The 121,896-nt window shown below is 44.6% G+C and overlaps 2 protein-coding genes, 1 long non-coding RNA gene and 1 other non-coding gene across 4 annotated transcripts; 3 read left to right on the forward strand and 1 right to left on the reverse strand.

Moving 5' to 3' along the window:
• Positions 1-63,237: 63,237 nt before the first annotated feature.
• Positions 63,238-100,631, reverse strand: LOC128972451 (transmembrane 9 superfamily member 2-like). The gene is made up of 17 exons (XM_054388435.1): positions 100,448-100,631; positions 99,903-99,970; positions 98,517-98,610; positions 96,463-96,590; positions 96,120-96,249; positions 93,810-93,937; positions 90,480-90,591; positions 87,049-87,128; positions 85,266-85,374; positions 80,392-80,524; positions 78,662-78,781; positions 78,451-78,508; positions 75,712-75,871; positions 74,785-74,936; positions 72,937-73,048; positions 72,023-72,194; positions 63,238-63,860 (listed from the first exon to the last, which is right to left on the reverse strand). Exons 1-17 carry the CDS (start codon positions 100,562-100,564, stop codon positions 63,793-63,795), a joined length of 1,941 nt encoding a protein of 646 aa, XP_054244410.1. The 5' UTR covers positions 100,565-100,631; the 3' UTR covers positions 63,238-63,792.
• A 4,735-nt stretch (positions 100,632-105,366) lies between these two features.
• Positions 105,367-115,637, forward strand: RBMX (RNA binding motif protein X-linked). Its single transcript, XM_054388424.1, has 9 exons — positions 105,367-105,401; positions 106,746-106,872; positions 107,072-107,178; positions 112,544-112,715; positions 113,791-113,907; positions 114,254-114,368; positions 114,476-114,601; positions 114,679-114,782; positions 115,278-115,637. The coding sequence occupies exons 2-9, from the start codon at positions 106,764-106,766 to the stop codon at positions 115,583-115,585; spliced, it is 1,158 nt and encodes a 385-aa protein (XP_054244399.1). The 5' UTR covers positions 105,367-105,401; positions 106,746-106,763; the 3' UTR covers positions 115,586-115,637.
• Positions 106,926-106,998, forward strand: LOC128972783 (small nucleolar RNA SNORD61). The gene has a single exon (XR_008489280.1). It is a non-coding gene; the product is annotated as a small nucleolar RNA SNORD61 (small nucleolar RNA).
• A 684-nt stretch (positions 115,638-116,321) lies between the features above and the next one.
• LOC128972444 (uncharacterized) lies at positions 116,322-121,310 on the forward strand. The gene is made up of 3 exons (XR_008489270.1): positions 116,322-116,552; positions 117,454-117,542; positions 120,370-121,310. It is a non-coding gene; the product is annotated as an uncharacterized LOC128972444 (long non-coding RNA).
• The last annotated feature ends 586 nt before the right edge of the window (positions 121,311-121,896 follow it).

Raw genomic sequence — 121,896 nt, forward strand, 5'->3', positions numbered from 1 at the left:
CTGGCACAGGTTGCCCAGGAAGGTGGTGGAAGCCTCATCCCTGGAGGTTTTTGCAGCCAGGCTGGATGTGGCTCTGAGCAAGCTAATCCAGTGTGAGGTGTCCCTGCCTATGGCAGGGGGTTTGGAACTGGATAATCCTTGAAGTTCCTTCTGACTCTAACAAGTCCATGATTCTATGATTCTAATGCTGCCAGTAGAGATATGAGTCCTTTTCTCCCCCATCTCCCTACCACTACCACTGCATCTGAGAATCAAACCAAGTGCTCCCCCAAAGCACCTCTGAGGAGCCATGCTGTAGATGAAAGGTGGCATGTTTTCAGGCCTGGGGAGACTACCCCATGCTGAGCAAAGGGAGTGAGCTGCTCACACCAACAACAGGAACTGAGGGATCTCCCAAATACAGCTCTCCAGGAATTATCTCCATGTCCTTTTATCACTCCCTCACTAGCTCTCTCCCAGCTGCTCTCTGCTTCTCTATAGAATCACAGATTCACTGTGGTGAGAAAAGACCTTTAAAATCAAGTTCAACCATTATCTAACCCTGCCAGGGCCACCACTACACCATATCCTTGATCACCATATCTAGATGGCTTTTAAATACATCCAGGGATGGGGATTCAACCACCTCCCTGGGCAGCCTGTTCCAGTCTTTGAGAACCCTTTGGGTATAGAACTTTTTCCTAATGTCTAGCCAAAACCTCCTCTGAAAGGGCAGGAGTTCCTCTTGATATCTGCTCATATCTGCCCAGCCAAGTGGCATCTGCAGCATGGCACCAAGCCCCACATTAGAGCCTGCTGCTTCCAGTACTTTGGGGCCAAACCCCCTACAGTAACAACTTCCACTGTGCATAGCAGGAACAAACACACAGCACTGCTTTGCTGAACTGCTCTGGCTACCATCACCATCCTCTGCAACTCCTCCAGAACCCCTCTCCAGCCTGCAGCAGTGAGCACCAACAGTGCCTCACTGAGCACATGAAGCTGCCAGCCCAGGTATGACACAGCTCACCTGCAGACCCTTTGCTCCCTGGAGAGAGTCCAGCAGGTTCGAAGGGGCTCTTGTCCCCACCAGACCTTGCACAAGCTGAGGTCCCAGCTCTGTGGTGAGCAGATAGGCAGCACATCATTGCTCAGACCTCCCTCCTGCCCTGGCATTAAAGAATTTTCACTAGAAGCTTCAGTATTGTCCCCTATAGACAGATGAGTGCTGGCCCTGCAGCAGTGCGAGAGGGTTTCTCCTCTGCCTCGCAGGAGGAGAGAACAGAAGGCATTTGCCACATTACATCTTGTCTCCTGCCAGCACCAAGGTCTCCCCCTGGGAGGAAAAGTAGAACATTTTGGCACTCTACCCCCTTGGTTTACGTGTTGCCTTCTAAAAGAGGAAGATCTGGAGCAAATTTGACGAGGGCAATTCATTCCACAACCAATAACACAAACAAAGGCACTCCTGTGCCACCTCATCCTACAGCCCACAGGGAGCTCCCACATCTCCATCCAGCTCCCAGCTGCCTCCTGCATCCACATGCAAACTCCAGCAGCCAGAGACACCACACAACTTGGAGGCAATCCTGAGGGATCCAAGCTCTGCAAGCCAACGAATCAAACTCCTCTCCTCTACAGAGAAGGTTTGATTATATCCATAGCTGATGTAATATCAGTAACCTATGAGGCAACACAAGAGAATCCAAACTGCTTCCACAAACTCCAGCAGCCAGAGACACCACACAGCTTGGAGGTGATCCTGGGGGACCCAAGCTCTGCAAGCCAACGAATCAAACTCCTCTTCTCTATGGAGGAGGTTTGATTACATCCATGGCTGATGTAATTTCAGTAACCTATGAGGCAACACAAGAGAACCCAAACTGCTTCCACAAACTCCTCCTGTGCCGGGAAGCTGCCACGTGGGCATCTCCCAGGCTCCGCCAGCGCCGCAGTCCCACCGCAAGTCTCTGCACGGTGCAAATGAGCAAAGCAGGCAAGGGCTATGAAGAAGGAGGCTGCTGCCTCTCACAACCTCCTTGGGTAATTTCTTTTGACAAGTGGAGCTTGGTTTTAATCATGGATAATTCCTCTGAGCAAAGCATCTTTGGGCAAGTGGGCTGGAGTCTGCCGTGTGAAAGTAATGGAGTTGGAGCAATGGGAGGCCTGGCTGCAGCTCTCTGCTATTAATCAGAGCTGATACAGGTGGGAAAATTGCTGGGGTGTGTGTATAAAGGATGGAATTTGCAGGTGAGTGAAGTGTAAATGAGGGAAGTTTGGTGTAGGCAAAGTCCTCCCACTGAGAACAGGTAACAGTGAAGCATGCAGCCTGCTTGTGGTTGTATCCTCCAACCCCGAGGTCCTTAGTTGGGCTGGCTGGGCTTTGCAGTTCTAACAGAGATCAGCTGCTCCCCAGAGAGCAGGCACTCTGCTTTGTGGCCAGTGAGGAAAGGGGTGGGAAGCTGCTGTATTTTGGGTGACCAGAAGGAAGTGCTGTGTACCCAAACCATGGCGAAGCCCAGACACGACACCTTCACCAGAGCATAGTGACCACCCTTTGTTTCCATGCATACAGTACCAATGATGCTGCTGTCTGACCTTCAGCCCAACCTGCAGACACAACCTCTTGCCAGGCATGGGCTACTTACACTGCAAAACAGCACACAGCAGCTTTGATGGACCCACAATGTCCCCTAAAGCACGTGGCTGTGGTGGAGCAGATGGGGTGACACACACAGAACAAACCCTGGACATGGCACACACTACAAGTTTCACTCCTGCACACTGCTATAACCAGCTCATAGCTGCAGAAGCAAGAAAGGTGATGTCCATCCCTGTCCCACATGGTGGCAGCCCCCCTGGGACCTCCTGTGCACAAATGCCATGGTTGGTACAAGTGAGCTGCACCTTTGCTCCTGCAGTTGCCTGTATAAAGCAGGTCCCTTTCCAGGCACTGCCATTCTACTCCTCCCACAATCTTGCAAAGCTCTAGGGGTCACAAGCATTCCAATGCACAAACCTCCTCACCAACTCAGCCCTGGAAAACACAGAGGGTTAGTTCTCCCAGTTTCCACGAGGGAAGTGATGGATACCTGTTCTACTCCACCTGTGACCCTCTGGGCCAGTTTTAGCAGCACCATCCACAGGCACAGCCATGGAGTGAGTGGCAACAGTGGTGCTGAGGCAAGAGGGAGTTTCTGCACAGTTTGGTACGAAGAAACAGACATGACTTGGCTTCCCCAGGAGCTCCTGACTTGAGAGGCACTTTTGCCCTCAGGCTTTCTTTGAGGTACTTGAGGATCACAGGATGTTGGGGGTTGGAAAGGACCTCAGAAGATCATCAAGTCCAACCCCCCTGACAGAGCAGGACCATAGAATCCAGCACAGGTCACACAGGAATGCATCCAGATGGGGCTTGAAAGTCTCCAGAGAAGGAGACTCCACAACCTCTCTGGGGAGCCTGTTCCAGTGCTCTGAGACCCTCCCAGTGAAGAAGTTCCTCCTCATGTTGAGGTGGAACCTCCTGTGCTGTACTTTATATCCATTGCCCCTTGTCCTATCCCAGGGTACAACTGAGCAGAGACTGTCCCCTCCCTCTTGACACCCAGCCCTCAGATATTTATAAACATTTATTAAATCCCCTCTCAGTCTTCTCTTCTCCAGACTAAGTAGCCCCAGGGCTCTCAGCCTCTCCTCATAAAGCAGTGCTCCAGTCCCTCAATCATCCTGGTAGCTCTCCATTGGACTCCCTCGAGTCAGGAAGCTGCAGCAGCCCTTCTGCAAGGAGTTTTTGGGTGACCAACATGAAACAAGAGGAGCAGAGTTTGAGGCAATCCATATCTCAAAGGTCTGGTGATGAAACCCTGGCACAAAGGATGCTGCCAAAAAGCCAGGGACTGAATGCAATTGCTTTTTATTTCATTTATTTGGCTGTTTCAGAATGAAAGCAACCTTTTCTATCAGCAGTAAGGAACTGCTATATTTTGATCTGCCATTCTGAAGGCTGCTGCACCAAGTCCTTGCTTAAAATTTCCATCTTTGTCAATGCAAAAATCATTATTTCCTCACCATCAAACTATCTGAAGAACAGGAGCTGACATTTCTGCTTGCAAGGGCGTTTGGGGAGCGTTTATACATTTTTATTTGCCCAGAAGAAATATGGCTTTTACTGGCTCCCGAGTTGCTGGCTTCTCAGAAGTTCTTATCAAAACATTGGCTGAGATTCTTCAGCACAAAGCTCAGAAGGGAAGTGGAGCAGATTGATACTATAGGAACCAATCTCTCATATATCAAATCAGGCTGAATCATTGCTGTGCCATATATTTTTGTTTCTTTACTTTATTCTTGAGGGAGAACCTTACTCTTTGCAAAGAAAATTATGAAAGCCCAGCCACAAAAAGCTCCTCCCAATGTAACTAAGTTACTTTTCTTGAGAAAGCCCTTTGTTTTTTTTAACCAGTAAAGCAGGTTGGTGGGGAGAGGCAGACTCCTCTGGTGAGAGAAAAGGTTGTTTTGTGCATGGGCTGCTCCCTGTTGTGCTGGCGTGAGGGTTTACACAGCCCCCTTAGCAGGACCAGAGCCCCTGAGCAGCAAAGAGCCTGCTGGAGGTACCCAAGGGTGAAGAAATGAAGGCAGGAGAGGCATCTACCCCTTCCCTGTGCTGCCTTCCATCATTTCTGACACAAAAGGGGAAAAAATCCAGTGTTGCAGCGAGCTCATTTTCAACCTAAAGAGGTTTTATTGAAATAAGAATAATTCTTTTCCAGTCCCTATAATCACATTTTACTTCTTGAGGAGGGGGGAGGAAAAGAAAAGCAATAAAAGTGACATGACTTTTTCTCATTCTGAGGATGAGCCACCACATTTACCAGCTGCACTGTGGCATGGCAGAGAGCATTTTCTTGCTCTGAAATCCAACCAGTTTTGCTATGACTCACCCCCCCCCCACAAAAAAAAAAAAAAAAAAAAAAAAAAAGGAGAAGAAGAAGAAGAAGAAGGAGGTGGGGGGAGCAGGAAAATCACCTGTAAAGAATTAGGTAACAGAGTGTGAAAGGTCTCTGCCATTCAGGAAATACTTCCTGCTGGATTTAATTACAGATTGCAACTAACCACCCCCCCACCCCCCACCCTTCCTTTTTGTTTTCTTTTTTTGAACTTCAGACATACAAAAACTTGACATTTATCGAATGTGCCAGCGTTGCAGCAGCAGCAACAGCAGCAGCGAGAGCAAAAAGCCCGGAGAGCCACGTTGTTCACAATCAACTTTAAAAGAAAAAAAAAAAAAACAAAACACTTTATGCACCAGCTGAGCAAGAGTTTTATGGGCAAAAAGCAGGTTTTATTGCCTCCCCCCATTTAGGTAGCACCAGTCACTGAAAGCAGAGATTTTGCAGGCTGCAAGACAGCAGCACCGGAGATCTGCTCGGGTCCCAGCGCTGTGCTGGCTGCCACGCTCCCTATCGTCTCCCCAGCCACGTCCTGGGGGCAATATGCTTTTTCTTTCCAACCCACTCCAACTCCCTCCCCTGCTCAGCAGCGTGCACAGATCTTGTCTTCAGCAAGTTCCTCTCACATTTGGTCTAAATTGGGTGTTTTCTCCCCTCAGTATCTCAGCTGAGATGAGCGGCCCTGATACAAGAGTATTAAATGTCAAACGAGCAAAAAAACAACGTGCAAAGCCCACACAACTCTGCATTTAATTTAGACAGTGTCAAAGTGAGGAGCAGAAAGGAATGGAGAGAGGGTTTCGGTTGGTTTTGTTGTGTTTTTTTTTCTCCTTTGCACATTTTTATAAACCCACTAAATCCAGCTTGTGTTAGAGGCTCCTGTCCTAACCACCTCACCAGAACTCATTCCTTCCTTAACTCCCCATCAATATTAGGTGAATCAGTGGTAAGTAAAATGATATCTGCCTGTGTTTGCATCACTAATTGTACGTGGCAATGTTATGGCTCTTCCTCTGCTGTGCATTTAATTTGCCCACTTTGGAATGAAACGTTGGGAATTTATTTCTGGATGCCTTGATTAAATTGTGCCTCTGCTTCTGCTGCTAGAAATACAGCAGCTTTCCTCTGTCACAGGTAAAGAGGCATCCAACACCCTGGAATTCATGTTAAATGAATTTGTATTCCAGCATGAACATATCCAGTTGTTGTGCATAATGAAACTATTTGCAAGAGATCAAATACTGTGCATCCAGATAGGCTGCATTGCTAGCAAGACTGTCTCAAACTCACAAAAAGGAGTAAAACACACAGTCCAGGGAATAAAACTCAGGAATCCAGGCAATAAAACTCAGAGTCCAGGGAATAAGACTCAACAGCCCAGGGAGTAAAACTCAGGGTCCAGGGAATAAAACTCAAGAGCCCAGGGAGTAAAACTCAGAGTCCAAGGAATAATACTCAGAGTCCAAGGAATAATACACAGAGTCTAAGGAATAAAACTCAGAGATCAAGGAATATTACTCAGAGTCCAAGGAATAAAACTCAGAGTTCAAGGTAAAATCTGCTCCCTGGAAGGTGTTGCTCTGTCAGTGCTACAGGGTAATTTACAGGGTCTGCCAACATTTAGGAGTCTCTGGCTTGACTTTTTTTTTGGGGGGGGGGTGGGGGTTATGAGCTGAAGAACAGAAGCAGGCTCACTGGAGAGATTAAGTTTCCTTTCTACACTAACATTAGCGAGGGAAGTGCAGAGAGACACGGCAAAGAAGTGCTCTGCTGTATCCTGAAAATTAAAATACAGATGGATTACTACTCTGATGCTGTGCTTTGCCAGCTCTCACAGGGTTCACAGCCTTCCAACACACAACCACGGGCATGGAGAACTTGGACCCTCAGCATTTAACCAAATAAGGAGCTGTAAATGGTTTGCTTGGCTTTTTGCTTCTTGCTTTGCTTTTTAACAAAACAAAAAAGAGCTGTTCATGCAGAGCACACTGGAAATCAGAAGTGAATTCATCTGCTGATATGTCCCTCTGCAACAAGGCTGGGTTCAGTGAAATGGCAATGCCAGCAGGGTAGAAATAAAGGCAGATTTTGCCTTTCCTCTGTGCTACAAGCAGTAGAAATTCAGATGATAACTTACTCTGCAGTGCAGGACCACAGGTCCTCCCAATCCCTCAAAAAGCACCCAGACATGGGATAAGGGAAAAATAAAATTGGAGGCATTTTTAGCAAACAATTTTCAACCCCCTTTTTGTTTTGGTTTGTTTTAGTTTTTTTTTTCTCCACAGTTTATGATTGTAAATCAAAAGAGAGGGAAATCAGATTTCAAATTTTGCCCATGGTTTTTACACATCTACACTTTTGATCAATCTCAGTGGCATGAGGGTGAAAGGGGTGGATATTTATCTCCTCCCCTTTGAAATGAAGGAAGAAACCCTTGGTTTGCAATTACAGCATGACACCTAGATAAAACTAAGAATGTGTTTCCTATTTTTGTCTTTTTTCCCCCCCCTCATTTTCCTCTCCCCACTCCTGTTTTCTAGGGGGAAAAAAAAAAATCAAATAAATTACCGAATGAAAATAAAACGTTGAGATCTCAAGTCTGCTCCCAGAGCACTGTTCGGTGCAGAAAGGGAAGGTAACCCTGACAAATCTGCTTCCTGCAAATTGTGATTGAAGTGGAAGGAGTTTTCTTTACCTACCTATTTTTTTTGTTAACTGGTTTAATAAATTATGACGGAGCTTTCAAACCCGCTCGGAGCTGCGCGGGGCAGATTTACGAGGAGCCAAAGAGAGCGCAGCGGAAGAAAACTGCACAATATTTTAGTGCTTTCAATAGTCCTCACTCTCTTCCCCCCCCCCCCCCCTTATTATTGCTATTAATTGCATCAAAAGAAGAGCTGAAGTTCAATGCTGTTCAGTGATTTTTTTTTTCTTTTTCCCCCCTCAAATTGAACTGCAGAAACAGAAGGAAACTCTTTAAATCCAGAAAGCGTTTGGAGCAAGCAAGCTGGAAAAGCTACGTTAGAATAATGTAGCAATAATAGATTCAAAGCAGGGAATGATTTAGAGCTGTGACAAGACTGGAGGAGGAAAAAAATTTGGTATTCAACAAATTAGTTTCTCAGCTAAATTCCTCAGGCTAGTTTAGGGTGGTTTAAGTCTCTCTGCTTCCTTCCACACTTTCTCATAAAGCCTTTGCAAACAAAACAGCGACGACTTTTCCTTTCTTTGGGAGGCAGCCGAAGAGATCAAAAAATGCCTTTGCTTAAAACCACACAACAAACCAGGTTCGTGCCCTGTGGTTTCAAAGGTGTTGTTAGTAAATGGGGGACAGAGAGATGACTGTATCCTTTTGTGACCAAATTGTGAGATACCAAAGGGAGAGTCACTTAAAAAAACCCACCACATATATATTTGTATTATTATTTAGTTATTTATAAAGTAAATCTCATAAGTAAGTATTTAAAAGTAAATGTCACAATTTGGTATAAATATTTCTATTTAGGAACCTGCTGCATTTAACACCACTTTTGAAATCTAAAAATACACATGTAGATTTATTTCTTTTTCTTTTTTTTTTTTTTTTTTTAAATCACAGAATTTTTTTGTTTGGAAGAGACCTTGAAGATCGAGTCCAACCTGGTGATCTCTTGAAAATACAAACTGATTAGCCAGAGGTATCAAAATTATTGATAGAACTCCAGCTCTTCAGTTGCCTTGCAGTGTATAATATATGACTCAATAAATTAGGCAACATCACAAAACTAAACATAGGGCTGAGGTCTCAAATTAAACTATAAAATGTGATATTCGGTGCTGGGTTTCAGTTCTGAGTGATCATTTGAAAACCCAGTCGAGGTGGTCTCAGAAAATATGGCAAACAAACTTCTTCCCGTTGTGGGAACAAAAAAATAATAGTCAAACCTGGCGATTTTAGGCAAGAACTTGGTACAAGCAGAGCTACAAAAGGCACAAATCAAAAGCAGCGATTCCAAGATAGCTGTGAGCAGCTGACTGGCGTTTTACGTGCGAGGTGTGCTTGTAAAAAGAGGAGATTCTAAACGTGTCCTGTGCACCATAAACCCTGAGGAGCTGAGAGAAGGAAACCCCCCCCCCCCCGCCCCAGACCTGAGAAACCAATTGCCTTTGCTAAGTTGCAGCCATTCACACCGAGAAGGCTTTTAACCGAATCTGTCTGTAGGATGGGGATGGAGAGCGGGTGAAATCCGCGTTTGTTCTGCTCTCTCATCCCCTCCTCGCAGCGGTGGGAGCAGAGATACTTCCATGTCGTGATAGTCGCAGGGCAGGAGTGATCCCAACGCCTCTGCCTCGTCCTGGCCGCGAGGCTGGGGCTGAACGACTCACAAATGAGGCTGTTTGTAATTAAAGCTGCTTCCCCAAACGGGGAGAGGGGACTAACGCTGTCCCCACCTACACCCCCCCCGCTTCATCCCACAGCCAGCTAAGGAGAAATCTTCTTACGCCCCTAAAGGGGTAAATGCAGCCGAAAGGAAATGGTAAACTTGTGTTGGAAAGCGGTGGCAGAGGCAGCACTGAGTACTCCTTCAAAGTGCTATCTGCCTCTTTCTGATTTATATCATCAAATTAATCCAGTGATTACTCTCTAAAGCATCACTCCTAAATTCAGAAAGCCCACACAACCCAACTCTACATTTAAAATTTCTCTCCAAATCTTAAAATAAAGTAAAATGAAGATTAAAACCAAACCAGAAAAAGAACAGATTGAATTCCCAGAGCATCCTCCTCAACTTGAATCAAGAGTGTCACATCAGCACAGCAAAAATACTGCAAATTCACAGCAGCTGCCAGGAGATTTTGTTGTTTAATAACTACAGTAAGCAAGAAAGCTACAGTAGAAACCCTCACAGTTTCTATAGGTAAACTACCAACAACAGAATCACTTTTTGGTTATTTTAATACCTTGGTGCCCCCTTTTGGTCTGTACAGTTCAAGGCATTTCCCCCTCCCCCCCTCAACATATACAAATCTAATCAGAAAAATACAGTAACTGTGCAGTGGTGAAGTCTTCATCGAGAGTCTCACATCCCCTCCACCAGCACTGGAAGTCCACTGTCCCCACTACCCATTTAGCCCCTGGAAACAAACAGAAGCAGCAGCTAAGGTTAAAGGCAGAGGTTGATTTCTAGTAGAAAAATTGTTCCAGTGCAACATCCTGCTTTATACAAACACCCTGAGAGAGGGAAGGGAAAATATAAGATGAAAGAAGAAAAAGGGAAAAAACAACCAAACCAAACCCAACAAAAACCAAAACAACCAAAAAAAAAAAAACCAAAACCAAACCCCAAACCAAAACCCAAGACCCATTTTTTACCTTTGCTACAGTACACTCAATGGGGGAAGGCTGAGGCTGGTGTGCTGGATGATAACTTTGCCTTGCTACCTTTGTGCTGTGCAACATTGAGGAGAGGGGGAGAGGGAGAGGGAGAAAAGGAGAGGGAGAGAAAAGGAGAGGGAGAGAAAAGGAGAGGGAGAGAAAAGGAGAGGGAGAGAAAAGGAGAGGGAGAGAAAAGGAGAGGGAGAAAAGGAGAGGGAGACAAAAGGAGAGGGAGACAAAAGGAGAGGGAGACAAAAGGAGAGGGAGAGGGAGAAGGAGAGGGAGAGGGAGAAAAGCTCCCAAGCAAGAGGGGAGTCTTCACTTGGGCCCAGCTTCTCGTCAAGACCTCGTGTTGCCAGCATCGCACCCAAACCTCCGCGAGCTTTGAGAAGAGGACGAAGAAGAAGAGAGCAAAGTTTGATAGGTATGAATTAGACCCAAACAAAAAAAAAAAAAAGGAAAAAAGAAAACAAAAAAAAAAAAAAGGGGGGGGGGAGAAGGATAAAAAAAGGGGAAAAAAAAAAAAGAAGGAGGGAAAGAAAATCTCATTCTGACGGCTTTCATATTGCGACGCCGGTAATTATGCCACAGAACCAAGATCTTTCCACGTTCAACATCACTGTGTGAAGACGAGCTTATTTCCAACAGGGATATTGAGTCCTGCCATCTGAAGGGCCAATCAAGTGTGAAGTACAGTATAGTTTTAGACTCAATTGAAAGGAAAAAGCTTGACTACTAGTTCATAGCATGACAACTTTCATGGATTAGCTCAGACCCTATTCTACTCCGTGAAAGGGTAGCACAGCATGAAGACAGTTTTCAATGCACTAAACTTTAATAGCTGAGTGGGGGAGCCAAAGCTTCCTTTTGGTCTCTATAGAAACAGTATAGCCAAAATTTGAGGCAAAATTAAGATTCTTGGGTTTCAGTCCTGTATTTGCCCCCTCCAAGATCCCTACTCCCACACACACACACAAAAAAAAGTCTTGAGACTTTATAACCAGATCCATATAGAATTGTACAGATAATTACATAGGTGCTGATGCCTGCCACTTTTCCACTGGAGGATGAAGTGAATTAAACCTGATTAACTAATTCTCCAGAGCCCCACTGCTGCTTCCCAGTGTCCCCAGAGCCCTGGGAGGAAGCAGCCAGCATGGAGAAGCACCCTAGGAGCTATCACCAATGCTCCCAGGTGTTTTCCTCCTATCCCAGCTGCAAAGCTCTGCACCCTACACCTCCCTATTTCCCCAAAGCCAGAGCTTTTATGTAGGTGCAACCAAGCAGCTCCTTAGGGAACACTGGGTTTCACCTGTCGATGCCAGACACTGATGGGAACTTCGTCTGTAAGGAGCAGTGGCAGTGAAACACCAGCATTCAACCCAGCAGGAGAACTTCGCCAGGTGCTTTATTTAAAAAAAAAAAAAGAAAAAAAAAAAGAAAAAGAAAAAAGTGCTCTCAGGATGAAGTGAAATGCTGAGAACAAGGGGACAAACACACTCCCACGACAAACTGTTCCCCCACTCCTCTTCCCCACCTGCATGCAGAGTGGGGGTGGTTCCTGAAGGCATCATGCCCACAGGACAGGGGAGCAGCCTGTGTCAGGCTGCGTGTACACAGGTGCACAGAATCCAGTGGTGGCTTCTAGGAGCAGGAATCTTCTTTCTCTTTTCACATCTGACCACGGATTTGCCAACTACAGCTCCCAGGAGACATTTCCCCTGCACACCAAGACGCATGCACAGAGATTCTCTCTTCCCACCTCCTGCATGTCCTCTCTCTGCAATCCTTTTATCCATGCCATGGGGTACCAGGGCCAGGCACGCAGCAGGATGCAGCTGGGGTGGGTGTTACCTGCAGGTACCCACACTGTGCTTCCCACCACCTCTGGCCAGGTTTGACTCCTGTGTCTGGGCAGCAGCAAGACTGATCTGGCTCCCTCTACAAACTTGGCCAGGCCACAGATGTCTTTCTCCCCCCTCCCCCCTTTCCCTCCCCACACTGCTGGGATCTATGGGTGCCTCCTATGGAGAGTCTACATTTCACTATAATGCTCCTACTCTCCCTTTGTGGATCACTAATCCTGAGACACCAGAGCCAGAATCTTGCTTTGCATTGCCAGAGATTCCACTCCACCACCACCACCCCCACTCCCCTCCCTCCCTGTCCCTTGCTGAGTTTGAAACTCAGCTCTGGGCAGGGTCTTCCTGCAGCATCCCCACCATTACAGCTCTGAATCCATGCACAGGCAGTAGGTTTAGATGAGGATCTGCCTCATGGGCTGGGCCATCCCCTGGGTGCTGACACCCTGGGCCATCTCTTCTTGGCCATTTTGCTAGCCAGGATCAGCCCAAGGCCATTGCCTGCTGAACAGGGAGCTGCTGTGGGACAGAATCCCACAGAATCACAGCATGGTGAGCATTGGAAGGGACTTGTGGAGGTCATCTAGTCTAACCCCCCTGCTAAAGCAGGGTCACTTAGATCAGGTTGCACAGGATCACTATGTCCATGTGGATTTTGAAAATCTCCAGAGGAGACTCCACAAGCTCTCTGGGCAGCCTGGTTCAGTGCTTCAGCACCCTCAAAAGTAAAGAAGTTCAAGTGAAATCATACATTTTGCTGCAGGAGTTGCAACTGGTTGTACATTGGTGGACTGCACTGCACAGGCTGCCCTTCTCCTCTCTCCTGAGGCTCCCTGGCACACTGTCTCCCTGCTCAGGGACTATGGGTGCCCCACAGATGTTGTCATCACTCTACAAGCCTTACCTCAGCAACATCCCAGTAAAATTCAAAGCTCCTCATAAGGATGGATAAACCCCAACACTGTCCATCTCTCAGCCAAGCACTGCCCAAACCATTTCAAGAATCCCCTCCACAGCACATATTTGCTAAAGAAGCTCTGTAAAGGCAAATTGGGAATAAAAAGAGCTCCTGCTTGCAAGGAAGCAGATTGAACTTTGCCTCACTGATCCAGCCTGGTTCAAAACTGCCCTCAACTCTTTCTTCTCCATCCCAGAGAGAGTCATAGCATTCCTTGACCATCAGCTCCACCACCTTCACAGCCTTCACATGCCTTCTGCACAGACAAGAAGAGCTGCTTCTTGCAAAACATCTCCCTCCTTCAAGAGTTTCCATCTGGTTGTCCCCAGGTGAAAAATGAGGTCCTGGACCCACAAAGAGTAGCCAAAAATCAACAGACTCCTGATGACTTTAATAAACCCAGGTCATAACCACGTTCCCCATAGAGGCAGACCCTACTTGGGCAGCATTTCACAGGTTGAGTGGAGGGAGCTGGTTTTCCACACATCACATCTGTGGACTCCAAAAAAACGCTGGGGGGCACCTCTCAGATGGCCAAACACCAGCACACACAAGAAAAAGCATCAGCACCATCACTGTGTCATACATGAACTCCTGATCCCATCTGGAAGAGGCATATTTGGGTCAGTCAGACCTGCTCAGGTACTTGCTGTACAGAAAGGCTTTGGTGGTGCTAGGCAGCTGGTGGAGAGCTCAGTAGAAGGAGCAAGCTGAAGGGAAAGGTAGCTGGTCACAGCCTGCATGCTGCAGTGCTGGACCACAGCCTCCAAGGCTGTCTCCAGCTGGAGAAGTCTGGACCAGCAGTAGCAATCTGGGTGAAACCATGTCACAGAATCACAGAATCAGCCAGGTTAGAAGAGATCTCTAAGATCATCAAGTCCAGCTGATCACCCAACCCTAACTAATCAACCAGAGCATGGCACTAAGTGCCTCATCCAGGCTTTTCTTAAACACTGACCCCACCACCTCCCTGGGCAGCCCATTCCAATGGCCAATCTTTCTTTCTGGGGAGAACTTCTTTCTAAGATCAAGCCTAAACCTCCCCCTGCACAGCTTGAGACTGTGTCCTCTTGTTCTGGTGCTGGCTGCCTGGGAGAAGAGACCAACCCCCTCCTGGCTCCAACCTCTCTTCAGGTACTTGTAGACAGCAACACCCCCAGCTCCCTCAGCCTCTCCTCACAGGGCTTGTTCTCCAGACCCCTCACCAGCTTTGTCCTTGGAATTCAGGGATTTTTGTTGTCCCCTGGTGAAAAGGATGAAATCCCTCTGGTGTCAGCATCAGCATGATTACCTTTGATGCTCAGACCCACTCACAATTAGAACTGCAAGCAGGAATTAGAGAGACATGTTTATGGTTAAACACCACCTACTTCTCTCTCCATTAGATGCAACATCTCCAAAGCCTCAGGGTCTAATAACAACCCTGAACAGAGACTTCTTCCTTTGTGCAGTGCTCAGCTACAGAGGGGAGTTATCTGCAGTTTAAACTATTTCCCTCCAACAGGCTTCAGAAAGCCATGGAGGTGGCACAGGTCCTGTACCCACCCAGGTCACTCTTCAAGCAGCCAAATATTGCCCCCAAACACCGTACATCCGAGACCTGTTGTTTCCCACAGGGTAGAAAGTCCAAAGTTTGGTCCATGGGCACACACACTGACAGCTCAATCGATGGCTGGGCTCCTGCCACCACCAGCCCTGTGCTTGCAGGAGGACAAATTCAATGCTCCTATTTAAACCTGCTCCTGGAACCCTCGGGCCCTACATGTGTCAGCGTGTTAGATGCCATTGACGGCGAGGCAGTTTCTTTGCAGGACATCAGAGCATAATGGAGCAAACCCCTCATGTGTGAAGGGGCTTTTTTTTGCACCAAGGAATCCTCTCTATTCAGCCAGGCAGAGGTTTGTGTGTAGAGTCAAACCAAACAGACATCAATGTGGCCAAACCCTATGGCTGTGGGACCGAAACAATGGTGACGATTGGCCAGGACGCCTCGCTGCCAGCCAGCCCAATTCCCAAGGACGTGGGGAGAGCAGGATTGAGGGCTTGGCAGTAAGAAAGGGGTTTGCTTCCCTGCAAATACCCAAAGGCTCATTGCAGGGTGGGTCAAACTGGGCTGTGCAACCCCTAATTCTGGGACAAGATGCAAGATGCTGCTTCTCCAGCCAAAGCGAAGGCTGAGCCTGCTCCAGATGGCTCCGCTGCCACCCTGGCACAGCTAAAACAGCTGAGAGCACCAAACACCCAGCACCACCACACAATTTCTAACCCCCAAACCAACCTGAACATAGCCTGATGCCAACAGAACAAGGACCAAGAGCATGTGAGTCTGTTGCTATCTCAGTTGAGTGCCAACTTCCCTCAGAGCAGACCTTGTTAAGAAGATCCAAAACCAGCCCATGGGATGATACAATCCCCCCTGCTCTGCAAAGTCCAGAGAGGTGGCAGTGCTGCTGGCTTCCCAGGGTGCAGTTTATCTTTCCCATCCTGGGACTTTGATGGATTGTGGCTGCATCCATCACAACCCCCACTGGCAGCATCTCTGCACATCTGAGAGCACTGAAAGTCTTTCATGAGCTGCCACTCAGCCCAGATGGATGGACTGGCTGATGGGAGAAGGATAGCTCTCCTGCACTGAGACACAGACAGTAATGAAGCAGTCAGTAGCTTCCTCTGGTCTCCAGCCTTCTTCTTGCAAAGGTTTCCCATGCATGAACATGCCTTTCTCCACTTTGATAGACGCCCCACAGGGAGATGGGGAGAGCCCAGTGCCAGAAGTGTGGCTCAAACCACTATACCCCTTCTAAAGAAGAATCATCTAGGGCAGGTCATACACACTTCAAGACCTGTGTCCAGATGGATCTTCAAAGTCTCTAGGGAAGAAGACTCCACACCAACTCTGGGCAGCCTCCTCCAGGGCTCTGTCACCCTCACAGAAAAGAAGTTTTTCTTCACATTGAGGTGGAACTTCCTGTGTTCCAGTTTGTACCCATTGCCCCTTGTCCTATCACTGGACACCACTGAAAAGAGCCTGGCCCCTTCTTCTGGCACCCACCCATCAGATATTTGCAAACAATCAGATCCCCTCTCAGGCTGCACTTCTCCAGGCTAAACAGCCCCAGGGCCCTCAGCCTGTCCTCAAAAGAGAGATGTTCCAGTCCCTTTGACATCTTTGTGGCCCTCAGTTGGACTCTCTCCAGTAGTTCCCTGCCCCTCTTGAACTGGAAAGCCCAGAACACTGGACACTACGCCAGACGTGGTCTCACCAAGACAGAGCAGAGTGGGAGGAGAACCTCTCTTGATCTGCTGGGCACACTCTTATTAATGCACCCCACAGATCTCCTCACATCTCCAGGTGTGCAGCACACCATGAGACACTGCAATGCCTCCAAGGAGAGCTCTGCACCAGACATAAACCACGGTGAGACATCTCACCCTGCTTCAGTTTCTTCTCCACATCCACAGAATCAACAAGCTGCAGACTCCTGCATGGACATTTGCCTGATAACCATTTTCTGTTTGTTTGTTTTGTCTTTCCAAGGCACGCCTGCCTTTGGTTTTCTCTGTTGAATCCATAGCTTAGCCTTCCCTCTGGAAGAATCATCTCATGGATCTCTCCTACTTTGGCTGCCCAGTTTTTTTGCAGCAGTGGGGGGCACAAACTGTTTGATAGGCTCTGAAAGGTTGCCTTTGGTCCCCCCCTTCCCCCTTCCCCCCCTCCCCAAAGGTGCTATTTTGTTCATAAACACTCCAAGGAGCTCGGCAGTCTCTTTTCCTACCTCTCTTTTCATCATCTTAACACAAAAGCTGCAGCTTTTGAAATCCCTGTTTCATGTTGGTACATTAGATAGCTGAATTCCTCCTACATTCTGAAGCCTGAATCTGAACATGAACTTACCACCACCCCCACTAACCCCCCCCCCACAAAAAAAAAAAATCTCAAGTTTGCAATTTAAGCAATTTCCTTTGATGCATTATTTAAACATACATTTTAATTATTAATTGAGACAGCTTAGTGCTGGCATTTAATAGCCAAAAACCCAGCACTGGGCCTGCTGCAAACCCCTATCAATCCCATCCCAGCACCCCAGCTTTCCTCCTCCCTCTGCCCTCTTCTCCTGGAAAAAGCTCTTCATTAAATTATTTCAACACGCTGCTCTAATTGGAGTTCAAAGAATTGGGCTAATGAAGTATTTAAACATCATTTTTTTTTTTCCACCCAAAATTAATCAATTTACTAAACACCTGGAGAAAATGAAATGATGGTTTAATGCAAAATCCTGCTTTGCAAAGCATGGCTGGAGGGAATGCTGTCTGCTGTGCTTGATTTAAGGAGGAAACCAGCACATGATACTTCTCCTGCATTTAGGAGGAGTGGGAGCTCTCCTCTGCAGATGTTTTACTCTCCTTGCCCCCATATCTCTCAACCTGCTTAGCTGGAGCCACCATTCTCCAAAAAGGGGACTGCTGTGGGTTTGCTGTTCCTACCCCAGGTGGGGTCATCCGTCCTTGGTTCAATGCTGTGCCACAAGCAGAGCCAAGCCTTCTGCAATGTGGAGAATGGCCCTGGCAAGACCCAAATTTCTTCCTCCCTGCCTGCCTCACTGGCACTAGAAATTGCCCCTCTACCAATGTCCCTTCATGAAGATCCACGGAATCAGTTAGCAAAGATCTCTTACATCATCAGGTCCAAGCATCAAACTAAGACAACCGGTGGCCATTAAACCATGTCTCAAAGTGCCATCTGCCTGATGAAGACCTCTGCTGTTCACATGGGGCTCAGGAGAGGTGCTGAGGGTGCCCAGTAAGCAGCTCTCTGGCATTTCCAGGGTCACAGAATCACAGAGTCAACCAGGTTGGAAGAGACCTCTGAGATCATCAAAGCCAACTAATCACCCAACCCTATCTAATCAACTAGACCATGGCACTCAGTGCCTCATCCAGGCTCTTTTTAAACACCTCCAGGGACACTGACCCTCCCACCTCCCTGGACAGCCCATTCCAATGGCTCTCCCTATTATCTGTCTCTCTCTGTGCACCAGTAGCCAGGAGGAGCTGCTGCCTGCACTGCTGGAAGCACAGGGCCTGTGGGAACAATGAGCTTTGCTGCTGCTGGATACCCACAGAGCAGCTGGCAGGTTCACAGAATCACAGAGTTGGAAGGGGGGAGGGGGGAGAAGGGATCCCAGGAGCTCATCCAGCTCAACCCTCCTGCTAAAGCAGGGTCACATAGAACAGGTTGCACAGTCATGTGGCCAGGTGAGTTTTGACAGTCTCCAGAGGAGACTCCACAACCTCTCTGGGCAGCCTGCACCAGGGCTCCAGCACCCTCACAGGAAAGAAGCTTCTCTTTAAGTTCAAGTGAAACCTCCTGTGTTCTGGTTTGTATCCACTGTCCCTTGTCCTGTCACTGGGCACCACTGAAAAGAGCCCAGCCCCTTCCTCTTGTCCTCCACCTTTTAGCTATTGATCAGCATTGAGAAGATCCTCACTCAGTCTGCTCTTCTCTGGGTTAAACAGACCCAGGTTGATTTATGACTACTGTGCTTTGTGTTGAAGTCCAGCACTCCTAAATCCATAATTAACTGCCATACTAATTAAAAAAAAAAATTAAATTTTGCTAACCAAGAGCAGAGGGGCTGCCCCAAAAAGATGTGCTTTGGGTGCCCAGCATCATTTAAGGACTGGACCCCACAGGACAGAGATGCTTTGTGTGCCCAGCATCATGTAAGGATTGGACCCCACAGGGCAGAGATGCTTTGTGTGCCCAGCATCATGTAAGGATTGGACCCCACAGGGCAGAGATGCTTTGTGTGCCCAGCATCATGTAAGGACTGGACCCCACAGGGCAGAGATGCTTGCCACAGTCACTAGCACCAAATTCTTCCACCCTGAATCTCCTGCTTTTTATTTTAGCTCCCTCAGGCACCAACCACAAAGAGGTCCCCAGGATGCAAGAGGGTCCAACTTCTCCAGGTGATAGAACAAAAGCCTCATCCTAAGGAGCACAGCCATTGTCACCCACTGGCTGTTGAGGATGGTTGCTGATATTGCTGATCCTCCATCTGACCTCAGCACCCAGGGGCCACCAGTGCTTGGCTCTATTACAAACTGGATGGGTCTCAAGAAGAAGGGGCCAGGCTCTTTTCAGTGGTGTCCAGTGACAGGACAATGAATACAAACTGGAACACAGGAAGCTGCACCTCAACGTGAGGAAAAATGTGAGGGTACTGAAGCCCTGGAGGAGGCTGCCCAGAGAGGATGTGGAGTCTCCTTCTCTGCAGACTTTCAAGACCCATCTGGATGTGTTCCTGTGCAACCTGCCTAGGTGATCCTACTTTGGCAGGGGGAGTTGTACCTCCAGTCTCTGGAGGTCCCTTCCAGCCCCTACCATGCTATGATTATCTGCTCACCCTACTCCCCCCCCCCCCCAAAATAAAAGTAATAACAGCAAAGATTCCCCCTCCTGCAACAGGACACTGGGGAAAGCCCCAGCACCTAAGAAAGTGTTAAATTAGCTGCACACAGTAAAACTGAATTTGGTTTCCTCTCCACAAACACATGAAGATATTTATATATAATTTATCTTTTTAAGTTGTCATGTGGCAAAAGACCTCTCGCTGTGAGGCAAGCTTCTCTTCCTACTTAGAGAGAATTACGTGATTAAATAGAGACCTGAAAAGTTGTGAACAAGCACTGAAGAAGAAAAGGTTTCCTCTTAAAGCCTTAATGAAGTGGGTTCATTCCTCCTCCAACATCAACTTAGCCTTGTGTAGTTTGTTTTCACTCTGGTTAATCACTGACCAAAGCTGTAGTGCGGACCACCAGTTCCCAATAACCCATAAAAGGCAGATCAGAAGCTATTGTTCTTTTCTGTAGGGCTTAGCAGACAACAGCTGAATAAACCTGTTCAAAGTCAGAACAGTCAAGGAGGAACAGAAGCCTGGCCATGGGCTGCGGGGAATCCTGCAAAGGAAATTCATTTATTATGACATAATTGATCGCACGCACGCAAAGGCGCTCGGCGGACCCGCTGCAGGCTGGGATAATTAAACAGGGAGCAATTAATGGCTGGCAGTTGAAGGGAAAGCCAAAGGGGGAACTCACACCAGCTTGCTGCCTGGGGATGCTGGTACATGGTGGGTGCCCCCACTCCTGGCATCCTGTGACTGAGAGTTTGGGGGAACGCTCCTTCCGTGAGATGGAAGACAGAAGACAGAAACCTGTGCAGCTGGGTCTTTAGTGATGACAGCCTGGGAAACCAAGAGAGATGAGCAAGAGGCCAGGAGAGCTGGCATGTGCTAGGAAGAGACCTGAGGAGGCTGCTGGCAGGGAAAGGTTGAGGGAAGTACGAATGCAGCCTCTGATGGGAGGCACGTTTTGCCTGATTGTTTCATTTGGATTCACAGCGCTTGCCAACCTGCACGCAGGGTTCTTTGTCTGCAAGAGGGGACCCTGATGCCATAGAAATCCAGCCCTCTCCTACCACACCCCCACACACAAGGAAAGGTTTTGAAAGAATGCAAACTCTCTTCTGAAATAAGCACCAAGGTGATGCTTTTACCCCAAATTCGAGCGTGCCCCTTCCCAAAGGGGCAGAGTGAAAGCCTTGCTGGTGTCTGTGCCCCCCTCCCACCCCAGTACACAGCAATGACTCCATCAGCTCTTTCTGCTCTAAACCATCAAGCCTCTTGCTGAGCAGGGGCCAGGTGAGAAAACAAGCCTCCACAGACAATTTTTTAAAAGGGCAAACGGTTCCCATGATGAGCCCTGAGCAGCCACACTGGTGAGAAGGTTCAGGGATGGACAAGTCCTACCCCAACCCACTGACAAAGGTCTAGTTCAGCTACTTCTTGCTCTTCCCAAAATCTTTGAAGCCACTTGCTAATGTCTCACCCCTTGCACCGGTGCTGGCCCTCAGGGTGAGCTCTCATGATTCCGTGATGGGAGGGGAGGTTTCTCCTCCCTGTGCCTGAGAGATGACCTTCCCCACTGTCTCCTCCCAGCCAGTCCCAACACCGACACTAACTCCAGACTCCCTCCATCTGTTCCAGCAGCTCCTTTTTCCCACTGGGTGTCAATTCTATTCTCCACACTGCTGACAGCCAGCCCTGTCCGAGTGCTGTCCTCCTGTAGCCTGGTGTGGGACATCTCTTCATCACCACCTTCCCTGTGCAGCTCAGCATGCACCACACATGCACTCCGCACCTTGTCCTTCAGCTGGGCCAAAATGATTCCCAGCATCCCTGAAGCCATCCAAAACATGCACAGCAGGACCCACCCCAGCAAGGCTTGAAAGCCCAGCTCTGCACTTGCCAGCTGATGATACACTCAGGGCAGTGGGAGATTTATCACACCTGACCATATAAAGATTGTGGTTGCAGTGAAATCAGTAGCCCCAAGGTGAAAAGCAAGCGGTGGTGGAGCTGGGTGAGACCTACCCCGAGGAGCTGCCTCGGGAGTGGCACAGGCTCCACGTTGTGGAGGTGGCTTGGGAGAAACACAGCCCTGCTCTGATCTTGGGAGGGGAAGGAACGAGGGGAAAGGCTTGGGGAAACCCAGGAGGAGTCAAGGCACCTCTTCCCCCTCCTTTTTTTCCCTCCAAAGTTAAAGCCAAACAAATAAATGAAACGAGTTAGTAGAAACAAAGATGAAAGAAGAATAAGCAGAGGCTGATGAGCAACAAAGTCTTCAGCTGAAACAAGGATTTGTTGTTGCTGCTGGGAGGGAGGGAGGGAGTGAGAGAGGGAGGAGCATTGTGGGCAGAGCTGCGATTTGGCAAGAGAGCACCACAAATTTTAACTTTTAGACAGAATTTTCTGGTTGTGGGTTTTTGGTTTTTCTTTTTTTTTTTTTTTTTTTTGGTCCCCAGCAGCTTATTCCTCTCACCTGCACGCTCCGTGGGGAAACCTTTGGTCTCTTTAACGTTTTGGAGTGTCACCCATTGACCAAACTCTCTGGCTGCGTGATTCAAACCAGCCTTCTCTTTCCCCCCACCCTTCTTCTTCTTTTTTTTTCTTTTTTTTTTTTTTTTTTTTTTTTTGTTCTCACAGAAAATCAATTCACTTGAAGAGCCTCTTAATCCCATTTTTGCAATCAACAATTGCCACTTGTATATCGCTCTAATAGATTAAGAAGTGGGATGATGCGGTTGTCTGGTCTAATTCAACCCTATTCAGGTAACTGCAGCCCGAGGCACTTTGTAGTGCCAAGTGTAGAGCTCTACAGGAAGACTTTTGCTATCATAATTTCCTGTGGAGCTATGCACTGCCCCCACTGAGTAGCCTGAATTACTTTGAATTAGGCCCGACAACCACAGAGAGCAGAAATCCAACAAGCAACAATAACCAAGTCTTTGAGCATGACTTGCATGGCTTATTTTTTTTTTCTTTCCTTCTTCTTCTTCTCTCTCTCTTTTTTTTTTTTTCCCTTTGCATTGGAACAGAAAGAAGGAATTTCAAAACGTGCAGCTATTTAAATGACAGCGACCTGCCATAAATCAAGTGGGAAACAAAAGGTGGAGGGTGGGGGTGAAAACAGTTTAAGTGGGAGAGAAGTTGGAATGGAGGAAAAAAATTAATCAAAACAGTTCTCAAAAAAAAAAAAAAAAACACAAAAGGTGGAGGGGGGGGGGAGAGTTTAAGTGGGAGAGAAGTTGAAATGGAGGAAAAAAGTAACCAAAAGAGTTCTCAAAAAAAAAAAGAAGAGAAAAAAAAGAAAAACAAAAGGTGGAGGGTGGGGGTGAAAACAGTTTAAGTGGGAGAGAAGTTGGAATGGAGGAAAAAATGAATCAAAAGAGTTCTCAAAAGAAAAAAGAGAAAAACAAAAGGTGGAAGGGGGGGGTGAAAACAGTTTAAGTGGGAGAGAAGTTGAAATGGAGGAAAAAAATTGATCAAAACAGTTCTCTAAAACAAAAAAAAGAAGGAAAAAGAAAAAACAAGAACAAACCTCAAACTGCATCCTAAGAGCCTGTGAGAAAATAAATAAATAAATAAATAAATAAATTTCAGGCCTATAGCATCTCCATGGCAACAGAGAACAAGCACATGTTGGATACCAAAAATCATAAAAGGTTTGTTTTGTAGGGATGAAACAGAAACAGATGGATCTGTGCTTACTTTTAGTTTCATTTGTTAAAATGTTTCAGGCAGTTTATCAGTTGGTAAGTCCAAGAAACACCTAAAGGAAATTAAATGGATCACCAAATCTGCACAGGCTTTGCTGGCAGCACTGCAACAAGCACCCCTCTGCAGCAGAGTGGTTTGAAAGTTGTAAAAATAAGGCTTGAACCCCAGATCTGACTTGAAAAAAAATAAAAAATCAGGCTGACATCACATCAGGTAAAAGAGCCTAAGGTTGATTTTCACATGTGGCTTTTCAGCAGGAAACAAAAGGGGTGGCAGAAAAAAAATAAAATAAATAACAGCAACCAGGCTCCTGGTAAATTGTTGCCTGGCTGCAGAGAGTGAATAAATTGAACACCACAGTTGCAAAATGCAGCATCCCGAAGGGTACAAGTTAAAAAAAATGTTCTGGGCAGCAAAACTCTGATCTCAGAGGGGCAAAAAGAGGTAAAAAAAAATTAAGGAAAAGGAAAGAAACCTCTTAAGTATTTTTTCCACCTGCTTTTTTTTCCCTTTCTACCTCTTCCTTTTTTATTTTTTAATATTTGTCATCATCCCTTAATTATTACCAACATGGCCAAAAAAAAAAAACATTAAATCTAAATAAATATGGAAGGTTTCTCTTCTTAAGAGTTTCAATCACTAGTCCTACTCTTTTACCTTTCTGTGTTCAGAAAATAAAGAGAACAAAGCGGGAGCCCTACTGGTTCAAAACTAGCAGAACAGACAAACAACAGAGCACAACTGTTCCCTCATGCATGCCTGGGATTAGGATAAAAGCAGAAAAGACTTCTGAGAAAAAGAAAACAACAAAAGAAACAGGAGTGCTGACAAAACTTTTTTTCTTTCTATTGAGGCGAAAGAGAGAGAAAAAAGGAGCCTGCTAATAAAAAAAAAAAAAAAAAGAAAAAGAAAGAAAGTAAAGAAAAGAAAAGAAAGAAAATAAAGGAAAAGAAAGGGGGGGGGGGGAAGAAAGGAGAAAGAAAGAAAAAAAAAGAAAAAAAAAAAAAAAAGAAAGATTAACAAACAGAAGTAGAAGGTTTCACCTACTGGTTTGTTTTTTTTACTTTTAGCCCAACCTGGTCAGCGAAACAAGGCACAGGAGGAGAGTGGATGCTAACCCAGGGTGCCCCTCAGGAGAGGACCACGACGTGCAGATGGGTCATCAGCTCCTTCCTGCTGATGCTGGCCAGGCTCTGCCCTGCCTCTCCCCACCCAGAAGCAGCTCAGCCTCCTGCTCGGATGTCCTTGTACCCCAAACTCTTCAACTTTTAAACCAATTATGAAGATTGAAGACCAGCCACAACCAAAGCAGCCACAACAGAAGCGTCTCGAACGGCCCCAGAGGTCAAAACAGCTAATTGGAGAAGAATTCAAGATCTTATGAAACGCAAAGCTCAGTCAAACAACTTAGTCTGAGCTAAGCTGCAGTCGGCAGAGTTTCACTGAGAGCTGCAACTCACCCAAGAAACCCCAAAGAGAGAGGTGGGACACATTTGCATTGGCTCAAGAATCAAAGTGTTTTCCACAGAATCTTCCTGGACTTCAGCAAAATTTGCCCTTCAAAGGACCCCAAGCGGTTCCTTCTGTCTCAGGGGCATCCCAGATGCCTACAGAGTGGCTTGGTCCTGCAACAGCCACCACACAAGAAGGGTCAGTACCCTCGGACTGCATGTGCCAGCTCCCAAGGGGCTTACCTTGGTCCCAGACTCTCAAAACTCAATCCAGATCTTGAGGATGGCCACTTACTGGCAGTGCCAGGACTCAGCTGGGTATCTTGAGGCGTTCAAGCCCTTGCTGAGGAAACTGCAGCTTGTAGAGCTCTATTTGTATCATCCACTAATTTGTGAGCAGCAACAAGGAGATCAGCAGCAGCCTTTGAACTGCCAAACATGTAGGGGAAAAGCAAAGGCTGCCCTCCTCCCCCCAACACCTGCCCTGTGGAGGGCTGCTGCCACCCCCCTGGGGAAAGGCCTGCCCAAAACAGATGGCAGATGGGGAGCAGGAAGACCTCAAGCCCTGCCAGCTCCCACACAGGCCTGGACTTCTCTCAGGAGGGGAAAGGCTACAGTGGGAAGTTTTGTTAGACACAGCTCTGGGGTGCTCCTGGGTGCAGACAGCAAGATGCAGAAGCACTCAGGTGGAGGCAGGTGCTGGGATTTCTGCTCTTCCCAGAATAAAAGCATGTGGCCAGTGGCAGGGTCCTCTCCAGGCAGAGAGCAAGGCAAGCACTTTGGGGTCTGAATGACATCTCTGAAGTTGAAGGGATGGCAAAATCAAAACGAGCAACTGAAGAGCAAATCGAGGACGCAGGGAAGCTGCTCCAAGCCACAGCCCAGGTGAAATGCTGATCACATTGCCCCTGTCCAACACCATCCTGCTCACACCAATGGAAAAAGGGCCAGCACTGCTCAAGCTCAAGGCAAAACTGAGCTTTTGGAGACAGAGGCTTTGGGATGTCCCACTGTAAAGACTCCCGGTGAGTACCTCACTTGGGATGATACCACGTTCATGGACCTTGGTGGGGGCCAACACAGAGCAGGCACACTGAGTCAACAGACCATGACAGCCTCCAGAGGTGTTCTGCCAGCAGAAGGTGGTCAGGTGTCAGACAAGAACTGATTATATCTCCCAGTGCAGACCCTGCTTGACCCTGAGGACCCACACATCCCCAAAAGGCAGATGCCCCAGAGGAGTTCACCTGGTCCAACACAATCTGGAAACCAAATCTCAAGGGGGCTGACAGAGCTGCTGGGTTACAAACAAACCCTTTGGGAACAGGCATGTGCTGGTTCCCATCCTCTCAGGTACGCAAAGCAAAGTCTTAGGTGAGATGTTCAACCATACCCACTCACAGCACACAAGGATGTGATAAAGAAATAAAGGCTTTGGAGCTGAGCACAACTCCAAATGCAAAGTGGCATCATCAGAGACTTTAGCTGAGCCCTTCTTGCTGAAGCACGGAGGACATGCTCTGCCCTCTGTGACCATTTACACCAAACATTGTCCCCTAGCTGTGCCACAGCAGCTGAGCACCTGGTATCAGCAATTCAGCCCAGAACTGTCTCACCCATTAGCTGCATGGGATCATGACCCTGCAGAAGGAAACACCAAAGCCTGCTGATCTCAGGAGCCTCTCTGGTGGGGTGTCTCCCACAACTTGGGCAGAGCTGTGCCAGAGCGACCCCAGCTCATGGGCAAGAGCCCCAGAGTGCCCAGCCTTTCTCAGGGTGGGGGTGGTGGCACTAAGCCAAGATTAGCCCAGCTGGCCACTGGTTGTCACTGTTGCACCATTAAAACTGAGCCTCATCCAGTTGATCCTGGCTCTAGGTAAGGTAATCTTTCATGGTAGGAGCTCAAAACCATTACTGGGAATAATGGTGGCCTTTACACTCTTCCGTTGTGACACTGGCTTAGCTTTCTGTGTCTTGAACTGATCTTAACGTGCAACAGGAGAGACAGCAATGGGCTTGGCCTCCATGCAGAGCTCATCTCTCCCTATGGCTGTATCTGGCTCCTAAGGTTTCTCCACATCTAAGGAAGGCTCATGTGCATGGTTGGAACAGTAAGCTCCACAGAAATCACTCAACACTGACATCTAAACTTGTCAAAGTTACCAACCAAGCAGGAGTCCTCCTCTTGCCAGGTTCATTTCCAACACCATGGAGAGCACTTTGCCCTGTTCCTGCTTCATCTTCTCTCCTCTCACCTTGCTCTGATCCCAGCTCATGCCTCAGAGGGCTACCAGGATGATTAAGGGACAGGAGCACTGCCCTATGAGGAGAGGCTGAGAGCCCTGGGGCTGGTTAGTCTGGAGAAGAGAAGACTGAGAGGGAATCTAATAAATGTCTGTAAATATTCTATAAATATCTGAGGGCTGGGGGTCAGGAGGGAGGGGACAGGCTCTGCTCAGTTGCACCCTGGGATAGGACAAGGGGCAATGGATAGAAACTCCCGCACAGGAGGTTCCACCTCAACATGAGGAACAACCTCTTCACTAGGAGGGTCACAGAGCACTGGAACAGGCTGCCCAGAGAGGTTGTGGAGTCTCCTTCTCTGGAGACTTTCAAGCCCCATCTGGATGCATTCCTGTGCTGGATTCTATGGTCCTGCTCTGTCAGGGGGGTTGGACTCGATGATCTTCAGAGGTCCCTTCCAAATCCTAACACTCTGTGAGCCTATGAACAATGTCTCATTCAGAATATCTCCTCCAAAACCAGCAAGGTTGAAACAACAATCATAAAACCCTCCCTAAGCACCAAATCCAACCTCTCTATGCCTCAGTGCTACCTGGAGCAGCTGTGCTTATAGTTTCCCACCAGTTTTCATTACCTTCCCAACTTTCCTACATCTCTTGTCCTGTCTGCCTCTTTCTGGTGGGGAAAATCAGGTGGGCAGTGCCTATCACCAAGGTGGGAGTTGTCAGAGGGCCAGCATCTCCAAGGGCTGCTGCACCAAGATGGTCTTGGGGTTTAAGGAGTAGGGAAAGAATGGAAGAGCTCTCAGGGATTTAAACCAGAATGAAAATAATTGCTTGAGGTCACCTTTGTAAGTTTGGTCCTCTGGAGAGTCTTGGGTTCAGCTCTTGAAAGGCTTAGAATCATAGACTGGCAGTGGTTGAAAGAGACCTCTGGAGATCATTGAGTCCAACACCCTGCCAGAGCAGGATCACCCAGGGCAGGTCACAGAGGAACACATCCTGATGGATCTTGAGAGTCTGCAGAGAAGGAGCCTCCACAACCTCTCTGGGCAGCCTGCTCCAGGGCTCCAGCACCCTCACAGTGAAGAAGTTTTTGCTAAGGTTGCATTGCACCCCTTGCAGGAAAACAGAATTTCATTGCACTTCTACAACAAAACTGACAGCAGACACCTAAACAGCAAAATCCAAAGGTAATGGTCATGACTAAGGCTCCCTGTTCCCTCTGTGTGGTCCAAAACCTCAGTCTCTTCCAAAATGCTGGCAATTCCTATTCCAATGGCAGATTATTTGAGGGAGGTGAAACACTGGAACATGATGCTCAAAGAAGTGGTAAATGTCCCATCCCTGGAAGCATTCTGGTACAGGTTTAGGTGGAACTCTAAGCAACCTGATCTAGTTGAAGGTGTCTCTGCTTACTACAGGGGGGCTGGACTAGGTCCAGGACTTGATCCAGGTCCCTTCCCACCCAAACCATTCTATGTTGATGCTCTACTCACACACACACTGAATACAGTCATGAGTTTACCTTTTCAAAGCCCCTCTGGGGACTTTTTCCTCTGTTCCTGACAAACTCTGGGAGACTCATGGAATAATGACTATCCTGCTGTAACATGAAGAAACCTGAGGCTTCAGTGATTTTTCACAGAAGCTGCCTTTTCTTGCAATGCTCTACCTTCCTGAACTAGAGATTCTATAAGCAGCCTTCAAGAAGCAGGTGGGAGAAATCCTACTGATGGAAGCATGATACAGTCTGATCTGGATTCTATCTGCAGTACCAGAGAGACAAGGCACTTCAGGATATGGTGGTGTTGGGACTGATGGTTGGACCTGCTGATCTTAGAGGTCTTTTTCAACCTTAAGGGTTCTGTGAAAATATAAGGAGGGAGGGGGAGGCAGGGAGGGAGGGAGGCAGAGAGGCAGGCAAGGAGGGAGGCAGGGTGGAAGGGAGGGTGGGAGGAAGTGAGAGAGGCAGGGAGGGAGGCAAAGAGGGAGGCAAGGAGGGAGGCAAGGAGGGAGGCAGGCAGGGAGGCAGGCAGGGAGGCAGGCAGGGAGGGAATAAGAGGGATTTTTTTTTTTAATGAAAGTGTGAGATAATTGGTCTTTGAAACGTCTGGGATCTGGTCTGCCAGATCCTTAACACACATACACATATTTACAACCCTCTTAGCTGCTGGAGATGCTCCAGGTTTCACTGCTGGTGTGGCAGGAAGCACATTCTCACCACACCCACCCCACAGGGTGCATTGCTCCAGTAACAGGAGCTCAGCTTGGTGCTCCCCTGACCGAAACTGCTGTGGAGGGCAGAGGGCTGGTACAAAGCTCTACAAAGGATAATGGTGGAGAACAAGAGGATGAGCACATAAGGTACCACCAGAGTGATGGGTATGTCCCATTAGGCAATGACCTGTTTGAAGATACTGAAGCCATGCTGTTGGTAGCCATTAGAGTGTCTTTAGCCCCATTCTTGTTCACCAAAGGCTTCAGAATGTGCCTGATTCAGGGCTTAGCTCCTCTCAGTGGGTGGCTGAGCACCTACTGAACTGCCTTGCTGCATGTGCATGTACCATGGGTAGCTCTGGCCCAGGATTTCATGCAGGGAAACGGTCTCTTTGGTATCCAAGCAAAACTCCTGACTTTTAGAATCACTGAGGTTGGAAAAGACCTCCAAGATCAGTGGGTGCAACCATCAGCCCACCACCACCATGACACAAAGTGCTGTGCCTGCACATTTTTTGACCACCCCCGGGGATGGTGACTCCACCACCTCCCTGGGCAGCCCATTCCAAGGCCTGACCACTCATGCAGCAATTATTTTTGTCCCTAATTTCCAATCTAAGTCTCCCCTGGTGCAACTTAAGGCTATTTTCCTCTCATCCTATCACTTGTTACTCGGGAGAAGAAACCAACCCCTACCTCACTGCAACCTCCTTTCAGGGAGCTGTAGAGAGCAAGGTGGTCTCCCAGAAGCAACAGGAATTTTGCTCTGTGGCAAATCCACCTTTTTTTTTTTGTTGTTTTTTTGGCCTGGATTTCCCAAGAATCCAGATCCCCCTTATGAATCCAACATTCAGATCACAGGCACACAAAGCCATGTAGAACGCTGGAGGTGAATAATGCAATCAAGCCTCATTTGGGCAAGATATCATCTGCTTGTACTAATATTTGATTTCTATTACAAATTCCTCACACTGCTAAAAACCTTCCCCTCCAGCCTAGCCCCTGTTCACACTTGCTGCTGAAGATGTACACAAGAGATGGAGGCAAGGATTGAGCAACCCAACCCCACCCCACGGAGGCAATTCTCAGCTAATTCTTCAGTGCATTTACATAGAGATAGTTCCGGTTCTACGGCAGCCTAAAAGACAGGGGCGACGGGCAGCATTAATCTGACATAATGAAGATCATTTGAGGGGTTTATCTAGCAGCTCGTTTCTTCCCCAGGCAGATGCCAAGGCCCAGCAAGCTTTTCAGATGGCAGCATCGCCGCTTGGCTGGCAGCTCATTAGCAACTGAAGTGCTCCTTTCAGCGCCGCAGCAGCTCCGAGCGTTGCATCAACTCCTCTTAAGTGAGCTGGGCTGGGTGCCACACTGCTTCTTTAATAGCAGTTCTGGGGGTTCTTTCTGGGGGGGGGGAGGGCAAACAAGTTTTATCCCTTTCATGTTCTGATATGTAACACTTTCATGCCACGTAAAACGATGTTAAGAGCCACACACCAAGCTGTGTGGTGCAGCAGACAGGCTGGAGGGAAGGGATGCCATCCAGAGGGACCTTGACAGGCTGGAGAGGTGGGCACAAGCCAACCTCATGAGGTTCAACAAGACCAAGTGCAGGGTCCTGCAGCTGGGTCAAGGCAATCCCAAGCACAAATACAGGCTGGGCAGGGACTGGCTAGAAAGCAGCCCTGAGGAAAGGGACTTGGGGGTGCTGGTGGATGAGAAGCTCAACAGGAGCCAGCAGTGAGCACTTGCAGCCCAGAGAGCCAACCAGAGCCTGGGCTGCATCAAGAGAAGTGTGGCCAGCAGGTCAAGGGAGGTGATTCTCCCCCTCTGCTCCACTCTGCTGAGACCCCACCTGGAGTACTGCATCCAGTTCTGGAGCCTTTATTACAAGAGGGATATGGACATGCTGGAAGGTGTCCAGAGAAGGGCCACAAGGATGAGCAGAGGGTTGGAGCACCTCTGCTATGAGGACAGACTGAGAGAGTTGGGGTTGTTCGGTCTGGAGAAGAGAAGGCTCTGAGGTGACCTTCTTGTGGCCTTCCAGTATCTGAAGGGGGCTACAAGAAAGCTGGGGAGGGACTTTTTAGGATATCAGGGAGTGATAGGACTGGGGGGAATGGAATAAAGCTGGAAGTGGGGAGATTCAGGCTGGACTTGAGGAAGAAGTTCTTCCCCATGAGAGTGGTGAGAGCCTGGAATGGGTTGTGCAGGGAGGTGGTTGAGGTCCCATCCCTGGAGGTGTTTAAGGCCAGGCTGGATGAGGCTCTGGCCAGGCTGATGTAGTGTGAGGTGTCGCTGCCCAGGGCAGGGGGGTTGGAACTAGATGATCCTTGTGGTCCCTTCCAACCCTGACTGATTCTATGATTCTATAAAATGATGTTAGAACGCCCAGACTCTGAGGCTGAAGTTTCCTTTCAGCAGAGAGGCAGCAGCCAGGTGTGTATGTGTACAATGGAAGGGGATTTCTGAGTTGTGTACTAGAAGTGTTCATTGAAGTCAAGCAGAGTGGCTTTCACTGGCTTCAGCCCACACTGGATGAGATCTTTGAAGATCAAAAGGTGCAATTATATCTTACTCGCTGCTGTGAATCTGAGTCCTAAGCAAATTATTCTGTTGGTCTTTTGGTTTTCTTTTTTTTTTCTTTTTTTTTTTTTCAGCTGGTTCTGCAAAAGAAAGGACAGCTCCAGGATTGAAAGTCTGCAAAAAGCCAAAAAACAACCCCCAAAGTGTTGCTATACTCCTCAAAAGACATCTGAAACACCTGCCAGGATCCTTTAGGGTAGGGAGAAAACCCAACTTATCTTCAGAGCTAAAAAAGCCCCAAGAAAAATGCATTTTGCAGTCCAGTCCCTCTCCACCAGCAGGGATTGGTGCAGTAAGTGGCATCCCTGGCAGCCACACAGCTTGGGGTATAGCAGCACAGCTGCCTGCTGCCCACAAGCTGTGAGGTCTTCACCAAAAGCAGCAGAGGCTGGAGGTGCACCAAGGGCCATCATGCTCATGGGCAAGAGTGGGTGCCCTTCAGTTTTAAACTCAGGGTCACTGGCAGGAGGGGGCACTTGCCATGGCATGGGGCAGGTTACAACAAAGAGTAGCTGATTCCCCAGAGGGCTGGAGTCACTGAGTGACATCAAATCTGGATTACACCAGGGTCAGATCAGTGCCAGGAGGTCAGTCCCAAGGACTCCTTTGCTCTCATAGCCCAGCAGTATGCAGGGTGGGATCTTGGTTTCTGCTCATTTCCTGAATTTCACACTTGAATTGCATCATGGGGTGCAATGCAACATGAGCAAAAACTTCTTCACTGTGAGGATGCTGGAGCCCTGGAACAGGCTGCCCAGAGAGGTTGTGGAGGCTCCTTCTCTGCAGACTCTCAAGATCCATCAGGATGTGTTCCTCTGTGACCTGCCCTGGGTGATCCTGCTCTGGCAGGGTGTTGGACTCAATGATCTCCAGAGGTCTCTTTCAACCACTGCCAGTCTATGATTCTAAGCCTTCCAAGAGCTGAACCCAAGACTCTCCAGAGGACCAAACTTACAAAGGTGACCTCAAGCAATTATTTTCATTCTGGTTTAAATCCCTGAGAGCTCTTCCACTCTTCCCCTACTCCTTAAACCCCAAGACCATCTTGGTGCAGCAGCCCTTGGAGATGCTGGCTCTCTGGCAACTAACACGAAGGAGGACTGGCAGTGTGCAGTTGCTTAGTTCCTCAGCTAATCTCTTCCCATCCAAGTTTCCACTTCCTTCAATTTTCTGACACACCTCACACACAGCTGAGCCTTTCTCCTCTCAAGGACACTGGTCACCACTGGCCTCAAAGCACAATTTGTTTCTCCAGTAGTGGGCTGGCTCCACACTGGGGATGTGGCAGCTGAGAGGTCCTCTGCAGCATTACACAGCTGAGGTGTGTGGGCATGGCAAGTTCTTGGAGCAGGTCCACAAAGATTATCAGAGGGCTGGAACACCTTCCCTGTAGGCACAGGCTGGGAGAGTTGGGGCTGCTCACCTTAGACAAGAGAAGGCTCTAGAGAGACCTTAAAGCAGCCTTCCAGAACCTGAAGGGAGCTATAGGAAAGGTGGAGAAGGACTTTTGACAAGGGCTTGTAGTGACAGGATGAGGGGCAATGGCTTTGAGCTTGAGGAAAGCAGATTTAGACTGGAGATGAGGAAGAAATTCTTTAGAGTGAGGGTGGGGAGAGACTGGCACAGGTTGCCCAGGGAGGCTGGGGATGCCTCATCCCTGGAGGTGTTGAAGGCCAGCTTGGACAAGGTCTTGAGCAACCTGGGCTAGTGTGAGGTGTCCCTTCCCATGGCAGGGGGGTTGGAACTGGATGATCTTTGAGGTCCCTTCCAATTCAAACCATTCTATGATTCTCAGTTCTGGGGAAAGTGTGGATCTAAAGGACTATTATTAGGAGGCTCTGTACCTACTGCGATCTAACAGAAAACCCCAAAAATGTGTCTGAGATATCCAGTGTTTGGATGGCTCCAGATCTGCAGCTGCCTTGGCCAGCTGCCGCCTCTGATTTCCATGTTACCAGCCTGGGGTGGTTGTTTGGTGCAACACCACCAACATCCCTGCCATCAAAGGTCACAGAGGACATGGGCTAAGGACCTCAGCATCCTCCAGGGCAACAGGCAATTTTTAAACCAATCACCCCATTCTTAGGCTGAACTCTAACTAGCTTGAGCAAGTCTGGTCTCTGGATAGTCAGCTAAAACTTAGCTAAGTTTTTTATACTTTATACCCCCCCCCAACATGCTTCCTCCCACTCCAACCCAAGCCCCTCTCCAAACCCCCACAGCCCAGGCACTTGTTATTCCATCTGTCCACAGCCACCAGCAGCTGGATCCCAGGATCCCAGCACGGCTGGGACAGAGGCACTCCGCGTTTCACCACCCTGGAGAGCCACCGTGGTTTCTTTTTCACTCAGACGACACTGTCACCAGCAGAGCTAAGGCAGAACTGCAGCTTCAGCAGCACCGAGACAGCACCGCAGGATTTAAGCTTCCAGTGCTCAAACAGAAACTTTCACCCAGCCCAGAGGAGCAAGAGCCACGTGTAGGGACTGTCCCCTGCTGGGTCCAGCTGGGAGATCCAGCACCTCCTCCCCATCAAGCACCCCACAAGCTGGAGCATCTGCAGCCGTGCCAGCACAAGCATCCCTGCTGCAAGGCAGGGGCAACCCAGAAGTGCCACCTTGAGTCAAAAATGGGTGACAAAAACTCTGTGTTGCAACTAAAGCAGCATTTTCCCCCAAAAGCAAGGACTGTCAGACAGTTTCCTCACTGCTGCTGGCCAGCACTTTACACATGTGACAGGAACCAACCTGTGGTGGTAATCATAGAGCTGTCTTGGTTGTAAAAGACCTTGAAGATCACCAAGTCCAACCATTCTCCAACAAGTCTGGTCCTAAACCATGCCCCTCAGCACCACATCTCCATAATCAAGTACAAGTCACTAGCAAGCAGCTCAGATTAGGCAGGATTCATTAATGACCTCTGTAAAGGAGTTTGAAGATGACAAGGATTTGTAAGCTGCTGTGGTGGACTCCAGTGAGCCTCCAAGGTCATACTACATGGAAAACCACTGCTCCATCTCTCTCCCACAGAGACAAGGCATACTGGGGCTGGGAGGGTTCCAATGGCGCAAGTGCCATCCCCAGACATAAGTCCTTGCCCAGCCATGCCCAAGGGAGAGCAGAGCCCCCAAAGTGCCAATTTTGTCCCCAAAGGTGATGATTTTATCCCAGCACACCCAGATTGCTCCTGAGCCTAGGAGCTGTGATTCACCTTCTGACGGCACACAGAAATTAACAATATTGACATTTATACAGCATAGAATCACAGAAACATTTAGCCTGGAGAAGACCTTTAAGATCATCAAGTCTAACCACAACCCAAACATTCCAAAGCTTGATGTTAAACCATGTCCCTAAAATGTTCCCCATGTTCTCCAAAAAAGCCCCTATGACCCATAGCAAACACACACCTCCATAATGTTCATAAATCAGTTCACTAAACCACAGCAGGAAAAAGTATTTGGGACACTAACCTCAACAACAGTTGAAAAAGAAAAAAAACCAACAAACAAAAAAAAACAACCAAACCACAGCACACCCACTAGAACCACCAGGCACTGCAGTTGCACCTCTCCATCAATCAGCATCTTGGGGCTTTCACAGGCTCACAGGATGTTAGGGGTTGGAAGGGACCTCAGAAAATCATAGAGTCCAAAGCCCCCTGCCAGAGCAGGACCATAGAATCTAGCAAAAAGAAAATAAAGAGGAAAAAAGAAAATAAAGGGGAAAAAAGAAAATAAAAAAAAGAGGGAAAAAGAAAATAAAGGGGGGAAAAAGAAAATAAAGGGGGGGGGGAAAATAAAATAAAGGGGGGGGGAAAATAAAATAAAGGGGGGGGAAAAAGAAAATAAAGGGGGGGGAAAAAGAAAATAAAGGGGGGGGAAAAAGAAAATAAAGGGGGGGGGGAAAGAAAATAAAGGGGGGGGAAAAAGAAAATAAAGGGGGGGGGAAAAGAAAATAAAGGGGGGGGGCAGTAAATAAAGGTGGGGGGGAAAGAAAATAAAGGGGGGGGGAAAGAAAATAATGGGGTGGGGGAAAGAAAATAAAGGGGGGGGGAAAGAAAATAAAGGGGGGGGAAAAAGAAAATAAAGGGGGGGGAAAAAGAAAATAAAGGGAGGGGAAAAAGAAAATAAAGGGAGGGGAAAAAGAAAATAAAGGGAGGGGAAAAAGAAAAAAAGGGAGGGGAAAAGAAAAAAAGGGAGGGAAAAGAAAATAAAGGGGGGAAAAAGAAAATAAAGGGAGGGAAAAAAGAAAATAAAGGGGGGGAAAAAGAAAATAAAGGGGGGGAAAAAAGAAAATAAAGGGGGGAAAAGAAAATAAAGGGGGGGAAAAAAGAAAAATAAAGGGGGGGAAAAGAAAATAAAGGGGGGGAAAAGAAAATAAGGGGGGGAAAAAGAAAATAAAGGGGGGAAAAGAAAATAAGGGGGGGAAAAAGAAAATAAAGGGGGGGGAAAGAAAATAAAGGGGGGGAAAAAGAAAATAAAGGGGGGGGAAAGAAAATAAAGGGGAAGAAAAAGAAAATAAAGGGGGGGAAAAGAAAATAAAGGGGGGGGAAAAGAAAATAAGGGGGGGGAAAAGAAAATAAAGGGGGGGGAAAAGAAAATAAAGGGGGGGGAAAAGAAAATAAAGGGGGGGAAAAGAAAATAAAGGGGGGGGAAAGAAAATAAAGGGGGGGAAAAAGAAAATAAAGGGGGGGAAAATGAAAATAAAGGGGGGGAAAAAGAAAATAAAGGGGGGGGAAAAGAAAATAAAGGGGGGGGAAAAAGAAAATAAAGGGGGGGGAAAAAGAAAATAAAGGGGGGGAAAAAGAAAATAAAGGGGGGGAAAAAGAAAATAAAGGGGGGGAAAAAGAAAATAAAGGGGGGGAAAAAGAAAATAAAGGGGGGGAAAAAGAAAATAAAGGGGGAAAAAGAAAATAAAGGGGGAAAAAGAAAATAAAGGGGGAAAAAGAAAATAAAGGGGGAAAAAGAAAATAAAGGGGGAAAAAGAAAATAAAGGGGGAAAAAGAAAATAAAGGGGGGAAAAAGAAAATAAAGGGGGGGAAAAAGAAAATAAAGGGGGGAAAAAGAAAAAAAAGGGAGGGAAAAAAGAAAATAAAGGGGGAAAAAGAAAATAAAGGGGGGAAAAAAAGAAAATAAAGGGGGGGAAAAAAAGAAAAAAAGGGGGGAAAAAGAAAATAAAGGGGGGAAAAGAAAATAAAGGGGGGAAAAAGAAAATAAAGGGGGGAAAAAGAAAAAAAGGGGAGAAAAAGAAAATAAAGGGGGGGAAAAAAGAAAATAAAGGGGGGAAAAAAGAAAAAAAAGGAAAAAGAAAATAAAGGGGAAAAAGAAAAAAAGAGAAAAAAGAAAATAAAAGGGGGAAAAGAAAAAAAGGGAAAAAGAAAATAAAGAGGGAAAAAGAAAATAAAGGGGAAAAAGAAAAAAAGGGGGAAAAAAGAAAATAAAGGAGGGAAAAAGAAAAAAAAGGGAGGAAAAAAGAAAATAAAAGGGAAAAAAAGAAAAAAAGGAGGAAAAAGAAAAATAAAGGGGAAAAAGAAAAAAAGGGAAAAAGAAAATAAAGGAAGGAAAAAGAAAAAAAGGGAAAGAAAAAGAAAAAAAAGGGAAAAAAAAAGAAAATAAAGGGAAAAAAAGAAAAAAAAGGAAAGGAAAAAGAAAAAAAGGGAAAGAAAAAAAAAAAAAAAAGGGAAAAAAAGAAAAAAAGAGGAAAAAGAAAAAAAGGGGAAAGAAAAAAAGAAAATAAAAGGAAGGAAAAAAAGAAAAAAAAGAGGGAAAAAGAAAAAAAGGGAAGAAAAAGAAAAAAAAGGGGAGAAAAAAGAAAATAAAAGGGAAAAAGAAAATAAAGAGGAAAAAGAAAATAAAGGGAGGAAAAAAGAAAAAAAAGGGGAAGGAAAAAAAGAAAAAAAAGGGGGAAAAGAAAAAAAAGGAAAAAAGAAAAAAAAGGGGGGAAAAAGAAAAAAAAGGAAGGAAAAAGAAAATAAAGGAAAGGAAAAAGAAAATAAAGGAAAAAAAAAAAAGGAGGAAAAAAGAAAAAAAGGGGGAAAAGAAAAAAAGGGAAAAAGAAAAAAAGGAGAAAAGAAAATAAAGGGAAAAGAAAAAAAGGGAAAAGAAAATAAAGGGGAAAAAGAAAAAAAAGGAGGAAAAAGAAAAAAAGGAAAAAAGAAAAAAAGGAAAAAGAAAATAAAGGGAGGAAAAAGAAAAAAAAGGGAAAAGAAAAAAAAAGGAAAAAGAAAAAAAGGGAAAAGAAAATAAAGGGAAAAAGAAAAAAAAGGGGAGAAAAAGAAAAAAAGGAAAAAGAAAAAAAAGGGGAAAAAGAAAAAAAGGGGGAGAAAAAGAAAAAAAAGGAAAAGAAAAAAAAGGGGAAAAAGAAAAAAAAGGGAAAAAGAAAAAAAGAAAAAAAAGAAAAGGAAAAAGAAAAAAAAGGAGGGAAAAAAAAAAAAAGGGAAAGAAAAGAAAAAGAAAAAAAAAGGAAAAGAAAAAAAGGAAAAAGAAAAAAAAGAAAAAAAAAGGAAAAAGAAAAAAAAAGAAAAAAAAAAAAGAAAAAAGAAAAAAAAAAGGGGGAAAAAAAAAAAAGAAAAAAAAGAAAAAAAAAGAAAAAAAAGAAAAAAAGGGGAAAAAGAAAAAAAAAAAGGGGGGAAAAAAAGAAAAAAAAAGAAAAGAAAAAAAGGGAAAAAGAAAAAAAGGGAAAGGAAAAAGAAAAAAAAGGAAAGGAAAAAGAAAAAAAAAAAGAGGAAAAAGAAAAAAAGGAAGAAAAAGAAAAATAAAGGGGGGAAAAAGAAAATAAAGGGGGGAAAAAGAAAATAAAGGGGGGAAAAAGAAAATAAAGGGGGGAAAAAAGAAAATAAAGGGGGGAAAAAGAAAATAAAGGGGGAAAAAGAAAATAAAGGGGGGAAAAAGAAAATAAAGGGGGGAAAAAGAAAATAAAGGGGGGAAAAAGAAAATAAAGGGGGGAAAAAAGAAAATAAAGGGGGGAAAAAGAAAATAAAGGGGGGGAAAAGAAAATAAAGGGGGGGAAAAGAAAATAAAGGGGGGGAAAAGAAAATAAAGGGGGGAAAAAGAAAATAAAGGGGGGAAAAAGAAAATAAAGGGGGGAAAAAGAAAATAAAGGGGGGGAAAAGAAAATAAAGGGGGGAAAAAGAAAATAAAGGGGGGAAAAAGAAAATAAAGGGGAAAAAAGAAAATAAAGAAAAAAGGAAAAAAAGAAAAAGAAAAAAAACACCACTCAACCCTCTCAGCAGTGATGAAATCCCACTGGTGAAAGGGGCTGCCACCCTTCACAGCCCTCCCTTGCTCCCTGCAAATCCCTTTCCCTTTTGTTTCCCACTGTTCCAGAGCAGCACTTCAGGACATGGGCTAACAGCCATGGTGGTCTTAGGTCAGTGGTTGGACCTGGTGCTCTCAGAGGCTTTTTCCAGCTGAAACAAATCCATAATTTTATGGTCTCACCTTTCATCTGCAGCTGGAAACTTACACTGCAGCCTGGGCTGAAGCCAGGCCCCGAACACTTCCCTGTAGTAGTGATCAGACCCCATAACCATCAAACCTCATGGGAAGAACATGGACAATGTTCCTTAACCAAGGGCAGAGAGCAAACTACTGCAGTAGTGTGGCACCAGTTGCAGTAAAATCCTGAAATCCAGCTACAGGGGCAGCTGCCTGACAGCCAGATTTAAACCAGATAAATGTAAAGATCAATAATTAGCCCCCCAAGCTCCTGGTTAAGAGAGTTCACTGTGATGTGTCTGAATGCTTTTCTAGACTGAGCTCCAACTTCCCCTTCCTCCCCAGTGGGAGCCCCCCTACTTTGTGTGTATTCGTTAAAATCCTGTCCTAATTGCACCCTCATCAGCTATGAATCTTAAGAAGCTTAATTGCCAAGTGCTTAAATTGTGTTTACTGACTGAAAATGGAATATTCACCAAGGACTAGATGGTGATGACTCAGGATTATTGTGAGGGCCTCACACCTAAGGCTTTGGGCATGAGCAGTGATGTTTGTGCTTGGATTCTTACACTCTAAGATGGGCTTTGTCCTGACTGTACAGCACAACACACAGCCCTGCAACCCTGCTGGAGTTCTCTTCAGCCAGGGCTAGGCTGCAAAAGGCAGCCTGCAAACCTAAAAAGTGTCTCCCCAAGCCACCTCACTGCTGTGCAGAGTCACCAGCAGCTCAACACAGGGTGCTCCCTGTTTGACACCTCCTTTCCCTTTCTGGGCCATCACAGCATCATTGAATTCTTTTGCTTGGAAAAGACCTCTAAGATCATTGAGTCCAACTGTGAGCCTAACACTGCCGTGGCCACTAAACCACGTCCCAAAGTGCCATGACCACAGGTTTCTTGAACACCTCCAGGGATGGTGACTCCACCACCTCACTGGGCAGCCTGACCACTCTTGTAGGAAAGAAATTCTTCCTAATATCCAACCTAAATCTCCCCTGGGGTGACTTGAGGCCATTTCCTCTTGTTCTATCACTTGATACTAGGGAGCAGAGACCAAGCCCCACTTCACTCCAACCTCCTTTCAGGCAGTTATAGAGCTATGAGGTCTCCCTTTAGCCTCTTCTTCTCCACATTAAACAACCCCTGTTCCTTCAGCTGCTCCTCACAGCCCTGTTCTCCAGACCCTTCCCCAGCTTCATTGCCCTTCTCTGGATGCGCTCAAGCCAAGTCTAATTGTGAGGTGTTGGGAGCTTGGAGTAGGTGATCTCTAAGGTCCCTTCCAACCTAAGCCATTCTATTATTCTATGATTCAATGACCTTGGTTTAAGATTGAGCCCAACAGAAACTCCCTGCTGAACACAAAGATTGGCTTGGGGGTTTTAAACTCCTACCTCCCAGCTTTTGCCTGGGTGGCTGCTGCTGTGGGGCAGCCCCACGTCAGGCACTCAGTGTATTTATGAAGTCCTAACTTCCAGAAACATTGCCAGCAACAGGCCATAATTCTCTGCTGGGTGACCTATGGTTTTTAAAGGCTGACCTGAACAGCCTGGCTCCTGGGAATAGAGGAGGTTTTTTTTTTTTTCCCCCCTTCCCAAGCTCTCCTCCGAGACATATTTACTGAAATACTTTATGACCTCATCGCTGAGCATGATTTAAACCTGCAGTTAAGCACTCAGCATTTGAATAAAAGCATGCATCACTCTGACACCATTTGGTTGGGAGGGGAGAAAAATGTCACAAGCCTTGGTCCCCCCCAAAATCTCTTTAAATTCTTGGCCACTTCCTCTGAAAAAAAAAAAAAAAAAAAAAAAAGCTCCGACTTTCGGCACGCCTGCGACACGCACTTGGAAGCTTTAGCTTCCAGCCTTCTGTGCTTCAAGGTAACTGTTGTGGATTGGCAAAATGTGTGAATTTAATTAGCCTAATCTAAACAAAAGAAGCATTTTGGGGCTGCTTTAATCCATATGAGACCAATATGTTGATTTGTCAATGTGAATTTAATTAGTGTCTTCGAGTCTAAACTCCAGCCCCCTCCCCCTCTGCCCCCCAACCCTCTCCCTCCCTTCTTTTATCTAATTATCACATTTATAAAAAAACATTATCACATATTCCTTGGCCTAACTGGTTTGCCATGCAGTCAGACTTCAAGCCCCAGAGTCAACATGCACTTCTAATAAGCTCAATATGTTTCCAGAGCAGCATGCTGGGCTCTGCAGCATCCACCCTTCCTCTTGAGAGGCCAAAAGGACAGCTCAAGCCTCATTGTATCATGGTGTCACCATCGGTGACATGCATCAATTACACAGCGTTCTGGGGATGGCCACCACGAGGCATTCACTCCTAGATGACTAATTGAGCAGAGAACAATTGCTATTCATTTCACAAGTGGTTCCCAAGGGCTGCAGGGGGGACACCAGGGACTTCATCAATTCGATCTTCATCAAGTAAACATTCAAGTCATAAGCACGACCCAAATCTCTCCAGAGTGGTTAAAGATGTTCTCCTTCCCCTCCCACAACCCCCAGCCCATATTTGTTAAATGGAATGAGGTGGTTCCCAAGGCTGGCAGTGAAGCTGGAAGAGAGGTGCCAGGCTCCAGGGAGTCTGCAGCAGGAGCCAGCGTTGTGGTTGGGTGCATGCTGCCACCCCAGCAAAACCCTCAGTGGTCAAGGACCTGCAAGGGAGCCCCAGGGTGAGATGCTGCACGTCCTCTCAGGCCACCCAGCCAGCAGCAGGTAGTTTCTTCCATGCAGGAGGAGACAATCAGGGGAGATCCCATCTAGTCATCACCCTGACCCCCTCAAAAAGCACTGCACTCAGCCTCCATTTCTTCACATTCTAATGCCACCAGGCTCCAAAAATCCTTTCCATCACTTGCCAGAAGTCCCCAGCCTTTGGCTTTTAAGATGAGCAGACAAACTTCCATTACAGTGAAAAAAGAAAAAAACCCAATCACATAGCTGTGCAAACTCACCTGCTGAAGCCACACAGAGGTGATGGCCACACACCTCTGCTGGAAGCAAGGAGCTCATTTCCCTCTGGCTACATCAGATCTTCCCCTAAAGGAAATAAATCGTTCTGCAGGTTATTTTTGAAGAGAGCACAGAAACACTGCTCAAGGACACTAAGCTTTTGGCCCAGATATTGCTTTTCTTTTGAAGTTAGGCAGATTTCCCTAAATTCAACCCATTGTAGCTCCTCCAAGGCAGATCAGTGATTCCAAATGGCTTTCACAGAACCACAGAATGGTAGGGGCTGGAACAAACCTCTGGAGATCATCCAGTCCAACCCCCCTGCCAAGGCAGGATCACCTAGAGAAGGTCACACAGGAACACTTGCAGACTTTTGAAAGTCTCCAGAGATGAAGACTCCATCACCTCTCTCCACCAGCCTGCTTCAGGGCTCCAGCACTCTTGAAGAAGTTCCTCCTCATGTTTAGATGGAATTTTCTATGTTTGTGTCCATTACCCCTTGTCCTATAACTGGGCACCACTGAAAAAAGCCTGGTCCCAACCTCCTGACACCTACCCTTTAAGTATTGATCAGCATTGATGAGATCCCCTCCCAATCTTCTCTTCTCCAGAACAAAAAGCCCCAATTCTCTGTCTTTCCTCATAAGAGAGATGTTCCAGTCCCCTCAGCATCTTTGTAACCCTTTGCTGTACCCTCTCCAGCAAGTCCCTGTCCTTCTTGAACCAGGGAGCCCAGAACTGAACACAATACTCCAAATATGGCCTTACCAGAGCAGAGTAAAGATGAAGGAGAACTTCCCTTGACCTGGTTACCACACTCTTCTTGATATACCCCAGGATACCATTGGCCTTCTTGGCCCCAAGGGCACATTGCCAGCTCATGGTCATGCTGTTGTCCATCAGCACTCCCAGGCTGCCCTCCACCAGTCCAACCCCCAACCACTACATGGGGTTGTTCTTCTCCTTCACATCAGAAATCATGAAAAACTCTGAACTTCCTCCCCTTTCCCCCATCACAAGCTAAAATCCAATTGCAAGGTCAAAGGCTGGATTTCAATGGGAAACCTGGCACTTGTCCCCAGGACAGCAACACTCCATCCTCCAAGTCATTTCTGATGTTCTTCTTAGGGAGGGCAGCAAGATAGGAGCGCAGCAACATGCTGAGTTGTTTTTCTTCCACATATAATTATTGCATTTGAAGATAAACTGCCCTCACTCACTCCAGTTGTGATTATGAGGCAGTTTGGCTGAGAGATACTGTCAAGGAACTTAACCACTGAGCTATTGAAGAAAATAGCATGAGGCTTTACAACAGGAGCACTTGGATCAGGTTTCTGCTCAGAAACAGGCAGGTAGCTCTGCTAGAAGAGCAAAAATCCTTGAAATGCTCTTTGAAAACTAAAATACTGCCTGGATTGGTGTCCATCTGAGGTGCTTTGTTATCTCATCTGTGCTACCAGCAGAGATCCTGCAGTCTGTGTCAGGAAAAGAGAGGAGCTGAGCTAATGGAAACCTCAGAAATGAGATGATGGAAAACAGAAGAAAGCTTCAGAAAAGTGGTCTGGGAAAGTTATTTTGATCAAAATTCTGTGACCTGTGGAGGACTGAAGGGGGGCTACAAGAAAGCTGGGAAGGTTTGTAGCACCAGGATGAGGGACCATGGGTTGAAATGAGAGCAGGGTAGGTTTAGGATAGACATTAGGAATGAGTTCTTTACTATTAAGGTGGTGGAACACTGGAACAGGTTGCCCAGGGAGGTGGTGGAGGCCACATGCCTGGAGACAATCAAGGTCAGGCTTGCTGGGGCTCTGAGTAACCTGCTCTAGTTGGGATGTCCCTGCTGACTGCAGGGGGTAGGACTAGCTAAGCCATGAGGATGCTTAGGGGACTTGAGCATCTCCCCTGTGAAGAGAGACTGAGAGCCCTGAGGCTGTTTAGTCTTGAGGAGAGAAGACTGAGAGGGGATCTGATCAATGTCTATCAATAGCTGAGGGGTGGGTGTCAAGGGGAGGGGGCCAGGCTCTTTTGGGTGGTTCACAGTGATAAGCCAAGGAACAACAGGTTCAAACTTGACCATAGAAGATTTCAGCTCAACATGAGGAGAAACTTCTTTCCAGTGAGGGTGACAGAGCACTGGAACAGGCTGCCCAGGGGAGTTGTGGAGTCTCCTTCTCTGGGGACTTTCAAAACTCTCCTGTATGTGTTCCTGTGTGGACTATCCTAGGTGATCCTGCTCTAGCAGGGGGGTTGGACCTGATGATCTCTTGAGGTGCCTTCCAACCTCTGATATACTGTGAATGTCCCTTCCAATCCATTGCAATCTATGATCCTAGGTCTGCAAGCACACCTACCCTGATGTTCTCAAAGCCTCCACTGCCACACATGCCCTGGGCAAGCCCATCCCTGGTGACTCCCTACTTCTAGGAAGGGTTTCTGACCATAAAGCCTACACACTCCTACCACAGGCCAAAGCCCTGACTTCTTGCCTTGCTCTAGCAGACAGAGGGAACAAGTTCCCTGTGCTCCCTGCAGCAGTTCTGGGTATTTGACTGCCACATGTTTCCTTCTGCATGTGTGCAAGATGGGGTGGCAGGAGAGAGGGAACTTCCATCAGCCAAGAGCCAATCTTTGTCATGCAAAAAGATGAAATTGTGCTTTTTGGCAAAAGCAAATTTTCATTAATTCCCCCAGCTGGAGGCTCACCATTTTCCAGAGGAATTTGGCCATTTTCCCAGCGTGCAAAGCCTCTGTGGGTTAGCACCAGCAGGGTTTCATTTTCACAAGCTCAGCCTCCAAATATGCAACACAGAGCATTGTCTGAGTGCAGCACGAGCACAGCTCAGCCACCTGAGCAGGGCCTGCTTTCCTGGCACTGCCTTTCCCCATCTGGTGGCTTTCAGCATAAACTGAAGCCCAAGTGCCTACTAATAGTAGTCTTGCATATGAACGTGCTCACCAAGCCACCATCTAACATGCAGAGCACATTGGAGGGAGTTCAGTTTATGCAAAGCTCAAGGCACATCCCCAAGGCAGACCTGGAATTGCTTTGAGGATGCCTTCTCTGCACAGATTGCTCTTTGCTGCACGTGCATACACTGGCCTCTTCTCCCAGGCAACCAGCAGCAGAACAAGAGGGCACAGTCTCAAGCTGTGCCAGGAGAGGTATAGGCTGGATATTGGGAGGAAGTTCTTCACAGAGAGGGTGATTGCCCATTGGGATGTGCTGCCCAGGGAGGTGGTGGAGTCACCATCGCTGGAGATGTTCAAGAGGAGCATGGATGAGGCACTTAGTGCCATGGTCTGGTTGATTGCTTAGGCCTGGGTGATAGGTTGGACTGGATGAGCTTGGAGGTCTCTTCCAACCTGGTTGATTCTATGATACTATGATTCTAAGACTTCTTCTTGGATAGAGAGGAATACAAACAATTCAGAGAATCATTCTGCTTGGAAAGAAACCTTCAAGATCAATGAGTCCAACCATTAAGGGGCAATGGATAGAAACTACAGCACAGGAGGTTCTACCTCAACATGAGGAGGAACTTCTTCACTGGGAGGGTCACTGAAACAGGCTGCCCAGAGAGGTTGTGGAGTCTCCTTCTCTGGAGACTTTCAAGCCCCATCTGGATGTGTTCCTGTGCAACTTGTGCTGGATTCTATGGTCCTGCTCTGACAGGGGGCTTGGACTTAATGATCTCTGGAGGTCCCTTCCAAGCCCTAACATCCTGTGATCCTGTGAACCCATCACTGCCAAGTCAACCACTAAACCATGTCCCTCAGCACCACACCCACACATCTTTTGAGTATCTTCAGAGATGGGAACTTCCCTCGGGGTAACTCAGACCCTGCTTCATTTCTCATCTGACCTCAAACTACATTCCAAATGAGCTTGGAGAAATCAAGGCCATTCCATGGAAGACATGCCCTTGAAAACTTGGAGCTTGGAATGATGTTTTCCCAAATTTCCTTGCACATTAGCAACTTAGATGTGCAAAGGAGCGATGCAGCTCTCTGCAGTAGGACAGCTAACTGCACAGCCATGTGCTGTCCTAGAGCCAGGCTGGCATTTCCAAGCTGCTCATGGCTTTTCCAACCTCCAAGGACCCTCTCTGTACCAAGGCTGCAGGAAATCTGAGCTCCTGGAGCAGATGAGGGCAACAAAGCTGGTGAGGGGTCTGGAACACAAACCCTATGAGAGGCTGAGGGAGCTGGGGATATTTAGCTTGGAGAAGAGGAGGCTCAGGGGAGACGTCACTGCTCTCTACAACTACCTGAAGGGAGGTTGTAGCCAGGTGGGGGTTGGTCTCTTCTCCCAGGCAACCAGTGACAGAAGGAGAGAACAGAGTCTCAAGTTGTGCCAGGGGAGGAATAGGCTGGATATTAGGAAGAAGTTCTTCACAGAGAGAGAGAGATTGTCCATTGGGATGTGCTGCCCAGGGAGGTGGTGGAGTCACCATCCCTGGAGATGTTCAAGAGAAGCCTGGATGAGGCACTTAGTGCCATGGTCTGGTTGATTGCTTAGGCCTGGGTGATAGGTTGGACTGGATGATCTTGAAGGTCTCTTCCAACCTGGTTGATCCTATCAAAACAACCACCCACCTAAAAATTCATCCCATTGAAGGAACCCCAGGAGATTCCCTCTCTCCTGCCACCCCATCTTGCACACATGCAGAAGGAAACATGTGGCAGTCAAATACCCAGAACTGCTGCAGGGAGCACAGGGAACTTGTTCCCTCTGTCTGCTAGAGCAAGGCAAGAAGTCAGGGCTTTGGCCTGTGGTAGGAGTGTGTAGGCTTTATGGTCAGAAACCCTTCCTAGAAGTAGGGAGTCACCAGGGATGGGCTTGCCCAGGGCATGTGTGGCAGTGGAGGCTTTGAGAACATCAGGGTAGGCGTGCTTGCAGACCTAGGATCATAGATTGCAATGGATTGGAAGGGACATTTAAAGGTTATCTAGTCCAACCCCCCTGCAGTCAGCAGGGACATCCCCACAAACCACAGCCAACGTTTGACCTTCGGCCACTTCCAAAGGACCTTCTCTAAGCATCATGGCTCAGCATCATCTTGGGAAATTGGTGCTCTGGGAAGTTGGGGTTGATCCTCTGACCTTGATAATTTCCTTCACTCTTCTGCCCTGTGTGGAGTGGGGGCCCCTTGCGTGCCACCACACAGCTTCAGGGATTGCCATGCTGATCCCAGCCCCAGGTTTCTGAAGGTCAGTTTCCCCGGAGCCCGGGCAAGGAGGGATCATGCTGATTAAGAAGCTTACCAAAATCGGCACCTAGACCTAACCCACGAGGCTTTTCTGGATTTGTGTGCCTGTAATTTCAACAAAGGAGCTTCTTCCATATGTGTACCTTCTCAGCATCTCAGTTTGCCTTTACCTCTTTGATTCATCCTTAAAAACAGACAAAAGCTTGCTTCGCATTTCATCCTCTGTTTCTCAGAAGTGCCTTCCAAGGACAGAGATGCCCCAGATCCCTTCTCAGGGATGGGCTGGGCAGGGCAGAGTGTGATGGCACCCAGAGTTTGTGCATCCACTTATCTCAGCTTCACAGCATATCAGAGGCTGAAAGGGACCTCAAGAGATCATCAGGTCCAACCCCCTGTCAGAGCAGCATCACTTAGGGTAGTCTGCACGGGAATGCATCCAGGTGGGGCTGGAAAGTCTCCAGAGAAGGAGACTCCACAACCCCCCTGGGCAGCCTGTTCCAGTGCTCTGTCACCCTCCCTGGAAAGAAGTTTCTCTTCATGTTGAAGTGAAATCTTCTATGTTCTAGTTTGAACCTGTTGTTCCTTGTCTTATCACTGTGAATCACCCAAAAGAGCCTAGCCCCCTCCCCTTGACACCCACCCCTCAGATATTGATAGCCTGAGAGGGGATCTGATCAATATCTGTCTTTCTCAAGACTAAACAGCCCCAGGGCTCTCAGTCTCTCTTCACAGGGGAGATGCTCAAGTCCCCTAAGCATCCTCAGGGCTCTCCATTGGATTCTCTCCAGCAGGTCTCTGTCCCTCTTGACCTCCCCTCCTCTTTGGGGAGCCCAAAACTGGACACAGTACTCCAGGGCAGAGTAGAGAGATAGAAGAACTTTCCTAGCCCTACTGGACACCTTTCTTGATGCATCCCAGGATACCATTGGCTCTCTTGGTGACATATCTAACATTGCTCCAAAGGGTCCTGCCCTTTGGACACCCAGGTAGCAGCACCATGCTCCTGGTGGGCCCCATTCAGGATATTTTCTACTTGATGTGCCTTGGAAATTTCAGGTAAATCCTTACCCACATCCCTCTGCAGAGGCAGCAGACAGAACTCCCTCTTGAGCTCAAATCTCCGTTCCTCCCCTCCTGTCTCCAGTGCCACACACACGTTTTGTCCTCCTTCAGTGCTGTATGTGTGTGAGCTCCAGGCAGGAGCAGGAGAAGCCCAGCAGGCACAAACTGCCAACGTGCAGCTCAGCAGGAGGGCTGTGAGCAGACCTCACACAGCATGGTCCCAGGAGAGCTGCCATGAAACAATGGCTATGATCCAGCAGCTCCTGCCCCAGGCCAGCTCCAACCCACTGCCAGAGGCTTGCAGCCAGTGGAGAAGTAAAGCAACTCAAATCCTCTCCCCCTTAATGCCATCCTGCACCACCATTTCAGGCTGCATCTCTGCTTGCATAAACCACAGCCTGCCAAGAGGTCCAGGGACAGATCTAGCACCATATATGGATGCTAGGGAAGGAAGCATGGATCACATGGACAGTGGTGGTGTCTGCATCCATAAGCCAGTTCTGGGGCACTGCTAGGGCTAGGACAGGTGAAGCAGCTCGAAGGGAGCAGGAACATCTTCAGAAGTTAACAAGCACCTACCAAAAACTTCTGTCCTCCCTCCCCTGCACCTGCCCAGGTCCCTGCCCAAACCCCACACCTTCAGGCATGGACACAAAGAAGAGCACAGGAGATTTCACTTGAATTTAAGGAGAAGCTTCTTTACTTTGAAGGTGCCCCGGGACCAGACTGCTCAGAGAAATTGTGGAGTCTCCTTCCCTGGAGATATTCCAGCTCTGCCTGACCATTGTGATCCTGAGCAACATGCTCTAGGTGACCCTGCTTTGATGATCTTCAGAGGTGCCCTCCAACCCCCAGCGTTCTGTGATGTGATTTTTCTAGAAGACACTTGACACCAAAGCTGGAGCACATGTGCCCCACACCTCCCAAGGCTCTGCCTGGCAGCAGGACAACAGCACAGGCATCTGCCTGCTCCTGGTACCAGGCCCCCAGGACAAGGTGTCATTCCTTCAGAGAAAGGGAGCTTTGGCAGGGGAGGTCCCATTCCTCCAGAGAGGGAGCAGAAGGATGTGGGTTTGAGCATGGCACAGACATCTCAATATATAGCCCTCTGCTCCTCCCATCACACATGGCCCTGCCCAGGGAACCCTCTGCCAGACCTATGCTCATGTGAGGCACAGCCAGGGGCTTGCCAGAAGCAGGCTGGAGGACACCATGGCAAGCCAGAAGAAAGCTCTGCAGGGACAGGGCTGTTTCCCATGCCTACGCAGGGTGCCTCATGGAACCCAGCCCTGCTGTGCAGGCGTTCACAAAGTGATGCCATGTCCTGACAGAGCCTCCACACAAGCATTGCCCCACCAAAGGTTGGGCCTAACTTGGCCAAGCATCTCTCCAAGCACAGAGCAAAGAGCTTTTGGATTTCCCAGTGCCAAGGGCATGTGCCAGCTTCCCACAGACAGGGCCTCAGCTCTCCCCATCAGCAGAGAACACATCTGGGAATGGGCACCACTTCACAATGCCAGGAGCAATGCCTGCTTGGGTTACAAGCTGTGCAAGAGCAGCACTGAGGGCAAGCACCACTTCCACCCTTTGCCAAGCTCCTCCTTTAAAGAATAAATCAATTTACCTCTCCAAGTACCAGCAGTTGCACAGTGTCCCTTTCACAGCACCACAAAGGGAGCCAAATGGTTCAGCCTACACTGAGCAGAGAAGTTCAGGGTAGGAGCCATCAGCCCTGGTGTCATCTGGTTTGTGTTGCACAGCAGAGCAACTGGCAGGCATTGACCATGGGAAGTGGTAACTCTAACAACTAAGGAAAAAAAAAATTCCAGAGGTGGATGAAAGTAGGCTCAGTACCCTCCAGATGATGCAAACCCAGAGGTGCCAACCACCTCTTCCCATCTGTCACCCTCTGTCACCTGCCACAAGCATGGCAGGGCATCACCCATGCAGAGCTGAGAGGGAAATCCCCAAGAGCCCACAGATATGGGCTCCTGTGAAGTGAAAAATCATCCCCCAAAGCCTGAGACTCCATCAAGCTGAGCTTCCTGTCACAGTGCCAGCAGAAAGCAAAGTTCTGCTGCCCAGTCACATCACGGGAGCTGCCGAGCTGGGCTGGGACAGGGGTGCAGCCCCATAGTTAACCCCAGGACTGATCTCACCTGCAGAACTTGCTCCACCTCACAGAACAGAGAAGAAACCATTGCTGACTTGACTTCCTCCTGACAACCAGTTCCTCCTAGAACAGGTTGCCCAGAGAGATTGTGCAGTCTCCTCTGGAGATATTCAAAACCCACCTGGATGTGTTTCTGTGTGACCTACCCTAGGTGATCCTGCCCTGGCAGGAGTGTTGGACTAGATGACCATTTGAAGTCTCTTCCACCCCCCCCTAATGTTCTGTGACATGGTTTTGGTTGGAATGTATACATGTTCACCACCTGCTGACACCAAACTCTCAGTTGCCAAAGTGGTTTTCCTTTTTAATGTTGAAGCCATATATTACCCCCTTCCTTTAAGGTTCCCTCATGATATTGCTGAGGTCCTGCCTCCAAGGACAGCTCTGCCAAGAGCTGCAGAATTCAAGCCAGGGGAGGTCACCAAGCCAGGGCAAGAAAGGCTTTGCTGGTTAAAAGGGAAAACCACAGAAAGTGCCACATTGCATCATCTCAGACCTCCTCATCTAGATGTAAGTCCCACTCTCACTACATCAACTCAAGGTGTGTCCAGCTGAGCTAGGGGAATAACAGCCTCATGGCTTAGGAAATAGAATCATAGACTTGTTTTGGTTGGACAAACCCTTGAAGCTCATCAAGCCCAACCATTCTCTAACCCTGCCAAGTCTGGTGTTAAACCACAGCCCTCAGCACCACAGTATTCTGCTGAAGGGCATCCAGGAGAACGTTTACCTGCAGCCTTCAGTATCAGTCATGCAGCTTAACATTTCTCAGCAAATAAACTCCCTGACAAGAGGAAAGCCTGGCTGTAAAACTGAATTTTCTCCCAGTTCTGTCCTGCCCTACCCCAAAAGGCAGCTTTGGCTTTTCGTGGCTGTCAGACAAAGCACCCCAAGGAGGAAACCTCACCGGCACAAAGGGTAAGTGAGAGTACAGTCCAAGCTGGCCACCAGCTCCCTGCCTCCTCAATACTGCACCTGCATTGTGGGGTGCCCCTTTCCACTCCAACCCACCCTAGGCTGTGGCTGTCCCACGCCTGCATGCCCTGCAGGTAGGCTCCATCACCTACCTGATGCAATTCTCCTCCCTGCCTGGTCACAGAGAGACTGAAGTCTACGCCGAGTTCGGGTTCTGCCTGCCACAGCTGTCTCCTCTTGGCAGACTCATGCAAAACACAGCCTAGGTGCCACCTCTGAAGATCCCAAGCTCTGGCCCAGTCCTGGGGAAGATGTTCTGAGTTTTCACTGTAGGAGTTCAAAGGGACCTCTGGAGATCATCCAGCTCACCCCCTGCTCAAGTAGGGTCACCCACAGCAGGTTGCATAGGAATACAATGTCCAGGTCAGCCTTAGAAGTCTCCAGAAAAGGAGACTCCACACCCTCTCTGGGCAGCCTCCTCCAGCACCCTCACAGCAAAACAGCTCAATTGAAAGCACCTGTGTTCTGGTCTGTGCTTGTTAACCCTTGTCCTATCACTGGCCACCACTTAGAAGAGCCCAGCCCCATCCTCATGATCTCCACCCTTTAGCTATTGATCAGCTGCTCTTCTCCAGGCTAACTAGCCCCAGGTGCCTCAGCCTCTCCTCATCAGAGAGATGCTGCAGTCCCCTCAGCATCTCTGTAGCCTCTGTTGGATTCTCTGCAGTAATTCCCTGCCTCTTTTGAGATGGGGAGCCCAGAAGTGGACCAGGGGTTTGGTCAAGGGCTCTTGTGTTACCCACCTGTGGACAATCTCTTCAGAGTCCAACAAAAGACTCCTTTCCACAAGGGTAGGGCTGCACCCTCCTCCAAGCACAGGTAGATTGTGCCTGCTTTTTAAACACAAAGCACAGCCTCTAGCCCTCAGGCTGAAGCTTTTTTAACTTTACATTATGGTACATTATGGACATGGCATTCAACAATCAAGGCAAAGCAGTTAAGTTTGAGTTCATAGAATCATAGAATTGTTAGGGTTGGAAGGAACCTCAAGGATCAGCCAGTTCCAACCCCCCTGCCATGGGCAGGGACACCTCACACTAGAGCAGGTTGCCCAGGGCCACATCCAGCCTGGCCTTAAAAGCCTCCAGGGATGGAGGTTAGCTATAAAAGTAAAAAAAAAAAAAAAAAAAAAAAAAAAAAAAAGAAGGCAAAAATAGCAAAATCAAAACACACTTCCAAAGAGCAGTGTTGTTGCACCAGCAGCTTTCCACTACAGCAGGAAAGAGGCAGCTGGTGGGCAAGGGATTGAGTAATTGTGATCATGCCCCTTTACTCAGCACTGGTGAGGCCACACTTTGAATCCTGGGTTCAGTTTAGGGCCCTCACTCTGAGAAGGACATTGAGGTGCTGGACAATGTCCAGAGAAGGGCAAGGAAGCTGGTGAAAGGTCTGGAGAACAGGGCTGGTGAGGAGCAGCTGAAGGAACTGGGGTTCAGTCTGGAGAAGAGGCTAAGGGGAGACCTCATTGCTCTCTACAGCTCCCTGAAAGGAGGTTGGAGTGAGGGGGAGGTTCTCCCCAGCAGCAAGTGATAGAATAAGAGGAAATGGCCTCAAGTTGCAGCAGGGGAGGTTTAGGTTGGATATTGGGAAAAATGTCTTTGCTGGAAGAGTGGTCAGGGATTGGAACAGGCTGCCCAGGGAGGTGGTGGAGTCACCATCCCTGGAGGTGTTCAAGAAACCTGTGGCCATGGCACTTTGAGCCATGGTTTGGTGGCCATGGTGGTGTTAGGTTGATGGTTGGACTCAGTGATCCTAGAGGTCTTTGCCAGCCAAAGCAGTTCCCTGGTTCTAGGAAGTCAGTTAGCCAAGAAAGTGCTTTGCCCACATAGCGTGTGGAGAACCCCAGCTCCTCCAAGAGCCAGCTTCAGGCAGCTGAATCAGCCTTATAAACCCACCCCTTCTGGGGAGGGGAGAGTGCAGGGAGAGGGCTGGTGGCTGCTTTATTGCATTAGGCAGTATCTTCATTAAGGCAGAGAAGAGTAACCCAGGGGGATGCACACGTAGCGTGACTTCTTTGCTAGAACCCCACAAACCACCAACTGCCAGCTCCTTGGCTCCCAGCCACCCAAATCCAAGAGACCATCTGGCAACTGGGTTCAGTTATCCCTCCCCAGTTAACAGATGTACACTAGATGGTGTGGGAACAGCATTTTACAGAAGCAATTAGTTTAATCCTCAGCTAAACAGTTTAAATTCCAAGCGATTTGGAGGAGAGGGGAGAGGGAAGAAAAAAAAAAAAAAAGGAAAACCCAAGTCTCCAACTAACTTGCTTCCAATTTCAGTGACAATGGCTAACAACAAGCCAATTCTGCTGGTTTCATAACAGATGTGTGTCCATGGGGCTTGTTGCTATTCCCAAACCATGTGCCAGACACCTGAGAACTGTCAGATCTATCCTGAGGCTGCGGCTGAGGGGTGGTCACCACTCCAGGTGGCCATCCCACAGCTGGTTATGCTGTCCCATAGCCAAAACCCAGCCAGGCAGAGGCTGATCTTTGGGGTGCAGCTCTGTCCTGACTTCAGCTCCTTTTCTGACCTTGGCCAAAACATTTAACCCTGTTAAAATGACTTAGCCTGGCTCATCCTCCTTGTCTCCAGAAAAGGGAGTAAGTTGTGTGGCAGTGGTAAGGGGCAATCATAGAATCACAGAATGGTAGGGGTTGGGAGGGACCTCCAGAGATCATCTTCTTTCCCCTCACCTTGCTCTGACCCCAGCTCATGCCATAACAATGTCTCATTCAGAAATCTCCTCCAAAACCAGCAAGGTTGAAACAACAATCATAAAACCCTCCCTAAGCACCAAATCCAACCTCTCTATGCCTCAGTGCTACCTGGAGCAGCTGTGCTTATAGTTTCCCACCAGTTTTCATTACCTTCCCAACTTTCCTACATCTCTTGTCCTGTCTGCCTCTTTCTGGTGGGGAAAATCAGGTGGGCAGTGCCTATCACCAAGGTGGGAGTTGCCAGAGGGCCAGCATCTCCAAGGGCTGCTGCACCAAGATGGTCTTGGGGTTTAAGGAGTAGGGGAAGAGTGGAAGAGCTCTCAGGGATTTAAACCAGAATGAAAATAATTGCTTGAGGTCACCTTTGTAAATTTGATCCTGTGGAGAGTCTTGGGTTTAGCTCTTGGAAGTCTTAGAATCATAGACTGGCAGTGGTTGAAAGGGACCTCTGGAGATCACTGAGTCCCATTGCCCTGCCAGAGCAGGATCACCCTGGGCAGGTCACAGAGGAACACATCCTGATGGATCTTGAGAGTCTGCAGAGAAGGAGACTCCACAACCTCTCTGGGCACCCTGCTCCAGGGCTCCAGCACCCCCAGAGTAAAGAAGTTTTTGCTCAGGTTGAGGTGGAACTTCCTGTGTTCTAGTTTGTGTCCATTGCCCCTTGTCCTATCTCAGGTCAGCACTGAAAAGAGCCTGGCCTCTTCTTCTTGACACCCACCCTTGAGGTGTTTGTAAATATTGATCACATCCTCTCCCAGGCTGCTCTTTCTGCAAACTAAACAGCCCCAGGTCTCCCAAGAAAGAGATTCGAAATCAATTAGAGTTTGTGAAACACTTGGGTGTCAGGAGGGAAGGGACAGGCTCGGCTCAGTGACAGGACAAGGGGCAATGGATAGAAACTCCAGCACAGGAGGTTCCACCTCAACTTGAGGAGGAACTTCTTCACTGGGAAGGTCACAGAGCACTGGAACAGGCTGCCCAGAGAGGTTGTGGAGTCTCCTTCTCTGGAGACTTTCAAGCCCCATCTGGATGTGTTCCTGTGTGACCTGTGCTGGATTCTATGGCCCTGCTCTGGCAGGGGGCTTGGACTTGATGATCTCTGGAGGTCCCTTCCAACCCCTAAGATCCTGTGATCCTGTGAAAGTCTTGAATGGGAGGAATAGTAGAGATACAGAACGTTGTTATTAATGACACTAACTGATTAATTAGTATTAAATTAGGACAGATTTAGTCTTGAGGGGACAAAGATATGTTTTCCAGTTATTTCTTTTGCTCACATCCTTAAAAAAAAAAAAAAAAAAAAAAGACTGACTTTCCAACTGGAGAAGACTGAATGAGGAGCTTAACCCAAATAAAATAAATTGCCAGTAATTTCTGGTATCCCCTATGCCATTATTGAACAATTTGCATTTGAATCAGGGCTTTTTTTCCATCACAATTCAGCTTCACCTGATCCTGCTCTATAATCACCAGCCCCATTTATGAAATCCCAGCATGTTGCTGCAGAAATTATGTCACAAATTCATCATTATGACTTCCCCAGCAGGAGCAATTGGAGATGAAGATTGGCTGTGAAACTTGCCTTTTTTTTTTTCCCTTACCAGCCCTGCTTTAAAGAGATTTTAATTTATTTTACTTTATTTTATTTTATTTTATATTTTATTTTTATTTATTTATTTATTTTAAGGTACATGGGGAACTAGGCAAGCCTGACATGAATATCCCAGGGACACAAGATTACACTCAGGAGTCACAGGAACCATAAAATATGATCAAGAGACTTTATGGAGGACAATCTTTGAAATCAACTCCTAATCTCTCAGCAGTTTATATAAAACAGACTATTAGTTGGGGGAGAAAAGGAAGAAAAAGGAAGGAAGGGAGGGAGGAAGGAAGGGAGGGAGGAAGGAAGGGAGGGAGGAAGGAAGGCGGAGAGAAAGAAAGGCGGAGAGAAAGAAAGGCGGAGACAAAGAAGGAGAGAAAGTAAAAGGAAGGAAGGAAGGAAGGAAAGGAAGGAAGGAAAGGAAGGAAGGAAAGAAAGGAAAGGAAGGAAAGGAAGGAAGGAAAGGAAGGAAGGAAAGGAAGGAAGGAAAGGAAGGAAGGAAAGGAAGGAAGGAAAGAAGGAAAGAAGGAAGGAAAGGAAGGAAGGAAAGGAAGGAAGGAAAGGAAGGAAGGAAAGGAAGGAAGGAAAGGAAGGAAGGAAAGGAAGGAAGGAAGGAAAGGAAGGAAGGAAAGGAAGGAAGGAAAGGAAGGAAGGAAAGAAAGGAAGGAAAGAGAGAGAAAAATTCAGGATTCCAAAGTGAACCAGCCTGATAGTAGCCAAGCTCTAGCTCTTTCCATGCGGGAGGCTTAGCTGTCAAACCACCAACAGACAGCCAGGCTTTCAGGTTTGCACACTCCTTTGATTACATGATCATTAGCTACCATGGCAAGTAACATTCAGAGAGTCAAACTTTTGAGGTAAATAATTTCTATTTAGTTATTTTCAGGCTGAGGGAGTTAGGGCTGTTCAGCCTGGAGAAGTAAAGGCTCCAGGGAGACCTTAGAGCAGCCTTCCAGTATCTGAAGGGAGCTACAGGAGAGCTGGGGAGGGACTTTTGGCAAGGGTTTGTCGTGACAGGATGAGGGGCAATGGCTTTGAGCTGGAAGAGAGGAGATTGAGACTCGAAATGAGGAAGAAATTCTTTAGAGTGAGGCTGGAACTGGTTGCCCAGAGAGGTTGTGGCTGTCCACCTCCCTTGAACACCCTGGAGGTGTTCAAGGCCAGGCTGGATGAGTCCTTGAGGAGCCTGGTCTAGTGGGAGGTGTCCCTGCCCATGGCAGGGGGTTTGGAACTAGATGATCTTGAAGGCCCCTTCCAGCCCACCCCATTCTGTGATTCTGTTTCAGTACCTGACTCATCCTGCTGGGCTATGCTCCTCTCGCTGCTGCTTGGTGACGGCTGACATGTCTTGTGTGTCCTAATGAGAGCCACTGAAGAACTTTTCCCCAGTGCCAAACATGAGTCAAAAATCACTCACCCATAAATCACCACTGCTGGTTGTCCACCATCAGTCCTCCAGCTGGGATGTTCTGAGTCCTCTTCTTCTCCCCACCAGCCTTTCTCCTTCTCTAAATTAAAACCCAAGCAAAGCAGACAGCAGGTGTGCCCTGCCTTTAGTTACAAGACATCTTTTGGTGATGCTGTGAAGCAGCCTGGCAGGTTAATTGGTTCTTTGATGTTTCCTACAGTACAATGTTTGACTGGTAAGGGAAGCACCAGCCCTTTTAAACCAGCTGAAAACATTCAGGAGGAGCAAGAAATCACAGGACTTTGTAAGAAAAAAATGGGGGGTGGGGGGAAAGTATGTCACAGACATGGACTTCAGCCTCCCCACATCTCCAGAAGACCAGCACTACAAGCAGCAAGTGCCCACCAGCCTTCAGACCCCCCCAGAGCTTCACCCAGGAGTTAAGAAGCCTGGTACATTGCAGCTGAGCCCTTCCACTTCCAAACTTCCATGAAGTTCAACAGGGTGAGTGCAGGGTCCTGCACCTGGGGAGGAATAACCCCCTGCACCAGTACAAGTGAGGGGTTGAAGCTTCCCCGCTGATGCAACCTCCAAAAGAGGTATTTGGAGAGACAGGAGAAAGCTGGAAGCCAGCTGAACGTGTGCAGGACTGAGATCTCAGAGCCACATTCATGACCCCACTTCCTCCAGCCCGTCTGGGAGCTCCCTGCTGCTTCCCATCTGCCCCCTCCCAGAGGGATGCCTGTCCATGGGCAGCTCTTTCACCCTCCTGGAATGACAGAGGACCCACCTGATGCTCCATTCTGCTTCCCCTGCTCACAGACCAATACCACTGAGACACCCAAGGGTGCCTCCTGCTGCTGCCAGGAGCATCAGAGGACATCTGCTCAATGGGCCCCACTTACCCATGGCAAAGAGGAGAGCAGCCAACAGACACAGAAAGCTGAAGAGCTATAGCAGGCAGGATGGGGATCACAGGAATGCATCCAGAAAAGGAGACTCCACAACCTCTCTGGGCAGCCTGTTCCAGTGCTCTGTCACCCTCCCAGTGAAGAAGTTCTTCCTCATGTTGAGGTGGTACCTCCTGTGCTGGAGTTTCTATCCATTGCCCCTTGTTCTGTCACAGGCTGCACCTGAGCAGAGCCTGTCCTCTCCCTCCTGCCACCCAGCCCTCAGATGAACATACCTAAGCCTGCCAATCAGCATACACATAAAATATACCCCTGGATTCCAGGGCCATCAGCAGCAGGAGGTTTGCTGGATAAAGTACCTCATGCTAACCCACAGGGGAACCTACTCGTTGCCCTCATCCAGTTGGATGGATTCTCTCTTGATCTGGATTAGGTTTAACCCTGATTGTGTGACCAGCACCAAGTGAGGACCTGTGAATGTAAAGGCATGAGCAGCATCTGCTGGCAGAGCAGAACCAAATGCAGCCCCAGCTACAGCACATCTTGGGGAATCCACTTCCTTCTCACTGCTCACAACACCTCCAAAGTGCTGCTGCTTCCCAGCAAACCCTCCAGAAGCACCCAAACGTTTCTTCCACTGGTGTTGCAGGGCTGTTGCAGCCATGGTGGTCTCAGGAAAGTGGGGGGAGAAGATCTCCAGGCAGAGGGAGGGTATCTGATTAAGCCAACTAACACAGCCAGGACACCTGGCCACAGGCTGACCTTGCTGCCAAGCAGCCTGTGGTGGCCACAGCCCTGCCCACTGGCACGAGGCAGTGCCACATCCTGGTGTGTACCCAAAGTTACATTGGGGTGTGGAGAACAGGGCTGGCAAGGAGCAGCTGAAGGAACTGGGGTTCTTTAGTCTGGAGACAAAGCTGAGGGGAGACCTCATTGCTCTCTACAGCTCTCTGAAAGGAGGTTGGAGTCAGGTGAGGTTTGGTCTTTTCTCCCCAGTAGCAAGTGATAGAATGAGAGGAAGTGGCCTCAAGGTGCAGCAGGGGAGGTTTAGGTTGGATATTGGGGAAAATGTCTTTCCTGGAAGAGTGGTCAGGCAATGGAACAGGCTGCCCAGGGAGGTGGTGGAGTCCCAGAAGGTGTTAAAAATCTGTGTAGACACTTTGGGCCATGGTGCAGTGGGCATGGTGGTGTTGGGTTGACAGTTGGACTTGATGAGGTCTTTTCCAACCTTAATGATTCTCTGATTCTGCTACTTCATCCCTCATGTCAAGTCTGTCTCTCTCTCTTGCGTCCTGGACGCTGATCAGGGTCTGTGCCACATGCCACACATCTCTATTTGCCTGCAGCCATCAGCCTTTGGGATGAGCATTTCTGAGGTGCTGACATCACACTGGGAGCTCTGGCACAGCCCAGGAGCAGCAGCTCTCAAGCCACCCCCCTGGCCCCCAAGCTCTGCTACCAGGATTTCCTGCATTGCCCTTCTCCTCGAGAAGTGATGGCCTTGCTGAGAGCTGGAGTGCAGATGTCTCTATTAGTGGTAGCTTGAGAGGGAGATACACATCCTCTGGATGTACAAAATACAATCCTCATCCTGGAGAGTCCAAAGGGCTTCTGCCAGAGCTTCTATGCCTTTTCATCTACTGCAGAGCACGTCAAGGAGCAGTGCAGGGGGGAAATGAAACCAGGAAATATGGGAGGCACATGTGCACATCTGATTAACCCAACTCCTTCTGATAAACAAAGCAGGGCCCTGTTCTCTCTGCCCTGGTAATAAATCTCCCTGGTTGACTGTTTTATGATGTCAAACTTCTAAGAGAACATAAATCACCTTGGGTAAGCTCTGCAGGCCCTAATCTTATCTATCAAAATCCTGGTGATAATAACTTCACAGAAAGTCTTAAGGGCTTCCCAGTTTGCATGAACAAAGCTAATTAGTGCTGTAAACTCTCTACCTGTAGGTCTACTTTGCATACCAAAATAGATGGTGACCCTGAAGTTCTCTGTAGGGGCTTGCAGCACCTCAACAGAACAAGAAATAAAGCATTCTGCTGTTATCATCATCATAGAATGATAGAATGGAAGGGACCTTAAAGATCATCCAGTTCCAACCCTCCTGCCATGGGCAGGGACACCTCCCACTAGACCAGGTTGCTCAGGGCTATGTCCAACCTGGCTTTGGACACCTCCAGGGAGTGGGCATCCACAGCCTCCCTGGGCAACCTGTTTCACTGTCTCACCATCCTCACTGTAAGGAATTTCTTCCTAATCTCCAGTCTCAGTCTCCCCTCTTCCAGCTCAAAGCAATTGCCCCTCATCCTGTCCCTCCCCAGCTCTCCTATTGTCCCCTTCAGGTACTGGAAGGCTGCTCTAAGGTCTCTCTGTAGCCTTCTCTTCTCCAGACTTAACAGCCCCAACTCTCTCAGCCTGTCGCCATAGAAAAGGTGCTCCAGCTCTCTAATCATCTTCATGGCATTCTCTGGACACTCTCCAGCAGTTCAATGTCCTTCTGGTGCTGGGGGTGCCAGAACTTAATGCAGTGCTCCAGGTGTGGTCTCATGGGAGAAGAGCAGAGGGGGAGAAGCACTTCCTTCTTCTTGCTGGTCACATGGAGTTTGAAGGCTGCAGAGCAGACTCAATTCTCTGACCCCGTTATCAATGTGAACTTGGAGTGTGTTACCAAATACAAAAGCACAACTGGGGTAAGGAACATGACAAAAAGGCATTGGAGACAAGGCTGGGCATCACACACACCCTTCCATCACAAGTGATCATGCACATGCCACATGAACAAGCTCCACTTACAGTCCTTCTTCTATAAATGATCCTTCAGAAGGTTTGCACAGATAAATGAGCAGCAAGGCCACGTACACACTCTATCAATGCCTACAGATATCTGAGGGGTGGGTGTCTGGCTCTTTTTTGTGGTGCCCAGTGATAGGACAAGGAACAAAGGATACAGGCTAAATTAAGAAGTTCCACCTCAGCAGTAGGAGACGCTTCTGGAACAGGCAGCCCAGAGAGGTTGTGGACTCTCCTTCTCTGCATACTTTCAAGACCCTCCTGGATGCATTCCCCTGTGACCTGCCCTTGCTGACCATGCTCTGGCACAGGAGGGTAAACACAATCTCTGGAGGTCCCCTCCAGCCCCTATCATTCTCTGACTCTGTAATACTGCAGCTAACTGCACCTGACTGGACATCAGCACAACATTGTTATTGGCATTTGCGTTCAGGAATGAATTCAAAGCTATACCTGTTCCACATTGTTCAAGCAAGGGGAGTGAAACGTGAAACACAGACACAGAAATCGTTCCTTCCTTTGAGGTTCTGGTGTCAACTTGTGAAGTTTTATTTAAAATGACAAACATGACACACATTCTACAAAGTCTGCTGCATTTGGGTGGTTATTACAAGAAGATCTTACGTGGCAGATGCTGTACTTGGTCTGCTGGGAGTCTGTTAGTTGAAGCAGCAGCAAAATGCAATGCAGATGTCTACCCCTGCCTTTCAGAACAGCTAAAATCCAACCTAGTGTTTTTTCTTGTACTCAAGACGGTAGGAAGGCTCAAGAGTCTGCAGCAGGACAGGAGATGCTTAACCAAGCCCATTGCTTCATGAGTGTAGATTAAAAAGTTATTTGCACATAGAATCAGAGAAGGGAGCTCAGAGATCATCTGCTCCAACACATAAAATGGGTTAGAGATCAGATAGCAGTTACTGGTAATATAAGTCCTGAAAACATCAGTGTCCTCACGCTGACCATTTCACCTTCAAAAGCTCATGCCAAAGCAGGGGGGTTGGAACAAGATGATCTTCAAAGGTTGTGGTTAGTAGGTCAAGAGAGGTTCTCCCTCTACTCCGCCCTGGTGAGGCCACATCTGGAATATTGTGTCCAGTTCTGGGCCCCTCAGTGCAAGAAGGACCTCAGGGAACTGCCTGAAAAAGTCCAGCACAAAGCCACAAAAATGCTGAAAGCAGTGGAACATCTCCCTGCTGAGGAAAGGCTGAGGGAACGGGGGCTCTTTAGCTTGCAGGAGCCTGAGGGGTGACCTCATTCATGTTGATAAAGACGTGCAGGGCAGTGTCAGGAAAATGGAGCCAGTCTCTGCTCAGTGATGTCCAATGACAAGACATGGGGCAATGGACTGGAGAGAGGAGATTCCACAGCAACATAAGGAAAAACCTTCTCATTGTGAGGATGACAAAGCCTTGGAGCAGGCAGCCCAGAGAGGTTGTGAAGTTTCTTTCTCTGGAGACATTCAAAAGCCACCTGGATGCATTCCTGTGGGACCTGCCCTAGGTGATCCTGCTCTGGCAGGGAGGTTGGACTGGATGATCTCTCCCCGTCCCTTCCAACCCCTAACATTCTGTGATTCTGTCCCTCCCAACTCAAACCATTCAATGATCTGTCCCCCACTTCAGTATCACCTACAGAGAGAGGAGAAACTCCTAGCAAAGGTTCCATTTTGGCAAGGACATTAACCATCAGCTACCATGACATGGTGTTTGTATGACTGTGAAAAGACAGGGAGCCATTCTGGCTCTTGTTAAACTGCAGGCTTAGACATGGAAAAGCAGCTTCCCATGAGGAATGTTTCCATATGCCAGTTAATAAGCTTTGAGTATTTCACCCATTAATCTGAGTGAACTGCAAGGGGGTCAGTAACACAGTCAGCTGAAAAACAGGTCTGCACTCACTCTCTACTCAGCTTCAAGTGCATGTTAAGATTTTGGGGAGCTTCTTTAAAAGCCTTAACATGCCCAAGAGAATCAGGGAATGGGCAGGGACACCTTCCACTAGAAGCAGGTTACTCAAGGCCTCATCCAACCTGGCCTGGAACATCTTCAGGGAGGATTCTAACACTACAGGGCCTCCAGCTTGTATAGACAACTTGCAGGCAAAGTCACAGCCAAACTTCCTATAACCAATATGAAACCTGAAAGCTCTCAACTGGTCAAACTGATGTGATCTGTGCGCAAGCAGGGAAAGTGTAATGAAGAAGACAAGGAAAGGAGGCAGGCAGAGTTGTGCAGTTTTATTGGAACAAACCCCAGTGTCGCTATTTGTAATAAAGTCTACAAGACACTAAATGCATGTACATTGGTAAGAAGAGAGCTAGCTGTAAAGAAGGTGCAGGAGAATATGTACAATCAGAGTTAAGTTAAAAAAAAATAATAATTTCACATTTTACATAGATTTACTTGACAGTCCTATGCTTTTATGGTATATAAATGGTAACTAAGAGAGGTAACAAACAAAATTAAAAAAAAAAAATAGATCACAAGGGAATTCAGCTGGAGGTCTGTATAATGCACTCAGCTTTCAAATGGACTAGTTGACAGAATCTTTATTTGTCCCAAACCAAATTCTGGATGTAATTTTATATTGGAATTAACATATTTGAATGAGTATTCTGGTGTAAACATTTTACCTGTGGTGCCATTCCCCTCCGTAACAAGCTGCATTTTTACCCTGTAGTCTGCATTGTTTTTCTTTACAAATCAGAGTAATTACACAGGATGGTTTTCAATAGATGGTAAAAATTATCAAACAGCAAGGGAGATATGTTCAAAAGACACTTTGAAGCTTTTCAGTCCACTTTCACAACACTGTAAATCTTACTTACAAACCAGAAGCAGGCAAAAAATCCAATAGTTCCTAAAATGAGAACGGGAAAACGGTTAGTTTGTCTTCCAGCTTGCTCTGAGAGAAAAACCTAACAAGTACCTCCCAGCAGGACAGAATCTAGCATTGTAATCCAGCTAACTATCCAGAAGAACAGCACTTGTTCAATTTAATATCATACATTCATCCCTAGGCTAAGTTATCGATTTAGATCAAAGATGACTTTTAGGACCAGGCTGCTTGATGTACATTTAAAGCACTGAAGGTGATGCTGCTGTCACCACTTGCAGGCACACAGCCCCATTTCAGAAATGGCCTTCTATAGGCACACAAAGTCAACACCTACCTGAGTTTTTTAGGTCTACAATACTTCACAGCCACCTATGAATTATGACACCAAACAAGGCCTTGGGGAAAAAAAAAAAAAAAAAAAAAACAACAAAACCACAAGTGGCCTGGTTTTCTGTTCATCATGCTCTATTTATACTCCAGAATAGGGAACTTCTTACTCTGTATGTCCTGTTACTTCCTTTTGTTAATGCAGTGCTCTGAGTGCTCTAGCAGTTGGGAGCAAGCATCAGATGGAATGAGCAGTGACAAATCAAAACACATAATACAGCTTCCTGAAAGGAGGCTGGAGTAGGATCAGAACAAGAGGAAATGGCCTGAAATTGTGCCAGGGAAAGTTTAGATTGGATATGAGGGTATTTGTCTTTGCTGAAAGAGTGATCAGGCATTGGAACAGGCTGCCCAGGGAGGTGGGGGAGTCACCATCCCTGGAGATGTTCAAGAAACTGTGGACAAGGCACCTGGGAACATGGTTTAATGGCCATGGTGGTGTTAGGTCACAAGTCTTTTCCAAACAAAACAATTCTATGAGTCTCTGATTCTATACTTTGGTGTAATAGGCCACTCTAGATCACAAAAACATACACTCATTTCTGCAACTAAGTTCATGAACAAAGAAATCCAAAGGCAGAGACAACATTTCAAGTGCTAAACATGCCCTTGAGCCACAGCTGATGAGAGGCTGTGAAAAATTATCAGCACTTGCTTGCCCTGTTAGAAGAACTTTCTTGACCAAAAGGATTCTCAAAGACTGGCCCAGGCTGCCCAGTGAGATGGTTGAATCCCCATCCACGGAGGTGTTTCAAAGAGGCAGAGATGTGGTGCTGAGGGCCATGGTTAGCACTAGGATTGGTAGTTTAAGGTTGGACTCAATCTTAAATTAAAGGTCTTTTCCAAGCAAAATGATTCTGATCAGCTCTAACTTTTTCACTACTTCACTGTGACTAGTTTACTAACTGGGAGGTTTTTTATTAAGCACTTGTCTTACCTTCATCCGATGCACTTCTATCTTTCAAACCACATCTACATATGTGATCAGTGAGGCCCTGTCTTCACTTATTATCTCTATGCCAATTCTTGTGTTCTGTTACCATGCATATTTGCAGTTAGAGGCTTTTTGACAGCCTGCTATTATATTCCAAAGACTACCCTTGCCCTCCAAGCTTGCAGTTATCTTCCAAAACAGTAGGAGATGGCAGATTTACTGCTGTTGATAGATCAGCCACCAACCACAGAAGGAATTTAATTTCTCTGTAGGTTTGACATGGCTAAGCCTTTGCAGTTTATGGTCAATTCTCACTCCTTCCTACTGTGTCCAACACTCCAGTATCAGCATTGTTACTCTAAGCCTTACTCTCATGGTTTCTTCCCAATAATGGTTCTCAGCATCTGCTTTCTGGTTGTTTTTATAACACAGCCCACTTTAAGCCTTTTATGGCTTTGAAAGCCATGTTTCTTCCAAATGTTTAAACAGATGAAATATCTTTAAAACCCATCTGCTGTTCTAGAACAAATTTGCAGTATCATAACAAAAATGTGTAACTTTTAACACAAGGAGATTTTCCAGTCTTCTGAGCATGCCCTAACTTAACATGGGAAGACACTCTAAATGCACAGTATTTTCCTCCATCCCTTGTCTCTGAATCTTTCTCATACACCAGCTTTCTATAAAACATGGCCTCATTCACAGCAGACTCTGAAGACTTCACACTGTGAACAAGCATTTCATCTCTAAACAGATTTTTCACAGGTCTCAGTAACATCGATTTTCAACTTCTCTCCTAAAAAAAAAAACCCAGAAGTCTGTTTAGCAAATCAAAGTACAAGCACCCCCTGCTCCTTTTTTTCAACTTTAGCACACATTTTCCCAGTGTAGTGGAACTGGAGCAAGACTGTTCCCTAACATGCAGTAACGTTTGTCAGACTCCAGATTTGAACCACGAACTTAGAAGCTCAGGAGAGAAAGGCTTGACTTATCACCAAGGTCCACATTCAGAACCTTCTACAGGTCAGCAGAAGTCCCTTCTGTAACTTCCACATTGATAATTACCAGCACTGTAATCTCTTCTTCCCTCCCATGAAGAAGCATATCCTACAAATTCCAGTTGTGGAGAGCTCTACAGGTAAGAAACTTCCAAAAGGGCATCAAACTAAGGACCCTAGAAGCACTTCTAAGCACTACACTTGACACTCAAAGATCAGAAGACTTTAAAAATGCTGGCAGAATCACAACCAGGTTGAAAATCTACCTCAAGGATCCATCCACCTGCAGATTTAGAAGTCAGATTAATCAGCAAAGCTTTTTTAGTACTTTCATTTGTGTTTTTAATTATTTGGGGTTTTTAAGTAACATAGGCCAAACACTCAGACGAGGAACTTCCAAAAGCTCAGTTGCATCAATATTACAAAAATCATAGAATAGTTTAGGTTGGAAGGAATCTTAAAGATCATCTAGTCCCAAACCCCTCCCATGGGAAAGGACACCTTCCACTGGACCAGGCTGCTCAAGGACCCATCCAATCTGGTCTTGAACACCTCCAGGGGAGGAGGCATCCACGATCTCCCTGGGCAACCTGCTCCAGGGTCTAAAGAATTTCTTTCCAATATCAGTATTAACAGACAAATGTTGGTTAAGGAACTTTATTTACAAGCTGCTTTACCTACAGGATTGCTTATGCTGCTGCAGCAAAAAGCTCAATTCCTTTTGAAGAACAGAAGCAGTACAGTGCCTGATTCCACTGAAATTTATAGTGTTTTTTTCCACTTTGGACCTGAGCATGTTTGTGATTCCAGGAACCACAGAGAGGTCCACAAAAAGCAAATCACTCCAAAAGCTTCCAAATCCCTATACAGGAATAAATATCCCAAATCAGAAAAGGATCTGCAAATGAAGAATAACTCTGAACAAGTTTGGTTTGTCTGAAAATTCCAGATGGAATACGCTTTCTACATTTCAGCCCCTTTCACAAGTTTGCCACTTGTTCCAAATTGTAGCACTTTATACAGAAAAGCAGCATCATGCTGGATCTTTAAGCCAGTGCTGACAAGTGTAACAGGTTCTCATCTTTAAATACTTTATCTAAAGTATCCTTAAACTGCTGTATCTTAAAATACAGATAAATGCATCATCAGTTTCCTACAGCTGTAGCTGTAGTCCCAGTCAAATTGCCATTACTACTTGTTCTAGTTAAAACACAACCTCACCATCTCAGGTAGCATGGCTTGAAATGTGTTTTCTTGAAAAGCATATTCAGCTCTTCATTCTTGAGCTAGCTCTAAGCACATCTTGCAGTAAAATTAGAATCATCTTTAATTAAAATGCCTCACTCATTAGAACGAGAACTGTTTAGGTAAGCTCTGGGTAAGACCACCCTAGGATTTTGGTTATATTTCTTTCACAACACATTCAAACTGAAACCAGGTTTTAAGTAAGGAGTCTGTCTCTTCAGCTCCCTGCTTCACTGACATACCAATGAACACAACGTGGCAGAAAAGAGATAGAAGGTGGAGATGTTTTTTAATTTGTTAAAGATTTCTAACAGTTTAAGCTACCACAAACCCCCAAATCTCCAAACATGAGAAAAACCTCCACTAGTTGAAGGAGTTGCAATCTCTGAAGTTATTTTCTGATTGGTCTAAACTCCCTGACACTGTAAGGCTTTTACAGCTTTCATATGCATATCTCTACTAAACCACTCAACAGATACCAAGCCAGACACCAATTCCTCCAACCAGCCTCTAAAATCTGGGCTTTTTGAATCAAATAACACATCAGTTTTGTAGCTGATGTGTACTTTAACCAATCCTAACCACTCCCTAGCTCAAGTTAAATGAAAAAGCATCTGACTGACATAAACTTCCTTTTGCAGGGTAGACCTTTATTTTTCCCCAAGTGAATGATCCTCATATTTTAAGATTTCACTTTTCTAAAGAGCCCCTATTAGTCTAGGAAACCAATGCTATCATAGTGCACTGCAGCCCAACTGGTCACCCTAGGGAGGAGGTGCATTTCTGTGGGAGCTATTTAAAATTGAAGACTCCAGTTGTGAAGATGTCTCAAAGTCATTTCTCTAGCCAGAAAGCAAAATATGTCCAACATATCCATTTGTACTTACTAGGGAGACAGGGACACCTCAGTTGGTTTTTAATCATAGAATGGTCTGGGCTGGAAGGGACCTCCAAAGGTCATCTAGTTCAACCCTCTCTGCAGTCAGCAGGGGCATCCTCCACTGGATCAGGCTGCCCAGAGCCCTGTCCAGCCTCACTTGGAGTATCTCCAGGGATGAGGCCCCAGCCACCTCCCTGGGCAACCTGTTCCAGTGTTCCACTGCCCTCATAGTAAAACATCCTAACCTCCAATCTAAATCTGCTCTTCTCTAGTTTGAAGCCATTGTCCCTCACCCTATCACTACAGGCCTTTGTCCTCCACTTTCTAGACTGCTGAATACTCTGGTCTGCTATCTGCTACTACTCAGCAACAGTTACCTAACACACAGAAACATCTTGGGCATGGAAAGCTAGCATCTAACTGGGTAAGGGAAAATTATCAGTAAACTAGCTGGAATTCAAAATTAAACCCAAGGATTACTGCCCAGAATAATGCCAAAATACATTAAGCAGACTGTTCTGCTCTAGTCGTTTCTTCCAGCTTTTATTGTTTAATGAAGAAAAAGGAATTCAAAGCACGAACTGATTGTAAGAAAGCAAATAGAAAAGCACTCTGCACTTGGCTGATACTTCTTATGTACCTTAAAAGCTCTCTGTATCATACTGGTTTCAATCACCGCACAGTGGTGGGTGCTTCAGAATCTCGGATTCTAAACACAATCTACCCAGAAGATCAAAACTCAATTTTGAAAATGGCATTAACTCACAAGTGAAAATGATGTTCAAAAATAGAGGTCACTGTAAAGCAACATGCTTTGCCTATGTTCAGCATTCCCTCATCTCCTGGCATAAAATGCTTGTAATCACGTAGCTATCCCCCATTCGACCACACTTATTATTTCCTCCCAAGATTAGTCGCACTTTGTACATTAAAATAAAATTCCCCTCCTTTGGCTGTGCACATTAATTGTTAGATTTCACCACTCAGATGATGTCCTGCTCCTTCCTGCCATACAAGCATTTCAGTTCTTATTTCCTTATTCATTATGATCTCTTTTGTATTGTGCACAGGAACACAACACGCTGCCACGTAGGAGGTAGTAAGGGTGCCCTTTCTATTTCTGTCACAGTTGCTGAGACCTAATAGGCAAGAAGAGAAGAAAAACAACCCAAAATACCTAGTGCTAACTAAAGTGGAACACATCAAGGGCCCGTTCTGGGAGGTTGGAGGAAGGTGGGGGTTGGTCTCTTTTTCCTAATGCAAGGTGATGGAACAAGAGGAAATGGCCTGAAATTGTGCCGAGGAGGTTTAGGTTGGAGATGAGGAAAAATGTCTTTGCTGCAAGAGTGGTCAGGGATGGGAACAGACTGTCCAAGGGAGGTGGTGGAATCACCATCCCTGGAGGTGTTCAAGAAATGTGTGGACATGGTACTTTGGGACATGGTTTAGTGGCGGCTATGGTGGTGGTGGGTTGATGGTTGGACTCAGTGATCTTAGAAGTCTTTTCCAATCAAAACAACTCTATGATCCTATGATTCCATACAAACACCAGTAACGAAAACAGTGTGTAAAGTTACAGTAGCAAGCTCCCTCACCTCCATAAACTTCTGACCTTTATTTCCCAAGGCAAATGATGTTAAAGAATCATTCACAAAGCAAAGCAAAGTTTGGTTTCTTCTGCTTGAGTCGGCTTACGTTTCAGCCAAAGATAAAATGAATAAAATAATAGAAATACAAACTAAATATGGGAAAGAAATATATCCCAGAATTTCACATAATCAAGGATTTTTTTTTCTTTTTTACACATTGTCTATACTTGTTATACCCACCACCCTTCAGTGCCTAATTGTCCTATTAAATGCAATTAAAACAAAACCCAAAAGAACCAGGTAGTTGCTTTCCTCATCAGCTATAACTGGAACAGAAGCATCACTACTGCAGTTCTACGTAAAGACCCAAAAAGGACACTGCAATTGTAACAGCAGCACACTTTTTTATTGTATTTTTGGGGCCTCACTGGTCTCCACATCAAGAACTTCAGAATCAGCACATCTGAAGCTTTTAAGGCCATTTCAGCAGCTGCCATGACAATTTCAATTATCATTTTATATATGAAAGGGATATTTTTAATTCGACCAATTTGCATCTCCTAAGTGAAATTGAAATTGGCAGGATAGAAACTAACCTATGCTAAAAACCCAGACACATTAACATATTGCTTTAGTTTAAAAGCAATTAAAACATTTTAGACTCTAGTTTGGCTTTTTTAATGCATAGAGATATTATAGAGGACATCTGGAGCTTGTCTGTTTCACCAGGATTTAAGCAGGGGTTTAATTGGCAATATGCCAGCTTCTATGTTTGCCTTCTAATAATTAAAGATTAGAAGCAAATCCTCCTTTTTTTTTCTGCTTCTTTTTAAAACTTTTTTTCCCCCCACTTTCTTTTGAATAGATACAGGTCTTAATAACAAGCAACAATACCAATCTAGCAGTAAGTGCCAGTTCACATTTTTTACAATAGGATTACTTTGTTCAAACACATACAGTGATTCAGTGTTTTATTATGAACAGTGCTTGCTTTTTTGCCTCCTCTCAGCCAGAATTGGAGGCAGTAAAGATGAAAGAGGCCTTCCTCAGCACTGAACTGACAAACTTGAAGTCTGATGCTGAGACTTAGTTTCATTACTTACTCTAGCCAGTCTTTTTCTAATTGTATCAAGGGAGTTAAGGGATGCATTTCCTAAAGCCAACACAAAGTAATGCCAGCAGGTTTCAATAATCAGGCACAAGATGGTAAGAAGTAACAACTCTGAACCATCAAGTTATCCACAAAGAGATCTCCTCCACTTCAAATCTTAGGAGTAAATGTAAAGTTTGGGTTTGCAAGCAGACCCACTATACAAATGGACACTTTCTCTAGTTCTACCACTGCACTACTTCATGATGCTAAGTAGAGACACAAGAGAGATCTGACTTCATGTGTTGGAACTGCATACTCAACAACAGCAGTATGATGAACACCAATATAAAATGCTCCTGGATATTTTTGAAGGCCAGTACTCTTCAAAGAGCCTCTAGTTTCATCTAACACATGGTAAACCTGGTATAGACTTCACATCCAATCAAGCTCAAAATTAGTTTGATCATGTTATGAACATTAGAGTACTTCTGTAGATGACATTTAGGCTGCATGAGTAACAGCAAAGAAATTGGACTGGAGGAGAGCCATGGTTCCAATAGGTTCCTCCAGCTAAGGTACATTCCTGTCATTAAGAACAGGTAAGACCACCTCTAACATACTAGAACTCCCTGTTTTCAACATTTACTTTTCCTGCCAACTTGCTTCACTTGCTAAGAGAGAAAGCTGAAAACACCTTTTATTGTCCATATGTGAAGTATAAAATCTCTAAATACAGAGCTTCTAGAACGAATTATGACATCCAGAATCAAATTAAACATCCATGACCCAGTGAACAAGAATGGCACTTTGAAAGTATAATGGTTGGAACTCACTGGTAATATAATATGCAATAAAGGAAAAATAATTTTACTGTTAAGGAATGTAATTTCAATTAGAAAAAAAAACCCAAAACTGTAATGCATGGTGTCACAAACCATAAAACCACCTAGAGAATAAGAAGTTGTAATAATGTTTTGCATAGTCTAAATTTCACCTACTGTTTGTCTCAAAAAAGTGGAACCCCCTGCCCTCATTTTAATTTGAGCAATGGACTTACCTGTGAAAAGGAAAAAAATCAAGACCATGATCATTGTGTAACCAAAGTATAAAATGGTGCTAGCTGTTCCTGTTATCTGGAGTTTAGAGAAGAAGTAATGGACTGCATAGATGAAGAGATAAACTGCTGTAAAGCTGCTCGTCAAGAACGATCGCCACCACCAGTGATAATCCTGAAAGAAAAAACAGTTGAATGAGATATCACAGGGAAGACAGAATACAAGCAAGCTGGTTAAAAAACATAACTTGTCTTGTGAAATCTATTTAACTATTTAATTTTTTTCTTTTGTTGAGATATTTCCAGCCAGCACATAGCTGCTTCTCAGTCAGCTGTAGTGCTTCCACTATGAACACGAAATTATTCTAAGATCAAGGCTGTTTATTGTTGGTTATCTGCTGCAAACAGTGGAGTTTGAAGCAAAAGGCATATTTCAGAAGAGTAGCTGTATTTCACTATCTGAAGAGGACAGACTTCAGGAAGCATGGGGAGGGAGTGTTTAGAAAGGCCTTTAGTGATAGGACAAGGGGCAATGGTTTGAAACTGGAGCAGGGCAGATTTAGCTTGGACATTATGAGGAAGTTCTTTAAAATGAGGATGGTGAAATGCTGGAACAGGTTGTCCAGGGACGTGGTTGAGGTCCCATCCCTGGAGACATTGAAGGTCAAGCTTGATGGTGCCCTGAGCAACATTATCTAGCAGGAGATGTCCCTGCTCATTGCAGGGGGGGTTGGACAAGGTGACTTTCGATGGTCCCTTCAAACCCAGTGCATTCTGTGATCCTTGTCACAGGCTGACAATAAAATCCATTCCCAGTGCCCAGCACATCACAGTACATGTGAACACCTCAACTCTGTTTCTAACACCTTCTAACTACAAGTTAGAAGTTCTAACTACATCAAAACTGTACTTTTTACCTCTGCACACAGATGAAAGTAGCACAGCAAAACTGTAGCCTCAGAACATGTAATTAGAAGAATTATAAAAACTAGGAACAGGAAACCAAACATGTAATACATCTGATGAGACCTAAAAGAAAACAAAAATCAGTAAGGGTCTAATTTTTCGTTACAGCTCTGAGTTAATTGATAGTTGTACCTGGCTAGATGTGAAGTTAATAAAAAAAAAAGAAAATAAAGAAATACAGTAAAATCCATACCACTGCAGTAAATATGACTACACCATTACTGGCTGATTCATAAAAAGATTTTTTTCTCTGTCTGAATGTACTTTGTAAACAAAACCACTGCTTTACAGAGCAATGCTCCATATTTCCCTTGAAACAAGCTTCAATCAGCTTCCACAGAGAACAGTTATGGGCAGTTTCCAGAAGCATTTATCACTACAGGCCTCCTTTAGCTTCCCCAATACTTGTACTCTTCCCCAGCTACAATACTCACGCCCTAATACTGCAGCTAAGTTTTCCAAGTGTCTCTGTTGTCACTGCATCCAACCAGATACTCATCCACTATGCCCAGACAAAGTATGAGTCCAAAACAAGGGATAAGCAAACAAAACACTCAGAATAATAAAATTCAAGAGAAATATGGTTGTTTAATTTGGTGTCTTTCAGATAAGGAAAGCAACCAAATCGACTTTGAGTCCTGGTGTCAGTGGAAGATTTGACAGAGGGAGTGGAATGTTCCCCTCCATGCTGCTGTAGGATAAATGATGAGAAATAATTTGGGAATTCAGCAATTTCAACTACAAAAGCCCTGAGCACACCTGCTTCTCAGCTCATTGCATTTTTCAGCATAGCTGTATTACACAGCTTCTACATTTGTTGCATTGCTGTGAAGGGCAAACATATCTAGCATGCTTGCATTTAGGAACTGATTTAAAGAACTGTTCCATGAGAAATCTCAGCATAAATAGAGGGCACCTAAAAAACTTGGCACATTCAGGTTAATATTTTCCACTGAACAACAATTCATTGCTTTCTACAAATCCCTGAAAGGAGGTGCAGTGTGGTGGGAGTTGGTATCTCCTTCCTAATCTAAGGCAATAGAAAGAGAAGAAATGGTTTGGAATTGTGCCAAGGGAGGTTTAGGTTGTAGATTAGAAAAAATTTCTTTCCTGAAAGAGTGGTCAGGCATTGGAACAGGCTGCCCAGGGAGGTGATGGAGTCACCATCCCTAGAGATGTTCAAGAAACATGTGGCCATGGTTTAATGGTCATGGTGGTCTTAGGTTGAAGGTTGTACTCCATGACCATGGAGATCTCTTCCAGCCAAAAAAACCCCATGATTCTGTAATACTTTAACTATCTCATGTTTACATTGTGAAAGTTATGAAAGATTGCACAAGTCTAATTTTCCATGCACTTGCTTGACCAGGTTTTAACAAGATTTAGGAGTGGTATGGATGTTACACAGGGGATGGAGCTTGTTTTGCAGCTGATAGAACCCTAAATCTTGACCTGATACTAAGTTAGCAGCTGAAACTGCTAGATCACATTTGTTTCACAGTTATACAACAGATTAAGTCCCACCCAGGCACAACAACATGAAACTATGTTTGGGCTGTTCAGAACCAGAAAGATAAAACAAGAAAACAGATGTTATACTTCAATTCATACTTTTCAGGTGTTAATTAGAACTAGATAATTTCTAAGCACAGAATAAATACGCAGGTTCTGGAAATTCCACAAGAGTCTGCAAGAACTCTTTTATTCTTCATATTCATTGGTTTGGGATGTTCAAACTCAACTCTGTGTTTATTATCAAACCAGAGTAACTCCAGTGAAAAACCCCTAGAGATACTCACCAAATGCTATTCAGAATGAAAAAAAGCTGAATAAAAATACATCCAAAGGGCAAGATGCCACCCATGATGATACCAGGCAAGGGCTTGGTGAAAAAGGACTGTTCTGGAATTTGGCGTGGGATTTGGTTTGTACGAACTGGATGTTCAATAGGCTGCAAATGAAATGAAGCTAAGTTGTTACATCATCAATAAAATTGCTTTTTCCTAAGAGCAGCATCTAAAGACTGGGTAAACAGAATTTTATTTTCATCCATAAATCATCACAAGCTACCAAACCAAGAAAATTAGAAACTTGATAACCATCACTAGGAAAAAAAAAACCATATTGCAGCTGCTGGTCAGTAACCAAAAAGGAAAGACATCTCCTCAACCCTTAATAAAAATACCACCTTCTTAGTTGTCTGGCATTGTCTCAAGCTACTGAAGTATGAACTGAAGTACCACTTCAAAATTTAAACTGCTGAGGTATTACCAAAGTACAAAATGCAAATAAGACCTCCAAGAGCACTACATAAATCTGATTCTAATGATTGGACATAAAAAAAATCCAAAGGTTTAGCATGACATTACAAGCACATAAAAAGCTGAGGGAGAGCAGGTTTAGACTGGATCTTAGGAAGAATTTCTTCAGTACAAAGGTGGTGAGACTCTGGAATAGGCTGTCCAGGGAGGCTGTGAATGCTTCCTCCCTTGGCTGCCTTGAGCAGGCAAATTAAGAGGTGTCCTTGCTCATGGCAGGGAGGTTGGAGTAGATGACCTCTGAGGTCCCTTCCAACCTGAGCCATTCTATGATAAACATGACAAACTGAAACATCATTTTACAGTCATATGGCTACAGACATTTCAGTGCCACCAGCTGGATCAAGGACTGTATGGCTCAACTGCAGAAGACAGGCTTATTCCACAAGTGTACTCCAAGAGCCCTACCTTCTCTTTGAAGCCAAAATATGCACCAACAAAAGTTAGGGGAACTGAAATTCCAAACCACATTGCTAGGATAGCAACCAAAGTGCCAAAAGGGATGGCAGCTGAAGATCCTTTCACCCACAGAATGAGATTCATAATGAAGAAATCAGCAAAGACAATCCTGAAAAAAAAAACAAAAGGTCAGAAAAGACATTAAAATACTCAGTATAAACATCAGGTAATACCAAAACCAAACCAGCTAAGCCTCCATCAAAAAAATAAAGCCTTTTGCAGTCTTCAGTTGCCCCAGAGTCCTAGTTACTTGCAGCAATAGTGTAATGTAAAAAATGCTTGCAACACCTAGTGCTTATAATGCAACTATCTATGGTAAAGCCATTATTTGAAATTGACTCTGCACATAAAAAAGTAAGATTCAAGTGAAAAACAAACATACAAGGAATACTAAAAGAAAAAATAAATAAAAAGCCTTCTATCTAAATCAGCTTTCCTATTACTGCCAGTTAATTCCTTTATTTAGGTCCTTTCTAACTAGTCAATTCTATCTGAAAAAAAAAAACACAGTGACAGCAAGCCCCACTACTTAGGAAACCAAACATCACTCTCACAAAGGTATGTCCTGCTGCAGCATGTGTCACAGTAACATGCTAGCAGAAGAGTGGACTAAAGAGGGCTCTTCCCTACAACAGGAATCTTTGTGTTAACATTTCATGCATTTACACCGTTAATAAGTCCACATCTTCTGAGAACTGAAATAAAGACTTGGACATCACCTCTCTCCAGACCTGTTCTTCCCTCCCCAGTGAAGTGCATCTGCCTCATTTTCTAAATATCATGGGAGAAGACTGGAAAACAACTCCAAGATGAGGTTGGACCAGATGCTCCTTGGGGTCCCTTGCAGCCTGGCATTCTATCACCAAATCACAGGATGTTACGGGTTGGAAGGGACTTTGAAAGACCATCCAGTCCAACCCCCCCTGCCAGAGCAGGATCACCCAGAGCAGATCACACAGGAATGCATCCAGGTGGGTTTTGAGTATCTCCAGAGAGGGAGACTCCACAACCCCCCAGGGCAGCTTGTTCCAGTGTTCCATCTATGATTCTGTGATAAACCATACGATGAAGATTTCAAACCCATCCCACTCAAAGCAAAGCAAAACGTACTGCAAAGGAACCCCACAGAAATGCTTTCCTGAATTTCTGTTATTCATGAATTCAGAGATGTATCACAGAATTCAGCCTCAGGAAGGGCCCCTTCACAGTCCACCATCATCTGGGTTTTGTTAAAGAAACGTTTCTGAGGCAGAATTTAAACTGCCCTGGAGAGAACACACATCCCTCACTGCATTTGATTTCAAAAGGCAGGAGGGAAGATTAGAGCAATAGACAGGTTCCTTCTTCCCTAGGAGAGGCTCTATACTTGCCAAAACTGTTTGGGGGAATAGACTTGTTAAATAAACACACCCAAGCAATCCCTGGTGGAAACATTTGTTGAATGAAAAAAACAAACAAACAAACAAACAAACAAAAAACCACCAAAAAAACCAACAAATGCATTTTAGAAGTCTTGCTAATCTTTATCATCTGCCCACACTCCTAACAGACATTACTCACCCCCTCCAAAGTCAGAAAAAAAAAATACTGGTAACAAACTCCTATCAGTCAACCAAGACTGCAATAGCCTGAGGCTGTTTATGATTTTATGCAAATCCACTCAACCAACATAGCATAATCAAGACATCTGTTCCTCTCCTACCATTCCCAATCATTTTACTTCCTCTGTGAAACTTAATTTATCCAGGAGTTTAAATAATCAGCACAGTATTTTTTGCACCGATAAATGTTTTCTCCTCTCTCCAGATAATATCTACATGACAGCAGGGAGACTGGAGCACATTTTGGTTAGAAATAAGATTCCCTCGTAGCAATTACTACACTCAGTTGTTATCCAATGTATTGCATTTCATTTGATGAAATGCTACTATACTCACCCCCTGCTCCCAAAAAAGCCAATTCTGGGTTTTGTTTGGAGAGAGATACCTTACAAAATTACTTATAACCTTTTCCTCTATTTCTGTCAAAGACATTTGTAAAAGGGTAACTTCATGTATCCAAAATTGCAACCAAGAAATACAGGTTTCCAGAAGAAATTAGTTTCTGTTCTTTTTTATTCTCTCACCTAATTCTCATAGAAGTTCTTGAGAGCAGTAAGAAAAAGGAAAGGCAGGAGAGCTATCACCCTTCCCAAGAATGAGAGTATTGGCCATAGCATGGTACACAGAACAGAATCACAGAATGGTTCAGGTTGGAAGAAACCTTAAGGCTCATCTAGTTCCAAGCCCCCCTGCCATGGGCAGGGACACCTTCCACTAGACCAGGTTGCTCAAGGCCTCATTCAACCTGGCCTTGAACACTTCCACAACCTCCCTGGATAACCTGTTCCAGTGTCTCCCCACCCTCACTCTAAAGAATTTCTTCCTAATCTTCAGTCTAAATCTCCCCTCTTCCAGTTCAAAGCCATTGTTCCTCATCCTGTCACTCCCAGCCCCTGTCAAAAGTCCCTCCCCAGCTCTCCTGTAGCCCCCTTCAGGTACTGGAGGGCTGCTCTAAGGTCCCCCTGTAGCCTTCTCTTCTCCAGGCTGAACAATAAAGAAATAATCACAGGTGTAATAAAATAATCCCCCACCCCACATTCATTTATACCTAAGAATAAAGGAAAGAACAAGGACAAATAATACTAACCCAGGGCAAAGCAGAGCTGTAAGCAAAACATTTGTCTTCCACTTCTCGCCTCTAAAAGCTGAGGGGGAAAAAGTAAAAACAATTTCAAGTTCAGAACTCTTCTGCAAGAAGCAGATTTGTGGTCTGTAACAGCAGCTCCAGTCTGAGGTTTATATTAAGTCAAGTCTGTATTTAAGCTGCTGTGTCACATTCAACAAATGCACATACTCACTCTTGTACATCCTAGCAGACACGTAACCAGCTGGGGTTCCCAGTAACACCCACAGTACAACTGCACAGGTCATCAAAGCACCACGATTGGCAGGAGAAAGAAAACCAAGGCAAGCTAGGACTAAAAAGGGAAAAAGATTTAGTCATTTGTGGACAGGTGTCAAAATTCCTTTGTTACACACATGGCACTGTATAGGTTTATCCTTTCCATCACCAGGTATTTGAATGAAGGCCACATACCTAAGCTCTCCTATATCCCCCTCATATCACCATACCCCTAATATCTCTGTTCCATTCATCATAAAGCATTACTTTCACCTCAGCTTTTAAACAGACAGTTCCTTGTAATCAAAAGGCTGAACAATAAAATGCCACACAGAGATGAACAATGAACCTGAACCATATTTCAAGTCTCCTCCTCTTCTAAGCATTCATGCTCCATACCTGTGCATGTTAAGTAACAAGGGAGCTTTAAGGTGTATCGTGAAGGACATCTGAGAAAGCAGCTCTACAGAAGCCAAAAGCTTTGACAGAGCTAAGAGGTGGGTTGCTTTTATTGTTGGGAGGGGAAGCTGTTGGGGGTTTCTTTTAGGCTTTGGTGGCTTTCTTTATTTGGTTTTATGTTTTCTTTTTTTTATATGAAGATAGAAGATCTCTGAAGCATGGAGACACTTGCTTGAAATTCCACAAAAGGCTCTCAGCAACCATGATGAACAACACTTGAGTCAAGAATACATGAGCTTGAAAATAAGCCTCTTGATTAAAAGAAGGCTGCCTGTGTCTAAATTAATGGTAGAATCACAGAACAGGTAGAGGCCAGCCCAGAAATAAGTCTGTCAGTGTCTCTAGTGGGAAGTTTTTGTTTACAACCAGAAAAAAAGATTTCCCCCTCTCCTTCAATTTCTTTCTGTACTCTGAGAGTTGCACAGGAAACTATGGCAGTCAAGCAAGCTGCAGAGTTCCAATCAATACTGAAACACAAGTCTAACAACAAAATTCTATTAATCTTAAGGCATCATGTAATGAATAGAAAACAAACGCAGCTCCTCTATAAAAGACCACAAAAATCTGAATAAAACATGGATATCATATTTTGAACACTTCTTTTGTATTAAATATCAGTACACACCCCAATTCTACTCTAGAGTAAGAAAAGGAATGCTCGTATACTTTATAGATATCACATAATAAAGCACCAACTTGTGCCAGGTTACATCATCACATGCATATATAGCTACTCATGGCAGGCTCTCCTATTATCACATGCATATATAGTTATTTATGGTAGGCTCTCCTAGTATCTCTCTGTTGTGTCAGTGTTATTTCATTGACATACCTTCTTGCTCTCAATGCTGCATGGCTGCAGGCTGTTGTGTCAAACCTATTAGAAAGTGTCCTGAGAACATTAAAAGCTTTGATTACGTGTCTTTGAACTTGCATTACTGGGTCCTTAGATAATTCACACCATGACAAACCGGGTTTGCTTTGTTTTATAAAGGAGCTTATAAAGAGGAGGCTTCATTTCTGCAATCAGGAAGGATCTAAATCAGCCCAGACACCACCACATTTTGAATGACATTGATTGCAAAAGCATTATCAAACTACCTAGGTCGTTATGAAACATAAATAACTTTTTCTTTAAGGAAGGATTTCAGTTCCCAAACATTTGTTTCATTCCATCTTTCTTATGCTATGACAGCACAAACACATCACCTTAATAAAGTTACTTACATAAAGTAATAAATGTCATAATGAATATTTGTGTTCCTTGGCCCAAAAAGACAGACAGTAACATTCCCTTCCTTGGAGGTCTGAACACATCTCCGTGAACCAGCTTCCAGCCAAATTCCTCTTGGGCATCTTCCTGGATAAAATAGACAATGTCTTTAGCAATGACACATAATGCAGCAGTGAATTAACACAAAAAAAGACGCAAAATACATATTTAAAGTTTGATTAACTTCCAATTTAGATCCAAAGAGAGACTAATTGCATGTGATTCATCGCTCATTGATTTTTATAACCCCCCAATGGTTCACTGAAAGAAAAAGGCAGGATTTATCAAGAAAATCCTCATCTCAAAGCAAGAAAACAACAAAATGTAATTAGCCAAACCATGTAACATCCGTCTAAATTTAAAACTAAACCAAAGCACGCCAGTTAATTTAACTTGGATTACAGCATTTCATCCTAGTTCAAGCATTTCTCCTTCTTGCTTCCATTACAAAGAACATCAGTCTCAATGATAATAGTAGAGAAGAAGGAAATGGTCCCTGTACTCCAGGAAAAAAAAAAAAAACAATCATCTGCTCTCTAGACTCACTAGGACCAAGTACCTAAACTTCCCCTGGTGCAGCTTGAGGCCATCACCTCTCATCCTGTTCTTAGTTACTGGGAGAAGCAGCCAACACCAGTCTCACTCCTACCTCTTTTCAGGTAGCTGTAGAGAGCAATGAGGTCTCCCCTCAGTTTCCTCTTCTTCTTCCTCCTCCTCTTCTTCCAGCTAAACAACCCCAGTTCCCTCAGCTGATCCTCACCAGCCCTGTTCTCCAGACTCTTCACAAGCTTTGTTGCCCTTCTCTGGACCTGCTCCAGCACCTCAATGTCCTTCTTGGAATAAGGGACCCAAAACTGAACTCAATATTCAAGGTGTATGTGGCCTCACCAGTGCTGAGCACAGGCAGAAAAATCACTGTCCTGGTCCTGCTGGCCACACCATTTTTGGTACAGCCTAGGAAGCTGTTTGCCTTCCTGGCCACCTATGTACAAAGAATTCAGCAATATTTTATATTGCTAACTTTTAAAGAACTGTACAACTAATCCATGTAGGAAACTACACATTATAGTTACCAAAAAAAAAAAAAGAACTGAAGAAAACCTAAAGATATACTTTTGAATCCTGACCACTATGCTAAGCACTACCGATTTTTTTTTTTTAAAAAGTGCAGTAATCCTCACCTTATCCACTGCTTTAGCCTAGTTCTCAAAACATGTAATAAAGATTTAAGGCCTTTACACTCAAGTAGTCATGATCAAAGAGATTTTTAAAAAGGAGGACAAGAGTTTTACCTCTCACCCTTGAAAAGATACTGAAATGAATTTTCTTAAGTTCATTTTGGGAGATCTTTTCTTAGTCAAAAGACCCTCTAAGTAATAGAATGATTTCTAAACACTTTATTAATGCGTAACTCACTCAATCTACATCACACTAAAATCCAGTTGGTATTAGCTGAACCTTAAATGCACCACAATCATTGGCTTGTGCATTGATCTCTTTTCAAGTAGAATCCCCAGCATTCCCTAAGTGTAAGATTCTGGTTTGCCTCACTGCAGTTTCTCAGCCCAGGTCCTCTTTTGCACACTTATTTCACACCTTATTAAATCAGCTCCTTGAACTGCAACAGATCTTTAAGTCACTTACAACTGGCAAGAACATTAAAAAGTGTGGTTTTTTTGAAAGTCACACCTATTCCTGCTGTTATCCATAAAAACTAATCAAGCTTCCACAAGTCTTGCTCTTTATCACATTAAGAATGACCAGCTAATAAAGACAACACAGCGTAAGATATTGAACATAATTTAATTGTGAGATCAAACAGGGAGCTTCACAAAAACAATCAGTTAAAGGATGTGGAAAAATTCTTCCACTTTAATTACTCTCTGAATTTGCATTAACAAAAGATATTAAATATCAAAACCACAAAGAAGAACAAAAGTACTGTCAGATGTTTCAGTTTCAATATGAAACATTTTTGTGGATTTAAAAATATGCCTTTATCAAGATTGAAAGCAACAACAGTGAAAATTCAAACCTTTGTAGTATCTGACATTTCCCATCTTTGGCTTGCAGATACCACTTATACCAATGGGAAAGAAATTTTTTTCCTCAGCCTTTCACTCACAGTCAACTGGTCAAGTCTCCAACTCACAATCAGTTATATTCTCTTCAACCTAGACAGCAAGCCACTGGTGACCTGCCTCTTTCCCATTTTAAGAGGTATATTCATAGGATGGCTTAGGTTGGAAGGGACCTTAGAAATCATCGACTCCAACCTCCCTGCCATGGAGCATAGACATCTCTCAAACAAATTTGGTTGCTCAAGGCTTCATTCAACCTGGCCTGGAACACCTCCAGGGAGGAGGCATCCTGTTTGAGAGTCTCACCACCCTCATACTGAAAAACTTCTTCCTAAAATCCAGTCTAAACCTACTCTCCCTCAGCTTAAAACCATTCCCCCTTGTCCTGTCTCTAGATACCCTTATTGAAAGTCCCTCTCCAGCCTACAGGAGTAGGATACCTTCAGGTATTGGAAGGCAGCTTTTAGTTTCCCCCAAGTCTTCTCTAGGTTGAGCAACCCCAGCTCCCTCAGCCTATCCTCATAGCAGAGGTGTTCCAGCCTTTGGATCATCTTTGTGGCCCTCCTCTGGACTCACTCCAACAGTTCCATGGTCCTTCTTATGATGGGGACATCCGAACTGTATACAGCATTCAAGGTGAGGTCTCACAAGAGCAGAGATCCTTCTGGATTACATCCCTGCCCTCAAGTGAGTCCAGCACACCAGTTCTCAAAAGAAACTCACAGCAGGTTCAGTCCCTACGTTAGCCCAGTGATCAGCAGAAGAACTATACATTTAAAACAAGCAAACCAAACATGCACACACAGACATATATAATTTACACACACACACCAAGTAGCTCCATCACAGCTAGAAATCAGTTGTGTTGCACATGAACTGCTAACAGTGTATGTCATTCCACCACAATTTCTAGCTACAGACAAAAGGCAACATCAAACAGTCTGTGTTAATCAGAACTTCTCCCATAGCATTTAGCAAGACTGCTACTGATCCTCACAATAATTTCACTCCATTATTGGCTGTTAATTTTTCTGCTGCTTTCTGCAGTAATCACCTGATGTTGGTTGGGGTTTTTTTTAATATGTTGCTTTATGAAGTTGCACTGCATACTTCTCATGAAATTTAGACCACAAACCATCCAAACTTCATAAGCCACATCTTAGTACACATTTTCTGGACACACTATCCTAAAAATACTATACAGAAATAATCTCTTTGGGATTGGAAAAAATCACAGCAGCTCAGTTTTCTAGGGCAGCTTCATTACAACAGGGCCATTATCTGGATGCAGTAGTTTTAAGCCTGATCTTCTGAAGAGGGGAAAAAAAACCCACAATTATCAATAAAAAGAACTGTTATTTTCACAAGTTCAATTGTTTAGACTATTAAAAATGCATTTTTAGAGAGAAAATATGCCAAAATGAGTAGCAAAGTCTTTGCTCTTGTGCTACAAATGTCTCTGCAAGAGATCCAAGTGCGGGTCCTGTGCTAAGGCCACACAGCATGACTAAAGACAGGGCCACAGCAAGAAACGATCTTACATATATTCTCAGGTTGCTACCATTGCTCAATGGGTGGTGCTGGAAGAAAGCTCTGGAGGTCATCTTGTCCCACTTCCCTGCAAGGCCAGCTAAAGCAGGTTAACCAGAACTATGTCCAGGGGACTTTTGAATATCTCCAAGGATGGATATAGAATCATGGAATTGTCAGGGTTGGAAGGGACCTCAAGGATCACCCAGTTCCACCCCTCCTGCCATGGGCAGGGACACCTCACACTACAGCAGGTTGCTCACAGCCACATCCAGCCTGGCTGCAAAAACCTCCAGGGATGAGGCTTCCACCACCTCCCTGGGAAACCTGTGCCAGTGTCTCACCACCCTCATGGGGAAGAACTTCTTCCTAACATCCAATCTGAATCTACTAATTTCTAGTTTTGTTCCATTCCCCCTAGTCCTATCACTCCCTGACACCCTAAAAAGTCCCTCCCCAGCTTTCTTGCAGCCCCCTTCAGATACTGGAAGGCCACAAGAAGGTCTCCTGGGAGGCCTTCTCTTCTCCAGACTGAACAGCCCCAACTCTCTCAGTCTGTCCTCATAGGAAAGGAGCTCCAGCCCTCTGCTCATCCTTGTGGCCCTTCTCTGGACACATTCCAGCACATCCAGATCTTTCCTGTAATAGGGGCTCCAGAATTCCATCCCAAATTCCATAAATAAACACACTGGGTGGCTAGGTCAGTGTCATACCACGAGCTACACATTCAGACTGACTCTGTAACACAACCATAGGACTCAGGAGCAATGGCCACATCTTGATGGTGAACCAGTGCCAGAACACTTTCCAGTATCTGCACTGTGTTTGTGGCTGCTGACAGGCTGTCAAAGTATTTATTAAAAAAAGACTTGTCTTGGTTGAGACCTTAGAAAAAACAGTTCAAATAGGAGTTTGTTCACTACCAAAAAGTTTCTATGAACCACTCCACATACTTTTAAAATCTGAAGTCTGTCCTTGCATATGACAAGCTCATCAAATGATGCTAGAAAAATAAGACTGTCACATGTGTCCAGGGATTCCTGCTGTTAGAAAAGCTGAAATAGCAAGAAAGCTGTTTTTAACCCCCAGATATACTAGCATGTATCAAATTCCTGGCAGTTATCCATTTCTTCAGACTGTATTCAGTAGTAATTGATAGCCATCACTATCACCAGAAAAAAATATGTGCCCATGTAAAAGCTGTGTGTCTTACTCACAGAAGAGTCAATCTGGTTGTATCTTGCAATGTCTTTATGAAGAGTCCTCAGAATGATCATGGCCACCATGCCAGATAAGAAGAGAACAATTACCAGGGAATTCATTATGCTGTAGATAAAGAAAAATTCAAACTTTCAATCCACTTACTCAGGTTTCAGGAAGTGCATTACACATCACAGCACATGTACAGCTCAGGTCTGAGGAACAGCCTTAGATACTCACACTTCAGTCATTCAGACTTTTAGCTGCTAACACAAACTGTGTCCTGCTAGCTAGGAAACTTCTCTGACAGCAGAGAAGTCCCCCAGGTACTCAGCACTGGTGAGACCACAACTGGAGTACTGGGGTCAGTTTTGGGGTCCTCACTCCAAGGACATGAAGGTGCTGGAGGCGGTTCAGAGAAGAGCAATGAAGCTGGTGAAGGGTCTGGAGAACAGACCTGGTGAGAAGCAGCTGAGGCAACTGGGGTTGTTTTAGCCTGGAGAAGACTGAGGAGAGATCTCATTGCTCTCCACAATCACCTGAGAGGAGGTTGGAGCCAGGTATGTGTCAGTCTCTTTTCCCTAATAACAAGTAATAGGAGGAGAGGAAACGGCCTCAAGTTGCCTCAGGAGAGGTTTAGTTTGGACATTAGAAGCTTCTTAATTGGAAGACTTCTCAAAGCCTGGAATAGGCTTCCCAGAGAGGTGGTTGAATCCCCATTCCCTGGAAGTGTTTGAAAGAGGCAGAGATATGCTGCTGAGGGCCATGGTTTATCACCAGGCTTGGCAGAGTTAGAGAATGGTTGGACTCAATGACCTTAAAGGCCTTTTCCAACCAGAACCATTCTATGAAATCCTTCTGAATGAGGAGATGAAGTACAGCTAGCTAAGCTCATGAGGACTTACTAGGGTTTGAGTCAGTATTTTCCCACCTGGAGAAGATAAATTGGTTTGTGCACCTTTCTAATTTCTTAGGAGACAGAAGTGGGAAGAATAGTGTCTTCTGATAGATTGTTAACTCTCAAGACAGCTACATATTGGTTTTCCTTATTTTCCTCCCACACAGTTCAGAATTTCCCTGATGAAACAGCTACAGCTCTTAAAGCAAACTTTGTCAAGTAGATTTTATATTAACCAATGAAATCCACATCATGTCATTTCATGTTTTGTAGAGACATTTAATCAGACGAGCCCTTTGCAAACACTTTAGATGGCAAACATGACACTTCAGCAGAAATTACAAACTTACTTAGTTCAACTTGCATGGTAGAGAGGGAAATGGAAGCTTTTCACAGACATCTTGTACTCATAAAACCCCTTCTTTTTACTCTTAGCAGCTGCTGAGCACAAAACACATAGTACACACTCATACCTCTCACTTGGCAGTGAGAGAAAGCCAGACAGTAACAAGAATGCCACAGAGCAGCAATGTCTCAAAAAATGGAATTAAAAAAAACCCAAAACAAACAAACAAACAAAAAAAATCCACACCAAAAAAAACCCACAAATAACCAAAAAAAAAAAAAACCTAAACCTTCTACAGAATGGAGACAATAAAGTAACATGATGGAAACTGTTTTCCTTTTGGACACCAATGATGTATTCCTTTGCTGAAATGGAATACTACACTTGCTCCCAAGAGAAGGAAGTCTGATAAAAGTTGCTTCACACATGAAAACAAGAAAGTTTTCTTGCCTGGAAACTACAAACTTTTTTCTACTTCAGCATATCCCTAGCAGCACAAATAAGAAATCTTTGTGATCCCCTGCAAGGTTAATCACTGAGTAAATGCAAATCTTACCTAAACCACTGGATATTTGTATGTGGCATGGACTCCAAAATGTAGTCCCATCTGGAAGCCCACTTGATATTATTCTTCTCCTACAAAGAAATTAAATAGCAATTAATAGAAACAAGTACATGTTTGCTACAGTCTGAGGGGGAATAAACACATCAAATGTCTTCCACAAATCTTCTGTTCTGAATTAATGCCTAAGCTTGGTATCAGTCCTGGATGTTAGGCCTCCCTCTTGCATTAGTTCATCTCTTAAGCCTCTCAAAGAATATCTTGTTTATTGAAATCTCTCATGCACACCTTCAACTGAGGCTTCACTTAGCCTCATCTCTTCATGATTTGGCATGTAGCTGCCTGCAGCTCCCAGATGCATGCAGAGAAACAATCATGCCATGACTGCAAGACACTCCCAGCATTGCACACTGATCTTGACACCTCAGCTTTGTTAAATGTACTCTTCAATCGTTTCTAGCTTTCCCTGCAATTGTTCTCTCATCATCTTTAATGTATTTCACACAGGCTTCCTCACCTCCCCCTCCATAATGCCATCTGATACAGACTGTTTTCCACTCTGATTTTTTGCAGACAACATTGATTTCCAGATACTCTTGTGAAGCATTTAAGAACTAAATCAGAAACTTGCACCTTCAAAGATGCTTCCATTCTCTTGCGTCTCCTTCTCTAAACACTTCATGCAAGAGCTGTAAAATCATCACTTGTTTCTCACCCCCAAGCCTTGTCCTCTGCAATTCATCTCACAGGATGTACTCATGATGTCCTGCTACCAAATTCTATCACCTGACTGGCACAAAGTTCTGCTGAACTTCATTAATCACTAGGTGATAATTTTTTTTTTTTAATTTTAGTCTCTCTCCAGCCTAGAATTTGAAAGTTCCAATGCACATTCTGGATGAAGAGCACAGAACAATGAAGGACTGCACCTACACAAGGAGAATGAAATTGCTCTTTATCAGTCCAACCAGTAGTTGCAGCAGTTCATAGCTAGCTGGGACAGTCTCAGAAGGGTGGTTCTAAAGTTTGCTACTAGAGTACCAAACTGCTCACATGCTTGCATTCCTGTACACTTGTGTACTGAACATTAGAGGCAGGATCACGTACACAGGGCCAAATACCTTGCTCCTGTCACAGAACCAGAGTGGTAGGGGTTAGGAGGGATCTCTGAAGATCATCCCTGTGAAGCCCAACCCCTGTGCTAAAAGAGGGTCACTGAGAACAGGTCACACAGAAAAGTATCCAGGAACATTTTGAGTGTCTCCAGAGAAGGAGACTCTGCAGCCTCTTTGGGAAGCCTGTTCCAGGGCTCCAGCACCCTCAAGGTCAAGAAGTTTTTCCTTAGGTTCAAGTGAAACCTCCTGTGTTCTAGTTTGTGCCCACTGTCTTTTGACCTATGACTGGGCATCACTGCAGAGCCCAGCCCCACCTCCTCTTGACCTGCACCTTTTAGCTACTGATCAGCACTGAGACGATCCCCTCGCAGGCTGCTCTTCTCCAGGCTAAACAGCCCCAGATCTCAGCCTCTGCTCCTAAGAGAGATGCTCCAACGCCTTCAGCATCTTCATGGCCCTCAATTGGACTCTTTCCAATAGTTCCCTCTGTCTCTAGAACTGGGGAGTTCAGAGCTGGATACAATGCTCCAGATGTGGCCTCACCAGAGCAGAGGGGGAGGAGACCCTCCCGCGAGCTGCTGGCCACACTCTTCTTAAAGCACACCAGAATGCCACTGGCCCTCTTAGCCCCAAGGCACATTGCTGGCTCATGGCGAACTTGTTGTCCACCAGCACTCCCAGCTCCTTCTCCCAGCTGCTTTCCAGGTCAAGCCCTCACCTGTACTGATGCAGGAGGTTATTCCTCCCTTGGTGCAAAACCTTACGTTTGCCCTTTTTGAACTCCATGAGGTTCACCCCTGTCCAATTCTCCAGCCTGCCCAGGTCTCTCTGAACAACAGCACAACCTGGCTGGGTGTCAGCCACTCCTCCCAGTTCTGTGTCATCAGCACACTTGCTGAGAGTGCACTGTCACTTCATCCAGGTCCTTGATAAAGATACTGAACAAGGCTTTCAATGAATTGAAGCAGACACCACAGCTTTCTAATCAGAATTCTGCTGCCATATTAGAGAGGACCATAAGCCAGTTACCCACTTGACTGATTTCTGTATTCAGGCTTTACTGAAACTCATGTTCTCCTATTTAAAAAGACCTTTTACTGATAAATATTCTTTTTTTAAGTTATTTTGAAACTACTGCTGAAAGCACACTGGGTATTACTTCAAATGAAGCCAAACAGCAGCTTTGCAGTGCTTGGCCATTGAGACATGCCGAGCACCATCTGCTGGAAGCATCCCAACTCCACAGGGCAGCTGCTCCCTTATTCTGCGGTGCAGAGCAGGAGAGGAGTTTGAGTCCCGACACCCAGCACATCACATGAATAACCATGCAAAGCTACAATCCTAAGCTGCAATTTATCATCAGGATTCAAACACAATGTTAATTTTACTACATGAATGAGCCTCCTGTCTATTAAGAGAGTCTAAGGAGGACTGGGTGTCTCAAGGGAAAAAGAACAGGATATAAAGCCTTGCACCTCCAGGTCACTGGTTCAAATCAACTTCAGTTTGGTAGAGTGAAAGCTGCTACAGTATGACAGCTGCTCAACTGCCTATACAACAGAAACTGGTGGTCTCAAGCCTGTGAGACTGGGGTCTTACATCAGGAAAACAATGATGCTTTTGGAACAGAGTGAAACCAAGGTACAAGGGTCTGAAGTTAGCTTGAATCAAATCATTCTCACTCCCATACAAGGCTCCCTGTCCATACTGGGGTAAAGACCCTCACTTCCTCCTGTTCAAGTAGTAACAGCTTGAATAAAGCATTTGAGTATCAGCAAACATTAGAGTATTAACTCTGAAAGATAAACGGCCACCCACTCAGAAAGCAACTAGTGAATAAAAGCAATGCAAAATGCAAGAAAACCTGTAATTTCACTAGAAAAAAAATTTACAATACACTGAAGTCATTATTTAACACAAAAGTGTCTCCAAATAGAATATAAACATTTCTTCCATGTCAGACTCTCAGTACCCTGACTGATCTCTGCAAACATAAAGCACACCTCAAAGAAGACAACTCCTGCAGCCATTCAATCTATTACCTTTCCATTAGTAATACAACAGGGCAACAAAAGGTCTTTGCTTATACATTCCAAGAGTCACTTAAACTACAGCAGTTTTCCCAAAACCTGTTACTTCTGTGATTCTGTAACAGAGAAGTAAGAGGTTTGGGGAGAACTGCTTTACACCACCATCTTTATGGAATTTATACTTCTTTAATCCAGTTCATGGCTGTTAGCAAATTATCCACTTGTTTTGATTTCATTCTTCTGAGAAATGACACGTTCATGTAGCAGATTCAAAACTTACTTCAAATGTCACAGAATAGGTGTAGATCAAATTCAGTTTATTAGTGAATTCTCCAGGAATCTCCATAGGTGGACCTTCACAGCTTAAGTTGTTCTCATCTGTATGTTTGTAGCTGGGGGGGGGGGGAACAACAATAAAAGAGTTAAATAAAATTGCATATGTTCTACAGGATGAATTTTCACAAATTCTTTTCTAAGGTAATTAAAACAGGCTTTATAAAAAAAAACAAAACGGTCCTCAAAAGACCAAAACAAACCCAAAAAACACCAAGCTGTGTATATCACTTCAGGGGGGGACCGGATGAACCTCGAGGTCCCTTCCAACCTGGTAGTCTATGAATCACTTCATAGCAGCTATTCAACTTTTTTGAAAACCTGACTTTTTTTGTGTTTGTCTGCCAACAAAGATCAAAAGTCTTAAAATATATTTTTATTAAGACTTATGTTTGTAGCTAAAGATATCAGAAAAATAAAATAATGCATAGAACGAGGTATCATTATTCAAAACTTCTCTAAGAGCCTTGAAGCCATACCAGAACTGAATGCTAGTTCTCACATGCAGCAGAAGAAAACACTCCTCAGAAAATATCCTAGGGATTTGGATCTTGGACGCTATCCTGCATTCAGTTAATACCTCTTCACATTTCTAGGCATTTGAGAGCATTATAGGCAAAGCTGTTTGCTAAGCATGTGGGAGACAAGAACTGCAGACTTACAAAGGTCATTAGATGTGGTTTTCCCCTACCCACTCTTCTGCCATGATCAGAATGAAGTCCTGGTCCTAAGCTAAAATTCTTTGATTATCCAGGCTGTGAAGTCCAGAGATTTTTACCTGGTAAGATAGTAATTTTTAACACAAAATATCCCTTTTCTGCCACTATACCTCCCAGTCACATTTTAATCAGACTGCATTACTGGTGATGGACTTAACCTCACAGTGTGCTTGTCAATAAGGAAGGTAGAGAATTTCTTAGCAATCTCTCACAGGTTCTCAGCCTCTCTCAAGTTTCACAGGGAAAAAGTGTTTATTTTATTTTGAGGAATTTGGGAGTGACTTTAAAAATTATTGTTATTACTATTATTTATTTTACACCAGGGCAACAGAAATGACTGTGGGAACCCTTCTATTTTCCACTCCTATACAAGTGGTCTAATTTCACCTCTTGTCAGTCTCACATCTTCTGAAAGCCCAGAACAACATTTTACATCTGAAGTTCAAATATGCAAACCCTTCTCTGCAGTGCATTAGCTATACTGCTGCTACAAAAGCACAAAGAACCCTTAAGATTTGCTTGAATTGACTCCTGTGAACCTTCTCTGACACTGGAAAAATAGCTTCTCTCTCACCCCCTCTTGGGCAAGATTCACCCAATTTAGATAAACAATTCTACCTTGTGTGTTGTTATATGACAAAACCCAAAACAAACCATAAGATAAACCTTCATGAAAGACCTATAGTGCTCCAACCACTGATACGCCCCATCAAGACAGCTTCAAGGTTGAAGCAAAGCACCAAGCAAAACATCAAGCCAGAGAATGACAAAATTGAGGTTATGTGCAACCTAACTGTGCCCTCTTGTGGTCTGCACCACTAGAGGACAAATTGCTCATACGAAAAACGAAGAAGGTTGGTAAAATCTTATTGCCACCATCTCAGAGCAAACGTAAAGGAAAGGAATGAATTTGCATAGCAACTATAATTCACTGAAAACATACTATGCCATTGCAACAGAAAAAAAACCAAGTCATGTACCACATGCCTGTGTGACTTGAAAACTGTGGTAGCATAATTTAAGAACACAATCTCTGTAGAAAAGAGGAATGAGTTTAGCTATAAAAAGTAACCTACTTTGAAATTTTCTAAGTGGACTGCAGCTTTCAAATATAGGTAAGTTTGAATCGAGCATGAACAAACTGAGAAAGTGATCACTTAGGTCTTTTTATATTGCATCTCCTTTCTGGTCAGCACAGAAACAAAGAAAATACTTAAGAAAATAAATTAATCTTAGGAAATTATCCATTGTTTCTGCTGTTCTGAATGCCAATATTAACTTGATGTTTCACCTACACCTCAGCATCTGAAGCAACAGAGGTCACCTGTAACAAACACTGTACATTTGGGAGGCAGTGCAGCAATGGTTAGATGACATGGGAAACTGTCACTTGGTAAAAGGACGTTTCTCAGTGTGTGTGTCGGTGTGAGCTGAAATTCCCCCCCCCCACCGACAATAACCAGGCTAGCTCAGTCTGGAAGCAAATGAAGGCTGTATTTACAAGCAAAGTCTAAAATCTACAATGAAATGCAATGAATATGTACAAATATACAAAATTCACAACATTCACAAATATATACAATCAACAGAAAAAGCACAACCAATCTCCCTTTGCTTCCCCCCAAGGGGACCCTCCCAAAGGGGCCTCTCTCTCCCAGGAGCTTCCCCCCCAGGCCCCCCTGGACAGAGAAGCAGAGTTAGTTAAGCAGAAAGTTGTTAACTTAGCTGCCAAGGTCAGTGTGTTATCTTCAGCGAGAAGAGAAGAAGAAACAGCAGCCAGACAGCCCAGCAACTGCCCCCACTGCAGAACGCAGAATGTGCAGAGTGCCCACTTTGTTTTGGGTAATAGTTCTTAAACATTTCTATCTATCCAATGGAAGTGTTTAGAACAATCAGTATTTTGCTTTCTTACACCCAATAGTGACTTATTTACATTCTTTCACTTTCTCTGTTCTGAACTTTGCAAGGAAAAATCAAAAAGACAGTTTCAAACCATCACAGTGTGCCTGCAAATATTTAGAAGAAAGTAATGTGCACCCAGATGGTATCAATAAAAACAAGAGAAAGCTATTACTGTTTGTGTCAGGTTCTAAGAGTCTGCATAGGCAGCATTTCTACCAGGAGGGACTTCAGGGAATGTTTTAAAAGCAAAGTTAAATGACATTAACAATTGTGGAACTGCTTTTTGTCAATACAGTTCCAGCCATGAACCACAGAATGCCAGGGGCTGGAAGGGACCTTTGGAGATATCTAGGCCAAGCCCGCTGCTAAAGCAGGATCACGTAGATCAGGTTGCCCAGGATCATGTCCAGGCAGGTTTGGAGTATCTCCAGAGGAGGAGACTCCACAACCTCTCTGGGCAGCCTGCTCCAGTGCTCCAGCAAGTTAAGAAGTATTCCTTCATGTTCAGAGATATAACTGATGAACTACTAAGCCAAAAGCTTATCAGAATAATCAATCAGTTCCTCAGAACTTACTGACACCAAATATCATTTCTAAGTTTGCAATACTGTTAGGACTCCCTAATGCTACAACTTGCTTCTTTAATGCACAATTACCTTTGAGGTCTCAGTCTTGCCATCACCAGTCTTGCACCAGGCCAGTTTTCATCCTTCCCACTATGGTACATGATTGTTATGTCAACGTGGTTGAAGAGGTAGAAAGTATTCTTCTTGTTAAACTCTGACTACAAAATATCATCAAGAGATTAAGAACTCCTCTAACAGGAGAGGGCGCAGCAGTCAAGAACTTTGAAACAGACTATGGTCTAGTGAAGGAGCAAGAAAGAAGGGCAAATACTTCAACATTCATTAAATATACCTGCATAAAATATTTATGTCTTTTCTTACAAATTAAATTATATTATAGAACTATAATCCCACATAATAAAGTATCACATCTGTTTTTCTAGGAAAATTTAAATGTATTTGACACCATTCTTCTTCTCTTGTCTACCAAAAGCTGCCAAAAAAAGTTCCAAGATGTGTTTGTTCAAGGTAGAAGTAATTTAGTCACCACTTCTTCCAGCCAACACCAGCCTTCCTCATAGACAAGCCAGCTACAAAGCTTACAATTTTTTTTAATAAAAAAAAAAAAAAAAACTACTTCTCACCTTCAGTAGCATTCTGCCTTGTCAACCCTAACCTTTCAGGATTTGGAAATTACAAAAAAAAAAAATATATAAAGTTCAGATGGTAAGAGTCAAATAAATTGACTTGGACTTTCTTTTCTCTCCAACGCTGTCATTGTTTGAAAACCTTTGATTTGAATTAAGGGACCAGAATGGCAGATTGCCAGATGAGTTTCCAAGTTAAAAAAAACATCCTTTATTTATTGTCTACTAGCTATTTTCCAACTGCCATACAACTTCCATCCCTTGCCCACACCCAGCAAAATCTGAAAGTGTTCTTGCACTGAATTTATCTTCTTTCACTATGATCAAGATGCCCACCAGGAAGAAGACTACAATCACACCTTTGTCATACTATAATCCCATCTTTGGGTACTTGTTTCCTCCATTTCCAAAGTGGCAGGTAAGGTGACAATGCAGCTCACCAGCTGCATAAGCAGGAGGATGAACTGTGGCTGTGTCACTGCATGGTAGCAACCCCTCTCCTAACCTCATTTTTAGAGAGATAATTATGTCTGCTGGAATAGATATTTGGGTAGACTGTTAACAGGATGACATTCCCCAACTCAGCCCAGAGATTAGAGTCATATCCATGGTGCCACATTCTTATTTGCCTACATAATAATGATCCCTCCACTATGCCATGTACCAGAATTCAGAGACTAAAATACACTGAGTATCAGACAGCTCCACAGGCAGAGCACCCACAAGTTGCACAGCACAAGCTCCCTAAGCACTCGCTAGGAAACTCAAATTGTTGACATTTATGCATGAAAGCCTCCCTGGAAGAAAAACCCAACCTCTTCATTCAGACCACTGACTTCAGTTACAACAGTTTTGTGTGTACCAGATACCTTCCAACACAAGACACGCCAGAATCAATTTAACATAAAAACAAGCCCATATCCAAAGTAATAAAAGTTGAGCATTTAACTGGAACAGGTTATTCACAGACCATTTCCAATAGTCTAGAGTGCAACCAAGTTGGAAAGTGACTGTAGACAGAGTAAACTGAAGGTGCATGATAAAGCATCACTTCCAGAAGCATGAGAGCCACACTGCATGCAAGCAGGGAGTCCTGTGGCAGAGCAGTCATAGCAGAGAGCTCTCCCCTCACTGAGAGGAGTGTGGTGCTTCACTCCAGGAGAGATAAAACTCCATCACTGTACTACTAGTTCACTGTGGAACTCCCAGGACGACTGGCACATTTCAAACTGTTGCCAGTATCATTCTTTCCCTGTCGTATCTGTGTTTGTTATCTTACAGCCATCTGGGAAAAACTCTGACACATTTAACTTGTAAACTGTGCTAGACATAACTTTTGCAACTAGAACACATCACTCACTTCCAGGTCTTTGCTAGAAAGCTTCAATCTGAACTTGAATTGACAGCAGGTCTTGCATGCAGATAGGACACAGAGAAAGAATGAACAGGTACAAGGATGGATACACATGAAATTTCAGAACAAAAATCAATTTTCAAGGCTTTTGGACAATATAGCTGTTCTATAGCTTTATCTGTATTGGCCAAAAGATCTATATAAACATTTTTTGTTGACAATCCTATCAGTGAGACACTGTATGCAGCAACAGTGTTGTTGTTGATCAATGCCAATACTCTGACCATTAACCATGTTTACAGAGGTGTCTGTTCTTTCTCAGCAAACAAAAGCTTAAAAATAAAACTGAAAATGAAATTACATCTGCTATGCTGACAAAAAAAGAGTTCCACCACTTACATTTATAACACAAGCATCTTTAACTCTACCATCTGGAGTAACAAAACATCCTATTGGAAATCCTGGATTACAGTATTTTTGTCCATCTTCCACATCATAGCACCAGGTTACAGGCATGTTATCAATAATCCTAGGCAGAAATCAAAGAACACGTCCTCAGAAAAGGATGCACCTGATTTCATGTTGACATTTAACATTCGTCTGATGCACAGAGTATTCAGCAGTGCCCACAAGATGCACGGTAGAGGACAACTATCACACAGAAAGAGGAAAGCAACATAGATAATGTAAAAAAGCAGCAAAAACACCCACCCAACAACATCAAGAGCATATCTCAGCTTACCAGTGATGCTGATAATTCAGCTGCATCCCTTTCTTTAAAAAAGCCAGTTTGGTTTTATCAGCACTGTTTGCTGGGTCATAGGATCTTGTACAAACCTTCTTGCATGTTTCTTGCTTTTTAAAAGTGAACTGTTAGAAAACAACACAGAAAGGGTCATTTTAGTTTTGCTTCCAAAAGAAACATTTCAGTCATTTAGAGTCTTTTCATTTTTTTCAGGTGAAGTTGATTCTCTTGAGATACTTCACTTCCTTGCTATAAAAGTTTCCAAAGCCAGAATTTCTCACCCAACAGCTTAAACCTAAATGCCAAGAATTAGAATATCCAGCACCAGTAATCCCCATTCACATTACTAAAAAATCTCAATAGCCCAGAAAAACTACCTTCAGATAAAACATCAGGGCTAAAATTGCAAAATTAGTAAAAAAAGGTACTGATTTTTCATTTTACCAGTTTATTTTGGTAATTTTGTCATCTGCTAAACCAAACATTTAACTACACCCCTTTTGATTGTTTCATGTTAATTTTAGCCACGTTTCCCCACAATGAGTAAGTTACTAGGTAAAGCTGCAAAAAATGCAACAACTTGCACAGGAGCTAAGCTTCAAGTGCAGACCACAACCTAACACGTGCTCACATTTGCCTGTCCAACTTGTATTCTAAGCCAGTTAGGATTTACCTGTTAGCTAACAAACAGAATTTTCAGTCATGTTTTCAAACAGCATCAATGCTAAAGTGCTAAGCAGTAACAGCATTTTCTAATTACTGTAGTATGCAACCATTCAAAGAAGTAATTGTTGTAATACTTAATCTATTCAGTGGATATCCAGCCCAAATGACCCATCACACTACATATTTAAAAGCTTCTTGTGGCCAGCAGTAGTAAGACTTAAAATTACATTAGCTCAGAGAGTCAAAGAAAAAGACATTTCTAGGAGCACGTTACACAAGGGAGAAGGCATCACCTCCTTAACAGCCCTAGGTCCCTAATGACTGCGCAGCAGCAGACTCAGAAACTCTGCTGCCTCTTTTTCTCACAGGGATTTGGATTAGAGCTAGCAGCTCTTCACACAAAAAACATAGCCCAGTTTTCAGTTTCACCAGCAAATCCCAGTCTGGAAACTGCCCTTGAACAGTACACAGCTTTTAAGCATTAAGAGCCAGCGTTTGATCTTTACTGCTATTAAATTTTCCCAAGTTGATTATACAGCTTTTCAGATATGCTGCATTTGTTCAGTACTAAAGCAGGGCATGGGGCAGAAAAATATTACATACCTAATCTACTAAAATACTTCCATGCATTTATTTTACCAAAGACTTCAAGTGAAATGCATCAACAATGAAAAATTTGGGTTTAGGCAGCAGATGTTAGGCATGTACAAACAGGGAAGAGCTGGAACTGAGCCCCAACTTGATTTCCCTTCCTCCCCTCTAGAAGTTGCCTAATAGCACCAACCAAGAAATGAAACAGTTCCTTAAAAGACAGTTTACAACCCCCAATATTACAAAAAAAACCAACAAACTAATTTCAGATAGAATCATAGAACGGTTTGCATTGGAAAGGACCTCCAAAGGTCATCTAGTCCAGCCCCACTGCACTGAGCAGGAACATCCTCCACTAGATCATATTGCCCACAGCCCTATCGAGCTTGACCTTGAGTATCTCCAGTTATGGGCCTCAGCTACCTCCCAGGGCAACCTGTTCCAGTGCTCCACCAACCTCGTGATACAGAATTTGTTCCTAACATCCAATCTAAATCTACTGACACTCAGCTGTTCAAGAACTGCTTAAGACAGAGTTTCTGGACATCTCTATCACAGAGGAACAGGCAAGAAGACTGATTACTGGCTCAGCTTCCTAACTTTAATTAGCCACCCTAAAGATGCCTTTGGCACCCCAAAGGGATTTTGGTTTTATTACACAAACACTATAAAGCTTATATGAAAAATAAATAAATTACACAACCATCAACTTTCCAGCTGTGTCTATGGATTACAGCCACCAAAGTAACAGCTATCAAATTGAAACTGGGTCAACTTCAAAGGAAAAAAATAACCTTATATGGAGATGATGCTATTCTCTCCCCAAACAGCACTTGTCCAAGATTTTCTGATGGTCTTTTCTCTTCAGTATCTTGACAGAAGTCAAAACTGGAAAAACATGGGGAAAATATCAGTTCTGATTTTTAATTGACACAACTGTAAATATCAGCCTAAGACAATTTCTTATGTCTATAATATGGCAGCTTTCATACTTCCTTTGGCCAGCTACCATTAATAAAAATGTGAGCACTTTTGCAAATACAATACAGAAACATTTCTATTTTGATATCAGTTTTAAGCAAAATAACCATAGCTGAAGTATCTTTAACAAAATGAATGGTGATTAGCACAAGGATCTTTTTCAAATGGCAATGGAAACAAGCAATAGAATGTTTCTTATTAGGAAAAAAAGAGATTATGCTACGGATTAACCATTTCTCTTGCCAAAGTTACAGAAAAACAACTACAGTCCTTTTTTAAAAGTCATAGAATCTAACATGAAACATGTTCCAAAGAAAGGAAGTGCTTTTAATATTAATGTGCCACACTGCCAAATGCCATTCACTAATTCTTTTCAACTACATGGAGTTTGAAACAGCTGAATAGGAGAAAGAGAACGTAACCATTCTGGATTTTTTTGTTATGTAAAACTTGGTTAGTAGTAAATTATGTTAAAAATATTAACAATCACTTATCTTAGGTGAAAGAGCACCTCTTCTTGGTAAGTGTTTCTATATTTATTGACTTCTATAAAATTTAATGTAAATAAAGACAGTGAGGGCTTTCCAAGCTAGTCTGTTGGTTTGCTGCAGAGGATAAGATGTCTTCTACTGGCAGTTTCTTTTCTCTATGCCCAACAGCAAGACCGCAAATCATACTGTGTATAATTGCTTTGTAGGCTTATAGATATCTGCAAAAGCAGGTAATAGTTTTCACAGATAATCCAAATTAAAAAAGCAAAACAAAAAATGACAACCAAGAACTAGGTACAGAGCTTGGTGATAAAAAGGAAAACTAACAATGACTCTTCTTCCAATCTATTTTAGTTGCCAGAAATAAGGAACACAAATCTTCTGACTTCTTAGATTTGCCAAGCAGGAAGAACTTTCAAAGATATCAAAAAGCCAACACTAAATCTATTATTCAGCTCGAAAAAATGCACTCATTAGAAATCCAGCAGCCTTGTTTTTACAAGAGCAGAGGAGGGTCAGGAGGCACAGGTGTGGCCTCCATTCTTTCCACCCTCTTGTACTCCATTGCTGCCGCTGAGTACTGGGTCTACTCTTCCACCTCTACTGCTCCCAAGAAAGACGTGCACTGTATCAGGAGTTGCATCACTGCATTGATAACAGCAATAAGGATTTCCAAACGCTTCTGGGAGCCTGCTGCCATGTACTTACGCATCATACTCGTATGGCAGAACCGATTCAACCGAGTCCAGTCTGTTCACGAAGAGCTCGATTAGCGACTGAAACACAGAAAAGGCAAGAGAAAAAGAAATTAAACTGGAGGCCTGCAGAAACAAACGAAACGCATCGCTAGCTGGCTAGAGGTGTACAAGTTTCAGAGCTCGCTATCCCACAGTGGAGTTACCACAGACTTGTGACAGGCCCCGACCGCCGCCGCGGCGCTGGGCCACGCCACGGCCGCTTTCCCTCAGCCGCTCCGCATCCACGGGAGGCTGCGGCAAGGAACGAAGCACCAGCGAAAGGTTCTCCGACGCTAATTGGAAAGTTGAGCAGGAGAAAGGGAGGTTTGGTGGCTGCCTCCCGAAGCAAAGGATGCCGCCTGAGGGAGAACGCCCGGGGCCCGCATGCAGTGGGGCGGGGGATATTCGGCGGTCCCGTCCCCTCCGCCCGCTCCCATCGCCGCGGAAACCCCAAGCGGGACAAACCCTAGCGAAGGGAGGACTGCCCGTGTTGGGCCCTCCCGTAAGGGCTCTCACCTTGCAGCCCTCGCTTTCCTCGCCTTCCTCACAGAAGCTGACAGGCGCCAAGCCGGGCAGATAGAAGGCAGCGCAGAGAGGTGCCACCAGCAGAAGTCCGGCCGCCAGCAGCCTCATCTTCCAGCTTCAAGGGACGAAGGCACCATCAGCCGAAGCTACAGCCCCAGCTCCCCCAACCAGCGCCTTGCAGAGGCGGCCTCAGCTGAGGCGAAGGCCGGTAACGGCGGCGTCACGATCGCGTTGGGGCCGCGGCGCCTGCGTAGTGAGGAGGCGAGGTCCTGGGCGCCATCTTGAGGCAGGGCAGTGTGAGGCACGGCGGCTGCCGTTGACTCCGGTCGCTTGGGCGGGCTGCCGCCTCCCTCTCGGTGTGGAGGAGGTTCCCTTCTTTGGGTTTCCGTTTTTGCTTTGTACGCTCACCTCCGACCTTTCCCTCAAAGTCCTCCTGGGCAACCTGGTCCAGGGCTTCACCACCCTCCCAGTAAAGAGCATCTTCCTAATACCCAGTCTAAATCTATCCCATTTTAAAACCATTGCCCCTCATCCTATCACTACGCTACCAGCTCAGAAATTTGAGGTGGAAATTCAAGATGTTATATTGCAACCATTATCTGCAATCCTGCAGTTTTTAATAACTACATTTTTGATGCCTGGTTCAGCAGCTTGTGATGCTTGCAGCCAACATCAGTGGGATGTGCACTAGCTCATGACGTCCCATGGCTCCTTGCTACAATGCAGCCACAGTGGTGCCACAAACGTGATGCCAAGCTCCAGGCTCACTCATTCAGGTGGCAATGGCAGGAGCAGCGCTCAGGGACAGCTGCAAAACCTGTCTAAGAAGCAGATTAAGTACCAGTGATGGCTGCAAGCCAGGCTCTGTGCTACAAATACTCAGTGTAATACTGGCAAGACAAATAGTGCTGTCTAAGACATTGTGCTAAAGGCATGGCTGTCGATATCAGGCAGATGTCACCTCCATCTTCCTCTTTGTATTTCCCACCTAGGCATGCTGTTGCCACTCTGGTTTCCAACCTGTGGCAGTACGTTTTTATTACCCCTGCAAAACCTCCACGTCATGCAGTTTTACTCAACTCATAAATCAGTGCCCTTACAGTAGGACAGCACCAGGCAAAAGGAGAAAGAATAGAGAGGGCATAATAATTGCTTATCTTGTGTCTTTGCAACTGAACCTGAAAATTTGAGTCTTTTCAGACAGGCCCAGCTATGCTTTTGGCACCTGTGATCCACTGTGTGTTACTAAACTGACAGGGGCCACAAATGGAGCTCAAACAGGCGATTTAGGAGAAGCACTTAGGTAGTTCAAGTTTAGCAATGGTTAACAGGGTCAGTGCCAGAAACAATTACTTTGTGCTGCTCCCATCCATGCTAGCCTGAGTTTTACAGAAGAAAAATGCTGAATTTATAGAAATACCTATCAACTGACAGGCTGCCTAGAAAATTCCTCTTTGTCACAGAAGTATTAAACTCATTTTTCTGTTATTAGTTTTTGACTATATATCTAAGAGGGAATTACATTCCCCTTTTGATTCATTCATTCATTCAATGAGTCTTATGTGATCAGATTATTTCTGTATTTGTAAGTCCTTATCCCTCAGCTCTCCTGAACCCTTTATCCAGTTTAAACCCAAAGTATAATGAACTTGGTAAAAGGCCAGTATGTTTGATAAAAATACACAGCATGGTACATGGTACAGGGAGATCCAAAGTACTGTCCTCTCTGGGAACAGCAGTGTAAATTCAACTACACTGTTAAAACAGCAGAGGATTCATTCAAGCATTTTAGGTGAATGCTACCATAAAGAATCATAAAATATTACCCTCAGGGAATGTTGTTCATCTCCCCCATCTAGTGGGCTCACGTTTATGATTATTAATGAAAGGGCATGAAGGAATCAGTTTATATGTGGGGGGAGTGCTCTCTACTTTTAAAAATGTAGAGAACATTTCCTATGCTGTGATAATGCAAGGGCAAGTGTATCTATGCTAGTTAGATAACAACAGTCTTCTGTGTAAAAGGTTGGTAGAGTTTTGGGGTTTCTCTTTGCCCAGTGAGCCAATCTAAGTCTGTTTCCTGTTCTGTAGGGGCCAGATCTCTTATTACTATCTTAATTTCCTATCAGATAATTCAAAGTTGTCTGATTATTTGTAAAATAAACTGTCACAGCTCTTCACTTTTGAACTTCCTACTGAATGCTCCCTGCAGATTTCTTTGGTTTTTCTACAAAACTGAAGGAATTGATTTAGGGACCACAACCCCAGACACTGTCTTACTGATAGAAGGAGATGCTTTAACCCTGATGGGCGGCAAACCCTGGGAACAGAGCACAGCTAGAAGGAAAACACAGACAGGTCGGCTCCCTAGAGGCCACTGTGACCTAAGGGAGTTATGCAGGGACCTGATAACAAGAACAAAGCAAAACTTAGGACAGAATTATGGAATCCCTTTATCTCTTGCCTGACATGTGCTTAAGCCTTCTGAAAAATATATGCGTTCATGTGATACTTTCTCTCTGTAGCCAATCATGAATTTACAACTGTAGTATGGACATACTAATGACCAATTACAAGCTGCCTTCTGATATTATGTTAACCTATATAAAGAAAAAGCTTTGTACAATAAATCAACACTTGGCTTGCACCAGGCCTCGTCCCGTCTCTCACATCACAGCACAAAACAAAACCAGAAACAAACAAGGAATAAAAAAGGAAAGGAGAGGGAAGCAAAATTATATAGCCTCTAATCCTCCAGGAACATGAATCTTCAGCAACTGTGTTGTTACCACGTGCTGTGCCCTCCCACTTTGTTACCCAAGGTCATCTTTCCCTTTTCCCATGCACAGTAACAGCACCCAGAAGCTCTCAGCATCCATGGTGGCAAGGTGACCATCTTTAAGTACATACTACAGTCTTGAGACGTGTTTGAGAGCTACCTTCTTTTGTATTCTCAACAGATCTACAAGGTAGTCAGAAGCAATGTTGTCTTCTGCCTTCTCTTAACACAAAGAACAGCTAAATATCAGAGAAATTTGAAAAACTGAAGATGGCTTCTGATGTTCTTTTATCAGCATATGACAAATATGGAGCTCTATGACTGTAACTGGGCAGTACCTGTGGCACCTCTCAGAATAAAGCTCTGTTGAATATCACAAGGGAAAACAGAAGTCACAGAGCTGAGCAGTGCTCATCCTGTGTATTAAGTAAGTGGATGAAGCAGTATTCTGGTGGACCACCTTATTCTTCACTTATGATTTACAACACAGACTAGGAAACTACACCACTATTTCTGGTTGCTCCAGACTCACCCATTCCCCCATACCCTCCATGCCACTGGTACAAACAGCAGTGTGGGAAGGAGTCAGAAGGGCAGTAGGTACAAGGTGGGAAATGCAGCATTTTTTTCCTTTTAGCTCCCAGCAGGTTTGTAGTAGAGCCCTGATAGCTCTAGGGCCTTCTGATGAAGGTATGTCATGGTGTCTGTAAGGAAAGAGATTGGTAAATACAAGCAAGAGCTTAAATTGGTACTAGGGACCACTGCCTGCTGTACAGCATGGATACCCTTGAAAAGCCCTCGGAAAAATCATCTGACCTGACACAGCTGACGCAGGGCAGAACAGGAATATGGAATGGCTCTGGAGACCAGCTCCTCAGACCTGAGAGGCATCCCTCAGCATCACAGATCCCCAGGAATGTGCAGGCACTGGCCACTGGCATCCTATTACTCAAACCTGGGGGATTTGCTTGAGGTTCTAAGTCCTTTGGTTAACCCTAGTGGGGCTTCAATGTGGGAACCAAGTGTATTAAATAATTTACCCATGATACAGCTTGGCACTGCTCCCTCATTGCACGAGGGAGAGTATGGAATCCTAAAACACTCAAGGAACCTGCAACTCCTTAGCTTTTGCTTCTTGTAGAAATTAAGGGTCCTTCTTCAAGGAGAAGGAATAGGTGTTACCTACAGGTCCTGGCTGCCAGTTTTCAGTGACCAAGTTCACAGAAATTTTAGAAAAGGTAACAGAGACAGCCTTGCAGAATAGCCATCCCATTTAAAAATCACATATACAACTTCCCCTTTGTTTTTGTCACTTCGTTTTCAAGGTTAACAGAAAGATCGATTTTGGGCTTTAAGTTAAAGGCCCGAGTGGTGATTAGAGCGGGTAACTCTAGAATAGGTCTTGCTGACTGACTAAATCTGGTTTAGATAATCCACAAACTCAAATTATGGACATTTAAGCTTGTTTTTGTATGCATAGACTTAGCCAGTAGAAGAAAATTGAACTGAACAACTCAACTGTGGGTATAAATAAAAAAAATGGACTTAGTTGAACCAGTGTAAAACTTTGTCTAATCAACAACACATTTAATTTTAAGCTACTCTTATTTCAGCTCGCTCCAAGTCTCCGAGGATGAAGTATTGACGCGCACACGTATAATTTACCTAAAAATACCTTTCGGACCGTTTTATCTGAACAGTGTTAACCTCCCGCACAGACGGAGACACAAACTCGACCCTGTTCTGAGGGCTGCTTCCAAAGCCCTGACTTCTCCCGCTTAGAAGCGGGCCGAGGCGCTGGCAGCGCAGGAGCCGACAAAGAGGGGAGCGCTGCCCGCGTCCCAGCCGGCAAGATCGAGCCGCGCTCGCATCTTATCGCTGTCCATGCCCTCCAGGTCGGTGCACACCCCATCGCCGGGCAGGACAGGGTACTCCGCGGCGCGCAGCCCTCCCACCTGCGGAAGGGACGAACCGCCTATCCCCTCCGCCACGACTCCGCGCCAGCCCCAGGGGACCCCGGCGCCGCGGTGGGCTGTAGCCTCCCCCTGCCGGGCTCGCCGTCGCTTGCATCCGGGGCTCCAGCCGGCCAGTGACGTCGGCGGTATAAAGGGCGGTAGCGCCTTTGTTCGCCCTCGATTGCGCAGTTGCAGTGCGGGCTGAGCGGAGGTGAGTGGTGCTGGGCGAGTGCAGGGGCCCCCGGGGCTCTGGGAAGGGGGAACATCGGGGCCCTGCATGGGTGGGAGAGGGCTGCGGGCGGTGGCGGCGAGGCGAGAGGCCCGGCCTGTGGGCGAGGGAGCTGTGTTCCGCACGCCTGCCGCTGCAGGCCCCAGGCGAGGCGCGGCGGAGCCAGGCCTGCCTCCCGGTGCGACTTGGCCCTGTGTGAAGTGGAGGGAGCAGTGTGGCTGTGGCGAGGCGAGCGCGGGGGTCCCAACCGCGTGGAGCGCGGTAGCCGCCATTTTAGGTGCGGGGTTTCTCCTAGAGGTCCTGGCGGGTGGGCCGCCGCATCCCCGAGGGGGTCGAAAGGAGGGCAGCGGCCGCGCCTGGAGGCCCGTGCGGAGACCTCAGAACGGGGTTGAGGTGCATGGTCGGGTTGTAGCTGAGGCGGCCGTTTGGCGCCGGAGGGAGAGAAGAGCGCCTGCCAAAGGTGGCCGCCATTTTGTGGAGGTGTCTGGAGACCGCGGAGGGTCTGACGCCCCCTCATCTCCGCTTTCCTCTTTCCTTGGCCTTCACGGAGTTGAAAGGAGTCGGCTATCAGCACACCGCGGTCGCCTAGGGGGTACTAGGCCCTCGCCGTTCCAAGTCTTCCCGGGTGCCACATTGTCCTTGTTCTCCCTGTGTGCTGGGGGAAGCCTCGCACGGCCTCTGCACGCTCTTGCGGGCTTCCCGCCACTGGGCCGGCGGCATGCGGGTAACGTTTGTCCGCTGGCGCCAGGCGCTGTGCCAGACACTTGGAGGTTTTGCTTTGTCTTTTGTGTCCTCCCGTCTTGCCTTAGCTGTGGCCCTGCAATGAGGTGTATGTTCAGGTGGACGCTTTGTGTAGGCCAGGACTTTGGTGTAGGTTAACTCAAACAGCGATCTTAGTTCGGAATATTGGCCCAATCCTACTTCACATTTGTGGTTTTAATACTACTTTTGACGTGTTGGGTAGTTTCTTGAAACATCTATGGCAGGATTTGGAGGGAGTGCTAGCATTACCGTTGAGGACGAAAGATGAACCCTGACAGACTTTTCAGTATTGCTTGATCTTAAGAATTCTCATCAGTGCTTTGTCCTGCTTTTAAAACTTAACCTGCTAAAAATTGTAGAATTTGAAGAAGTAACTGAAGACGGTTCCTAGTTGCTTCAGTCAAAGAAAATAAAGCTCTTCACACCTCAGATTTTCTTGAGTAAGATGTTAAAGAACTTTGCTTGTCCTTCTGAGAGAAGAAGTAATTTGTATTCTATAAGGTGGTATGGCAGTCATTGTTGCAGTCTGATCTGTTGTTAACAACAACCTTATGCTTTTAATAGGCCATTTGCAGAGTCAAAATGGTTGAAGCAGACCGTCCTGGGAAGCTCTTCATTGGAGGCCTGAACACAGAAACAAATGAAAAAGCCCTTGAGGCTGTATTTGGCAAATATGGACGCATTGTGGAAGGTAAAAAGAAATACCTTTCTACTTTAAGATACTAAAAAATATGCACCAACAGGGCTGTGATGACTTTTTTGGCATTGATCCTCTGACATGATAGTGCTTTCATGTCCTCTAAGAAGTTCTGAGCCTAAAAGGTGAAATAAAGGTTAAATGTTACTGCCTAATTACAGGAAAGGGTAACCTGGCTTTTTTTCCTCTCCAGTCCTTCTGATGAAAGATCGTGAAACCAACAAGTCCAGAGGATTTGCCTTTGTCACGTTTGAGAGTCCAGCAGATGCAAAAGATGCTGCCAGAGACATGAATGGAAAGGTAGGAATTGAAGACAAAATATGTGCTGCTGTTGCTAATGATCAGCAGTATTGATCGTTTGTGTAAGTTAACCAGTGTGATTAAAACTGGAAAGAGAATGGGTTAGAAAGTCCTGGAGACCAATCACAATTTAATGTGGCAAAATTTCTTCATGAAGCTGGAATCGCTTTCTCCTGATAATGGATCAGACAGTAGAAAGTGAAGTCTGGCTGTGAATCGGTTGCACTCCCCATTTTTGTTTACAGTTGGTGATGGAGGGCTTCTTACTAGTCAGCTCTTCATTCTTGCATGTCTCCTGTGATGTTTTTGTTTTATCATACTTGAATGCCGGACTGTGGAAGTGGCACTTGAGGGAAGTAACTTACCTGAAAACTATTAATGGTTCCCTTAATATGGGTTTAATGTGACTTCCCTACTGTACTGGAGTGTTGATGAGCTTATCTGGTAATCTGTAGACAACCTCCTATATATATGTTAGTTGCATTATGAATCTACTTGGTATGTATAAGGAGCATCTTTCTAGTTAATGTGAAAGGGTTTTGCTTTTAGCAAGCAGTTGAATTTGCTTGTTTATACCCTATCATGCAATGGTAGGAGTTAAAGAGCAAGTAATTTAATGCATATGTGATGTTTTGAAAAGGAAGAGCTTAGGAGTTTGGAGCAAAACGTTGTGAGAAACGGCAGGATAGTTTAGCAGATACCTTAGGCTATTGTGACTTGTGTGTTCTGGCATGTCTTAGAAAAGCTAGATGCAAGTTTACAACTCCATGGTTAACAGCTGCTTATCTTTGTAGAGGTGCTATCTTTTCAGGCAGTGGGAGCAGTTGTTGTGCTTCACTCAGATTTCAGACTCTGGTCTTTTGTGCATAATTTGAGTGCTTGTGTGAAGGTCATGCTGCGTTGGCCTTCGGAGCAGTCTGAGATGTTACTCATGTAAAGTGAAGAAGTCCCTTCTGACAGGAATATTTAATTAACTTAGGATTGTGGTAGGTGTTAGTGTAAGGCATTAAAATGAAAGAAATGTCAGTCCTTGCAGTCAGTAAGTAAAATGTAAATATTTGCACTTTGGGATAAGTAAAGGAGCTTGTGGTAGTATTTACAGTGAACACAGTCAAACTTCCTTGGCTTGTTACAGCAGGCTTTCTGCTGTGTACTTAGGTTCTGGGAGCTTCAGGACACCCTTGTGATAATAGTGTTACTTTCTTTGGAGACTTGCTTCCTTTTTAAACAAGTTAATAGCTTTTGTCAGGGCAGAGAGTGACAAGTTAGTGTCCTTTCTGTACCAGGCTAAACATCCCTAAAGGAATTCCTTCTATTTCATTTCTCCATTGGATAGTTTCCTACACTCCTGAAGACTCTTTTACTGCTGGTTTTAAACACATTTCCTCTGGAGCAGTTACACTGAAACCTAACAATGAATTGTCAGACTGAAAGGAGTGCAGTCACAAATCCTGAACTGTTGTGGAGTGTAGCTTTCAAATGAAAATCCTTCTGAAAGTAATCACCAGCTGTTCTGAATTTTGAATATTGTGGCATGTGTTAAGTCACATTGAAAGCATTTGGGAAAGTAATGCTTAGTAAAGTAGCTAAATGAGAATGGATGTTTGTGGGTGAGGTAATGTCTACATCTTCTGGAATGCACCATCTGTAGCACTGTCAAGAAATGCTAAACAGTATGACCCTTGTGGATCATCATTTTTCTAGTTTCCCTTCAACACTACCTTCGTCTGCTTTGAAATGTGAGCAGCAAATAGTATATGAAAAGAACATCCTCACTTGAAATTGGGTCTAGAGTGACCTTTTTGACATAAAACTTTGGCTGTTGCTCTGTGTAGTTCCAGTCCTGTATTGGTCTAGCCATGATCTGACCATGGATATGAAAGATGTGGAAGAAGTTCATGAGGTAGTCTCTTGTCTTCATCTTCAGAAAGCTTTCTGGACAATATCTCAGAGACTCTGCATTCTAGATCTGAGGAGGAAGCCATGTCTGAGGCAGACTGTGGGAAGAGATCATGGTAATCTGTTTGGAGCTTTTCTGTCCATTTGCAGATGATGGATTTAAGTCCTCAGGAGAATTTCAGGCAATTAAACAGCAGCAGAAACGCTCTGCCAGCAGTAGTTGGAGCAGACTGAAAGGAGTTAGCTGGTCTATCCAGCCAGGGTGAAGAGCTCTGCATCACCAGTGTGTTGCTGCTCCTGTCACTCCAGAGCAATTCAGAGTTACAGCCAGTAGAAGAAGCTAACAGATTTGTTAGGAGCGAATTTCTATTTGATATTTGGCTCTGCAGATGTTCGTGAAAGTGTATCTGGTGTTTTGTTCATTTCTGGGTATGGGGAATGAAGGGGGTTAATAGTTCATTCTAAAATGGAACAAGCATAGACTAGTCTAAGCTTGCTTGTTGAAGATTAGTTTCAATCCTGCAGAAAGAGGTCAGGAGATAATGATTTTGAAGTGGAGGTGGAGTTTTCCACTTAAATTATTTTCTCTGTGGAATTGGATCAAGGCTAGCATGTCTGAGCAGCACAGAAGAAATGTTACAGAAGTAATTCATCACAGCAAATTCCTGGCCTTTAAGAAACACCTTTTTACATGGTGGTCAAGTCTACATCCTGATGTCATGAAGTGCCCACGCTTACTTGGACACAAGTGTGAACACCCTAAGTTTGTAATGGTCATTTTCTGCAGTAGGCTGTTCTCATGAGCTACAACTTAATGTTTTTTAAGTCCTGAGGACAAAATGGATAATTAAAGAGGATACTGACTTCAGAGGGAAACATCCAGGACAAGCCAAAGATTTAATTCCAGTGTAGAATTGCCAAGCCAGCTGGACTGTGTTAAGAGGCTGGAAGCAAATCCTACAATCCAGTCTAAACTATACTCAGCTCTGCAGAAGGTTGTCTTCCTCTAAGCAGAAAGTGTTTCCGGTTTTTCTGGTGAAGAAGTGATGAAAGCCCTAGAAGCTCAGCCTGATAAGAAATTATCTTCAGTCCTTGAATGCATTTGGCAAAAGGAAGCCCCCTTGATGTGGCATCAAAGAACAGAAAAATGGTGGAGTTACTGCAGCATCAACAATAAAATGATCCATTGGAGAGGAAAGCCGTATGTGGTGTTAGGCTACAGTTTCCTGCAACTTCCTGTAACAGTTTCTTGGGAATACGTCTGCCCCACTTTGAAAACTTCCCAAATTTTGTCCATCTTTTTCTGTTGGGAGTGTGGAACAGTTTGCAGGACAATTCTGGAATTGTGTTTTGTTACAGTTCCTGTCTCACTTCACAAAGCTGTAGAGATTGTTCATTCTACAAACAAGGTTTTATGATTGCCAATCTATTATACTTAAATGACTTGTATCTTGAATTACTTTCTTGCTTTTTAGCACCAAGGTGACTTAACTTTTATGGTGCCCATATCATAACTAAAATGCTACTGTGACACTCCAAGTTTATAAGCACCAATTAATGAGTGTTCATGTTGATAGCTGGTCTTTTGGCTTCAAGGAAAAAAAAAACTTTCCTTACTCTGAGATGGCTTGTGTGAGTTTTATCTGCTCTTTGAAATGAGACCTTTCTTAAGTCAAGAACCTATAAAATCCCCTCTGCTTTGAAATAGGATAAACTTTAACAAAGTGTCTTCTAACTTAAAAAATAACCTTCCTGCATCTAATGCAAAGCCTTTTGGACCTTAGGCGTAGTTTTCTAAGGCTGCTTGCATAAAGCAGTTTCAAAAGATATATCTTTTGCCTAGGTAAGAGGCAGAAGGAAATGGGAGAAATTATAAGCAAAATTGCCTTCTTTATTATATGAAGGACTTGGACCTAGCATCCAGGTTTTCAGAACCCATGCTAGCAGAAGGGGATGGTGTTTGATTTTGAAACTTGAAACAAACTCTTACCTGCTGTGAGGTTGAGGACAGCAGAGGTCATGATGGTAAAGCTGAGGGCTGAGGCTTCAAGCCCAGTGTTCCTGTTGGGAGAAGGATGTCTGAGACAGATAATGATGGTGGCAAAATAATATGATCCAAACTGACATTCCAGTGATGAGAAATACTAATGCTTGCTCCTGGAATGTTTCAGCTTACCATGCCAAAAGGCTTTTTGAGGAACCTAACACAAGCAAAAGTTTTCACTGAGTCAAAGCCAAGACCAACATGATTTTGCTAGCACAGTTTTTTTTCCTCACAATGGATCAAGTTGGACCTGTGTGTATACATGGAGGTTTTAAAAACAATAGTTGCTACTACATAGGGTGGCATAATACATGTGCTACTCAAGTGGATGATTTCAGAGAGGGCTAGAGTTCAGTGGAGAAGCATTCATACCTCAGTAGGGAGCTCAGCTGTTCAGAATAAGACGTTTTCAGCAGTCATATTACTGCAGCAATGAACTGCAGTAACACTCCCTGCCTGTATAATCCATTAGTTGTCATAGCAGAGTGAAATATTTGACTGCTAAAAAAGGCAAATAAACCATGTTTGCCAGGATAGATGTGCAGTAACCTAACTTCAGCAGAGTGTGTGATCTTAGCTCTGCTATAATTACCAAGTGTGTGGTGTTTGAAAGATTATACAGAAATTTGATTAACTCACATGAGTTAGTCAATGTTTTGCCACCTGTTCATGTTTGAGGTTATAATAGGTGGCTGCAGAGTTGCTGTTACTTCAGGTCTGAATTCTAGAAAAAGCTTCCACTTTACCCCCCCCCACCCCAACAAAAAAACCCACACCCCACAAAACCCCCCAAACAAAACAAAAAAAAAACCCCAAACCACAAAGTACCTTCACTCTGGAACAGCAAATAGAGTAACTTTCGAAAGCCCAGCACGAAACGGTAGAAAAGAGGGGTGAATTATACTGTCTGCTTTGTAGATGCTGAAATTACTTCTAAATACTTCTGTGATCATCGTATTATCAGGACATCAAGAAAATGTACTAAACGGCCTCCCCATTGCCAGAAATCCCAACTGAAGTTAAGATACCTTCAGCTTAATCCTGTGTAACTACTGGTGCAGTCCTAGTTTGGTACAAAAGTCCCTGGCAATTGCAAATGAATTGGAGATCATAAATCATGTTTCATTTACAGAATAAATGACATGGGGCTGCCGTAATCATTGGACCCTTGTGTTTCACTCAAAGTGCTTTCTGATGCTGCTCTATTTTTTTTCTCCCCCATCAATACCACAAGAATGAAGTGCTGTAGAAATTAGGGCCAACGTGCTGCTGAGTACATGGGGACTAATGCTGAAGACTGAAATCATTTCTAGAATTGCTCTAACTTTATAAAATGGAAGCCCCATAATAGTGAAGCAAGAGGGGCTTAATTTAAGAAATACAAACATGACTGAGCAGTAAGTAAAGCAGCTTCTTCTTTAGTCATTAGATGGGAAAGCAATTAAAGTGGAACAAGCAACCAAGCCATCCTTTGAAAGTGGTGGTAGGCGTGGGCCGCCACCCCCTCCACGAAGCAGAGGTCCTCCCAGGGGCCTTAGAGGTGGAAGAGGCGGAAGTGGCGCGAGAGGACCACCTTCAAGAGGGAGTCACTTGGGTATGTATTCACCTCTCATTATATACTTGGACAACATACAAGACAATCCCATTGGAAGATGACAATAATACTACTGGAAAAAAAAAAGTCAAACTCCTGAATAGTGCACTCCTTGTTCTTTATTAAAATGGTGAAATATGATCTCAGCAGGTTAGTCAAATTTTTGATTAGGAAAGTACACCTTAAGAAAAAAGCTTTCAAATAACGAAGATTCCCTTCTACAACTAACACTCCACTTGACTTTTGGCTATGAAAGAAAAGCAAAACTCCTGCCCTGCACATGAGAAAGGAAGCTTTCCGCTATTCAAGTTGGAAAAGTGATTCTCTTCCACCAGGGAAAGGGAACTGCCTTGCATTCTTGCTAGTAAGAGGTCTAAAAGTCTAGGAATGATTCTTGTAGATGACAGTGAGAGTTAAGGAAGCTAAGCCTTGTTTGTTTTAAAATAGTACTGTGGTGGTGAAGCTTTCTAAAGGGGAAGGATAGTACCTTAGTTGATACTGGATGTTCCTTAATATACAGCTATTTATTCAGATGCTGTTCAATATCAAAAGAAAACTGTCACTTTGCAGAAAGAGCAAGCAGCATCTGAGGTGTAAAAGTAATGCAGAAAAAGCTCAGGAAATACTGAAAACTCCTGCCTTGAAGAGTCTGTGTAGTAGGTACTGCAGACTCTGTAATGTCTGTGCCCTCTCTATGTAAGATCTTCTCTAGTACATCTTCCCAGGTGGCTCTTGTCTTCTGAGAACAGAAACTTTGTGAGCATTTAAACTATGCCTGATTACAGATAGTAGCTGTCTTTCTCCCTTGTGTCACATCCTGTGGCTTTTGGATAAGTTCTAGAAGACAGTTTTTGACAGGAATTCAGGCTGTGGGAAATTAATTTGAGTACTCAATTCTGCCAGTAGCATCTAGTAGTGGCCAAAGCACCAGAGAAGACTTCAAGATCTGATTTTAGAGGTTCACTGTTGATTGCATAGTGGTAATAACAGCACCTAGGTTATTGCAGTTCAGGCTTTAGGGGCATACAGGTGAGTATCTCAGAAATAACAAGTTGGTTTATGGCTTATCCTCTAGGGTCTTCTCGAGGGCCACTTCCCATGAAGAGAGGTCCACCTCCACGAAGTGGAGGCCCTCCACCTAAAAGATCTGCCCCTTCAGGACCAGTGCGTAGCAGTAGTATGGGAGGAAGAGGTAAGGACTTTGGAATGATCTTGTTACTTAGCTGTAGCACCTTAGTCTTTCTTCAGGAGCCGTTGCAAAGCACTGATTGTAACTGAAATCTGCTGTGGAATAGTGTTTTGGTTTTTTTGTTTTGTTTTTTTAAACTCTGTTCTCTTCATACCAATACCATTTTGTAGCTGTATGGAACGTTTTGGTGTGATATCACGAGTGTTCCTTCTACAGCTGCTCTAAAAACATACAAGCTTGTAGATACAGGCTACAGAAATACTTCTAAGTAGCTTTAAACAGTTTGCTGATACCTGCCTGTGTGGATAAATGCTAATTAAGTTTAAAACTTGGAACTGTTTCTCTGAAGCTCCTGTGTCGCGTGGAAGAGACAGTTATGGTGGTCCTCCACGCAGAGAACCGATGCCGTCGCGGAGAGATGTCTACATGTCTCCAAGAGATGATGGCTATAGCACTAAAGATGGGTAAATACTTCTGCTAGTTTTACTGTTTTTGTTGGTCAGAGAAGGGTTTTGATCTCTGGTATTCTGGCATGTGACACATAACTATTCTCAATTCTTGTTCTTCGTAGTTACTCAAGCAGAGATTACCCCAGCTCCAGGGATACACGGGACTATGCACCACCCCCACGAGACTATGCGTATCGTGACTATGGTCATTCAAGTTCACGTGATGAATACCCCTCGAGGGGATACAGGTACCTACTGTTGGATTTTTTCTCCCTGTCATTTTGTTTTTGCTGCGGCTTCACTGATTGGTACTAAGTCTTAGTAGTCTTTCCTCCTATAGTGATCGTGATGGATACGGTGGTGGACGTGACAGAGACTACTCAGATCATCCAAGTGGAGGCTCCTACAGAGATTCCTATGACAGTTACGGTAAGAATCCATTTTGAGGATCATGTAGTAATTGGTACAGGTGTCACAAAACTGACTTTACTAGGTTGCTCATGTTTTAGGGGGAAGTGGTGTACTTTTTTCCCCCTACAGTGCAAGTGCAATTGGTTATCATTTGATCATCTTGTTAAATAAGCTATAAGCTAAAGAAGCAAAGTCTACAGTTCAGGATTGCAACTCTCTGGAAAATATGGCTGAGTTTCTTCTCTAAAATAACAAGCTGTTCTGGAATACCCAGTAAAGAGCCTGCCTGAATAAACACCGTCTTCATACCTTCAGAGTCTTTAAATCCACTCACTGCCTGATATGCAATCCCCACTTTAAATACCATTAATGTGACAGATTATATTAAGAACACCTCAGTATATACAAAAGAGTAGCAGTAACCATTTAAATACAACAATTCTGTAAATTCAGATTGAAATTGTTATATATAACTTATGGTGTTGCCATATTACCTGACCATTGACCCTGCAGGTAACTCACGTAGTGCTCCACCTGCACGAGGGCCCCCTCCATCTTATGGTGGAAGCAGTCGATATGACGATTACGGCAGCACACGAGATGGATATGGAAGCCGAGAAAGTTACTCAAGCAGCAGAAGTGATGTCTACTCAAGTGGCCGTGATCGTGTTGGAAGACAAGACAGGGGTCTTCCCCCATCCATGGAAAGAGGCTATCCACCTCCTCGGGATTCTTACAGTAGTTCAAGCCGCGGAGCACCCAGAGGTGGTGGCCGTGGTGGAAGCAGATCCGATAGAGGTGGAGGCAGAAGCAGATACTAAAAACACTCTTAAACTTTTGGACCAAGACAGATTACTTCTCAAAACAAAACAAAAACAAACCCTGAAAAGTGGAAGTTGTTCTGTTCTATCTTTACTACCCGAGGACTACTAAAAGGAAAAGTTGTTTTTACCTTTTTTTATTGTTGCCTGTTAAGTTTTCCCCTCCATGACTCTTATGCTCTTGTGAGGACAAGTTAAACCAATGTTAGTTTCATTTCAAAATTGTTAACATTTCTTTTTGAAAAGCAGATGTTAAATGTATAAAAGTTGAGCTGTGTACTAGTGTTGTAACTTTCAAAGTAAAGTTTCCCTGAAATGCCACACTTCCCATCTGATTTTCCTCATGAATGGGACAAGCAGTTTTTAAGATCTTCCTACACAACACCCAGCCCTCTTAACAATGGAGATGGATTGTTCTACATGTTCAGCATCTCATTCTTTAAACAGAATTTTGCTTGTTATGTGGAGGGTGGTGGGGATATTCCACATGCAGTTCAGTTGTGCCTAGAATGTGAAGTCGCAGTGTTCCCAGTACAAAATGCCTTCAGATCCTTGTGTAAAGAAAAATAGAGGATATCGTTCACTTAACCTGAAAAAGCAACTGGATAATACTATTTTCTGCCTTTCTGCTGTTACATGGGGAGTTTGAAAAGATCTCCCATCCAAATAAATCCATGTACATGTAAGTCAGCTCCAGAATACTGTAAAAAAAAAAAATAAAAAAAAATTGACCAATTCCATCAAAGAAGCTGCAAAACGATGCTTACTCATACTGTTTCAAATTTTTGCAACTCTGTAGTGTTTCACTTTTAAAGGAACATCTTTGATTCCAAAGGAGAAAATAAGATAAGCAAAGAAGTCTTTCTCTCCAACTTCTCAAAGGCTTATGGCTTCATAAAAACAAGTGAATCTTTCAGCATTCCACAGCTGATTTAAAGCATCAAATGCCTGTGAAACAGCAAAGATGGTAAGCAAAGCAAACTAGTTTTTCAGTCTAAGTCAAAATTGAACCACGTTACCTTCCTCTAGTACAGTAAGACAAGCTGCACGTCATAGCAATGGAAGTGCTGTCTAGATTAATCAAAAAAAAAAGGAAAAGAAATGCTCCAATCCATTAGAACTTCTCCAAATTCAACATTGCCTCTTGGATAAAAAGCATTTGTGGCACCAATTTTGAACATAAAGACAATGCAGCTCTCTGTAGACAGATTATTGTAAAGTAGGGTTGGGAGGGGGTATTTTGAGCCCAGTATCTGTCAGTGAAGATGCTTTAGAGGCTGCCCATGCTGTATTTTAACAAATTAAAGCCTCATGAAAGCAGGAATTGGTTTAGATTGAGACTTACCAGCTCAGCTGTTGGGAGTTTGAAGCAAGCCATTGCAAAGTTGATGTTTAGTTGGATGCCTGACTCTGTTTAGTTTGACACTGCATTGCAGGGATATCCTAGTACATGTGGCAAAACCTGTGGCAAGTTGTTATGACTCGGGTAAAGCCATGAAGTTCAAAAGATGCTCTTGAATATAAGACGTGAAGACCTCCAACTAAAAAAACAAAACAAACCACAAACAAAAAGCTTTGTACTACTGCTTAGTTCTCAGTAAATACTGTTGTTCAACTTAAGGATTTAACATGGCAGTGCACCATTGAAAAAGGAATGAGAATCCATAAGCCATGCAACCTGTCACTAAGCCATTCCAGTCCATTCCAAGCCAGTGAATCTTCCACCACTTAAAAGAGAAGTAGTAAACTTTCAACAGAATAATCTGCAAACCTAAACTTGTGACTTTGGAAACGGGGAAAGCTCTATAGGTTGATATGTGCTGCAAAATGTACTTTTCTCAATTTGTTTTATCTTCTCTTGGTTTCAGGGTGATAACATCTAGAGGATACTGCTGAAGTAAGGCTGGTTCATCTGTGCTGATGATGGAGATGAATGGTGCCTGTACCAATACATAAGGTAAATACTCAATTGGTGTAATAGCTGAAAGGAAGATTTCTTATGTTTCTGTAATGGATAGATTTGGATGGGCGTTCTTTGTGGCAAAATACTGTTTTTGTATGAGTTTTGGAGGAGGAGGTTTAAGTAGGCTTTTTTAAGCCTAGCAGGTTAAAAAGGATAGTGAGCGATTTCTCTGTGGAATTTGATCCAATCTGGGTATGGCTGAATATAGAATATGGTTACACTTTAAATCAGTCTAGAAATGGTTAGAAGACCAGATCATAAAAGCACGAATTGGAATGATAATCGTCAGTATAGACGTCTTAATCCTGTGAAGCGTGTAGAACTTGAAATTTAGTGATTGTACTGAGCGTAATCTTTGATTACTAATTAATCTCTGTAGAGGTCCTTGGATTAAATTTACAGGCATCCAGAAGTTTCCAACTTCATAGTCAACTGTGTTTCATGGCTTTGAAGCCTGCTCTATTAAAATGTTTTCTCAAGTAGACATGGGTGCAACTGTCTTCAGTCTTTATGTGGAAGAGTGACTGTCTCCTGTTTCCCTGATAACTCCCCAGGAAAAAACAAAAGTGGTAGTGGCTGTCAAGCTAATACAGCTTTCCAAAACCAAGTTTTCTACTTAAGAGGAAGTAATTTCCATTGTGTGCAAAGCCTGTTCAAGTCTGGTATAATGTGAAGGATAGGGGTCGGTGACTTTTCCCAGGGAAGTGTTTGTGTGAGAAGCCTGTGTGCTTTTAATGTAACGTTTAAACTAGTTTTCAAACTACTCTCTAAGAACATACTTTGCTGCTAAGTACTGCTTTTGAGAACCAGCTTTAGTGAAAAGGAAAAGCTCTGGTTGCTAAAGTGTTACTCCATAGAATGGTTTAGGTTGGAAAGGGCTCTTAAGGATCATCCCTGCCATGAGCAGGGACACCTCCAACTAGACCAGCTTGCTAAAGGCTTTCTCCAGCCTAGCCTTGAACAGCTCCAGAGAGGGGCCATCCACAATCTCCCTGGGCAACCTGTTCCGGTGTCTTCCTATCATCTAAAGAATTTCTTCTTAATCTCCAGTCTAAATCTCCCCTCTTCTAGCTCAAAGCTGTTATCTTTATCACTGCAAGCCCTTGTAAAAAGCCCAGACCACTAGATTGTATTTCAGATCAAATGCAGAACCATCATGAGTATGTTGTAAGTCCAGCGAAGGGTACAGTTAACATAAAAGCTGTTAGCTAACCAACTTCTTTCTCTGCTGGTTGATAAAATTTCAACCAATAAAAAGCTTTGCTTTCCTTATCTTCCCATTCCTCTTAGGCATGACTGTTGAAATCCTTAAATTTGAAATGCTGCTGGAAAGGACATTGTTTGAGCTCTATTCAAAAATTTAAAAAAAAACTAAACATTTTTCATTCAAAAGTCACTTTTCATTCAAAAAATCACTGATGTCAGTAGTATGGTAGCAAAGTGGATTTAGGGAAATCTGTCTAAAAGTAAGTTGTCTCTCACTCTCCCACTAACTTGAAAAACGTAAATAGGAGTCCAAATTTCTGTTTTGAGACTGGTTGGAACAGGCTTCCCAGGGAAGTGGTGGAGTCATCATCTCTGGAGGTGTTCAAAAAATGTGTGGACATGGCACTTTGGGATATGGTTTAATGACCATAGTGGTGTTAGGACTTGATGATCCTAGAGGTCTTCTCCAACCTTAATGATTGCATTCTATGATTCTTCTAATAATAACAAGATGGAATGATGTCTTTAATGTGCAGTATGCTAGATGACTTCAAAAGGTCTTGCTAATCATCCTATTAGTTGTGTCAGAATGTTTCCAAGTGTTCTAATATGTGTGTGCTTCAGCTCTATACTAGCTGGGAAGCTGAAGGTTCATTACCCTTGGCAATTAAAAAAGCTTCCCTCCTTGGGAAAATTGCTTTTTTCTCAGTTCATTAGACCATGGCTTAATGGTGGTACAGGATCATGTTGAAATTATTACAGATCCTAAAAACAAAGCATACCAGATACTAAAGACAAAGCATACCAGATACTCAAGATAAAGTACATTTTTCCATCTGACCATGCAGATTACAAACATTTCTAAATTATTAACAGCTATGGTGCTAATGTTAGTTTAGGGAGCAGAAAACAGAGTTTTGAACTCATGGCAGGAAAAGTAATTCTAAATTCGTGAAAAAAGAATGTCTTTTTACTCATTCAGCAAGCTCCCCCCACCTCTTGATCACTAGTTTTATTTAGCTTAAAGCACAGGATTATTTACCAGTGTGTATACCAGTTTGCTACTGGAATCAGATGGTCAGGAATCAGTGGGATTTTGTGCAGGGAGAGTTTGGAAGGGGAGTGTGCACAGGAATTGCAGAGGCTTAGTTTTTGCTCTGGAGACTGTTGTACCAGAAGTGTGCATCAATGCAATTAGTCCTCAGTTCTGACTATGTTGTTAATTACTGATGTATTTTCATCCTGTTGGGACAAATTGAATGTAATGCAAATAGAATCACAGAACTACTTCAATTGGAGAAGACCTTAAAGATTCCTGAGTCCAGCCATCAACCCAATAGAACAGAATCATTAAGGTTGAAAAGATCTGTCTCTAAAATTGTCAAGTTTCACCATTAACCCCACACCACCGTGGCCATTAAACTGTGTCCCAAAGTGCCATGTCCACATGTTTCTTGAACATCTCCAGGAATGGCAACTCCCACCCCCTCCCTGGGCAGCCTGTTCCAGTGCCTGACCAAACACATGCATTGTGGGTGTAAAAACAACTCACAGGTTACTAGGAGTTTTGTCTCTTGTTTCTGAGCCCATGCTAACTTTTGTTTCCTTTTTGCAGTTAATGCTGACTAGAAGGTGGCAGTGCAGCAGTGGATATGCGTTGGAGAGCTGAAGGACAGCAAAACACAACTGATAACAGCTTGGCTTTTGCATTGGTGTTACCCACTATTGGATTTAGAGGATTGTGTTATCATTCAGGAGTTGCCTTTGAAAGTAGCACTACTAATCTCTTGGAGAGAAATTCTCAGGTAGAAGTCAGTTGCTGTCTGCCATAGGTAATACCGTCCAAGAGCCAAGAGTGAGCTTTGTTTGAGTCAGTAGACATGGCATCACTGGATCTGCAGCAGAAGAATCATTGCCCTTTACATGAGGGGTTTCCTTTTCTGTGGGGAAAAAAGAAGAGCAAGTTATATAAATGTGAGATTTAGTCCTCTAAAATACAGAGAACTCAATTGTTTCAAATTCTTCTTTGCCAAGAAACCATGAAAAATTTTACTGTGTTGTTATATTAACAGTGTTATAATTGCCCAGGGTGCCTGGGTGAGAGGAAGGAAGTGTGGATGTACTGAGATGATATTCATAATAGATCCCCAGAACAATTAGTGGTGGTGTATGTACTAGCTCCAGACAGCACTGCATCTCTTAGTGCAAGATATTTCCTTCAAAACTTTGCCTTGGTTTTGATGCATTTTTATCTTGCATGTGCCAATGTGTGTGAGAGGAATCTTCAGGCACTGGTATTTCTTGTAGAAAATGTAACTTCAGATTGAAGTACCTAAAGCAGATTTATACTGATTTCCATGGTAGGGATAAACTGACCTTGTTTAAAGAATGCTCAGTTTGTAATCAGAAGCTAAAGAAAACAAAACTTACGTACCCTGGCTAGGGATTTAAAACTACCTTTTCATTTTGGGCTAAGAATATCACTTCAACTTCAATTTCGGACTGCAGATGGTAGGAGTAAGCCTGCTTCTATGTAGCAGATGGGTAGAACTGCAGTATTTCCTTAGACTAATAAATGTACTGTTAAACAAGCACTATGAGTTTTGTTGTTTGTTTTGGATTTTTAATTAAATTTCTACTCGAGACACTTGCATGGTGGAAAAGATGACTAGTGTTGGATATTGATGGAGGTTTATTGTTTTGAAGCAGGCTCAGAGTGCATCTTGTGCAGAAAGAATAATATGCTGTAATGTTAAGAGACTCCTTCTTAGCAGTACTTCAGAGTTCGGGTACTGTGGTTTAGGCTGAATTGAAATACAATGTCAACATAGAAGCTATCATAGAGAAAAAGATTGATACCTGCCTAATGATGAAAAATGGTAAATGATGCTAAATTATGGGCTTGTACATTAGCTCATGCACTGACTCAGACTTCATCATTCCAAGCCATTAGTTTCAATATAGATCCTACACCAGAAAACTACTCCAGCCTTCTCCTTGGTGTTGGGTGTTTTCCCTCTATGCTGAAAAAAGAGCAAGTTACATACAAGGGAGAGGCTTTGAGGAGAAGCATTTCAGAATATTTTCTGAATATCAGAACGCTGTTCTTAACCTGCTGCTGTGACCATGCTGTTAGGGATAT

This window comes from Indicator indicator, chromosome 17 (genome assembly GCF_027791375.1).
Source record: "Indicator indicator isolate 239-I01 chromosome 17, UM_Iind_1.1, whole genome shotgun sequence".
In the NCBI taxonomy this organism is placed as follows: domain Eukaryota; kingdom Metazoa; phylum Chordata; class Aves; order Piciformes; family Indicatoridae; genus Indicator; species Indicator indicator.

Bases quoted from the DNA above. Each gene is read 5' to 3' on its own strand.
- LOC128972451 (XM_054388435.1), bottom strand. From the start codon at position 100,564: ATGAGGCTGCTGGCGGCCGGACTTCTGCTGGTGGCACCTCTCTGCGCT. The intron at 78,509-78,661 runs GTGAGTATGTGC...TTTCCCCCTCAG, and splicing joins GTCTGCTAGGATGTACAAGA to CTTTTAGAGGCGAGAAGTGG. The intron at 74,937-75,711 runs GTAGGGCTCTTG...TTTCATTTGCAG, and splicing joins ATTTTGGCTTCAAAGAGAAG to CCTATTGAACATCCAGTTCG.
- RBMX (XM_054388424.1), top strand. From the start codon at position 106,764: ATGGTTGAAGCAGACCGTCCTGGGAAGCTCTTCATTGGAGGCCTGAAC. The intron at 106,873-107,071 runs GTAAAAAGAAAT...TTTCCTCTCCAG, and splicing joins ATATGGACGCATTGTGGAAG to TCCTTCTGATGAAAGATCGT. The intron at 114,783-115,277 runs GTAAGAATCCAT...TTGACCCTGCAG, and splicing joins AGATTCCTATGACAGTTACG to GTAACTCACGTAGTGCTCCA.